Source organism: Lytechinus variegatus, chromosome 14 (genome assembly GCF_018143015.1).
Source record: "Lytechinus variegatus isolate NC3 chromosome 14, Lvar_3.0, whole genome shotgun sequence".
Lineage (NCBI taxonomy): Eukaryota > Metazoa > Echinodermata > Echinoidea > Temnopleuroida > Toxopneustidae > Lytechinus > Lytechinus variegatus.
In genome coordinates this window covers 23,776,820-23,920,998 of record NC_054753.1, presented here as the reverse complement: position 1 = coordinate 23,920,998, position 144,179 = coordinate 23,776,820, and the positions used below count along the sequence as shown (strand labels likewise).

Genomic DNA, 144,179 nt, shown 5'->3' with positions numbered 1-144,179 from the left:
GAAACCTCTTTTGAGAATACGGACCTTAATGTTTAGAAACAGACAACACAGATTGGTGTTGGTTCAGTTGGTAGAGCATCCGTCTCGCAACTGGACGGTCGGGAGTTCAAGCCCCGTCCTCTTCAGACCAAGAAAGACGTTTTAAGTTAGGAGTTGCTGCTACGTTAAGCGTTCAACGATTTAAGGGATAGAGCATGTTTCCATGTATGTTTTTGTGCTTCTCTACACACCATGCAACACAAAAAGTGGAATAAGGAAAGTCTAGTATTTCAACCCCAAGCACAAGCTTGTTATACATGTAGGTCAGGGGCGGGCCCAGGATTTTCCAAAAGGCAGGGTTCCCAGCCCATCAGGGAAATCAGGGAAAATTATTTTACTTTTTAAAAGCCGGGGAATCTAAAAGCGGGGGCGTTTTTTGTGATTTATGTCAGGAAAATATGACGAGCAAAAACTAAAATATTTGTTATGGCTCTCAAAAGGGGGCGGGGGCATGGGCCGGATTTGCCACTACCTGGATTCGCCATTGTTAAACACAAAATTCATTAAAGACTGCGTGTTATTATCATTGCGTAATTAACCGATCGTCCACTTTTTGTTCTTGATTTGGAGGAAATGGTTCCCCCTCCCTGTTTTACACTCAGCGTAGACTAAAACTATGTGATGGTATTTTATTTGCAGGAAAGTTCGTGGAAAGACTTGATCGATATCGACATCAGGAATTCAATGAGCAAGAAAGCCAAAGAACTCCAAGAAGGTATCTGGGAACTCCTAGCGACGGAGGCAAAATATATCAAACAGATCAGGGTTATCATAGATGTAAGTATGTTGTCATGGTGATGATGATGATGATGGTGAAACTGATGATGATGATGTTGGTGGTGGTTTTAATGATGGTGATGCTGACGATGATGATGCTGGCAATGATGGTGGTAATTTTGAAAAGGAGATGATGATGATGATGGTGGTGGTGGTGACAACAACGGCAGTGCCGATAATTTTAATGATGCTGATCTTAATGATGGTGATAAAGCTTTAAGTTTCATTGGTGATGATAATGATGTTGATTCTGCTGCTGCTAATAACTATTATCTTGATGGTGGGGGCGTTGATGGTGGAGATGGTGTAGAACAACGTTAAAAATATACTTCTTGCATGTATGTGTAAAATATTATGTGGTAATGAATGTGTTCGAGTAGAAACTCATTGGAAGCTAGGCAGGATTTGTGTTTATAGCGATGTTTCATGGAGCACATGATGCTATCCATTTAACAACTCTGTAACCATAGCAACCATGATGATCCTGGATTTTCTGTGATCATGGAGAAAAAAAGAGTGGACAAGTTTACATGTAGTAGGATGATATTTGATTTATGATAGGTTTCATGCTACCGTCATATTACTTTATTACTAATGATAATATAGCATAGTCTAATTGTTCATGTTTCTTTTGAGGACAAGTTTTATGTATTCCTTTTTGTTATTATTAATTCACGAACTACAATTTTTTATCTTGTTCCTTTATTTGTCTTTACAGTTATACATGTGCTGTCTACTGAATCTTCAAACAGAGGCAATATTAAATGAGGTAGGTCAGTGATCTTTTCATTGGAATGATGGTACAATAGAAAAACAATAATATGTATAATTTTCCTAGAAGAATCTGATCAGTTCCTAGATTTTCCTGCCAGCAATGAGTCTAAAGATTTCCTGCTATTGATTAGAAACATTTTTCTTCAATGTTTATCTACATAAGGCTTTCAATAGGAGATAGAGCTATTGGTTATCTCTTCCTGATTAAAAAAATACAAACTTATGTTGCAATGGCTTTCTGTACAGTTTGATAGTAACTGAATGAAGAATCAATCAGTTGTGGTCTAGTGGTTAGGACTCTCATGTTTCAATCCAAGGGATGTGGGTTTGATACTTCTGCAAGAAATTTACCCACATTGGGCTGCACTCTACCCAGGTGAGGTAAATAAGTACCTGGTAGTGGTAGGAAGAAATTCTTCTATTGGTTGAGCGCATATATAGGCAGTGCAGCTAAAGCTAGGATGATAATATCAACGCTTTGTGTCCTCAGGAAAAAATGCAATTTGTGAATCCAGCTATAATTATTATCACCATCATATCTTATTTCTTCATATGTTTATGTATATTGAGGTGATTTCGTTTGGTATAAAAGTTGATCACTTTGTAAATCTGAATTTATTCACCCCTTGCAGATTGAGACAGAGAAAATCTTCAGCAATATCACAGTGCTAGAGCTGGCTCACACAAAGTTCTGGAAAGAGAATCTTCTGAAGATTGTTGAGAAAGCAAGGAACAGCGGTAAACCGATGGATCCCCATGACATCGCCACAGCTTTTGAAGATGTAAGAATTAGAATGAAGGCTAGAAAACTTTTAAATTTATTTCTTTTCATTTTATTTATTTTCCACAAATCAGTCCAATACAAACCTACAACTCATTCTGGAATAGTATGAATGATTAGGTGCAGATGTGAAAATAAAATTCAGATGTAAATAGTATCTATTGTATGATTTCATCAACAAATTTTGTGTGGGGAGGGAGGGGGGGGGGGCCTCTAATGAACAAGCATTTGTACAGCAAGACGCATAGGGTATATTGATGAAGTATTTTATTGTTATTCCTTCAGTTTCTCAAAATGATTCACCAAATGTTCAGAAGCTCTTCAATCAAGATGAAAAAATTATCTTTCACTTTTGTTAGTTTTATTCTTTGTGTGGATCTTCTACTTTCACTAAACACTGGTATGTTACAGTTATTTCCCCCCCAAAAAAAAAAAAAATACTAGTGATATGCTGCTCCATGAAAATAGATACAGCTATCAGTACTCAGTAAGTAAGAAAGCTGGTTTGAAGAAAAGAAAGATTAATTTGCAAAAATGATTCTGATTATTTTCCATGCTGGTTATTGATATACCTCTCCTTGTCATTTTCCTTGTTTCCTTTTATTCAGTTCACCGATCAGTTCACAGCGTACTTCAAGTTCTGTGCTGAGGAGGACAGTTGTGTGCATTATGTCAGGGAAAAGAGACAGGAGAACAATATACTCAGGGCATTCTTTGAGGTAGGAAGCCAACGATCAGTCATTAGGAAGTGCTATTGACTGGGTGATGGTAGAAAATATTGACTGCTTTAAGTGTAGTTGAGTTGTTGGGGTCATGGGGATTCCATGGTCTGGTATAACCCCATCAAGGTACTTGTATCGTGGGGTTGTTCCAGGCTGTGTGGTGCTCAAGAGCCAACAGAAACAATGATGACGGTGGTGGTGATGGTGGTGGTGATGATGATGGTGATGATGATGATGATGATGGTGATGGTGATGATGATGATGATGATGATGGTGATTGTGATGGTGATTGTGATGGTGATGGTGATGGTGATGATGATGATGATGATGACAGTGATGATGATAATGGTGATGATGAAAATGACAATGACAATGATTATTATGACAATGATGTTGCATATGATAATGTTGGTTAACCGTTTAAAAAAAGATAAAAGTCATAGTTATTATTATTATTTATTTCGGCAATGAAAATAGAAAGAAATTGGTACAGTGTATACACATAATAAACATAACAGAGTATAGATTGAGCACCCACTGGACTGCCAGGGTCAAATAAAGTTAACTGAATTACTGTAGTCAATAAAGACCATTTGACCCTATCCAGTGGGTGCTTACATAAAACAGAAGCGGATAAAAGAGTGGGTATGAACAAAGATGTTTAAGATCAATTATAATAGAATAAAATAACATAGGTCTACTTAATAACACTTCATCTTAACTTAGAATATCGAAATTAGCTGTTTAAATAAATAGATAATGAACTCATGCAAGGGTAAATAATATGGTCATTCATTAGGCATAAAATTTTTCCTTAGTTCATTTGTCCATGAAATAAGTGAGTTTACAACCACCCCAGAGCGCAAACTTGCCGGCAATTCATCCCAGTAACGGGGAAAAGAATTGATGGCTGAAAGATGAAGTCGATTTGTTCGCGCTCGGAGGTGGTTGAACTTCACGACCTCCAAGTGCCTACTGTTAATGACAATGGAACATCTAACTGCATCACAAAGTACAATACCATACAAAGCCTTGACAACATAAATTAGTAATGAAAATTTCCTCCTTGATTCCAATGTTTGCCAGTTGAGTTTCAGTAATCTGTCATGATAGGACATTTCTTGCCTTCTTTGTTTAAGTATTATGCGGGTGGCTCGTCTCTGAACATTTTCGACCTTTTGGGATAGATATTTCGTATGCAAGTGCCAAGCTGGTTGACCGTACTCAAGAATCGGAAGAACAATTGTTTTGAACAATGAGAATATGGAAGATGCAGTCAAGGACTTAGAGACTGACAATACAAAACCGAGCATACGATTTGCTTTCTTAACAATGTGTTCAACGTGGGTATTCCATTGTAACTTATTATTAAGCATTATTCCTAGATACTTGTATTGCTCAACTGATTCTAGAACAATATTGTCATAAGTATAGAAAGGTACTCCAGGGTTCTTTGCCCATGTTATCCGTAGAACTTTAGATTTGGATGAATTAATGCGCATTCTATTGTTCATACACCATGAATGAATATTATCGATATCGTTTTGCAACTGATAACTATCAGAGGGTGTAAATATTGGTCTGTATAATAACGTATCGTCAGCAAAAAGTGCACATGGTGATATGGTTTGGGAGAGAAGGTCATTTATAAACAAGTTAAAGAGACACGGCCCTAAAACACTGCCTTGCGGTACACCAGAAGTTATGGGCAACCAGCAAGAGGTGGAACCCCTATAAATTACTCTTTGTTCCCTACCATGAAGGAAGGAAAAAATCCAATTCCAGACACTTCCAGTAATGAAGAATCGTGAAGAGAGCTTTTTCATCAACACGTCATGTGGCATTATATCGAAAGCTTTTGCGAAGTCGAAAAAGATAACGTCAAGTTTTGGTGTGGGAGAGGTATCAAGCAAATTCAACCATTTGTTTGTAATATTCATTAACTGAGTCACACAAGAGCAGCCTTTCACAAAACCATGTTGGTTAGGGTTAAGTAGACAATAGTCATTGATATGTGTTTGAATACGATTTGTTACGATACGTTCCAGTACTTTACATACAACCGAAGTTAGGGCAATAGGTCTGTAGTTTTGTACCAGAGCCTTATCCCCGGATTTGAACACAGGGGATATATTGGCACGTTTCCAAGACATAGGCAATCTACCATGAGAGAGCGAGAGGTGAAATATCTTACATAATACAGGTGTAATGGTAGTAGAACCCAATTTCAACATCATTGGAGTGATTTTGTCTGGACCTGGAGATTTTTCCTTCTTCAACACATTGCCCCAGTACATTCTAGGTGCACAACCGAAAGCCACTAAACACATCTCTATCCATCCTCTCTTTTTATCTCTCTCCATCAGTGGTGTGAGGGGCACAACATCACCAGGCAAATGAGGCTACGGGGTCTAGGTGATCTCCTGATCTACCCCATGCAGAGAGTCACCAAGTATCACCTGATGATAGACAGGGTCCAGAAGAACTGTGAGGATGAGGTAGCAAAGGCTGCCCTCAAGAAAACGGTAAGTTCACATACCTGTATAAAGACCTCCTCACAGAGTTTAGACATATAGGCCCGTATTGTGAAGTCGGGTTTAACTTAGACCATGGCCTAACTCTGTGCTGAAATTATGGGAAGCCAAATGTTTCAAAATTTTGTTTACAGTGAATTTTCTCATGTTTACAGCGCTATTTACTAATTCTTTAATGGTGAGGACAACTGTCATACTTATTCTTCCCAGGCAACGATAACTCCCGTAGAAACTCGGCAGAGCAGCATTTTGCTGGTAAACGGAAAGCTCCTATATCACCAATTACCTATAGAAAACATTTTATGTCTAGGTTATTCAGTCATAGTGGCTGATGACAGATATTACTCTTGGGCCTTGTTATCTAAATGGAGACAATGACAGAGTGGGGATTCAAACTGACAACTTGCGATTATGAGTCCAATGCTCTAACCACTAGACCACACGACCCTTGTTTAATGGTCTATCTTTTGTTGATTTTTGTTTATTCAGTTTGATAACATTGTGGAGTTCGTGACCCACATCAACCATGAGATCAAGAAAGAGCAGGAGCGGAAGAAGATGGAGAAGGTAGCGGGAATTCTGGATGGCTTCGAAGCCTCCAACACCCCGACTGGTTGCGATGAACTGAGCAGGGTGAGTGGAGGAGCCTTTCTGGCATTGTTGGCCTGTGTAAGCCTGTTCACGGGTGTAAACTGAGCTCGAGCAGAAAAAGGTCATTTGAGATAAACCATGAAGGTGGCTTTCAAATTCACTGACATAGGCATTCATGATCTGATGATTTTTCATGTATTCCTTTCAAAATATTCATTTTATCACATCCAAGCTGAAGAGTAATAAATAGAGCCTTCATAATCACTGGTATTTGACAGTAGCCTAAACAATAGTCAAATGTGCCAGACAATAAAACAGATTTCTCAACTTTATCCCTGATTTACTATTCTAGTCACCTGGTCTATACAATGCCTTTTGTTCTTAGAATTTGAATACTCTACTTGTTAAGCTTCCGCAACATCTACATTTGAAAACGATAGTGCTTATCCTAATGAAAAATCACACAGGTCATTTGAGAAAAGTTGATCATGAGCTAACCGTGAACTGGCTCATTCGTAGGTTTATTAAACACAGGGCCATTGTTTCAGATTTTAGACATGGCATATTTTCTTCCTGCAAGAAATTTATCCAAAGTGTGCTACTTTTATCCCCAGTGAAGTAAATGGATACCAGTGCTCATGTAAGTGCCATTCCATGTGCACAATTTAGTATTGTTACCAACAATTTGTGCATGTTTTGTATCTTGCCTTTTTTTACCATTTATCACAAAGCCAGTTCTAACACCCAAACTTTTGCATGCCAATAGCTGTCTTCTTACATCAGGGATGTGGTAGTTACCATGGTAAAACAATTAACAGAAATTTGAGCCATTTCAAATGTTGGTTATAGAATTTACTTTGGCCAAATGAAACTGCATACTTTCCCCAAAAAATGATGTGAAACTAACCTTAATAAAATATTAGATTTAATAAACAGACCTTATTTCAAGGAAAAAACCTCAGCCTGATAAATTTTAGGAAAAGTCTTGGGTGTATTTACAGTTACGCTCAAAAGTTAGAGAACCCCACCAGAAAAGGGCACACCTTCATGCTGAGTGTTGAATGTAGACAGCGATTATACAATGTTTGGTGAGCCAAGAGAAACAAACTTTATTGACCGCAATATTTTATCACCTGACTTCACGATTAAATATCGAAAACATGGCACAACTTGCCAAACACTTCAAATATGTTCATTTTCTGATTAGATTCACTAACTTTTGAGCATCACTGTATATACTTTGGATATTAAGTAAATTTTAAGAATGTAGTTACATAAAATTATAAATTTAATAGTGCATTATTTACTATTTTGAAAAAAAGAAAGGGCTATCAAATGGTGTGACAGTATAAGTTGCATACACTCTCTGTTCACTTTTGCAGTGGGTTTCAGTTTATTCCTATGCTTCTTATTCCTTCCATTTCATTCTACGCTTCAGTTAGTGGAGGCCCATTCGATGTTTGATGTGCGGAAACCTATGCCTTACGCAAGCCAGATTCATCCAAGATGGCTTCTTTTAGAAGGTTCTCTCAAGCTTCAAGAAAAGTCAGGCAGAGTAAGAAAATCATTTTAATGCAATCCACTCTATCCAAGAAAATCCCTATTAGTATGAATATAGTGGCCAAATGAGCTAACATTTTTTAGGAAGCCAGAATGGCGAATCGGTTAAAATTTATCTAAAAAGTTGTGAGTGAGCGAGCAAAAAGTTTTGTCATTTCTTATTACATAATACAATTTTGTGATAGATTTTGATGTGATATTCAGAATATAATATATTTCACCCTTCTCTCTTTCCTTTTCATTCCATTTCTCTTATTTTTTCTTGGTCGTGGATGTTTTTTTTTGGGGGGGTGAGGGAGGGGGACAAGAACCCCAATCCCTCCCCCATCTGTAAGTCACTGAATGGATTCCTAAATGCCTTTCTTCATCTTCTATTCCATTCAGTCGACACTTTATGCATTCCTCTTCACCGATGCCTTAGTGCTCGCGAAGCAAATTAAGACAGGAGAGAAATACAGGGTCGTCAGGTCACCGATGAGGGTTGACCAGCTCGAGGTCATTGAACTCAAAGATGGAAGTAAGTCTTGGTCGCATTAGTCCCATTAGTCTTGGTCCCAATAGTCATGAGGATCCAATCTACCCTTACTATGAAAATCTATCAATGTCTTTTAAATCTCACCTAAAATTTATTTCAACTTTACCCTCTGGGCATCAGCTTCAGAAACGAGAGAACATTCTTTGAACATTCTTGATCTATTAAAAGAAAAGGATGCATGCATGCTTAATTTTTCTTTATTCAGAGTAATATTTGTGTTCTACAAATTGTAGCTAGGTTTTTACCATCTGAATATCAGGGAGCTATATATTTCTCATCTGAATCACAGTGTCTTTTGATTTTGGGAAATCAGCCTTACTAAGTATGAATAAGATAGAGTGTAGCATTAAGGGATAGAAGATTCCACATCATATACTAGGTCGTGAAATTTAAACATTCCTATTGATGAAAACCATGTCATTGTTTTCTTAGTTATGTTCATAAAATAAACTTGAATAAAAATTGAAAATACTTTTTACATACTCTGTGTATTTTCTTAATTTACTATATTGTATTTATGTTACGACGTTGTGAACATTCCATGGATAGATGAATGAATACCATATAAATATATTCTTTTTCCTTTCAGCTGGTTTTGCCGTCTTGTGTGTGGATGACTACAATTGTGCAATGACTGGCTTTGTGGCATGGCCAGAAAAGGAAAAGACGGTAGCCGTATGGATGGAAAAGATTAGCCAGGCAAAGGTAACATTCTTGCCAAAGTAATTCAACAATGCTAATAATAGTGGCATATTTACCCAGGGTAGCCACTTCAGTTCCGAAAACTGTTCTCCCAGCGGGCCCTGCTATTATTACCCCGCTTTAGGACGCTCGAGCATTCGAGGAATTTCTTCCTACCGGGTAGCCATTCACCTCACCTGGGTCGAGTGCAGCACAATGTGGATTAATTTCTTGCTGAAGGAAATTACGCCATGGCTGGGATTCGAACCCACGACCCTCTGTTTCAAAGTCCGATGACTAATCCACTGGGCCACAACGCTCCACAGTCATTCAATGTTCAAACAAATCAACAGAAAATCTTCTTCTGTATTCATGATATTTTGCCTTATCCATTCCTACATTGTTGCCACCACGTTTCCGTTTTGTATCTGTAGTTGTAGTACATTTTTCACACCATTTTCTATTTGTTGATTATCTCTCATGTACATGTATGTAGGGAATAACTCTTGAAAGGTCTTTAGGTCGAATTCCAATCCCATCTCTCTCAAGTTCAATTTCAAGTTCAAGTTTATTTATACAAAACCAGAAAAATAACATCATTATCAAAATAGATATACATACAACGTAAATGAGTACATAAACATTGATGTAGTTTGTACTGTTGTACTCTTGATTGTATTTTTTCTTTGATTTGAATGTTTTTAAAACTACTGTGTAGTGCTGTATTTATTATTAGATGTTAATTATAAATTTTATTTTAATTGCATAATATAAACCTGAATTGTTCTCTTTCATTGATTGTTCTATTTCAGGATCTCTATAACAAATGCTGCAGTATAGACGATGATGTCGAGTACTTCGATGAAATCCCGACAGACGATCCTCAGACGCCCATCGTGGCATTGATGGAGGACCACCATTTACATCCTCAGAGTGGGTTTAGTTACAGTAGCTCACCGATGACCAGTCCGCATCAGTCTCCGCAGATGGAGCGCTCCAATCGCTGGAGTTCTAACAGTCCTTCCAGTCATGGTTCCAGTAGCAGCCTTCAGAGAATGGCAGAGGAGGAAGAGTTTGCTGTCCAAAACGGTGACAAGAAACCGATCATGAACGGCACTGGTGTCCAGGAAAACAATAGCAATAATCAGAGCATCGGGCAACCGGATGCCCTTACCCCAAAAGTGGCACCTAAGACGTTGCCCAGACCCAACCTCAAACCCCCACTGACTAAACACACCGCTTACCGGGAAACGGACTTCCCAACTGACAGTTCACTCTTAAGTAGTATCGTGCCTGAGATACCTTCGGAAGAAAACAAATCCGGTTTGATCACGGTGATGCGCCGTCTGTCCACAGGGTCCCCGCCCGAGGAAATGCCGCCAAAGTCGCCTTCGATGTCGCCGAAGGGGCGTATCATGTCTTTCGAAAGTTCCGATGAGGACGACGAAGGAGAGAGACCGGGACAGACGACGGATATCTACTTTGAGCCTCCTAAAAGCAAAAAGGACGCATCGCCTAAACGGCAAAAGGGAACAGTTATATCAGCAACGTCTGCCGTGAACAAGCACCACAGACCCAGTATGCCGAACATCCACGTCCTGGAGAAAAAGGAAAATAAGTCAAATGGAGAAGGCACGCTGAAAAAGAAAAAGATATGGGAAAAGATGCAGTCGAGTAAAATCAAAGTAACTTCCGTTTGATTTTTAATATTTTATTGTAAATTTCTTTATTAAGAATTTTATTGCCTCTTACTTGTATAAAGAAGTATTTCCTGGACACATTTTTTCCTAAATCATAATGAAATTTCCAGTTTTTCTCATTTTTATATGAATATGAATTTGAATTCACAGAAAGGAAGTTTACATAAATAGTTGAAATCGCCAAACTTATGAATCTGCAATCTTAAAAAAAAATCAAACCAAGAATGTTTTTTTCTTGTATTACAATGGACTCCAGAGAATTTTCTTTAAGGGATCCCTCTGTTGGAAGTAACTAATTGCAAAGAAAAAGATTAGAAATGTTAAAGATAAATTATTTAAAATGATAGCACCCTCACTACACTATTGTTATCGAATGGTAGGGCAGAACATTCATTTGAATAATAAGAATAGCAGTTTTATGAAATGGAAATTATTTTCCAAACATTGAGAATTTGTACAAATTAGTTACAGTGTATTTTGAATACAAAGAATGATAAATTGCTGCAAATAATTTCATCTGCTTTTCCATAAGACACATTTGAAAATTCCAGCAAACCATGCATTTTCTTAAGTTATCATTAACTGATAAGCTGTCACAGCGACTCTTTACAACATCAATTATTTTCTATTATTTTTTATAATCACGATCATTCCATATTTAATGACACCAGGGTGGACTGAATATTAAATACTAGATTTCTTAGTCAATTTTTATTTGAATCCTTTTTGCTGAAAACATTTATGAACCTAAGTAATATCTGAATTCTTAATCAGTAGTTGCATCAACTTTTATGGAGATGTTTTACAAATATACTACCTCTCTCATAATCATAGTATGTTGACCTTTGTTGATTTAAAATGTAGATTTGAAAGTTACCTCTCCATTTTCATTATAGTATTTGACTTACTGCCAAAATATCCCTAAAAAATGTTTGCCTAAAATATCTTTAAGATGTAACCCGAGTTTACATCAAATTTAAACAAAATAATAGTGATAAGCACAGGATTTATAATGTGCCCACCTGTCTAATAAACTAATATGAGATGCAGAGGGGGCAAAAAAATTAAAGGAAAAAGGAATTAGAATATTGGATTGTCAAATAAGGATTTATGATTCATTTTGTTGCAGTTTGGATGGTTCCAGAGCAAAGACAGAATTTTGGGATTCAAATTATTCATGGTAGTCTGCATCTCAGAAATTAAAAAAAGGAACAATTTCGGCATGATTTGTATGAGGTATAATGTATAAAAGCATAGATAAAATTTTTGGACGTATTGTAAATGCAGTTTTGGCAGAAACTAGGATAATACTTACCTTTTCAACTTCAATTGGTAGTTACAAATTCTTAGCAAGAGATTATTCATGAAATAATTGTTTAAATGTCATTGTTACTAACCCATGAATGTTTTTGTAAACTTTTTTTGTCACAATTCCTAACACGAGTTCTCTCTTTTTTGTCTCCCTTTTTTTTGTTGTTGCTGTGTGCATGAACAGCTATGATAGTCTACTACCTCCAGACCCGACAGTAGCATGATGTCCGTCAGCGGCCTCACACCTAGTCTCATCGCTTTGCTTTGCATGCTTGGTCTCACACACACACTCACCAAACCCCGATTATTCAGTTTGGTTTAATATATTATTTTTGTCATTCCATCTAGTCAACCTACTTGTACTGTAAATGCAGTAGCGTCGGGACATTATTCTGATCAGATAAGGCTTAGGAGGGGAAAGCGTTGGGTGTTAACAAAGGCTCAACCTCCTGGATCTTTAACTGAATATAGTGTTCCGACATCACTGTTTGAAGTATATCTTGATTTCTGGGTGCATCAGAATATCTCTGCAAACGCAAAAAAAGAAAGAAAGATGAATAATAATAGAATAAAAGCAAAGAATATATATTTATTTGGTGTCATTCATGGTTTAATTCTACAATCGATTCTTTCCCATGTATAGCAGTATAAAATAACTTGGACCTGGGTCCCGTAACACAAAGGTTAGCGATGAATCGTACGCTTGATTTTCATGATTGATTGTACATTGTCAATGCAATCAACCGTAGAAAAAATGTTCTACGATCATTGCTAAGCAGGCCCCAAAACTGACTAGAAATGCATTTTCACTGTCAGTTTGGTGTCAAACTTTTTGCATTCGTATTATTTTGATAACGTGCATATCTCAACTGCAGCATCAAAATAAACACATGGGACCATGTATCCCTCAGTTTTGCAAACTATGCCTTTTCATCAGTTTCACATGTAATTAACCTGATGTCGGTCACTTTTGCCAGCATCTTCATTGATTTTATTTGATTAAGGAAGTGCTTACCAGAAGTCAAGATTTTATTTTAGTATGTTTGTGACAGGAATTCAAGCCTTCCATTCAATCATGTTTCAAATTGTTTTTTTTTTGCATGATTTTGAAGCTGTGTCTTGTTCCATTCAGTATACGGTGCGGTCAAACGTGTTAAAGACCTGTCTAATTGATCGAGATGCACAGCTTGGGAACCTTTTCATAAAACTTGTGATAATCACAGATTTGCAATAACAGTTGAAGGCTACTGAAATGATTCAATTTGAATGGCTGAGAGTAAACTTGCGATAGAAATTGTGCATTTTTTATGATAACAAGTCTTTATGAAATAACAATATTAATACACATGATTTATATACCGTCTTTTCCATTTTGATTAAATGCTCAAGGCGCTAGAAGAGAGCAAAACATAAAAGTAAAGAGAACTAAGAGAAGTACAAAAAAGGGTCCTTTGTCTTTACAGACAAGTGGTCTCAATGCACAAGTGGCCTATGTATATGATCTTTGTATACAGGGATCTTTCTGTGAAGTTGGCCATTAGGTACGTGGCCTATTTTGTAAAGACTTTTTATAATAATGATTGCACAATTTTCATAACAAGCTTATGATCAGCTAATCGCATTGAATGAAATCGGCAGCTTTAAACTCTTTTTGCTGTTTTGTTATTGTTACAAGTTTTTATGAAACGGCATGTTTTGGCTGCACCAATGTAATAAAGACCACAGAGGTAATCGTTGTTTAGTTTTAGAGAAATATGCTACTTTAGAAAGTTTGAGTGGTAAACTTCCTAACAAAACTTGTCTGTTTATCGTAAATAACAATAACAACATGTTGTTGTGAAAGTTACTGTCGTAAATTGCCAGTAGAAATGCGCCCCAAAAAGAGGGAGTAAGAAAAGTCAACACATTTTGCTCAATATTTGTGCTTATAAAATGTGCATCATTGCAACTGTAGCTCCAGCCCTGTGATACAGATATATTAGTGAATATTTACATATATTTGAATTTAAGGAATGAATCTGATCAGATTTCATTTTTAATATATAAATTAGACAAATACTCTTGTTCATTTGAAATTATTCATTTATTTTGAAAATCCCAAAATCTTACTTTCGAGTCGCACCTCTCTGCAACTCCCCCCCCTCCAGAAAAAAAATATAAATAAATGTTTCTTCTATTGTTGATTGAATAATCATACAAAAATGTTTTTATATGAATGAAAAGATATGGGTTTGACACGGAGCTTAGCAAATAGTTATCAATGCAATTAGTCATTTAACTCAATCATTAGTTGCTCAGCTATGTGTAACGAGTTCAGGGGGGTGTTTCACAAAGATTTAAGTATGACTTAAGTCGCACTTAAATGCCGACGCGTACATGATATGCAACGCGCGATCTTATTGATAGATACGCAGTAGTGCGCGTCCTCTTAACACGATCTGACCAATGCGGTCAAGCCTTTCATACCGTACGCAACTCGGTATTTAAGTGCGACTCTAAGTCATACTTAAATCTGTGTGAAACACCCCCCAGATGTGAAAGAAATTATTGACTCTTGAACTTACACAGACATGACACATCAAAATTAACTTATATCCTTATAGACATCATTGATGCATTTATTAAGTATATATTTTTTTCCTAATCATGTAATATTTTGTGTAATAATGATATTTTTAAGGACTATAATTTCTCATATTTTCCATTTTGCATTCTTTGTGTCATATTTGCCCCTCTGCTTTTTACATACAATATAATTTGTTTGTAATAATTTTTTTTCAACAAATGCCATACTTATATGACATTGACTGGCTTTGAGGGTGACGCCACATGAAATTATATTTCATTAAGTTTTTCATGTTGCCCAAGTCATGACAAGGGCATTATGACTCTTGTGAGTGAAACATGTGAATGATATACATTTATATCTTCCCAAAATAATGCCAGTCAATATTAATATGATCATTAACTACAGCTTTATAATGTGTAAGTCAAGCTTTTGTTGTAGCAATTCATATTCCTGTTTGCCTGTCCGGCTTTTTATTTCAGGTTATTCAATCCCTGGCTGATCAATTGTGACGTAACTTGTTATTTTTGCAAAATTGGGTCTTTCTGGAGGAAACGTCTTAAATTGTTTTTTAATCATATGCGCATTACAAAAATTGGCAACGCATTCACATCATGTCCTCAGCCCCCCCCCCCCCACTAAAAAGAAATAAAATTGATATTATTGTATTAACTTATTATGTAGAAAATATAGAAATTTTGTCATTATATTTTAAATGGCAAATTGGCAACAGATATTCAAAGCGTGTTCTTGATCATTTTTCCCCCAATCATGCCCTCAATATTTTCTCCCCCATTCAATCTTCCTTCTATTAATTTTAATTATGTTTTACAAATATGGTAAATATGGGCCTCTTTTCATCAGGTTTTTATGGTAACACGAGGTTCAAAACATAATTTCATAAAAATTATGTAGTATCAATAGCAGGCCTACGTATCTTATTCAGTGAAGATCTTCATTGCGATTTGCAACATTAGTTCAAAACGTGTGATCGTTTCTCCCCTAATCATGCCATCAATATTTTTCCCCCATTTAATCATTCTATTAATTTTGATTGTATTTTATAATACAGTGAATATGGGACTCTTTTCATCGGGTTGTTATGGTAACACAAGGTTCAAAACCTAATTTAAGAAATATATATATACATGTAGTATTATTAGCAGGCTTACATGTGTTATTCAGTGAAGACCGACATTACAATTTGCATCATGAATTCAAAGCGTATGATTGTTTCTCCCCAATCATGACCTCAATATATTCTCCCCGATTCAATCTATCTACTACTAATTTCAATTATGTATTTAGAATTTGGTGAATATAGGTCTCTTTCTGTCTTGTAATGATGGTAACGTCAGGTCCAAAAATCAATTTATTCTGTCATGAATCGAGAAGGCTTGCTTGTGATATTCAATTTAGACCAAAAGAGTGGTAAATCATGCAGGGAAAGTCATGTTGATGATTTAACAGAATGTTACAACATTAAAGGTATCTTTTGGGAGGGTACAGGGAGAAATTTCCATAGTCAATAATAATTGTTATATGTTTCTCAACATGAGTTCGCTACATTAGGCATCAAAGTTTGTATTATTTTGTCATGGCCTTGACCTTTGAACCTCATGTCCGAGGTTCAAATTCCACTGCAGCTCACACATCCTTTGGCAAGGTGTTTATCTGCGCTTTCCACTCTCCACCCAGGTGTAGTACACGGGTTCCTGGTAGGAAGAAATTCCATGAATGCTCGAGAGCTTGATTATAGGGATGCCTTGCTTATAAGCTGGTATGCAAAAACATGAAAAAACTGCATATCATTATGAATATTAGCGCTGGTGTCATGTAATATTTAGCTGTAGTAGATACTTTCTCCCTGGCATCCATGCAACTGAACAAAAAAAAGAAAAATGTTGATAACCGTTTCCCTGGTGATAACATGCCTCCTTTTGATGGGTTTTTCATACGGTTTGTGCACCTTCTGGTTTTATGGAATATTTCTGTAATCTTACATACAATGGTCTGAGATCACACTATTAATTGTAGTAATAAATTGAGCCGCATACATAAAAATTTTCAATTGACGGGCACTATTGAAATAACCTAATTTTTCATTAATACCTCAGTCATACCAACGCAGCCGTCTTGAGACTGAACAAATCTATTATGTTTTTTCCAACGACATATAGTCAGTCATTGTGTTGGTGCCTGTAGCATGAATTATGTACTTTTTTCTTATATATTATTTATTTTATTTTCCTATAATGTTTCTAATGGGTATTGCAAGATTATTTTTTTAATGATAAAAGATAACTAGCTAATTTATTGCATTTTGGAAAGAATCAAAAGTCAAATAAGATGAAAGTAATCAATGAACAGAAATAAGAGAGACAGAAAGTCTGGTTTTTCAAAATAAAAAATATCTCAAGGAGGAAAGAGTAATCCCAACATAACTAAGAAAAATGAAAAGTCTGGTTTTAGCTGAAATTCGCAAGAAGGTAAAGTACTCCATAAGCATATCTACGAGAGACAAAACGTCTGGTCTGAAGTTGAATGTTGCAAGATCAATAGTGGATTTCTCCTGGAAGAATACATTTGCCTTCTGGACTCCATTGGTAGACTAGGGTTACACATTATTTATCAACAAAATATCTAGTTAGGGAATCAATCTGAAATCTGGGCTTTAGATTATAATGGTTAATCATAGTGGACCTGTAGCTTGTGGCTAATCTCTTAGTGTCAGCACTGTTTTTGACTATTCAAATGAGGTACATTGGTGATATTTTTTTCTTCGATAGTACAAAATATATCCGGGTTTTGAAGGATTACTTGTTAATAGAATCCCTTGGACAAAAATATAGCAATTAAACTTGCACGTACTTCATTTTTTTTTTCATTCACGATTGATGATAATAGTTTGAGTATGTGGTTGTAATGATGCAAAATGCTGTAGACTTTTCAAAAGAAAATAAATTCATGTCGACTTTTTTGTAAAATACAATTGCACTCATTAATCAAATTTAATATCGGGAGGAGAGACCTAGAGGTCGTGATTGAGTTCGCTTTTCACCTCCCAGGCACAGGCGACGGCAAACAAATAACAAACATGAATTTACCGGTTTAAACTTGAACAGGTTTTAAAAGCAGTATGAACATTAACTTTATATTGAAGGTGCCCAAAAATTTACTTCGGGTAAAGTGAATCTATTATAACGCAAAAGTTACCATTTCATGTCGGAGCAAAAATTACTTTGCAGTTCTTGGAAAGAACTGTGTGCAAAAAAAAAAATGTTGCAGTTGTATTTTAAAGTCGGTGCCTGCAATTTTTAATGAGATATAGGCAGTCTGTGCATTTTTTATTGCTAATATGATGTGTATATTAAAGTGTAAAATCTGTAACAGGTAATGTGGAATGGGAGAGTGGTTATCATTTGTTGTTAGTGTTGTTTTACTTCTGTGTATTTATATGAAGAGAAAAAAAATCAGGTTAACTGGTTTAATCTGGACGGCTAGCATTGTTCAGGAGAGTGAACGATGAAAAATATGAAGTTGTATATATTTTATTCTGGAAATTCTTCAAATTAGTTTTATATGATACTGACTGTACAAGCTACTATGACATTTATACTCCTAATACTGGATAGATGTGCAAAATGTTGATCGGTGAATGAAATGTACCACTACTAATTGACTGATGTTTTATTGAGAGAGTATTATCGAATGAAATTTTTGTGAATGTATATTATTGCTGAGAAATATGCAAGAGAAATTTTGGTACTTAATTTATGCATATGAAAGTATTTGTACCCCTTTCAATCTTGATTTATCTCGTGCAGTTTTGATGGAGCTTAATTTCCTCGCCAAACACATAGGAGAGACATGTAGCTTGCAATTCTGTTGGAATCAGTTCATGATACAAATAGGTCAGTGACTGTCATTGACTATTTGTTATAAGCTACTGAAATCCTTGCATCTGATTGGCTAGTAACAAGTTTCTCATTGAAATTCGATGACAAGAGGCTTTGTGAAACACCTGTCTGATGCTCAGTGTATGAGGGTGTTCTTTTTAATCCAGATCTCTTTTTAATTATTGCATAATGTGATTGATGTATTTTTAAAAAACTTTGATGGATTATAAACTAATAAATTATCACATAATGTAGAAACCAGAGGAAGTTTGAAAAAGGTAGCATTTATTTGACACGACTGACTACAAAGGCAAGCTTACGTTACTTTGTATTTCAATAACTATCTTCACGATAATATAAACAAGGTATTTTTTTGAACTGCCAACATTTTTGTCCCCTTCCTCAAAAGCATATTTGAATGTATATTTCAGTACTTAACACTTGTAGTAAAACACTGATAAGGATTTTATTTCTTCAGCGTGTACTATCACTACTTTTTATGATTATTATTATTGCTATGATGGAAGGGACAAAATATAATTTTCAGTTCTATTTTATTTCTGTACAACTTAGAAAATTATTTATTCCATCACTTTCTCTTAAAAGAATATTGTCAAGTTAGAATTATGACCCAATTATGAAATGGATTTGAATTTCTGTACTTCATATTTAATATGCATAATGTATCTAATCGGAAAACTGTTTATATGAATACTTACAACATAAGTGTATCTATATTCTATAAATAAATTATAATGATTAATATGACATAACTTGTAGTCTTCAAAAGACATCAGTATTTTTAATAAAAATAATATTACTGATGACATCACTTTTCTTATTATTTTGATCCAAAAACTAAGGCTAGTCTACAGGCACAGACCCCTGTTTTTCACAATGCACATAGTTCATAATGCAGAGTCTGAAGTAGTAAGACTAGATTCACTATGAACTGTGGCCGGCTCTACCAATCAGAGCTTTACACAGACAGAGCCTTGGTCGACTAGTCTTTACTTTAGACCTGTGATTGGTCACAGGATGGTCTGTGCTTGCAAACTAGACTAAGGCCCCATTTCGCAATTAGTTGTAAGATCCCTAACAATCTCTCACTCAGATACACGATACGAGATCAATCATACTTTGAGCCGAGTATATTGCACTCTTTGTAAAAACGTTCCCCAGATGAATAAAGCTTTCAGATTTTTTTTGATGGAAGAGAAATCCAACTTTTGTGCTTAAAAGTTTTTTTTGTGTCAAACAATTGATCATAAAAATCAAACAAAAATGGGTGTGGTTTGTTTCAGGGAGATATTCAAGGACCAATTTAAGAAAGGACTTACAATTGTCATAGCTTTGTTTCTATGGAAACTACCATAGTGACATGGCTCAGCAGAAATTAAAATCAATGTTTCCATAGTAATTATCTTTACGAAAATGACCCCAGAAAACCTTTCAAATAATGATATCCCATGAGAGTCTTTCCCTTTTTCAGATCCCGACTGATATTTGTGTAGTTAAAGCTACCATAATTGTTTTATATATATTTTGATTGTTAACGAATTTCCCAATTATTTTCTTCAATATAAGGCTGTTTGATTGATCCGATATTGTACGTATCAATATCTGATCTTCTATTTAATTGTAGATACTATGCAGTGATGCAGGAGTGTGGTTAATCAGCTCTTTGAAAAACAAGTGATTTTGACTGAAAGTAAAATATCGCCTTATATGTTATGTGCGCTTTATCTCCCAAGATCAAGCATTCACTGTTTAAATTTTGCACAATATAGATAGGTATTGTTTAAAACTCTATCCTAATTGGCGTAGGGTATGATGCATATTTGTAAATACACATTGGATATTATTTCAGGTAGTAGTGGATGTTACGAGATCAGAGAGGTTTTTTTGTTTCTTGGTATGATTAATTGATTGCATATTTCTAAATAATCAGAGAACTTTTATGACTGTACCTGCCATATTGATTGAAATAAAATGAGATCTTATTGCAAAATGTTCTTGTTTTTTATTGTCTTGATTGTATTATAACAGAAAACTTTTAAAGGTCAAGTGTCACATTTACATGTTTGTGAGTTATAATTTTTCCCAGTTGACCCTCCTTATGACTAATACGAGTCAAATTACATACGCTGTATTTAATTTGTCTTTATGTATGTGTCCCATGACACATGGGACACATACATAAATCTCATACATCTCATGAGTGTGTCATAGTACACACAATAGATGTTCAATAGTCATTTGAATCAATTATGTGTGCCATTTGACTAAATTTAGTGTGTCATTTGACTAAATTTAATGTGTCATTTGTCTCTCACTTGTGTTATAGATGGTCATCTGGGGATAAGTTCACAAGTCATTTGACCAAGAAGAGTTTTACAAAAAAAAGAAGAAAGCAGAGCAAATGCTATGCGCCAGAAGATGGGGGGGGGTACAATATGCACCTTTCGGAATATGAGTTCTTTGGCATGATGATGTTACATTTTAAATTTAATCTTTGACTAAGAAATTAGATCTTATTGCAAAATGTTATTATTTTCCATCATCATGATGATTGCATTATGGGCAAAAGTAGCAGTGATAAAGCTATGGCTGGTAGTCTGAAATCTAGTTTAACTTAACTTTTCTTGGTTTAACAATGATCTAAAGTTGTGGTTTAACTATGGTAAGCCAGATGTTGCAGCAATCTCTGGAATTAGGTGATCAATTTATCATCACATTTGGCACAGTCAAATCATTGAGAAACTTCTCAAAATGATTGATTCCAATAGTTGCCTTACTCATTGTGGAGGAGCCGTGGTGTAGTGGTCCTGACTCGCCTTGTAAACAGAGGGTCGTGTGTTCGAATCCCACCACGGTCTGGCGTCCTTTGGCAAGGCGTTAATCCACAGTTTGTCACTCTCGACCCAGGTGCTCAATGTATTGGCGGCGGAAGCCAAAAAAATTAGGGGGGACCACCAAAAATTTTTGACAAGCAAAAAAAAAAAGGTTATCAAAGTAAATTTTAGGGGGGATGCAGGAAACAAAATTGACAAGCAAAAAAAAAAAGGTTAAAGACAAAAAAAATTAGGGGGGATCGTCCTCCCCCCCCACCTCAAATTATTTAGGGGGGACAGGTCCCCCCGCTTCCGCCGCCTATGGCTAAATGGGTACCAGGTCGGATGTGAAAGTCATTGTAACTTGTCCAGTGCTGTGTGCGCCTCACCGGCGACTGACTGGAATATTCCCTAGGGAGTGGAGTATGTGCGGGAATGACTGATTGAATCCGATGACCGGAGTAATAATACATATCTGTAAAGCTCTTAGACACGTCGTTCCGATGTATTAAGCGCTATATAAAAGCGGATTATTATCATGCGAAGGCTCCAAGTAAACACGCATCACGGTGTCAACAAATTCTTGATACCCATAGCTTCCCATAATTTAAGCCCAGACTTATTCCAAGTTAAACTGAACTTCAGAATACTAGTCACTAGAGTCAGAAGAGGGGGGGGGGCAATAATTTGCACCCTTTGGTGCAAATAGAGAAAAAAATTATCAATGATGTGATTTTTTAAATCCATTCTTTGCCTGAGAAATTAGATTGTATTACCATTGCTATGATGAGTTTATGAATAAAAACTGAGCAAACACTATCAGTAGCGCAAGGAAAAAAATTGAGGGGACTAGATATGGCATGTTGCATATATTTTCTTAAAAAGTTGTGAGAAAATGAAGAGATCGAGCAAAAATGTTGAAATTTTTATTACAAAAATCCAACTTTTGATAGATAAAGACATAATATTCAGAATATTATATCATATTTCACCCCTTCTTTCATTCCTTTTATTTTTCTTTTTTTTCATTGGTCATGATTTCTTTTTTTTTGGGGGGGGGTGTTGACCCAAAGCGCGCCCCCCTTATCTGAAGCCACTGAACATTATCAGCTGGACGTTCAAGGATTGAGGGCAATAGTTCATATTATAACATAGAAAGTACATTATTCAATTATACTTGATTATTGTAGCGCTGAACAATTAATTCATCAAAAATCTCTAAAGCCGTCTACAGTAATGCAGTATAGTTACCCTGGCTCTAAGGGCAGAGCCGCTGTTCCGCGCGCTGCATTTCAAGGAATAAATTCCTTCCAGGGACCCTTTCACCTCATCTGGATTCAGTGCAGCACAATCACACACATTTTTCACATTAAAGGGGAAGTTCACCCTGACAAGTAGTTTATCGTAAAAATAGCAGAAAAAAAAAATATTGCCAAAGGTTTGAGAAAAATTCATCAAATAATTAAAAAGTTATTAGAATTTCAATGATTTGATTTGTGACGTCATATGCGAGCAGCATTCATACATAGCGAATGGTAAAAAATCAATGAAATGTCATTTTCTCAGAAAATTGAAAATGGTTTTCACTGTACCCAACTTTTGTATATCAATAGACAAATCATTTCACACCCGATCATGAATAGAAAACAAAATTAAGTCATCAGGAACCATACAAAATTTGAAATTCATACATTTTATATTACATAACACATGGGGCAGCTGCTCGTCTATGACGTCACAAATCCCAAATTTTGAACTCTAATAACTTTCTTACTGTTTAACAGATTTTCCTCAAACCTTCACCAATATTTTTTACTATTTTTTCTGCTATTTTTACAACAAAGTTTTCTTCAGGGTGAACTTCCCCTTTAAGGATAAAAAGGCACTCACTTTTCAAGAGTTTTTCATATCAATTACACTTTTCCCATATAAAGTGCTTCATTACCCACATTTTCCATAAAAAGTGCATAACTACACACGCCTTTCCATATAAGGTGGATAAATACACTCATTTTTGTCATAGTAAGTGCATAAATACATTATTCTCATATAAAGTGCGTTATTACACACACCTTTTCATGTAAAGTGTATAATCACACACACCTGTTTGAACGGTTTCAATGGTACCATGTGCTATAATTCCCTCAATGAAGTGCATTATCTATATACTATTTGTCAGCAAATGTTGGTTTCTGTATAAATTCTCTGCCCACCGTACTACTTCAGATATCATCAACACAATCAATGCACCACATCCCGTATATTCTTAAAACCGTAATTATGAAATAATAATAGTTACATTTGTAAAGCGCTTATTACACTTTGTTTCCAAGCGCTTTTCTTTGCAGTTATCATTACCCATTACCCCCAGTGGTCGGACTCTGACATGCCCGCGCACAATTAACGCCCATTCTCCACTCCCTGGGGAGCATTCCAACAAGAGTTCCAAGACTCAATTGCTAGACATACTACGTAGGCTTTCACATCTTGCTGGGTACCCATTTAACACCTGGGTGGAGAGTAGCAAATTGTGGAGTGATGCATTGCCAAAGGACGCTAGGCCACGGTGAGATTCGAACACACGACCCTCTGATTACAAGGCGAGAACCGCTACACCAAGACACTTCCAATAAAGTATACAGCTTTTTAACAGATCAAGAATGTTCTCTTGTTCTGAACATGATGCCCAGAGGGTGACTCATATAAATCAAAGTTAAAATAAATTTAAAGAGAGATTTAAAAGACATTGATAGATATCTATAGTTGGGGTAGATTGGATCATCATGACTATTTGTAAAATGGGACCCAAGACTTACTTCCTTCTTTGAGTTCAATGAAATCAATGTGCATTGATGCTTTGCCAAAAAAAAAAGACACGACCGTTTTGTTTCTGTTTAGGGTAACTCCTGTAGGAACTCGACAGGACAGCCTTATGCTGGTAAACGCCACGCTGGTATATAACCAATTACCTTGGAAACATTTATTTACGTCTAGGTTAATCAGTCATAGTGGCTGACCTGATAGATGACAGCTATTACTCTTCGGTCTTTGTATCAAAGTGGAGACAGTGGCAGAGTGGGGATTCGAACTCACAACCTTGCGATTGTGAGTCCAATGCTCTAAAAACTAGACCACACAACCCATGTTGCAAGGTAAGATTCTGAACCGCTATACCACGACGTTTTCACACTTAAAAGAAATAATTCCTGCCAAGGGCCCGTTGCATAAAACTTGCTATTAAAGTAACTTTGCCATCCAATGGTCACTTCTCTGAAATCCTCGATTCTGATTGGATGTCGAGCGTTGTAACCATGGTATATGTAGTTACCATTGGATGTCAAAGTTACTATAATATTAACTTTTTATGCAACGGGCCCCAGGTCCCAATTTCCCTCACCTTGGTTGAGTGAAACACAATATGGATAAATTTCTGGCTGAAAAACATAAGTGCTTGGGTAGGATTTGAACCCACGACCTTTCCCTTAGTAAGCTAAGTACCAGATAATAATTATAATCATAATTAAAATTTGAAAAATGTAATACATGGTTTAGTATTAGTAATGATAATGAAGACTTGAAGTGCTTCATATATAGCTCCATTTCATTTTAAACAAGTGCACACCAAGTTACCAATAATGCACATAGCATTTCCATTTATTTGAAAGCAGGATAAAAAGAGCATTGTACATTACATGCTTTGCTCACGGGCATAGGTGCCGCGGCAGGGGATCGAACCCCGGACTTTCTATGTATAGCCAGGCGCCTTAGACCACTCGGCCACTGCGCCTCCGTGGTATGGTGATTAATATCGATGATGATGTCGGCAGCCACATACTGCCATGAGTACAGAAGTATGAGTAATAACTGGGTTACAATTATGAAGATGATTATGAGTACTAATGATAAAAATGATAAAAGCGATGGCGATAATGATTAAGATCATGATTATGATGATTATCCTGCTGCTGATGATGATGATGGCGATTATTATTATGATAATGACATAATGATGATGGTGGTGATGATGACAATGATGATGAGGCTGATGATTGTGATCGTGATGATAATGATTAAAGTGATCCTGCTGCTGATGATGATGGTGATTATGACATTGATGATGATGATGGCGATGATGATGATGATGACAATGATGATGATGACAATGATGACGATGATGATTACAATAATGAAAATGGTGATTATGATGACAACGATGATGATGATGACGTGATTGTGATGATAATGATTATGGTAATGATGCTGATGATGATAATTATGATGACGACATTGATGACAATGATGATGATGATGATGATAACAATGATTATTATAATGACAATTGTGATTATGATGATAATGATGATGATTATGATGATTATGATGATGATGATTATGATGATTATGATGATAATGATTATTATAAGGATGCATGCTGCTGCTGCCTCCGCTGATGATGATGATGACAATAAAATGGCGATGATACTACATGCAAAGAAATCATGTCATTAACGTTCTATGTACCTGAACGGATACAAATTATTCATTCGATTGTAACGCTGTATGTTGAATAATAAACCCCATGCTGACACGATCTCATTTCTTAATTAAAGTCAACCACGAGTATGTATAATAAATAACATGTACTAATAAAATGAAATACGTGAATATGATCACAAAATGTAATGTCAATGTGCATTACCTTGATTGCAATTGAGGAAAATTCATTTCTGTGGAAGACTTTGCTTATTACGCTGTTGACCACAATGCAACAGCTATTCAGCTCTCTGTTGTTTAATTATTCAAACCTTTTGAAACAGTCATAAATTCAAGTTGATTGTTGAGGATGGATCCTGGATTTCATAATGGAAGGGGCACAGATGAGACCTAGTTTGTGAAAAGCATTACCCCAAGTAATTATAATGATGATCATAATAATGAATACGTAAATGAATGAATGGATTAATAGATGAATGAATGAACAATAGATAGATAAATTAATGAAGAGCTTGATCCCAAAAGGGGGTAAATTCACTTTTGACAAAAACTGATTTTTTTTTCGCATATAAATATCTATTTTAGTCGTTAGAATCAAATGGACCATAGCGCATTTGAATTTTTGGGGAAGGTTGGTAAAAATTGATTGCAAATTTGAGTTTTATTCCAAAAGGAGCTAAATCGAAAACAGTTTTATTCCAAAATGAGCTAAATTCTCTATGTGGGTATCTAAAGTTTGTTAATTTTAAAGTTATGCATTCATTTTTGTTAGGTACATGTTGTGGATACAACTTCACACCATAACTGCAAAGTTTGATGAAAATAACATAATTTTTTCTATTTTATGAATATTTTAGGATTTAGCTCCTTTTGGAATTACGGTAGATAACGAAAAGTCGTCGTCCTTGGAAAAGATGAAAAAATATAAATTTTGTTTTCTCTTCGTAATTTTCAATGGGCAATCGTCAGAAAATATGTGAAATGTACTCTTCTAGCAATATCTATGGGTTTCGTGTTCAAGTTCCAATATAAAACATACTGAAATTGGAAAAAAAATGGTCATTCTACTACGGTTTTGTTCCAAAAGGAGCTAAATCCGTGGAAAGTAACATTTTAACAAGTTCTGAAAAATGATAATGAATGCTACATTTTTGAAACCATGATTTAATAACTCTCTCTCTCTCTCTCTCTCTCTCTATATATATATATAGATTCCGGGCTGGTGTTAAATCAACACCGGAGTTTTTGCAGTGTATACTCGCGTTCATACACCACACACAAACCTGCTTTTTTATTACACACTTTTTTTTCCAAATGTTTTTATTGATTTCGTAAATAAACAACACAGGAACCACAATGTCCATATCTATTCTTCAAACATACACACTAAGAAATAGGGGATCAAATTTGAACCCTCCGGGTTGGTACAATAGCTGCACCCAAAGGGGTGCTAATGCGTGTAATTATGCTCATTTGAGGGTGCATTTAGCTATGTTTTAAAGTACCCTATCGGGTACGAAATTGAACAATGTGATAAAGGTTCAAATTTGAACCCTTTTTAATATCAAGTACCATGCACCTAAACAGGTTCACATTTGCACCTATTAGGGTGCAAGCGAGCATTTCTTGGTGCATTTAATGATAAAAAGGTGCATTTTTCACTTTTTGTCACTTAGGGTGCAAGATTACACCCCTAAAGGTTGGTACAAGTGTTTCACTAAGGGTTCAAAAATGTCTTAGTGTGTAACGTGTAACATACAATAAGATTCGATGAATATTCGATGACATCTATGAACGAGTACAGCAGGGGCGGATCCAAGATTTTGAAATAGGGGGGGGCGCCAGTGGCGAGGGAGCGAAGCGACCGGGTGGGGGGAGGGTGTGGGAGGGGGGATACCCCCCTCCCACGGCAAGGACTTTTTCAAAAAATCATGTCCAAAAGTCGTATTTTGAGAGCACCTTTAGAAGAAAAATGCACACTTAAATCACTGTAACTTCATGAATAAAAGACACATACTGACTCATTCAGGAGCTGGTTTCCAGTCACACACCGTATAAGCGGTCATTCAAAACATACATTTAGCAAAGGCTCTTCACTTGCTTGCAACGTGTGATTAAAACGTCAAATTTAAATGATACGAAACTGAGACTTGTAATCGATAAGTTCCGAATAATCCATTCTGTTTATTGTCATTTGTGTATTTACATTGTGTGTTTCAAACGAGAATTGTTTAGTCGTATGGCAACATGCATAAAATTTGGTTCTTTTTTCCCCAAAATGCACAGTAAATATTTTGGGTTTACGCGCATATCATCGGCAGCGATCGCGGGGGGGGGGACGGGGGACGTGTTCTCCCTCAAATATTTCGGGGGAGGTCGTCCCCCCCCCTAGATTTTTAAAACTACTTTTTTTCGATTTTGCTGGCAATTTTTTTTTAAAGATATATTGTAATCAGCAAACCTATAGATTAAGGGGGGGGGGATTAATGTCACAATTTCTACTTTTTAACAATACACAATGTGTCCTCGGGACGTTTTTCCCCAGCACGAAAGTATTTTTATTCTTATTCATAAAATCTTCGCTCCTTACGCTGACATATAGCTGCCTATACACAGCAAATTCGGAGTGGGGTCGACTGGTGATTGAGAATATACAATTTTGCTCCTTGATAATTCGTTGGAATGATTGCTTCGGCGAAACTTAGTTGGGGCGCCCTGGATAATATGCCTCTGAATCTACCAGAAAGTGTAAAAGTTAGTTTACATTTTCTACAAATAAAACGTACATGACCAAGGCAGAATGATAATGCTGCGCACGTGGCGCCCGATATAGGGCTTCATCTTTGAGTGAAGAATAATCTCGGGGATAGACATTATCATTCGCATCGTTGACACTTTCTCTCGCGATCTGTTACTTACAATTTACATGTATTTGCCATAAAGACGGACAAACGCATGTTACAAAAAACACAAAATTTCGGGAAAAAATGATATCCAATCCAACATCTTCACACTGGTCACTGCACTGCAACTCCCGATTACAAGTGGTGCAACTTTCCAACCAATCGACTTGCGCGCCCTGGAATTCCGGAATTTACATATTGCAATACAGTATGACAGAGGTGCATTTGTGCGAACACAAAGGCCATGAGCGTAAGTTAAAATATAGTTTTGACTAGATCTAGCCCTTGAAATTGACTACATTGTACCAATCCAGTAAAAATAACCATAAAAAAAAAATCCGGCGAAAATAGGGGGGGGGGCGCGCGCCCCCGAGGCGCCCCCCTCTGGATCCGCCACTGAGTACACGATGTCTACGTGACAATAATAGTCCAAAAGTATAATAGGCAAATTTTGGTTGCAATTAGTGGATAGATAACCCTTCTTTACAAAATCATAGAAAAAAAGACACTTATTTTTATTTAGTCAAACCGCGACGTTAGTCAGGGCCGGTACTTCCAAGTCATAAGGCCGGTGGGCAAACCTTCTCCCATAAATTATGTTCACTTAACTCGGCCTAGACACGGCCAACATCCCTGTCAAACATGAATTTGTTCAATATCTTCATCTTCTAAACATGGCAATTATCACAATAAAACAAACATTATAATCATTGAAGATAAGAATGTCGAGAATACATTTTTCTACCAAAGTACACAGAACAATAATACATTTTTCTATCAAATACACAGAACAATAACACAATGATTAATAAACTTCATCAATCAATACTCAAATTGACTTGTTTCTCCCCTTTTCCATGCAATACATTCATGAACGATTTTTACATTTCTAAGAACACATTTCGTATGCTCATTAACCCTACAAGGACTGGGGCCATGATGCCCCCTCCCCTCTCGACGCTTCGCGCGATATATCCGAAACGCAAAAAGAAAGCGCTGCAAAAAGGGTGATTATTTTTCGTTCTAATTGGTCTGCTTAACTCATTTAGGGTTTAAATTAGTTGTTAAATTGTCTGTAACAATTTCCATTTGAAAAAAAAATGAAAAAAGATGAAAAAAAAGAAATACATAAGAAATTACCGAAAATTTTCAGCAAAATTTTAATTTTCACAATCTATAGTGGAATCGCCCCTTTGCCCCACCCCTGAATACGGCTATGGTTGTTCTACTTCTATATGTTTTTTTTTTATTGCGAAGGGGGGGGGTTGACATAATCTAGTATAAGGCTTTGGTATATGGGCAGTTCCTATATAGTTTGTCCTTTCCTTCTCCTTGTTTGCTATTATTCAACATACGCAACACACCACAGTCGACTAGCAACGTACTCCAGTGCGTCCCGTTGTCAAGGTTACAAAAAATTTCCACAACAACCAGCCGCTTTTTAGTTTTTGAATATTTAACGAATTCTCCAGTATCAAGCACTCAAATTACATAGTAATAACCTATCCATACCTATCCTTACAATTCATTCTAGTACTTAGATGAATGGATGAAAGAACCTTTCTTTTCCATTTCCACAGATGGTTACAGAAAATAATAGTGTCGCATTGCATGACCTTAACTCAAAGGAACCGTTTTGCCTCCTCTTGCCAACATGTTTGAAACTAATTCTATGATTCACAAATATAACACTCGAAACAGTAAAAAACTACATATTTGGAATATTGATAAGCAATATATGCAAAAAAAAAAACAGTTAGATATACAGGGCCAACAGTATGGAACTCATTACCAACTTCGATTACGGAGAATGTCTTTTTGAATACCTTCAAAAAAAATCTCAAAGTGTATCTGTTGTCATATTAATTTAATCCAAATTTAGATTTTAGCCTGTAATATTAATTTAAATTTTACCTGAGAGATGGGTAGGGGGTGGGGAGTTGGGACAGGGGGCAGGTGGGGATAGGGGGGCAAGACGTTTAATTCAAATACATACGCCATCTAATATTATTATTATCATTATTATATTTGTATTTTGTTAACTTTTGGACTCCTGCCATTCACAAGCTTTTTTAAAAGCATTCTACAGGTGTTCCATTTTCCATTTATTTCTATTACAATATTAATTTACTATGCTTATGTATTTGATCTATTTTTGTATGAACATGTGTATTTCAAATGTACGTATTTTGCCGTTGTTTTTTAATGGAAAAGAATAAATGAATTGAATTGAAAAAAAATTGAATTGAACTGTAATGCTACATGCAAAATAATTGATTCACAATCCGTGTTAAGTGCAAAGTGTATACCGTGAGGTAAATACAAGTTTTAAGGAGAAACCGACATTAATGGAGATAATATAATGCTTGCAAGCATTTTATGAGCTCCATATACAGCACAGAAGAATTATGCAATAGCTTTTGCGCTATACAAATCAGTATAATTATATTATTAAAATTGTTATTATCATTACTATTATCATTAGGAGTGGGCTATAAATGGGTGATTTTTGGTTTTACTGTGGCAACATTTTTTGTGTTCCTTTTAGCTTATCTCAACATGAAATGACAATATTTTTTGTCTCGGGTCCGAGAAAAAAGTGTGCCGGGCCAAAATCCAAAATGGCCGCCCAAACCCCCCAAAATCACAGTTTGGGCCACAACTTCTTTATTTGGTGGTCTTTTTCTCTGGTTTTGGTGTCTATTCATATGTTTTGGGGGGCAAGCAATTTTTTTTTCTATAATTAGCACTTTTAAACCATTACTTGTAGAGTTAAAAGGTAATTATACCTAAATTTTCAAATTTTTATAGCCTTTTTTCAGCCAAAAAGTAGATTTTATCGTCCTGGGGTTCTTGGATATTAGATGGTACGAGGTCAACAATAGCAAGCAGCTTCATAGAGCTATATTGCTTTTATTCCTCTACTATGAGTTTTACGGATATTTGTGAAATATATCTTATTAAATAAAAAAAATGTTAATTATCCATAGGGGCTATACAGTATACAATATACTGTTACTGTACATGTACATACTACACTGCATATATCCATGCATTGACCACCATGACATATGACAAGGCCTGTACATAAACTATAGTGTCATAGAAATGAGCTCCTAAGTTTTATAATTAGATTGTGAATTTGATTGCTTGCATTGTTTGTCAGCTGATGTACATGATGAAACCAGCAACACAAATTGCACATAAAAATATCACATATATATCATATACGTACATCACATATCTAGCCATATCTTCTTCATTTGGAGGCTCTTTTTACCTGGTTGGGAGCGAACTGATTTTGAGTTCATACGAGGTTTGAGATTACCTTGAACATTTATACAGCTGTATGCAACTCATGTTGTGACGCCAATTGCAATTGTGAAATACTAATAGTCAAATGTCTTTTAATTTAGCATGCAACAGAAGAATGAATTCATATCTGAATTACTTTCTGACTTATTAATCACGTCGCTGTCACGAACCTTGATGCATAAGTTCGTGAACGGTTGAAACGTTGGAGAAGGGAGCCCCGAAGCGTTCATAATTTCCCCATTGTCTACGTTTTGTAACCAGTGATTGCAACAGAGAAACAAATCAAGCAATCGATGCTCTATCGGCAATCAGTCGATATCCAGTATGCTTTACACTCATTTGGGGTTGTTTCATAAAGTTCCGCACGACTGTCGGCTTTTTCTCGTGCTAAATGCAAGTTGACTTATCACCTACCTAGATGGATCCAGGGGGAGGGGCGAGGGCCCCGGGCCCCTATATTCTATTGTATTTAGAATGCTCAGATTCAAGGTCTAACTCTAAAACACGCGCTCGCATACTTATTGAGATACGCAGATTGTTCTTTATTCAAAACATGCTTATGTTATCCAGTTTCAGATAAAAATATTTTTTTTTAATTGCTCGCGCTTCGCGCTGGCATTATCAATGTAGGAAGATTCCCAGTTACCCATCCTTGTCATGATTTACAAAACATGAATAGAGTGTCCCGTTTTTAGGTCTAAATCTCAACTTTTTCCGCTCGCGCTTCGCACAGTTTAGTTATATACCTATCCTGTTCATGAGTACAAGAAGTCCTTAGAATCTCAATTTTTAGGTCGGAATGTCAAAAGTTTCAGCTTGCGCTCGCATTATTTGATTTTTGAAATATGCGTCGTCTTCATGGCTAACTGCATACAGTCCTTGACAAGTCCCTTTTCGATCAGACCGAAACGTATATCAAAAATTTCTGCTCGCGCTTCGCGCTAGCAGTATAAAAAGAGCTTATGAGATTATATATTTCATGTTGTTTTACAAGAATGTACTATATAAGAAGTGACTATTAGGATTACCCCTTCAAAGAAACAAACAAAAATCAACTTCGAGCGGCCGATCGGAAAAAAACAATTTATGGGTGAATTCCCCCCCCCCCTATTGGCGAACAAGGGCGCCGGAAGCGGGGGGGGGGGGCAAAACGAGATTTTGCCTCCCCCCATGTGCCCCCCTGAGAGTAGAAAATGATATATTATCCAAGGACAAAGGTAAACGACGAAGGCACTTTTCTGCCTAAAAATTGTCATTTCCATTGTCAAAAATGAAAAAATTTCGCCCCTGACGGGGCAATTACATATCATAGTAAGCCTTGCGTCTTTTGACGAACATGTCCCTCTGTGAAACATACCTTTGATAAGCCCCTTTTCCATCTTATTACAGTGTGATAACGTTTAACATTTTAATGAATACTTTTCAGACTAAAACCGAATGGCAAATTGAAAGTGGTTCACCAATGCATGCTCGCTGTGTCGGCTAACAAACGTGCGGTCGCCAAGAAACGCTCAGACCGGACCCGATATCACTAACGCGCGTGAACGCTAGTTACTCGAGCAACATATGGAATCTGAAAATGACTGTTAAACAGAAAGGGTTAAAGAGTTAAAGAGGCTTGAGTAGTTGGATTATTGGATAAACAGAGGCGTTGATCCCGGAGGGGGGGGGGGGGCGATCGCCCCACCAATGAAAATTTTTGGGAGAGGGGGGGGGGCAAACATATCGTTTTGCCCCACCCACAATTATTTTGCATGTACAAAAAATCAAATAAGATTGTAATGTTACACAGAAATCAGAAAGTGAGATTGAGATACACAACTCGTTCTTTATTTAAAATCGTGCTCAAAATGTCCGCTTTTCAGATTGGAATATAAAAATTTTCTGCTCGCGCTTCGCGTTCACATCTTTTCTGTAACAAAAAACCCATACTTTACATAATTAAATAGGTACATAGAATGTCCCGTTTTGACTTCTTAATCTCAAAAGAACTCTAATATTTTTTTTATTGGATATATATCTTGAACTTTATCAAAAACGTCCATTAAACTGTCAATTTTTTCAGACCGAAATATCAAAATTTTCAGCTCGCTTTTCGCGCTCGCATCTATTTTTTTAGATACCCATCTTAATCATTGGTACCAAAAATGCTTACAATATCAAGCTTTCAGGTCAGAATATAAAGAAATTTCAGCTCGCTCTCGGCACTCGCACTATCTGTGTAGAGAGATATGTATCCTCCTCATAAGTTACTACAAATAGTCCTAAACAGGCACTTTAATCCTGTTTTCAGGTCAGTACACTAAAGAAAAAATCAGCTCGCGCTTCGCGCTCGCATTAATTTTTTGGTGAAATATGTGTCTCTATCTCATGAGTCATATGTATATATATATGTATGTATTTATATATAGATTTGTATGTGCGTGTGAGTATGTTTCGGTTGATCGAGTGCCTTTGGGAAGTTGATTCATGATTTTGCTCCCCCCCCCCAATCTGAAAAATGGATCGACGCCCCTGTGGATAAATGACAAGATGCTAGCTTGAGTCGGTGAATGGAGTACAGAGCAGGATCAGTACTCATCTATCAACTACTCAAGACTCTTCAACCTTTTCTGGTTTACTGTCTTTTTCAGGACTACGCTCATTTAAACAAAAAAATGACTCGACTATCAACTGTCCACTTCCTCTCCTATCAGTTTTACTTCTTCCTCTATCCACTTTTACGAAAACTCCACATGATGGTGTACCGTCAACCACATCCGCTATTGGAATGTAATTGTTTTCTTCTAAATAATGTTACATAATGTACATTATGAACTGTGGTAGTTTGTTAATCAGTTCATGATTATTTACAAATGAATATTTCCCCCGGGATATTTCCTGGAATTTGATATTCATCATTTCCTAGTTATGGTCACATTTTCCCCAGAAAATGTGTAAGGAAAAAGGAAGATTTTGAAGGGGTCATCCAAAAGTACTTCCCAGCCATACAAAACATGCAAAAGGAAACACATAAATCGAGTAATGTTTTCAGAAAAGTTTTAAATTGTTAGACAATTAAGCTTGTCATATTTCTTTTTCCTCCAGTTACAAAATATGAAACGTATTGCCCATGCATGCATGGATAATCAGGGACTATCTCCAATGCTGATGTCAGAAATGCATAGAATTTGGATTTAAGTGCTAAAGCCCCTTTTACACCTTCACGGGAGCAACACGGATCATCCCGGATTGTCAATCCGGGGTCATCCGTGTACAGTCCGGTACTACCGTGTACACTCCGGCTACTCATCCGGCGCCATCCTTGATTTACCGGCATGTCCGGGAGAAAAATTGAACATGTTCAATTTTTCATCCCGGAGTACACGGACTGATAATCATCCGTGTTCATCCTTGTAGCCTCCTTGTACATCCGTGTAGCTACCGAATGCATCCGGGAGGCTCCTTGTAAGAACCGGGTGATCCTTGTTGATACCGGCTTTATCCGGGGTCAAATGTTTGTATTGTTTGCGTACATGAACAATAGTCCGTATTCATAACCAAGCACGAGCATGCTCCAGATGCAGCAAAAAGGGACGAAAATATGAGGAACCGTGAAGGTCCGTGTAAAGACCCAGTAACGTCCGTGATCATCCGGGTATTCAGTGTTGGCTCCGGGAGCATATCAAACAGGATCCCTATTGCTACCTTGCCTATCCTTGTAGACTCCGTACTTTTCCGTACATATCCGTGTTAATAACCAGTTAACTCCGTACTCACTCCGGGAATGCTAGGAAAATACAAATTTGGCACCCCGGATCATTACGGACTGAGATCCGTGTTGCATCCGTGAAGGTGTAAAAGGGGATTTAACGACGTCTGCCACGTCAGAACAGTATGACATTTTGAATTTGAAAAGACATTCATTAGAATAGTTTGTTTCTGTTGTTACGGTTCTTCTGCTTAATACACTCCTTGTTCTGACAGGAATTACTTGAAACTTATGATGATTGTGCTCTTTTGCGTCGTCCGTGTATGTAAATGTACATAAATAAATATTTCTCAAAGGATATTGCATGAAAAATGTAATTTCTGGTATTTTGAGTCAATATAAGCGTAATGCGTAATATAATTGATCAGACACGAAAACCACATTCCGAAGCGATCGTTTTGCGCGTAGATTTCATTTATTATGAGTAAAGTCTTTCGTATTGAATTCTATGTTTATATTATCAAGAAATTCATTTTTGAATGCTTACCGTGGGGGTCCCAAACCCTCTCCTGCTCGATCGCTTCGGTATCTCACGCTGTCAAAAATATTGTGCCCCCTTCGGGATTTTGCCCCCCCCCAAAAAAAAAAAAAAAAAAAAAAAAAAGCGCGCCTGTTGGCGAAAGCTGGATCCACCCCTAACCTAAGAACATATTCCAGTCGTGCGTAACTGTACGAACAGCTTTTTTCTTATTGTTGTTGATGTTTTACAGCATGTTTTTATTGTCTTCTCTCGAATCAAATATACAATAACAATATAAATTTCATTAGCAAATTATACAATCACCAATCACTGCTAGTGTCACAGAATTATACAATTGTACAACGGTCATTGAGAATTAAAATGATAATGATAATCTAAAGCATTACAATTTGTCTCTAAAACAGATTGAAATTCATAAAAATCTAAATGATAAGAGAGAAATCAAGGATAAAAATAACAGGTGGAGTACGTCCACCATCATCTCGAATCCTGACCCCTCCCCTTTAAATCGAAATCTTGCTTCTTATCTTCTTTTTCTTTTTGAAAAACTTAATTATAACTTCCTCACATGTAAACAGATACATTAATTCAAATGAAATAATAGAATTAGATCATAAGTCATTTATCTTTATTCTACTCGGTAAAATATACAAGCCTGCTCAAAGACTAAACAACTAATCATTTTTTGTTTACCCTTATTCATAATATCAATAAATAATCTTGACAGTGTAATTTTAATGTTTGTATATTATAAAACATAATCGGTAGTCTTTTTATAAATTGATCGATAGCTATGGTGATCGGTTGTAGGGGTATTAGTGTCGTCTGCCTTTGTACACAATAAATGTACGGTGTCGATTTGGCGTAATATATTGCACCAACCTCTCTCCCTCTCTCTTTCACTCTGCGTTTCACACTTTGCAGAGCTCCGCTCACTCGCCGCACGACGGCTTGAGTTTTTTTTTTTTTTTTGTCAAGTGCCGCAAGTGACTGTCAGAGAGCAATTACTACAACGCATCACATTTGGTACACTGATGTTCACGAAATCGATAGCTTCGTAATTTTGGCGATCTTTGCTAAGCTGGAACGGAAAATCGTTTTGTGCATTTTTCATTGCATGCTTTCTGAATGAAACATACGGAATTTCATTTTAAAAAGGTAAGACCGTTTACTTTCTGAAGCTATCATGGATTATTTTAATCATTTAGAATTAAAAAAAAAGTATGAAAATGAAAGAAATAATGATAACAGTTCATAATTGCTTAGCGCACATCACTTGATATAACTTTATCTATGGACTTCAGAATATAAAGACAATCATTCAAAATGTCGTAGACCTGTCGAGACTGACTCCCATATCGTTCTACATTTTATAATAAACATTTCATGATTGTATACTTTGTTATGTGTACAACACCTACGAATTATAAAGCGTAAATGGGCAAGAAATGTTGACTCAGTAAATCCTTTTATCGCATATTTGCGTTTTCAAATTATTTTTGGTTATAAAAAGTATGCATGTTTTCCCAATATTACATTGCAATAATGTAATAATAATGGTAATGATAATTTCATTTATTGCATGACTTTTTGTTTCATATTCTAATATTGTAATCGTTCCACTAAAGGTTACTGTCAATCTTTACTCCAAGGAATTTTAAAGAAGTTACCTTTTTTCTATCATTTACTCAGTTAGTAATCCTGTTTCATGTTTTAATTTTTTTTTTTACTTTTTGTCGATATTTATCCATAATTCACGGGCAAGAAATAAGGAATTAATCTTTATCAGTTGCGAAGTGATTATAATTCCTACATTTGAATGGAGAATTGCTTATAAAGAAAAGGCTTATATCATCAGCAATCATAAACGATGCAATATCTTACTACAGCAAGATGTTAACATACAGAAGAAATAACAAGGGCCTTCATCCTTCACATCCTTGCGGAACGCCAAGTAAAACGTTTAAATATTACGAAGTAAAATTATAAACTAGAAGTAATTAGAAGTAAAACTTTTATAATTAACAACTGCTTTCGGTTTATTAAATGATTTATAATTCAAATTCATTAGGCCATAAATATACAAGACTTTAATCAAAATCATTTTATTCATAGTATATATAGGTGGGGCTGAAACAACACAACTTAAAAATTACTTGCGTTCAAGAGATTCTGATTTTTTTGCCAGTAATATCAAAAGGGGCATGTTAAGTACTTTGACCCTATGTCCATAAGAAATATATATAATGCAATTGCGATCAGTAGAAGTCGTCATATATTGGTCAGCACACTTAAAACTTTTGGCAACATACTGTCGACACGACTTTTGGTTAAAAATTTATCAAATACTGGGTAATTTTCAACCAATACTCTTAGTTTTAGCACACGTTATTGGTTTAAACTACCCAGAATTTGATAAAATTTTAACCAGTTGTTGTGTGGACAGTATGTTTCCAAACAATTTCAAGAGTGTATAGTTCTTTGAAAATAATATGTTTTGGTTCTTAAAACTTATCTTTCGCATTTGCAACTTTTCATGTTCTGGTAATGGTAAGATTTGTAACATGTAGTTATGAATTGTCCATCCTGATTTTTGGGGGCACTTTTTCAAAGATGTCGTCATAGCCATATAGGCTTCTATTTTGAGCAAATTATGTGGTTATGACATCATTATAGCAAACTTTTCTGAAATAAAGATGCTGAAAACCTCCTATTCGTGCAATTAACCTCGTAAAATATTTGGATTAATATTATTTTCAGTTTCTTTACATGTTTTTTACGTCTATCTTGGGCATTTTGTCAAATGTCAAACATTTACATAAGAAATAGTTGAAAGAAATATTTTCACAATTGCTTTCTTTTTGTCTGTTATAATGTCTCTTTAAAATTCCCTTTTATTCAAGAATTGTCGTTAACTATTTATAGGTTTCTTCCAGAATCATACGAAGTATTTCTACAGTTGTCAAATCTTTATAGCAATTGGGGGATTTTTTGTGTTAATTTTCCGTAGTAAAAAGGCTTTTTTCTTCTTGGCCTGTTTTAGATATCAGTATTATAAAAAATGGGGGATTTTTAAAATTTCTTTCCTGTAATAAAAAGGCTTCATACTTCTAAGCTTGTTTAAGAAATCAGTATTATAAAAAAGGTGCCCCTACATGAATCTGAACATGTTGAATATAACGCATTACCATATTCCTCTAATGTTTTTTTTTAGATTTGTGTTATGAATAGGCCTACACTGCAAAAAATGCCGGTGTTGATTTCAAACCAATCTGAAATCTATATAGGAAAACACCAGAGAAGTGTTGAAACAACACCAGTTAAGAATCAAACCGATATTGGTTTGATATTAATTGATGGTGCTTTGATGCCAACTTGGTGTTAGTCTGACGCCCAAGCGGTGTTGTTTCAATACCTCTCTTATGTTTTCCGATATAGATACCATGCTGGTGCTAAATCAACACCGGCGTTTTTGCAGTGTATTCATGTGCAGTCTTTGTCGAAATAAACTCTATTCTAGCTAAAGGCGAGAAAAATATCGTAGAAAACACAAATTAGCAACCGGGTAGGCAGGATCCAGTTTTCAAGAGATGCATATCGTATATCATAAAATCCGATAGGTGTATTTTTTATTTTTTACTTGGATGTATTTTCATGTTAAGGTGGAAAATATGGCATTCTATTCAACTCTGCGCCTTGTTCAGTTGCGTCCTAAAAAAAAATCGTAGCTATTTCTAACTCAAATCATCTACAGCGTTTTCTATTGGTCTACAACTTTGAATGTGATTTTGAAATACTTGCTCAAAAAAGTAAGATATAAATAAAAGTAAGTGAAATAAAATGAAATGAATATATTTAAGTATTGTTTGTAACCCATTAAGATTGTTACACCCTTCATACCCGATGTTCATAAGTTTCTATCGGAGGATCAGGTGAACTGAAAGAAAGAAATGGCTTGTATCATCACATCCAGTTGTCACGTCGGGTCGGCCAATTTCAATTAAATTTCAATAGCATTAGAGAAAGGGTCCATTGAATTCGCCGGGTCCAGTTTATATTACCCGACCGTTCGAGAAAATAGCACCCTAATTCCTGATAGATCGGGTTCAGTTTATCCGATGTTTGTGAAAATAATACCGAATTCATCAACGGTTGGGTAAACTTGACCCGACGTTTCGGGATTTTAGGTGTTCCTTTTCTCGAATCTTCGAGTACCGAACCAAAACGCGATGTGACGGCACAAGCCCCGCCCCTTTTCTTTCTGTAGGTCTATACTGTAGCAAGGTTTGACACGTTAACAGTTTCATGCCATTTGTAAATTAGATGATGAATAATGAAAGGTTCAGTAGGTATTTTTTATGGAATACCAAAATACAATGGAAACACAAGTCTTTTATTAACTCAGTACACAATTTTCACAAAGGCTAGGTGATCATTATTAATTGTATGAATACTTTCCCCGAAAGAGGTTAACGCTCCAATTATTTTACTCCGCAATTATTGATATCGAATAGATATCAGCTTTTTAAAAAGATATCATGATTATATTAATAAATAATGTTCTTTTTCATATTTAGTGCATTAACGACATTTTTTATTCATTTAAATTACTTTCAGATCAAATATCACAATATACACACATGCAAGTGATCAGATAGTATTTTTTCTATTTTGAAATGCATTGTACTTTGCTCTTTCAAGAACGACAAACTTCTGTTTACGCACAAGCGAACATGAATAGATTTTGTCCCACAAATAAAACAGACAAACACAAAATTATGAGGAGAAAGGAAAATAATAGAAAAGAAAGGACATAGAAGAAGAATAAGAAGAAGAAAAAAAAGAAGAAGAAGAAAAAAAGAAGAAAAAGAATGAGAAGCAGAAGAAGAAAAGGAGAAGAAGCAGAAGAAGGAGCAGAAGAAGAAGCAGAAGAAGAAAAGAGAAGAAGAAAAAAGGAATTAAGGGGAGAAAGAGAAAGAAAAGAAGAAGAGAAAGAAAGAAAGATGTAAGGAGAGAAAAATGAATTTAGGAGGAGATAAGAAGAAAAAAAAGAAACCCTTTAATAGAATTCTTGCAGACAGGGTCATATGCATGAAAAAAAGTTTGAAGAATCTCGAAAACGAGTGAGCGAAACGACCGAGCTTCTCATTGGGGCGCTCTAGCCTTGTAACTGCCTTTTCACTCCCCTACATATGTCCATGCTCACAGAAGGGGGAGGGGTCGAGTAAGACAGGCTAGACCTCAAACTGCCGAATTTAAGAGAAAAGGTAAAAAGGTTTGGTAGTCATTACACATTGAGCGACTGGGGGAAAATATCGAACAAGTTCACCCAATTCCAATTACGGCTATTGTTTGACTAAGACTCCCTCTCATTTTTGCCAATTTCATGGTAATATAGACGATAGAATTTGAGGAGGAAATTAGATTCTTCTCCATCAGATCTACTCAATTATCTCAAATCATTAGACTGACTGAATGCCAACAAAGTCAAGCTATGGATGAGAAAGAGTAAATATGGCCGGGATGAAATCATGATGTTCTGTTTACCTTAGAAAGGCTGTTTGAATGATCTGATATCAATCTAATTAACCTAGACGTAGGTAAATGATGGGGGAACCGACACTCAATAATTTGTGCCCTGGAAATAAAAGGATAAAAATTTAATATTGTCGAGTCTCCATCAATAAATATGACTTTGGTAAACCTGAATCGACAAAAACAAATAATGAAAACTCATTGCAACATTGAATAAAAAAATATATATTAGCTTGATGTTAGAGATAATACCTTGATTTGTACCAGGGGTAAAAACAATAAAAATAGATGATGTCGGGAAAGGGAGGGGGTAATATAGAGGGTTGCATGACATTTGCTACACATTCGACACATTTAATGGAATTACCACATTCAACCCAGGATTTTACACTATAGTGTATTCCCTATATCCTATTCCTAAACCTAACCCTATATCTTAGACAAAGTAAAGCCCGGAGCAATTGTCGCCGGAGCGAATGTCGTGTCACCGTATTGAGAACGTTGAAATGTGACATGAGCCAATCAGTGAGTTTAAAATTTTCCAATACACTCGTAATACCGGATATGTTAAGGCCACCGCACACCTTACGACTGCTCGCGATCCGAATTTTGGAACATATCGCATTCTGCTAATTTTCTGAGAATGTGAATGGAACATATCATTTTATTACAGGTGGGTGTTTCATAAAGCTGTTCGCAAGATCAGAACGACTTTAAATACGACTGGTGATCCTTTCTTTTGGTAAATGTCAATGCTTTAGCGCGTAAGAAAGGATCACCAGTGGTTCTTAAAGTTGCTCTTAACTTACGAACAGCTTTATGAAACGGCCCCCCAGGTTGAAATAGATTGAAAGAATACTAATATAACCATTTTGAAATATTGCAAGCCTTTATTTCGGATTAAAGGCCAATTTAGTTTCAAATCGTTGCCAATCGTGCGACTGCTATGACGTCATTACGACTAGATATTCAATTCGCTTTGATTCTAAGAAAGATGATAGCATAGGTATTTCGACCCAACATTGTGTAAATATTTACTCAGTGTTGTTAGAGTGTAAGCCTCTAACATATATGGCCAAGAGGTACTGAAACAAATTTTTATTATCCATCTTTAAGTTAGTTTCAAATGTATATTTAAGACATATTTGTTGCGTTACATGTTTATTATATTTCATTGGGTTATTATTAGTTTTTATGGATTTATGTATACTTTCCTGTTTGAAATGAGAGCAAAGAGAGTAAAATTGAAACTGATACATGTTAAGGGGCAGTTTAGATTAAAATTCATTTTTCCATTCTATCCATTTTCGTGGATTTAATGATAAAGAAACTTTCAATTATATTACGATAACTCATATTGATGTTGATTTTAGAGAAGAAATCAATCGATGTTTTACACCAAAATTTCAAACAAAAAACGCCCCTAGAACTATATTTTGTTTTTGGTTTCCTCATTTTGCATAATGCCCAGATTGTGCATCTCTGCCGGGTGGAATGCAGAAAAAAAAAATCCGGAGCCGGCTTCGTTCATTTTCAGGTTGTTTTAACACATTCTCTACTTATTATTACAATTATTACAATTAGCTTGTCGATTTTGGGGGTTTGGCCAGTATCCCCATACATTTTATCCTTTATATTACACATGCAATAGTGTAAAATTTAAATTTCCCCCTATTTTTTTTTTAAATTCACACCGTTTTTTTACATTAGCTTATATCATTTAGAATTCGTCAGCTTTCATGATTACTACCGAAAAGAAAACAATTGTTTATCCATGTAGGTGTCAAAGGGGAAAAACCTAAATTTTATGGGCTTTAATACTCTGGGATAATGCCCTTTCATCCGGGGTAAAATTGCTTTCACTTATGATAGGAACAAGGGACAGGTATTGACTCGTCCTCACGATTAAGCTATCAATTATTTCGATAACCTTCCCTCTAATTAATAATGGACCATAATGGTGTTTTCTTCGCGACCAGTGTACTGTTCAAAGCTGCTTTGTAAAAGAATGAAGATGATGCCTTACATCTTCCATAGCTACACGAAACCGAATCCAATCACCAAGTTTAATTTAATCGATACGCTAAAAGAGAGTAGATATTTTTGTGTAATGTACAAGCATTCTAAATTCATTGATAAATATCTTGAAGAGATGAAAAGTCATGATATTTCTGTGTACTGTGTTTGAAAGAAGAAAAAAAATATATTCAATCTTTTGGGAGTAAATTTACACCCCCTCCAATAGATTTATAATTTGATATTAAGTAAGTATTGTTATTTCTTCTATGGGATGACGAGTAGCAGCACAGAAAGAATTCACTCGATGTGAAATTAATTCTTGAAAAGAGTTATCATATTCACTTTTTTCACTCTCTTTCATCAAATAATATGGATTTTTCATGTAGTTAGCTTCACTTGTTTATTTTCACTTCATATAAGTTATAAAAAAATGAACAGTTCTTCTTTCCTGAATAGAAGAGAAACGTAAGACAAAGATAGTATTTCTTAAATACCTGTCTAAGTAGAAGTTAAGTAAAACTTCTCAATTGTTTTTAATTTTTTGAAAACTTTTTATCTTTTATTCGTTTTTTACATTGATAGTTGAACTTTTCGCCCATGGAAATGTAATTTCGAAGATGCCGTGCTATTCGGTATCAATATTTCCTGAAACTATTTGCTCCTTTTTCCAATGAATAAAACGACCTGTTAACATGTTTAAAAAGTATATGATAGAAGGACTTGTAAACACATTTATGACAAACGTGCAATGAAGAAACGTTTTACGTTTTTAACTGTTCCCTTTATAAAACCGTAGGTCTACATGATATGACTGAACGAGTAAGCACATTTATCGTGAAACTACAATGAAAAGGCGTTTTAACTGTCACACTCCTAAGACTGATTGAATTATATAAAATGTTTTATGATGTAAGGTCAATAAAAAGAAGCTTTTAACCGATCTCATTTTAAACTCTATGACTGAACTCTATTGATTGAACATATTTATGATTGAATTCCAATGAAAATACGTGTTTAATTTTTTTTTTCATATTTTCAATGCTGATGTTTTCGGCCTAAATACGTGAACAATCTCATGTTCTTTTCCATTTGCTTGTACTTTATTGTTCATGGCAAAAATGTGAGCCGTTAAAACGAATGTGTTTAACGGGAGGATATTTGTTTCGACTTGATATTTTGTAAGGCTTTTGTTATATCACAATGCATCCAAACACAGGTTTTGTTGATATACACTCTAAAATAATTGTGCTAAAATTTAGTTATATGTGAACTTACCACATAATAAGCAACTTTAAAGAATTTATCATTATCTGTTGCTAGAGGGTATCATATTCATATTGATTTGAAATCTTCTGTTAAAAATTAGATGGTTCAATTTTATCCATTCTGTTATAAAACAAAAATCCAGATTTTTAATTTAGTTATGTTTATTGTGCTAAATTTCTCTTCATTTAAATGCTTCTTGCCTCTTGGACATTGTCTTTATCTTTTGCTATGGTTTACCCTCTATAAAGTTTACATTTTTTATTCTTATAGAACGATATCTTTACATTTCCTCCACGTAAATGTATATCATAGAATTAAAAATGAAGAATTGAAAATGAAAAAAGTTCATTACAATTAACTGTCGTGGGTTATTCGCGGCAATAATATTTCTTGAAACAATATTATCTTCTTTTTTTCTGATGAATAAAGCCCATTTGTTTAGAACTATAAGGATTGAACGAGTAAACAAAATGATGAAAGTACAATTATAATACGTCAACTGATCCCCTTTTAAAATTGTTACGGTTGAAAGAGTAAACATATTTACATGATATATGTAAACAATTTGCTCATTGTAGTTTCGCTTCGGAAATAAATGTGTAAAATACAGGTTGCTTATATATCACAAATTTTGCAACCTTAAGACCTATTCAACTGTCATCCCCTAATCTTCGAGTGTACGTATATGCATTTCATTTTCACATAAAAATCTGTTTTTAATTATATTGTTTAAACTTGCACATGTTGCATGATGGGTAAAAAGAAGAGGGTATAATATGCCCCTCCCCATTATTAAAGTATGGCACCACCATGTGCGCTCATTATCTCTGTTGGTTGCTTACACCCAATGGCGGATCCAGGAGGGGGGGGGGCACAGCCGGCCTGTGCCCCCCCCCCCCTTTGAGAAGCAAAATTGAAATTTGTAAAAATGGTTAAAAACCTTTTTATTTGCTTGTCAAATTTATCCTCGAAAAAGTACCCCCCCTTTTTTTGAAAATCCTGGATCCGTCCCTGCTTACAGCAGTGAAGTATGAGCTCAGTCGACGCGAGAAAAACGAAAATATGCGCCATCAAAAATATCCCTGTCTTAATCACCTTCAATCTGCATTGCCATTATCATGAAAAAAGCTCCTACCTCAGTTTGTGCAATGTTTATTCAGACCTAACAACGCAAAGACAAACACAGAATACTGCCACGACCTTATACAAAGGTTTCATTATTTTCCCTTGCAATTATTGTCTAGTGTTCTTTACCCACGCCAGAACCTCCGTAAACCCCTTCTCCATTTTGAAGAAATCCGTGACGGATGGTAGGTATTGATGAAAACCAAATATTGACTCTCAGCAATTTGATATGTCGACCTCGACTTCCCTAAAAATAATAAATTTATTTTCGTAAACATTGAGGAATGATCGTTTCATCAGAGTTTGAACAACCAAAAGGAAAGGAATTCAAGTTTTTGTTAAGTTGATATGGCAACGAGGAAAATGTTCAAAACTTGGTATTTGGTCAATGGAATGTCAGAGGAGTGTTCGATTGTGGAAGAGCCGTGGTGTAGTGGTTCTGACTCTCGCCTTTTAAAGAGGGTCTTGTGTTCGAATCCCACTGCGGTCTAGCGTCCTTTGGCAAGGCGTTAATCCACACTTTGCCACTCTCGACCCAGGTGCTAAATGGGTGCCCGGTAGGATGCGAAAGATATTGTATTGCCAGCGCCATAATGAGACTGCGATGAATGCAAGGAAAGCTCCACAGGGAGTGGAAATTGTGCACTTTTCGTGTGGGATTGAAGTGAATCCAATGACCGGAGTGATAATATATTGTAAAGCGCTTTGAGCCATTCTCGGAAAAGCGCCATAACAAAAATTAGCTATTATTATCATTATTGTTATTATTAAAGGAACAATCCTGAATCAATCGAATTTGAAAACTCCTGTTAGAATGTTCCCAAGGGAGTGGGGAAAGTACATACATTGAATGCGGGTAAGTAACGATTAGATAATCGTATATATCTGCAAAGCGCGTACGAGACATCGTTCCGCTGTACGTTTTAACGTCTATATAAAAAAATCTGAATATTACACTCTAAATTACAAGGATATGTAAGTAAATCCAGATGTGATATAAAAAATGACCAGTCGAATATTAGTCTTAAACTTTGTGGATATGAATTTGAAAATAGGGCTGGCCAGTATTTCACTTTTTTGAATGATGACGTTTTTTTAAAATTTAATCTGATGGAGCCATTTAGGTAGTGTTGACATTATTTAATTATTATGATGGGGGCGTCGTGGCCTAGTGGTTAAGACTCGTCTTTCAATCTGAAGGACGTGGGTTCGATTCCCAGTCAGAGCGTGTTTTCCTTCCGCAAGAAATTGATCCACATTGTACTGCGCTCAATCCAGGTGAGGTATATGGGTACCGACAGGAAGAAATTACTCAAAAAGCTGTGCGCACCGGAATCGGCAGACTAGCTTTAATAGTCAGGGTAATAGGAGCGCCTTGAGCACCTAGTAAGATGGATACGTGAGCTATACAAATCGTAAATTATTATTATTATTTATTATCATTTGGTGTATCATTGTGAAGACTTGGTGTCTCCTTAATTGAGTCTTTTCCTTTTTTCAAAAGTCATCTGCTAAAGATCCTGATTTGGTGTCTCTTAGTGTCTTTTATTCTGTTTAATTCTTCTACTGATCGGGGTTTGGTCTCCCTTGTGTCTTGTACTGTGTTCACATTTTCTATTGATCAGAATTGTGTGTCTTCTGTCCTTTACTTTGTGTTTACATCTTCTAATGATCATGATTCGGTGTCTCCTGGGGGGCGTTTCATGAAAGAACTTGTCGGACGTTTTATCCGACAAGTCTCATTTTATCCGACAGTTACCATAGGAACAATGCCTCTCAACCAATCAAAATCATGGAAAGATGTCAGATCTGACAACTTGTGGGATGAAAATATTGATGAAACGCTCCCATGATGTCCTTGTCTGTGTTCAAATCTTCCAAAAATCACTATATGGAGTCTTCCATTGTCTTTGCCTTGTTCACATCTTCCAAAGATCATGATTTGTTGTGTCCTGTGTTCACATCTTGTGAAGATCATTGAAATGTGTCTCCTTCTCTATTCACATCATCTAAACATCATGATTAGGTGTCTCCTCGTGTCTTTCACTCTGTTCACATAATCTAAAGATCATGATTTAGCATCTCCTTGTGTCTTTTACTGTGTTCACATCTTCTATAGATCATGATTTGGTCTGTCCAAGTTGCTCTTACTATGATAACATATTGTAAGATCATGTTTCGGTGCCTCCTTGTTTCTTTTACTGCGTTTACATCATCTAAAGATCATGATTTGTTGTCTCCTTGTGTTTTTCACTGTGTTCACATCTTCTATAGATCATGATTTGGTATCTCTTTGTGTCTTTTACTGTATTTACAATTTCTAAAGATCATGATTTGGTATCTCCTTGTGTCTGTTACTGTGTTCATCACCTAGAGATCATGATTTGGTGTCTCCTTGTGTCTGTTTCTGTGTTCACATCTTTTTCATGATTATGTGTCTCCTACTGTCTTACTGTGTTCATATCATCTAAAGATCATGATTTGTTGTCTCCTTTTGTTTTTCACTGTGTTCACATCTTCTATAGATCATGATTTGGTATCTCTTTGTGTCTTTTACTGTATTTACAATTTCTAAAGATCATGATTTGGTATCTCCTTGTGTCTGTTACTGTGTTCATCACCTAGAGATCATGATTTGGTGTCTCCTTGTGTCTGTTTCTGTGTTCACATCTTTTTCATGATTATGTGTCTCCTACTGTCTTACTGTGTTCATATCATCTAAAGATCATGATTTGTTGTCTCCTTTTGTTTTTCACTGTGTTCACATCTTCTATAGATCATGATTTGGTATCTCTTTGTGTCTTTTACTGTATTTACAATTTCTAAAGATCATGATTTGGTATCTCCTTGTGTCTGTTACTGTGTTCATCACCTAGAGATCATGATTTGGTGTCTCCTTGTGTCTGTTTCTGTGTTCACATCTTTTTCATGATTATGTGTCTCCTACTGTCTTACTGTGTTCATATCATCTAAAGATCATGATTTGGTGTCTTCTTGTGCCTGTTACTGTGTTCACATCTTCTATAGATCGTGATTAGCGACTCTTTGTGTTTTTCACTGTGTTCACATCTTCTATAGATCATGATTTGATCTCTCCATGTTGCTCTTACTACGATAACATATTTTACGATCATGATATGTCTCATTATGTCTTTTAGTTTATTCCCATCACACATATATCATGATTGGTTTCTCCTCGAGTCTCTTACTGTGTTTCCATCTTCTAAAGATCACAATTATGTCTACTTCTGTGTTTTACTGCGTTGGCATCTTTTAAAGCAAATGATTTTGTGATTCCTTGTGTCTTTTAACATGTTCACATCTTATGAAGATCATGATTTGCCGTCTTCTTGGGTCTGTTTCTTTGTTCACATCTTTTTATGATCATGATTTGGAGTCTCCTTGGCCCGAATTCACAAAGGTGGTTTCGAAACTATTTTTTGTTTGTCAAAATTTCCAGGCCCTGTTCCCCCTACCTTTCGAGACAGATTTCCGCCTATGTGTGTTCATATCTTCTAATGATCATGATTTGGTGTCTTTAGTCAATGAAATATATTTTTGCCAAATCATTTTGCTAAGACTTATTTGGCTTAAAATTTATGGTATTTTTAAAAAAGATGGGATTTATTGTTGTAAACTATAGCTGCAATATTGTTGGATGTGAACAAAACAAGGGTTCATTTTCTCGACATTATTTATCAAATATGAGAAAACAATAACACACTTTATACACCTGACCTCTGCACTCTGCATGTCTCAAAAGTCAGTTTTACAATATATAAGATATTTCATTGGGTCTCTTTAAAAAGACACACAAATTTTGGTTTCTTCTGGCAGAATAATACAAAAAAATATAAACAAGAATAATATCTAATATTTTATTGGCTTTTCATGTGTGAACTCTAAAAAAATACACAATTAAGTTGGTGGCGACGTACCGTCTCTTTTCAAATAAAAGATGTACTTACTGAAAGGTCATAAACATGAAGCTATTCAATATACCACAAAAGTATTCACAAACACAATGAATATTTGACTAGCCATTGTCCCAGCATCAATGCCGTAGCGCTTTGCGAAGGGACGCCGTTAAAATAATTTTGAAATAGCTTTCAAATAGCATTAAAAGCGTATAATGTAATGCGCATTTGAATTTATTGAACTTGTCGATTGGTTGTAAAACAAAATTAATTGTATGAAATCATTTACAACTAAGAATACATTACTTTGCCATAAAACCGTGTGTTTACCCTAGCATTTGTTTAATGGTGTATACTAGAGTGTATCGCATTTAACTTATATTTGGGGGAAGCGGGAGGAGGGGGATAAGCGTACTATAAGGGGTGATTAGAAGAGAATATTATTTTTTTTTTATCATTTGACAACTTTATTTCGTAAGTCTACTGCGTACCCAGTAAACCAACACGTCATATATAGCTTAAATTGAAATAAATTAAAACTTTAAGATATCCAACAAGCATGAATTGTCGTGAACCCTTTATGGGGCCTACATTATGATACATGTATTTCCACGTGTATTGTGATGCCATCATAAAATCATTTTATTCGAATTCAAAATTGATAAATCTCTATGCACGTTGATTGCTTTTCTCGGTTAATCCATATTATATTTCCCGCACTATATCTCACTAACCGTTATTGCGAGTGTCGATATTAATGAATTCTGTTTTCAATGCACGGTTTTCTAATATTAAATATGGTAATACCAAGCAACAGTTATGGTTTGCAAGTCAAGCAATTAATGTGCCTCTCGACATAATTCGAAAGATATTTTGGTAGTATAATGCTCAAGTTGGACTGGGGGCCATCCCCGGTAGTTGAATGTATGACCATGAAGAGTTTATACCTCCCAAATGTGCTAACTGTATTTTTTTTAATTAAGAGTTGTTTACCAGGTTTTGTAAAGGAGTCTGTAGCAGACCTAGATGGACTATAATTTCAATACATATCTCGAAAATCTTGTTCGTATTACATATGAATAAATATTTGCCTTTTTAGAATTTCTTTGACTCTTTGAAAATAATTACGTTTAAAGATGTTTTTGCTCAAATATTTATATTTTAATTCAATTTGTCTCTTTTAAGGTGTGAATGTACTTGTTAAAAAAATCAACAATACGCTAAACACAACATGCTGGGACGGAGAGCTCTACTGTTTTTTTTTTAATAAATATACACTCTAAAATTGCTTCAAGTGCTGATTTAGTCATTCAAATTTGAACTAGAAAATCAGCACTCAAAGTGCAGTCATTATACAGTGCGTATCAAAAAAAGTTTACACTTTGAAAAAGTCCTGGGAATTAAAAAATACACAACACGTGGGTAATTTTTCACATATAATCTTGGGTTTGGGTCTCATCTATCCAATGAAAGTAAAAGTTTTGTTAGAATATTACACTTGAGTGAGCACTATCCATTTCTGTAAAGCTCGCAGAAATCTGTTTGCGCAGAAATGTTCGTTTTCATGCTGTGTCAAGTCGAAAGGACGAAATCAAACTGACACTACGAAAGATTTATCATACATTTCCTTTGCACTTTCAGTCAATTGGAATAAAACGGATACATTTAAGCATTTTGTGACAATTTTGCCACCCAAATTGAAATTTCAACATTCAATAAGCACAACCTTTACCCTATTTGTGCCAGCTGGATCTGAGGACATAACTGAATCTGAACAACAGTTTATATCAGACATCTCCAGCATTTTTTCACTAAGTTTTTATCATTGAAAGTCGGTTTACATTTCATTTTTCATTTAATACTTGTTTCTCCACACTTTTCCCAAGCTTAGCGATGATTAACAAAATGAAAATCAAGCTTAAGCCATTCCATGTAAATCACAGCTCAGTGTAAAGCAAATATCGACACGATGGCCTCGGTGTGTGGGGGAGTGGGGTGGGGCAAAATGCACTCTTCGAAGTGTTTTGGGCAAGGAAACAAGTTTAAAAAGTTAAAAGATATCTTCAAATCACTTTTACTTGCTAAATTCCATGTGTTCTTCATGATTAAGGGCTACTTTTATGCGCATAACTGTTTCAAATTTCTGCGCAAATCATTTTTCACTAACTTTTCAAAAGTAAGTGGTGCTCATTCAAGCGGAAATATTTTTCAACAGTTATATCGTCATTTGCTTTAATGGACCTGCACCAATGTTAAAATGTGGAACAATCTTCAGGATATTACAAATGTATAATCTTACAGGATTTTCAAAGTGTAAACTTTTTTTGATACGCACTGTACAATCACATTAAGTGCTAAATTAGCACTTCATTTCTTAGAGTGTACTAGGGTAAATCATTATCGGCGACATGCTATTTTGCATACACTAAACCTACACTAGCTAATCTTTCTATGTCGCTGGAGTTACTCTGCCAAATAGAACTTTATTAGATTGAGTAATATTGTCGGTTAAAGGTCAAGTCCACCTCAAAAAAAGAGTTGATTTAAATTAAAATTTAAACAATTCAACAAGTAAAACACTGAAAATTTCATCAAAATCGGATGTGAAATAAGAAAGTTATGATATTTCAAAATTCTGTTTAATTTCACAAAACGGTTATATGCACATCCTGGTCGCTATGCAAATGGGGAGACTGATGATATCATCCACTCACTATTGCGTTTACATTTTATTATATTGCGTTTACATTTTATTATATGAAATATTCTTATTTTCTCTTCATTGTCAATTTAATAAATGATCAATTATTTCCAGAACATGTGGAATTGTTTAATACTATATTATGGTTCAGTCAAGTTGGTCCTTAAAATTCAAACAATAGAAATCAAGATGAATAGTGAGTGATAGATATCATCGACTGTCTCATTTGCATATCAGTGAGTTGTGCGTATCAATGTTTTGTGAAAACTGAGCGAAAATTAAAAATGTCATAACTTTCTTACCTTACATCCAATTTTGATGAAATATTCATCATTATGCTGGTTTGATTTTTCTCTATTTTTTCAAATCGATTTTTTTCTGGGGTGGACTTTATCTTTAATGATGCTTAAACTTCCACCTGTAGCTAAAAAAAAGAAAAATATGTCTACCTATAAAGTGCTGACGCCATTGTAAACTAAACTTCCACGCCTAAATTATTCATAGACCTACGCATAATGATAAAATGTCAGTACCGTACAAAACTAAAGCTACTGACACGCCTAAGTAGAGAACAAAAAACTAAAAAATACAGACATGGAAAAACCCTACCTAGATTCACTTTTAATCCTAGATATATATCCATATTTTATTTGGGCTCCTCACTTTTTTTTTTACATTTTGTAATGTATCTCATGTCAAATACTTATGTTAGATATTTGATTTGATTATTGATGCACTATGTTTACGAATACATTTGTTACGTATATTATCTTATTTGTTTTAAAAGTGGAATAAATAAATAAAATGAAGATTTCTGATAAGATCGAAATATTCTCTTCTTCTTGCAAATTTGGAGTAGCGGATCAAGCTCTTTGCAAAGAGGGGCTGGACCAAGTATTTGAAAAAAAAAGAAGGGGTCATCACTCCCATACGAAGACATTTTGGGTTCTTCTCGATCACATATGCCGTCCTAACTACCTCTTTTCTCTTCTAAAAAAAAAGGAAGTAGAAGGGGTTAACATCCTTACCCATAGATACGCCCTTTATTTGTTTGTTTCCCCCATAACCACTTTTTTAATTTCCCATTTTCCATTCTCTCCTTCGCAACCCAGCGTAAACGCGTTTGTTGCCCACCAACATAGGAGAAATACACCCAATACCTGAGTACCTTGCCATACTATTCTCCTGCCTGCTCTTTGTCATGTCTCTTTCATTCTTCCATCCATCATTGCCATGACAAAGAAACCAACGTTTTGTTTCGTAATCACCGAGGTAGAATATGTTTTGGCTCCCGCAACTCCGCCTCCATATCCGACCGTATGGCAAGCCCTTTAAACAGTTATTCACATTTTCTGATATCAAGAATTCCTTTCTTGATATCAGGAATTCTAATTTGTGAACTACAGAAAACCATTTCTTGATGTAAAGAATTGAATTCTTGATATCAAGAACAGAAATTTTGATATCAAGAAATGCATTTTTTATATCAAGAAATCTAATTCTTGATATCAGAAAATGATTAAATGCAGTGGCGTAGCTAGGATTTTTCCGGGGGGCACCATTTTTCCGGTGTGTGTGTATGTGTCACAAGGGCAGATCCGACTCTCACCATTAGGGTACGGGGCCCGAAATTTCCCCCGATCAGTCACTTTTAGTGTTATTCTTATAAAACAACATAAAAATAAAATAATCTCATGAGCCTTATAAAAAGCGCGAGCGCGAAGCGCGAGCGATTTTTTTTTATTTCGTTTATTCTGTCCTGAAAATTTCATATTCTGGGCAATGTTATGTGTGATCCTGAACAAGATGGTATGTAACTAGATGGTTACTGCGAACGCCAAGCGCGAGCAGAAATTTTTATTAACAGTTCTAGCATTATCGAAAAGGGACCTAGTAAGGTGTGCTTACAGTTACCCACGAAGACGGTATATATTTCAATAATGCGAGCGCGAAGCGCAAGCAAATTTTTTTGACATTCCGATCTAAAAAAATTGTCATTCTAAACACATTTTGTATTAATAAATGGTATAGGTGTGTAACTAAACAATTGATGCAAGCGCGAGAGGAAGAAAATTGAGATTTAAGACCTAAAAGCGGGACACTCTATTCATATTTTGTAAATTATAAATAAGATATAGTTAACTGAGTATCATTAATGATGCAATCGTGAAGCGTGAGCAGACAATTGATATTCTGATGTGAAGCTGGATAATTTAAGTGCCTTTTCAATAAAGACCTTGCAGGCTTTCGCGCATGTTTTAGATTTAGACCTAGAATCTAGGCATTCTGAATACATTTGTTTAATGGAACATTATGGAATACACGTAGACAATGGTAACTTGGCTAATCAAAAATGTGACCACGCAGCGTGAGCTTAAAATGCTGATTTGTAGACCATAAAACGGCCATTTTACAGAGCACTTAAATTTGTAAATGAAAATAATGAAAGCTCGATGTCTGAGCTAAAATATTTTTGTATATTGACTTAAAAACTTGTTCCATATAGCCTATTGAGCAAGATATGAATCTCATCGAACAGGCAATTCTGGCGCAAAGCGCAAGCAAACATTTTATATAGTAACATGAAATAATTTTTTTTGGAAGTCTTCCCCTCACACTATTTCATTCACTCGTCTTCCTCCTCTTATTTTCCTCTTATTTTTACTCCTGTCTTTCTTCTTCTTTTCCTTTTATCCTTTTCACTTTCTCCCTTTTTTTTTGCTCTGCCAATTTTTTCAGGGGGCACCTGGGGGGGCACACTAAATCTCAGGGGGGCACGTGCCTTCCAGGCCCCCCGTAGCTACGCCACTGATTAAATGTTAAAACGGCTTGCCATACGACCGACCTTGCTTTGTAATTTCAAATCAATCTAATTGGATCTTATACAGATTACGATATTGGAAAGGGCTATATTCACTATACGCGGTCATATTTTAATATTTTACATGAGTACACCATTGTATTGAAAGTGTCATTAATTTTGTTGAGAAGAAAGGTTTTTCAGATAAGGAGGAAGGGGGGGGGGGAGAAAGAGAGAGAGTGGGAGATGAAGGTGAGGTGTGGGCAGTGAAACGATATAATATCGGCGACTGGAATTTTCATCTTCATTATGTACAACAATTGTCATTTAATATTAATATCACCATTATAGTCCAGGATAGAAGAGGCGTAACCTTGTTTTTTATATATACAATATGTTTAGATGGTTTCTTGTCAATTCGAGGGTGCTGATTACGAATCTGGATGATGCAACTCGTGTAACCTTGAGCATTTTCCCCAAATTGCCAGAATCCAATATGGCCGCCAAAATATGCAAAGTACCCATAAAAATCCTAAAATTGTCAGCACATTAGCTACGAAATGCATGAAATTGTGTGGCAGGAGTGAGATACTCCCTGAAAAAAATAAGTTTTGACAAAATATTCATTTTCCTGATATTCAAAATGGCCGCCATAGTTCAATTCAATTCAATTCAATTCAATTCAATTCAAAATGGTTTATTAAAAATCCTTTCTTTGCAGCCAAAGCCGAATTGCGAAAGTTTACATTTCAAACAAAATCATCAATAACAAGGTAAAAATAACTTATAGTACCACGGACAAATTTCAATATAGACATATGTGTAACAAAGTATTTTATAAAGAAATTCAAATCAATACTCACTGATAAATGAAACAAAAATGGAAAATATTCAAAATACATGTAAATATGAGTGGATACAGGAAATGAAATGGAAAGCAGAAATGAAGAGAAATAGTTGAAGAGAGAAGAGAAGCAGAGAGGGGGAGAGAGAAGAGAAGAAATTGATAGTGAAAGGGAAGCTGAGAGAAAAGGGCGAAAAAGCAATTAGGTCACATGTTTTCATACATACTTGCAATGATACATATTTTGGCAAATTTTTGTGATTTCAATTAAAATATTAAGTTCACGACTAGATATCAGTGAATAATTGCTCATATGGAAGAAAAATATTTTGATTAACAAAGTAAAATGAGATGAAATAAAATAAAACTTGAGTTCTCCAACATAAAGAGAGCTCAACATTAGAATTATTATGTACATATAATCTGCATTCTACAAAAAGCAACAATCTTTTAATATCCTATTTAAAGAGTCCAATGAATGTTGAATAGCTTGATATCATTATACATGTAACGATAGGAGAAGATATATAAACAAAACTACTCCTTGTAATCAATTCTTTTAGAGTTTAGTATTGCTACGATGAAGAGACACATCATGGAGTGAGAGCACCGTCGGGTTTGGTACATTTCTACAAAAACTTATGTCCATTGTGAAACACTTTTGTAAATTCAAACGCATTCCATTTGCGGTTGACCATTCATGTAATTCAGTAAGTGCAGACAAGAGTGTTGACGGTGCTCTCACAGGACGGGTCTCAACAAAGGTAAGGTCATCCACATATTTGAAATGATCCACACATATGTCATTGGTCCTTGATAAACTGAGTTCATTGGTTGCAGCGTCGTTGACCAATGCCAGAAACACAACCGGGCCTAATTTCGTGCCCTGGGGCACGCCCGCTGAAGTGATGCACCAATTCGATAGAGCTCCTTTGTATTTCACCCTTTGATGGCGCTCTGAAAGAAAGTTCTCGATCCACGCCACATGACTGCCCTGCACGCCCATGTCTAGCAGTTTGTTGATCGCTACTGTAGTCCATTGTATACTATATTATGTACAATATAAATAGGGAAAACTAGCTTTCACAAAAGTGAGCACTAAACCGCAAAAAAATCGCGATGTATGAACGAGGTGATATATGCAAATCATTATTACTAACGAGATATATCATTTATTATATCATAAATTGGAAGATTTCTGTATTTTGATATCTAAAATGGCCGCCACTGGCCCAAACAGTATTGCGTACAATGGCAATGGGGGCCAAAAAAATCAAAAGAGTGATCACTAAAATGCATATTATTAAGATTAAACGAGTGGAATACTGACTAAAAGCATAATTGTTAACGAAATATATTATTAATATGCCATGTATGTGATGAATGTTGTATTTTGATATTCAAAATGGCTGCCAAAGGCCCTAAAAGTATTATCCACAATGAGAAAGATGGGCAAAGAAATCACAAGAGTGATCACTAAAATGCATATATATGTGATAAATTAATGGGATACTGTTTAAAAACATATTTTCTAACGAAATATATCATTCAGGTTTAAAGTTTGTGTTAAATACTGTATTTTTACTTTCAAAATGGCCGCCAGAGACATTAACAGTATTATGCACAATGCAAAGTGGGAAACCAATATTCACAGGAGTGAGCACCATAAATGCAGGTATTAGTGATCTATGAGTAAAATATTGTCTGAAAGCATAATTTTTATTAAGAGATATCATTTATTATGCCAGATAGGTGATAAATACTATTATTGGAAAGTCAAAATGGCCGCTACAGGCCCTTACGATATTATGCACAATGTGAATGGGAACAAATTATTTCAGCAGAATTTGGCTTTGCTTGGCCAGTTGGTGATGTATGAGTGAAATATCGTCTGAAAACATGATTTATAACAAAATATATCATATCTTATGTAATTTAGGTGATAAATACTGTATTTCAACATTCAAAATGGTCACCAGTGGCATAAAGAGTATTATGTACAATGGCAATGGCCGGGGCCAAAAAAGTGACAAGAGTGAGCACTAAAATGCATATTATTAAGATAAACGAGTGGAATACTGACTAAAAACATCATTGTTAATATGCCATTTATGTGATAAATGCTGTATTTTGACATTCAAAATGGCCGCCATAATCCCTATATTTATCATGTACAATGCGAATGGAGAAACTAATTTTCACAAGAGTGAGAATCATAAAATGCATATGACTGTGATATACGAGTAAAAATACTGTCTTAAACATGATTTCTAACTAAATACATCACATATTGGTTGTGGAGGTTATAAATGCTGTACTTTGAAATCCAAAATGGCTGCCATAGGTCCTAAAAGTATTATGTACATTGTAACATTGGACATATAATTTTGACAGAATTTGGCTTTGTTTGACTCTAAATATACTTAGAAGCATTTATCGGAAATGACAAATGAAAATTGATCAATGAAAAGCCAATGAAAACCAATATACATATTGCCTTTAATTGTGAATTCTGATGCACGGGTGAAATATTGTCTAACACCATGGTTTGTAACGAGATATATCATAATGTTGTGTATTTAAGGTGATGAACACTGCATTTCTAAATCGAAAATGGCCAACATAAGCCCTTATCGTATAATATACAATTTTAGTGTAGACAAATAATATTCACAAAAAGGGCATATGGCAGCCATTTCGAATGTTGAAATACAGTATTTATCACCTTAATTACATAAGAGATGATATATTTTGTTATAAATCATGTTTTCAGACGATATTTCACTCATACATCACCATTTGGCCAAGCAAAACCAAATTCTGCTGAAATAATTTGTTCCCATTCACATATAGTTTTCCCTATTCATATTGTCCATAATAGAGTATACAATGGACTATGGCGGCCATTTTCAATATCAGGAAAATAAACATTTTGTCAAAAATTATTGTTTCAGAGTGTATTTTACTTCTGCCACACGCTTTCATGCATTCCATAGCCAATGTGCGGACAATTTTAGGATTTTTATGTGTAATTTGCATATTTTGGCGGCCATATTGGATTTTGCCAATTTGCGGAAAACGCTCAGGGTTACACGAGTGGCATCATCCAGATTCGTAATCAGCGTCCTCGAATTGACAAGAAACCATCAAAAAATATTGTATATATAAAAAAAACAAGGTTTGGTCAAGTTTCTATGCCTGGACTATTAACATTGCCGATGATTGCCTCCTGTGACCTCATCGGTGACCTTCACCTGATTCGCTAATGAATTACAAAAAAAAACAATGTAGTTTACGTAAAAATAGTCTTTATCCTTGTGGTAAACCTGCCTCACAATACCTCTAATGAAGTCATGTTTTATTATAGAGCGAAGCAGGAGGGGAAAAGGAGTTAGATGTTGTAAGAGTTTGACGAAAAATGGCGAGGGAACATGAAACCTTTTTATTCAAATCAATCTTTAATCGCTGAACATGCTAAATGGAGAATCGGAAACGCACCTATAATGCTTATACGAGGTTTTTGAACTGGCCCTATTTTGAAATGCTGTCAGTCCGCCATAATAATGCCATTAATAATCAACACGGTCCATTCCCTGTTACGATCCCTTTTCTTTACGTTTGTTTATGGTTTCATAAGCTTCAGAATGTATTATGGTCTATTCCATGTGTCCACGAAAAACTTTGAAATTCCCCAAATTTATTTATCCAAATATGTGCCTAACATGCGACAAAGAATACCTCGGTCACATTTGCTCTACGGCGGTCGTACGGCGAGTCGAAAACAGCCGTCTTAGTATTTTTTTTTACTAAAACCACTTATATGTAGCTGGTACAAATAAATGTGAAAACGGCTGTTTTCGACTCGTTGCACGGCGCGCCGTAGAACAAAATTGTGCCTATGGTATTAAAAACCATTGAGCTCTGTATTTACAGTGGCATCCAAATAATTATGAGGTATAGTTTTCTATGGAGTAAAAAAATCTTGCTATTTTTGTTTGTTTTAGTTTTGTGAAGCGCTTATAGCTTTAGAATAATAATTCGACAATAAGCACTGCAGAAGCAATCTCATTGTACACTGTAAAAAACTGTGGAGTTAAAACTGACACCAATTGGTGTTAATAGAGGACCACACCCTAAAAGGTTAAAATAACACACTAGAGATAGAACGTAACACCAAAAGTGTAAATGTAACAACTATAGGTGTTATAATAACACCTATAGGTGTAAAACTAACACCACCAATTTAACAAAGGTGTAAAATAACTTGTGTGGTCCTCTATGTACACCGGTTAACACCACAGTTTTTGCTGTGAGATATATTCTATCGGTAAGAAATGACCGAAATTGACTGGTATTGGCTTAATATTTGATATACAATGATATAAAGGATATAAAGGAAGACCTGGGGAGCGTTTCATCAATATTTTTACCCGACAAGCTGTCAGATCTGACATCTTTCCATGATTTTGATTGGCTGAGAGGCACTGTTCCTATGGTAACTGTCGGATAAAATGGGACATGTCGGATAAAACGTCTGACAAGTCCTTTCATGAAACGCTCCCCTGAATTATCGGAAAACGCTGTAATGTCCATTGCTAACAATGACATATCCATAAAGAAACATTATTAAGCTTGGTTTTGTTTGGCATATATCTAATGAAACTGCTTGGCGTCCTGACAACTATAAAAAGCAGTACACGAACGCCCATTTAACAAGGATTGGAAAGTGGTTTATGTCTTCTAAGCTCAAACATAATTGACAAATACATTTTCAGCTGCGCATTCATGTTCAAAATGTAATGTCCGTAACTATGGTCATACGCAGAATTTTTTCCGGGGTGGCGGGGGGGCAAGATGCGAAAAAATGGGCGATTTTTATTTGTAAAGTGAAATTGAAGGATTACATGCATTCTTTTGTGAAAATTTCAGTAAAAATGTAAATTCTCAAACTTTTAGGGGGAGTTCAACTGCCCCCTGCCCCTATGCTATGCAAACATTATGCTCGATAACTACCAGAATATTTTAATAGAAATTAATTATAAACAGATATGTCAGAGATCAAGGGTAATATAATACAATGATACAGACGTATTCAGTATGACAACAATGGTCTTTAGAAATAAGTGCCGAAATTTGACAAAATATATTTACTGTAATAACAATAATAATAATGATATATATCATTTATGAGGCGCCGATTATCTTATTTCGTGTACAGTGGCGCACTATATCGGCTGTGGCTTCAGCTGCTAAAGGCGCTTGGTGCATTCAAGGAATTAGTCTTGCCGGGTACCCATTCACTTCACCTGTGTTGAATGTAGCACAATGTGGGTACATTTTTTTTTGCTGAATGAGAATATGCCATGGCTGAGATTCGAACCCACGTTCTTCTCATTGAAAGACGAGATTCGTGACCACTAGACCACAACGCCCCAATGTAGTGTAATGTAATGTCTGTAACACTGGATTTTCTCACACACAGTGACTTATAGTGACACTATAACTCCTTACAACATTGGTATTGTGATTGAAATATGAATAAACCCGTGACGTTTCATCCTCTTTTTTTTCCTATAATGCATTTCGTTTTCTATTCTCCTTCAATCGACAGGTTGTCTGGCTGCGATTACAACATATCTTCAGCATCGCTTGCCGACGTCTCGGCCTGGTTATCTCCCCGGTGATGCCACGATTCTCCGTCATCCTCCATCCATGTCATGATGCCTGGTGCTCCCTTTTGCGTACAACCCGTCAATAGAGCATTCACTTCCCTAAGCGTTGCCATGGCGACGAGATTGGCAATTTCTAATTGACCACGCTTGATTGATTATCGTCTAGTCGTCGTCCCGTGAAGTGGCATTGCTATGTCACTTCGATTAGACATTTACGACAAGGGATTATTTTACTTTCAGAGTACTCCAGCTAGAAATCAATTTCGAAAAGTGAAACAAATCAGAAATAAAAAAAAGTATATCAGTTGGTCCCTACCCATGAAAAGAATGAACTTGAAAACCCGTAAATGGATGAAATTCATCGCCTTGATTAATGTAATTTATTAAATTTGTGAATATATGAAATTGGCGCGTCACTTGATTTGCGGATTAGCGGATGGGAGAAAGAGAAAGCAGGCAGAGTATTAATTGCCTCATCGCTTTTATGGACAAAACGAACCACTTGGTTCGATAAATAACGGTCTGTTTAAAAACACAAGAATGTGATTGACCACGTGCATCTATTAGTCGTTTCTCTGAAAATCAACCAAGGCATACAACAAGAATTCGCGACGAAGATAAGGCCAAAAGCCAGCTTCCAAGATTCCAAAAGGGAAAAAACAACGACTACAAGACCGGGGATTCTCATCCTCCCTGGAAACTGTTCGTAAAAATGCGAGGTAAAGTCGTCTGGCCACGGAACCACGTGATGGACGCAGAAGACTTCAGTCGCGGTGATGATAAAAGTTTAATAGTTTCAGAGTGCTCGAGACGTCAATAAAGATCATCTTCGTGATTGGTCTGCAATTCACTGAGATCATAAAGTGGATGGGATCGATCAAAATAGCTTTCTCACCGTCAGCGTGGTGAAAGGCTACAAATAATCTTTAGAATATGTATGAAGGTGTAAAGATGCGAATCATGTGTAGATCATGGAATAGATACCACTTTCTGGAGGAACGAACTTGAGATTATTCATTTGGAATCCTTTGAAATGGGATTGGTAATCCTGGTTGACGGAATTTCACCTACTATGATAGTTTCACCTCGTTAGTTACTCGAAAGACGGTTTCACATTTACGCTCATCTGTATAAACAACGAATCCTTTTGTAGCATGGTCAGCACCCTGACAAAACTCAAACTTATCTACATTCAATTTGTTTTTATTCAATCACAGGATGCGTGACAAGAAACTTTAAAGATAATTTCCAGTTTTGGTAACGATCTCAAAATGACTTTTTACAGAATCTAACTTATGACCACCCAAGTGTCTGTTTGTATGAATAAAAAATATGTGCCAAAGGATTCTGGAAGAAATTGTGTAATAGATGAGAAATAAGCAAAATAAGCGCGGATTCGGTCACTTCCGTCGGGTCTTTATTCCAGCAATAATAATACACAGTCCCACGTGTGCCTATCTGTGTTGGTGATCTTCAGTGTGAACATTTTTCAGCGTAGATTTCAAGATTTCACAAAGTTCAGTTTATGTAACTGTACCAGATCTAGATCCTCGATGATATACTGACAATTAAGCCTTGTTTTACAGACTTTCTAATGAAATCAATGTTTACTGCAACTACTGGCATTTCTCTTTAAGAAAGTTTGAAATATGTTTCTGATTATTTGAAAACATTACCAACACCTGTATAATCAGTACCATTGATACTTCTGTGGGATCATACAGACACAATTACAGAATAAAATCGTGACGTGGGAAATTATTTCAAAGATTAGAATAATTCTGAACATCGTTTGTCTTTGATATAAGGTATAATGGCACTTGCAGACTTCAGCAAAAGAGGTGGCCAGATATGCGGTTGTCAGTCTAAGTGGATGCACTGAAGAGCTAATATCGATGTGATTGTACAGTCTAACGATGGAGGCATATACATGGTGTCTCGTGGTTCTCCTCTGCGTCGTTGCCATAGTTGGCATACCTGGCAATATCCTCGTCATGCTTATTTACCAACGCAAAGCACGGCGGTTGAGTATGAACGTTTACATCAGCGGTCTTGCCGCTGTTGACCTCTTCGTCTGCGCGCTGACCGGTTACCGCCTATATTCGTGGATCAACGAGAAACAATTCTACAACAACACGGCATGTCAACTCTTCACGTGGATTGGCTTCTGGAGCGAGATGTTAACCGCGTTTATAACAACCGCAATCGCGCTTGACCGCTACGTTTCTGTGTGTAAGCCTCACGCTGCGATCATAACCCCGGTACGCGCTACAATCTCAATCGGCGTCTGTACCATCGTAAGCGGTCTGCTTAGTCTGTTTTCGTTCCTGATCTACGGAGTCGAGAGTCAGGAGTGCAAGATTATCAACGATGGACTTCTTTTGTACTTGTTCGCTACCTTGACTTTCAGTGCGTTTGCATTGCTGATGGGATCGGCGTTGATCTTCTATTGGCTCGTCTTTCGAGAAGTTCGAAAACGGACAAAGGTAGGACCGAGATTAATTGAAGTTAAACCAAGAAACGAATCGAGTACACCGCGACCGGAACCGACAGTTGTACGCTCTCATTCTCTTCCCTGCTCTCCAACCCATCGTCGCGGCAAAAACAGCAAGTGGAACCGGGCCCATCGGATGATGATCGCCAAGCAATTAGAACAGAAGTTGACACTTGTCAGCCTAGCTACATCATTTCAAGCAGGGCGTTTACATCCTTCGCCAAGTTTAGGCGTTGATACGGTGACAATCCGCCAGAACACCTTCTTAACCGCTGACTTTAATACGTGGAACGTGAATTTACCGCGTCACAGTAGCGCAAACGGTCTGGACTTGTCAATAACGTCAGACATGCGGTCACGCCCCTGTAGCGTACACAACTTCGGCAGTCAGATCGCGCTGTCGACGGCGTTTTGCCCAACCAAAGATACCACCCAGGACAAAGTCAATAACCAACCGGCGTTGCGGCGACGGCGTACCGGTAAAATGCTGCTTCTTGCCACCGTCGTCTTCGTGATCACGTGGACCGCTCGATGTATCATGTGGCTCGTCGAATTTCAGGCGGAAACTTGGTGGCAAGAAATCCGACAAAACAATGACTTCGCTTTTGCTGTGCTCATCATTTTACAGCATATCTACTACACGACACCGGCTGTCAACCCCGTGATTTATAGTTACGTTAATCCAAGATTTCGAGAGGATTGTACAAAAGTAGTTCGAAGAATATGTAGGAGAAGAGAGGAGCTATAACAGAGACTTGAAAAAGCAATTTATTATTGTCAATTATTTGGACACAATCGACTCCCTGTTTTTCCTACTACAGAAACGAACATATTTTTGTATCCGAGCCTACGTGTGTTGTGAAATATAAAACTTGACTGAGAATGTACATAATTATTTCTGAAATCTTTCGTATGTTCACAAGTATATCTCATACCTATGTCTTTCTGAAATATGTCTTTCTTTGCGAAATTGATGCCTCGTGTAAAATCAGCAATACGTTGTTTCTGAAATACTCACCAAATACAAATATATTTCTTGTATCTCTTTATAACAGTTGCAATTTCTAATGCGATAACAATTCAACCGCAGATCTACCGTCCGAAAACTAAAAAAAAGCTACATTCGTTTAAGCTTTAGTGTATTGACAATGATAAAGCACTTATTAGCATTTCTGAGAGTTGCCAAATGCGTTTTATAATATTCAATTATTATGATTTCTATTTATTTCACCATTAGTATACTTTAATTATTATCATAATCAACATCATCACCATCTCCTTCATCTCTATCATCATCTTCATCACTACCAACATCATCATCACATCATCATAATTATTTTTAGTTGTAATATTTGTAGTAGTACCATCATTATTTGTATATGATATCAGATTAAAACCGTTGAGTGATTGATTCATAAACAATATTCAGATGTTTAAAGGTTATGATAGAACAAGAAAGGTTACATAGTAATCATAAACTGGACCTGAATGTAGCAAACTCAGTAGGGCATGATCCCAATATGTAAGAACAAATGCAGAGTTATAACAAAACAAAATAAAACTACTTCAATTGAAATGTATGTTTCTAAATGATTATTAGAAACAATAATAAAATATTCTCAATTGCAGTATAGACATATTTATGAATTCATGATCAAGTGTTATGGTTTATAACGACAAATCATTTTTTAAAGAATCTAAAACTCGTTCTTGATTTTATTTCAATCCGATTGATTGGTTCTTTGTTGTTCACGTACTATGACCTGCAACACATCTTTCTTATTTCGATTAATGTACAGCAAGATTGTATCTGCAAGCATTAGATTAATTATTGACTGAATACACCTGTTAAAATTCATGCATATTTGTTTTCAACAAAAATTGTACTATTTCCACCCTTTCCAATTTCCCCATTAATTTGATTTTTTTTTCATCTCCGACATTTGTACATGTGGCGCCGATTTTAAGCAAGCAACCACCGCTGTCAGAGCAAGTTATAGACAAGCAATCACTTCATAGGTGAGCTGGATGGTACTGTCTTTCTGAAGCAGAGCTGAGGAAAGATAGTGTGTAGATTCAGCAAGAGAGAAAGAGTGAGATTCAAGAGCAATCACTCAAGAAAGAGAGAGTGAGAGAGAGAGAGAGGGGGGGGGGGGGTAGGATGAATAGAAAGGGGGCTAAGGAGAAGAGAAAGCGATCAAACATTAATAACACTAAGCATGCTAGGGGAAAATGCAGTCTTTTGCATCTTTGACAAAATGAAGATTGAACAGAAGCAACTTGCATTTGAGTACATGCTTTATTTACAGTGCGTCCCAAAAAAAAATTACACTATTGAAATGGCTGCCAAATAAGAAATGTAGCACTTTGGGGGAAAAGACTTATCTGATATGGAAAGCCAATAAAGTCAACTTTCAAATGACACCAAAAAGTTGGAAAATTATTCATGCTTGAGCGAGCACTGCCCACTGAAACAGAGGGTATGCAAATTAGGGTGGGCTGGAATTAGCCTTCCAATTTCTTTCAGATTTTTTGTTTGGTACTTGCAAAGTTGAAGGTTATTTGGTGAGTTAAAGATCAGATGTTATCAGTTTGTTGTTTGTGAAAATTTCATACGTTATTAAATTGAAATTTAATGCATGAGTGATCATGAATTGCAATTTTTAATGCAGCTTTATCATATGGATCATGTGGATCTTAACAATGTGTTCATGACAGTCAGGAGAAGAGGGGGTAATATGACTTAGGTAGGTGAAGTAAGTTGATGGGCTTAAGGTCAACAGAACATTTAGCAACCCCTCCCTCCATCTCTACCCCCTCCCCCCACTTCTCTCCTCCTGGGAGACTAAGCTTGGCTATGCTGGGCAGGAATTAGCCATACAGTTTTTTGAGAGGTTAGTCCTTTGGAACTTACAAAGCTAAGGGTGTTCTGCTATTCATGAGTGAGATAAGTTTTGGTTTTAATAGGCAAATTTCATGAATTTCTCAATTGAAATGTACTGCATGAGTGAACGGGAATTGCAATTTTAGTGTAGCATATTCATCTTGTGGACATCAGAAGTGTGTTCATGAGAGTCAGAGTAATGTGATGGTACATGTACCTGTTACAAGCAAGAGGGCGAGGTATGCTAAGACTTGGTTAAAAGGGCATTCCTCTTCATTTTGTCCTTTTACAAATTAAAAGTCATAGGTACCCTCCCCTCTTCACCTCCATTTTCCAGCCCCCCCCCCCCTCTCTCTCTCTCTCTGTCTCATCTCCTGGATTGTAGCCTTTTCAAAACTTAACTGCCAAGTGACCGGTGGCTGATGGTCAGTTTGAATGATTACCAAAAAAAATTAATGATTATGATGATTAATGAAATAATTTATTGGAAAAAAATGAATGTTTTATTGATCACATTGCACATTGAATGAGTTAATGTACTGATAAATTGTTGATTGAATGATTGATAGGAAAAAGTTGATGCCCTAATTCAGAATTAATCATTAAACCAACATTCTGCTCTGGACTTCACGCGTACATAATAGCCATCAGTCTCTCAACAGGAGGGGAGGGTGGGAAAGAGGGAGGGGGCGGGGCTGAATGTTCTGTTGACCCTTATTCCATCAACCTACTTCTCCCACTTAAGCCCTATCTCACCCCCTATTCTCCCGACTGGCCGACTCCCATGAACACATTGCTGAGATCGCCATGATAAAGTTGAAATGCTGCCCCAAAAGAGATCCAAATGATAAAGCTGAAGTGCTGCTCCAAAAGTGTAATTTGTGTTCACTCATGCATAAAAGTTCAATTTAATAACTTAAAAAATTTGCTTAAGCTATCAAAACTGATCAAGGCTGATCATCAATTTATCACAACGCCCTTAACTTTGCAAGTTCGAAATGATTTGCCTCTCAACATCTGAAATAAATTGGAAGGCTAATTCCAGCCCACCCTAATTTTCATACCCTTTGTTTCAGTGGGCAGTGCTCGCTCAAGCATTAATATTTTTCCAACTTTTTGGTGTCATTTGAAAGTTGACTTCATTGGCTTTCCATATATGAGAGTCTTTTTCCCCAAAGTGCTAGATTTTTTATTTGGCGGCCATTTCAAAAGTGTATAGTTTTTTTGGGACGCGCTGAAGTTAATTGCACGTTAGTTGAATATATTAAGCCGCCATTACAAATTCACATTTTTTCTGGTTTTACCTGTATTGCATAACAATGATAAGGAACTTTTTTTTAATTGTTCCTTTTACAATCTGTTTAATTTGATATTTTACCATGAAATCAAGAATAAAAGCATTATCAGCATCAAATTGATATACACGTAAGCATCAAATTTGAATGTCAAGCGGTTCTTTCATATAGCTGTTCGTAAGTTGTGAATGAATAAACGCATGGCGGTTGACCATTTCTTTCCTATATGACGATCTCTATATAAAATATGTAACTTTGATCAAACGCTTCAGTTTATGTACAATTTGTTATTCAGCTGAACTGCGTTGGCTACACTAATACCTCAGTCACGTTACCCATATACGGCGGCCTAACGGCGATTCGAAAACAAACGTTTTAATATTACAAGCTACTCCTGTTTTTAACAGCTATATATAGGTGGATTGAATAAAAAGGAATAAAACGGCTGTTTTTAATTCCCCGTACGGCCGTCGTAGGGGAAATGTGACTACCGTATAACCATGTATACCAATAACCTTACGGCAGTGCATAATCAAATGTCAGAAATTGTTGATAAATCCCCAGCAAAGTTAAACGGCTATTCCTGTCTATTGTGTATCTTATCTAGCACATATAAGAACATGCTCCAATCGTGCGCAGCTTATAAATTTGTGGGCAACTTAAAGGCCTGGCCACACCGACCGAGTGTTGTTGGAGCGGTCGTGGAGCGGAGAGAAAAAAAATCATCACCGCTCGCTATCGTTCAGAGTTTTCGATTTCGATTGTTTTTATTTTGTTTTCGACTTTTTCCCCAATTTTGTGAACGAAATTCGACCCTCTATCCCTACCACACCACGACCGCTCCAACAACGCTCGGGCGGAGTGACCACGCCTTTACGAACGGGCCCTTAAAAAAAACCCACCTGTCGTTTCATAAAGCTGTTCGAAAGTTAAGAGCGACTTTTAGAAACAACTCGTGAACCTTTCTTAGGCGCTCAACCAGTGAATATACTCCTGTATTTACCACAAGAAAGGATCACCAATCGTTCTTAAATTCGCTCTTTACTTATATACGAAAAGCTTTAATGATAATCCGCTTATAAGAAGCGCTTATTACATCGGGACGGGTCTAAGAACTTTACTGAATGACCCCGCTCATCGAATTTCAAACAGTCATTCCAGCACACAATGTGTGCACATACTCCACTCCCTGGGGAGTATTCCAGTCAGTCGTCAGTGAGGCACACACAGTACTGGCCCCCGTTGCAGAAAGAGTTGCAATCAATCGCAACTCTAAAAATCATGCGCAACTTGATTTTCAACCAATCAACAGCGCGCATTTGGGCCCCTGGACAAGCTACAATGACTTTCACATCCTACCGGGTACCCATTGAGCACCTGGGTCGAGAGTGGCAAAGTGTGGATTAACGCCTTGTCTAAGGACGCCAGACCGCTGTGGGATTCGAACACACGACCCTACACCACGGCTCCTCTTCTAAGCCTTATGAAACACCATTTGTATAAAACTAATCATCCAATGGTAACTACCATGGCAACAATGCTATAATTAGAATCAGGAATTTCAGGGAATTTACCATTAGATGGCAAAGATACTATATTAGTAACTTTTATGCAACGGAGCCCTAGTATATTTTATGCTCTAAAAATTCAAATGGCAGTGATTTTTTTTAACCTATTAATGGTAGTGATTTTTTTTACCCGATTGCTAAGAAAGCGTGAATGCACATACATAATTTTATTTAAAAGTTATATAATGTTTTCACGTTATTTTGGTATAAGATTTATGAAATTGCCCCTAGCAAACCACACATGACTTTACTGTGCACTGTGTAAACTATATCAACGAACGGTGTCAAGGCCTTCACACCGCCCGAGCGTTGTTGGAGCGGTCGTGGAGCGATAGGGAGAGGGGTCGAATTTCGCTCACAAAATTGGGGAAAAAAATCAAAAACAAAAATCGAAAACAAAATAAACACAATCGAAATCGAAAATGGTGAACGGGAGCGAGCGGTGATAATTTTTGTTTTCTCTCCGCTCCACGACCGCTCCAACAACGCTCGGGCGGTGTGACCATGCCTTTAGTGATGTGCTGCAAGCCCGGGGGGTGGCGAGTGGATACCATGCGCGACCAAAAAAACACGTAAAAGGATGTCTTTTTCACGATAGGGCACGTTACGTACGTAACGTGATAAGGGTGTCAAAAACACAAAAATAATGAAAAAAGGGTATCTATTTCACTAGGAAAATTACGTGTTTAGGGTCTAATTTGAGGAGATGATAAAACAAAATTAAAATGTTTTATAAAGGATGTCCTTTTTGCCCCAGCACTACGTGTTTAGAGTCCGATTTGCGCGAGGTGTAAAAGGTGGGGTCGTACTAAACCAAATAAGGTAAAGCCGACGACCGAAGGACCCGTAACAATAAAACATTCCTGTACTTGTTTAGGGGTTCATTTCAGGGAAGTTTGCCAAGAGTATCGTTTTGTTTCCAATACTTGTTTAGGGTAGGGTTTCACATGCCAAAACTTGTTAAGGGGTCCATTTTCAGAATAAGGAAATTACGTGTTTAGGGTGCTTTTCGAGACCCCATGGTCGCACATGGTATCCACTTGTGAATGGAAGTGGCCCCCCCCCCCCCCCCGGGCTGCAAGTCTTTTCAACACAAAGACCTCAATAGATTAATATCGATCAAGAAAATTATGTAAATGGTGAGGTTAATACATTCTGGTGGGCCAATTGTTATGCAAATGACGTGTAACCAGAACATATATATGGAGCGTTGTGGCCCAGTGGATTGGTCTTTGGACTTTGAAACAGAGGGTCGTGGGTTCGAATCCCAACCGTGGCGTAATTTCCTTCGGCAGGAAATTTATCCACATTGTGCCGCACTCGACCCAGGTGAGGTGAATGGGTACCCGGTAGGATTTATTCCTAGAACGCTTTAGCGCCTATTAATATGGCGGCTCAACTACAGCCGGGGTAATGATATGATACCAAGTATCAAAGCGCAGTTGAGTATATGCATATAAAAACTGCGCTATATAAATGGACATATTATTATCATTATTATATATAGACTACATTTATAGATTACAGCTAGATGTATCTATTGAACAATCAACTCTGGTTCAACCATGCATCATTACAAAAATGTAGAAAATTGCAATTTTCCATGGGGAATGGATAATTCGGGGATTTACAATAGGCCTATAAAAATAAGGTATTAATTATGTTTGTATTCATTCTAACTATGAAGTGAAATGAATGTCACTGGTAATTTCGATCAAATTGGTTATCAGATATTCTCTTTTGCAATAAGCTCATTCAAATGGTTTGATTAAAACGGACTGCATGGTACTCTTGCGGCTTGTCATTTATCGAATAGATATAATTTGTATAGCATTATTGTGTTCGAGTGCAGGGTGGTTGGGTTTGAATTGGGCTGTGCGCATGCGTGCACGCTCGGACAGGCTTGTGCTAGTCTGCTATGCAGACTCTGAATGGCTCGTGAAGTGGGATCTGCGAAGCAAACCAGCCTGAAAGGGCGAGCGAAGTGATCTGCAGCTCCAGTAGAGCAAGTCTGCTATGCAGACTCCTTGAATCAGCTGTGATACACACACTGCAGATGTGGGTCTACAGTTGTAGAATAGGCTTGTGCCATCACACCGGTACCTCGCGTCCGGTCTTGCGTTCTTGTAACCCGACTAATCGAGAAAAGGGCCCCTCATAAGTTAAAATCCCGAAGGTTATATTGGTGACCAGTCTAACCGACCCCTTTTCATATCTGGCGAATCATCATTTTCACAAAGCGTCGGGTAAACTGGACCCGACCTTTCGGGAATTTAGAGGGCCCTTTTCTCGAATGGTTGGGTTGCGCGATTACCCGACCGGACGCGATAACCCGATATGACTAAGTTTTCGGACCATGTACTGGTCTAACTTGATGCCACTTTTTAAGTTATTTTAACCAAATTTCTCATTGTTTCATCAAATAAACGATGCTTGAGATGTGGGTGTACGTGTGGGTGTAAATGGATGTGTGCGATGCACGCGAGCGTCTGCATACTAGAATTGATGATCTGTGTATGTGCAGGTGGGTGTGTGTGGCTAAGGGTAAGTGGGATCGAAATGTAATAATAATATTCCACATTTATAAAGCGCTTATTAAACACATGTATCGGGACGACGTCTCTATAAGCGCTTAACAGATATATTATTACCCCGGTCATCGGATCCTTGCATGCCCGCATACAATGTATGCACCTTCTCCACTCCCTGGGGAGCATTCCAACAAGAGTTCCAAGACTCAATTGCTAGGCATACTACATACACTTTCGCATCCTACCGGGTACCCATTTAGCACCTGGGTGGAGAAAGGACGCTGGGCCATGGTGGGATTCGAACACACGACCCTCTGATTACAAGGCGAGAGTCAGAACCGCTAAACCACGGTGCTTCCACTCCTATGTACGCGAGAACCAGCGCGTGAGGGTGTGCGTGTGTGAATCGTATGCATAACATGGTGTGCTAGTGTATGTAATAGTTTGTGTGTATGTATAGGGAAAAGAGTACACAAGCGTATGCATAATAGAATTGAGAATACTGTATGTGTATGTGCAGGAGGTGGGTGTGTGTTAAAGTGTAAGTGGGATCTAAATGTGTGCGAAGGTCGGCACGTGAGGGTGTGCGTATGTGGATCGTGTGCAAAAGAATGTGTGAGTAATAGTTCGTGTGTATGTATGGAAAAAAGGGTAAAACTTCAATCGACAACCGTGTTTAGGTAAAACTATGTAAAATAACAATTTAAGATCGCTCTACGCGCTCAAAAGATATATTTAGGCCTCTTGAGATTAATATTATCTTCTTTGTAAAATTAATAGGACAACCCCTCAAAAAAAGCAAACTAGAAAAGTCAGTTTTTGGCGGGAAAATGTGGATGATAGCGTAATAGTTTCCTCTCCTATTGGCAAAATCTGGATCCGCCAAGAAAATATTGTAACAAACTGAAAGATGGTTGGTTAAATTATATACACAGTAAACAAAAATAGCACGTTGTTCAAGCTGTCCGCTCTAACAACAAGTTTATTTGAATTTGCTTGTAATCGTTTTTTAAACAGCGTTTTTACAATGTTGTAAATGGTCCCGGTCGCATCCAACGTCGGGGGCCAATTGCCGTGAACCGCCATCGAAACCGTCGATTGTGTGGAAGCCGTTTAACAGATGGAAGATGGCAGTATTACTGTCTCCGTAAATGTTGGTTAAAGTCTCAACACACGATATCTATGAGGGTGCTTTCCGTTAATATAATTTATATCACACAAAGAGATATTTCGTCGGGGGGGGGGGTGAGGATGGTGGTCAGGGGTGTCCGCGTGAGTGTGTGTTGTGTGTTTAATTTTTAATGGGGGGGGTCTTGGGCTATGAATATTGGTGTTCTTGTATACTTTTTGCTTTGTGCTAGGATAAAAAGAAAAGTGGCTCTTGGTGACCGGATCGGTGACCCGCCCCCGTTATCAAATCCATCGGCGACTGATTTTTCAATGACAGGGTCCGCGGAACGGTTTCGAAAGCGAGGGGGCTAAGCCGAAAGTAAGGGGGAGGGGATGGCCATTGAAGCCCCCGCAGCCCCCCCCCCCGTTTCTGCGGCCCCTGAATAGCAATGTCCAGTGTCAAAAAAAATAAGTGAAGCAGTACCATTGATTGTCTTTCCGAAAATGAGGTATAATTCAGATAATTGTTTTGTATCAATTTAAAGTAAATAAAAACAATAGAAAATCTCAAACAAATTGTTAGATGAATAACAGTGAAGGGATCCCTTGGTATTGAAAGGTCAAGTCCACCTCAGAAAAATGTTGATTTGAATCAATAGAGAAAAATCAGACAAGCACAATGCTGAAAACTTCATCAAGATCGGATGAAAAATAAAAAAATTAAGACACTTCAAAGTTTCGCTTATTTTCACAAACACAATTTAGTTACAAGCAAATGAGAGAATTGATGATGTCCCTCACTCACTATTTCTTTTGTTTTTTTATTATTTGAATTATACAGTATTTCAATTTTTTCCAGATTTGACAATAAGGACCAACTTGACTGAACCATAAATGTCAAACAATGGTAATTCCATGTTCAGGGCGAACTATTTTGAGAAATTAAGCGGAACCTAAAAATGTCATATTTTACATTTTATTTTGATGAAATATTAATAATAATAATATAGGGTATTTATATTGCGCACATATCCACCTTGTTAGGTGCTCAAGGTGCTCCTATATTACCCGACTAAGCTAGGCGTTCAGAGCGCACACAGCTTTTTAAGGAATTACTTCCTACCGGTACCCATTTACCTCACCTTGGTTGAGTGCAGCACATTGTGGATCAGTTTCTTGCTGAAGGAAATTACGCCATGGCTGGGATTCGAACCCACGACCCTCTGTTTCAAAGTCCGTAGACTAATCCACTGGGCCACAACGCTCCACATATTCAGTGTTGTGCTTGTTTTTGTTTGGGTGGACTTGTCCGTTAAGTATAAAGTCGTCAAAGTTAAATTCGTACGATTATATTTGTATGCATTTGTTTCTTTATTTTCTTCGTAAAAATATCCTGTCAAAAATGTGGAAGAAGAATCGAGAATACGTCGTTCTGACAATGGAATCAATACAACTATATTGGCTAACATAATGAATGCAAACAATTTTCCCCTTCAGAGTAATGCTATAGTGACTGTTTCAAATTTCATTAAATATTGAAGTCACGTGCGACTGTGGACTTTGGAATGACTGAAAAGTGACAGGCCAAAAGATGAGTTAATGAACTTTAAACGATATTACTGGTGTACAGATAATAATAGAACAGGGTTGTCATATTTTTGTTCGGGACGTGATAGGTCAAAAACTCCACATGCGCCTATCCAACACTAAACATCAAATTCAATTTATTGATTGAACGACGTGGAAAAAGACCTTATCTATGTTCATATACACAAAAGGATAAGGGGGGTCAATGTCACAGATAACAAACCAGTGTATAATGTATCAAGGGCAAGCGAGTATCTATCCATAAAAAGGATAGGCCTATTTGAAGAGATCTGTCGTCAACACTTCAAGGTTATCTTTGACATTCTTGAAACATAAACCACGTGATGATGACATATACTGGGCCGCAGCCAAATTATTATAGGGAGAATGGGGATAACACTCTCCCCATACACACACTCAGCGCAATATCATACCGTCGGTTAACTCAAACTGTCGCGACAGCATTTAGAAGACGCGTTGTCGGAAGAAAAAAAAACACACAAGAGGAAAGGAAAGAAATAAATAATGAAAAAGGCATAAAAAATGTTTTGAAACATAAGAAAACAATGTAGACCATATGGGTTGTTTCATAAGCAGTTCAAGTAGTTCTTGAAGTCATATCAGCTGGTATAATAAAAATAACTGCCATTACCATTCATAAATCAATACGTAGTTTTGAAAACTCTGTAATTGCGGCTAAAATTACAAATATTCTGATTATTAGTTCAACAAGAAAGATGCAAATTATATTTAGATGACAAATTCACTGGGATTTTTTCAAAATACAATCCCCAATTTTACTCAGACATTAAGACACGATTAAACAACAACAAAAATCTCATTATTTCGGCATTTCATATTCCTGTCAATCGGAGAGTCCTTTTGTAAATTTTCGACACATTTACTAGAGATCAATTTACCTATCTTCAGTATAGGTACGCCCACCTTAGGCATGTGCACGGATTGGATTTCATTTGAATGTTCTGCCACTAAATTAAAACTGCAATAACACCTACGGGTGTAAAACTAACACCACCAATTTAACATCGGTGTAAAACAACTGGTGTGGTCCTCTATGTACATTGGTTAACACCATAGTTTTGCTGTGAAACTACAACGAACAATAGAAATCACGAAGTAAATATAAATAAACTGACCTCAGCAATCAATACAATCGCCCTTCAAAAAAGCAAAATAATTTATGTTAATTGAGATCAGGGATCAGGTCCCGCCCCTTCACTCCAAATCATTGGGCCCAAGCACCGATCAATCGACGAGAAATTGTTGACACATACTATAATCAAAAGTAAACAAACTAGATTTACTTCGTCATAAATGCAAGGGATCCCTCACATCCATCACAGAACAAAGAGCAGTATTGTCCTACTATATTTTCGGACTTTTGAAAATTTCTTCAACGGTTTGAAAATGATTCTCTTGTCCTCTTCGGCACTGCTTGGACTTGCAGTGTTCCTCTTTCTTCTTTGGCTCGTCCGGCGTCCAAAAAATCTTCCACCGGGGCCATGGTCTCTGCCAATAATTGGGTACCGGTTCGGTTCGGGATTGGTTCATGAAACCTACGCTGAGTTGGCCAAGAAGTATGGTCCGGTCTTCAGCATCCGCCGAGGTCCTTTGCTCTTTGTGGTTCTGAACGACAGGGATAGCATGGTACAAGCACTTGTGAAGGCAGGAGAGTTCTTTTCGGATCGTTTCGTACCCGGGGCATATCAGATGGGGCATTCCGGATGCTAAAAAGAATGGTAAAGTATTTTGGTCAGCTTTAGAGATTTCTTATCCCCCATATATTGAGATGCTAGGGTAACAGGGTGGGGAAAAATCATGTAATGCTTGCGAATATTACTGTCAAATAATGACGAAGATTGAAGGGGTTGAAGTGCTTGCCATGTCTGCCTCCCTAACCAGAAATTTACTTCCTAATACTTCCTTGTGATAGTTATTGATTCTGGTATGGTATAATACCGATCTGAGAATAGGGCTTCGACTTTTTGTTGGTTATCCTTGGGGTTGTTTAACGATTTAAGTGCCAGCACTGATGAAAAAATGTCGGCTTAGACAGTTACCATGGTAACAATAAAAGACCAGTTCTGAGAAGCCAATTAAAATCAAGGATTTAAGTCAGTGTTGACAGTTTCGTGACACACCCTCGTTGGTTGTGTTGCGCCTTTGGAATTCTTTACCAATCCTACTCTGTAATAGTAACAACCATAAACCCTTCAAATCTAAACTTAATGGCTATCTTTTTCCAGCAACTGTATGGATAATGTATGACAGACTGTGCGAGCCAGCGCCGTAATTTTTTTTTACATAATATATATCTTAATGACGCGATGTTCATTAACATCATCCTCATAACCATCGTCATCATCATCATCATCGTCATCATAATCATTAATATATCAATTGGGATCTTTTGTGGCTTATCAGTAACAATGAAACGTGTGAAGCGATGTTCTTCTATAACCCCTCCTACAACTGTGATTTCCCCAATAGCTGCTATTGCTTGGAGCCAAGGTAAACCATGGGATGACCAACGAAAATTCTCGCTTCCTGCTCTGCGTTCATTTGGCTTGGGAAAGAAGAGCCTTGTGCCACAGATCAACCTGGAGGCTCGCTATCTGGCTGAGGAAATCAAGGCGTTTCGCGGTGAACCCATGGATCCTTCGACCATCTTGAACAGAGCAACTGCAAACATCATAGTACAACTGCTCTTCGGCCGACGGTATGAATATGATGATTCTGAATTCATTGACGTTATGAAGGCAATGACGCATGCCTTCGGTTTGGTTTCTGATGCTGACCCAGTCAATATCTTTGAACCACTCATCCATTTGCCACGGTATAAACAGTTCCGCGACAGCATGTTCAAGCTAAGGGACTTTATCGTCTCTCATCTCTCCAGTCACCAAGAAACGTTCCAGGAAGATAACATTCGTGACTTCTCGGATGCATTCCTGTCTCATGACATCTCGAAAGACTACTCCATTAAAGAGTTCTCAAGAATCACCCTGGACTTCTTTGGCGGAGGTACTGAAACAACATCAGTGTTTGCTTCATGGGCAATGCTATATCTAGCTACTCACACTGATATACAGACGAAGGTACAAATATCTCCTTGTTTCCTTATACCTTGGTCACATTTGCTCTACGGCGGCCGTACGGCGAGTCGAAAACAGCCGTTTTATTCATTATTATTCAAACCACCTATGTATAGCTCGTACAAAAATGTTAAAACCGCTGTTTTCAACTCGCCGTACGGCCACCGTAGAACAAATGTGACCATTACGTATTCTATTCATGAGGAACACGAGAAGTTTCATTTCCAATGCTGATTCCATTTTGAACCTAGGGCATAGCTTTTAGGGTAAACGCCTTCTTCTTTAAACCCAACATGTACATATTTATATTTTTCATAACAAATTGATTTATGTATGAATTTATGTTTACGAAAAATGTATTGAAATGGACGAAAATTCATGTTTATTTGAATTGAATATATATACATATATTTTTTACAAATATGCAATAGGCCTCTCCGGGTTTGTTTGCTTTGGTGGACAAATCCTTTAATGAACAAATTAATGTCTGAACGTAAACTGCTCATAAAAATCGTGTCATTTAACGATTTTTGAATTCTCGAGAAATGTCCCGTAATAACATGTGGCATATGGAATTATATTCGGGTATGTTTTATGAGGTACAAAGACCACCCCCCCAAAAAAAAAAAATAATAAGCACCCCAAATCTAAAGAAGTATGATATTCCTCTCGTACCCTTGAGCAACCATTAATCCAGTTCGTAATTCCTTTCTGCGCATGATCAAAAGATTCTACGCATGATCAGAAGAAGGTCATTTGTACTAAAGTGACATGGTGGTTTAAAATCTAATGAGATAAGCACCAACTTTGATGTCTTGATTATTCATATATTCTTTTGAATTGTCGTTTTCATTTACATCCACAAAAAACAACAATGCTTCCACGAACGACTGGTATTTCACAGTTTGTCAAGTATATACTAAGACTCATTCATAGTAGGAATGCAACCAATCAAGTGTTCATTAAGTGTTCATTGGTGTGCTATTCTAGTCAACCAGGTCTATTCAATTTCTTCATCCTGCTATGTAAGGCAAGCTTACGTAATATCGGGCTTTGAAATCTGCCTATCATGATGAAAGAAATGAAAGGTCATTTGACCAAAATTGCCCATGAAGTAACTACGAACTGCTCTATTGCTAGCAGAGACAAAGCTACTACTTTCTTAAAAGAAAAATTACTGCGAATTTAAGAGAGTTCTCATATTAAACCGTTTCCCTTCCCGGTAATATCTTTGGCACCTAACCTCTTTATAATTCAGTTTGCTTATTTTTTGTTTAATTTATTTGATCGATCCATTCACCGTGGGTATGGACATTGCTTACTACAAAATGTGAAGAAAAATAATCAAGACATAACTTCCCCCCTCTGTTATCATTCCAAATAGGTACAGAGAGAGCTCGATGAAGTTGTAGGGCGTGGCCGACAGCCAACCATCGACGACCGTCCAAATCTTCCATACTGCGACGCCACTGTGCTGGAGATTATGCGGATCCGTCCCGTCCTTCCAATCTCTCTGCCTCACATGACGTCAGCAGATGTCCCTCTTGGAGCTTTTACGATTCCTAAAGGAACTATCATTGTTCCTAACATATGGGCGGTCCATCATGACCCGAAGGAATGGCGTGATCCTTCCGAATTCAGACCGGACAGGTTCTTAAGTGCTGACGGTCAGAAAGTGGTGAAACACGGCGCCTGGATGCCTTTCAGTGTTGGTAAGGCATCCGGTTTGTGTTTCATAAAGCTGTGCGCAAGTTAAGAGCGACTCGTGAACCTTTCTTATGTGCTATAAAATAATCATTGATAATCATTGAATGATGAAAATCATTTACCACAAGTAAGGATCACCAGTCATCTTAAAGGCACTCTTAACTTACGAACAGCTTTATGAAACGACCCCCTGACAGTGTAAAAACTGGGGCGTTGAAATCGACACCAGGGTAGGTTGCATAAAAGAAAAACTCTGCCAATAATTGTTGCCAGAGTTTTTAATGCGTAATATTCAGTGGTATAGTTTTGTTTGCCAGGGTTTTGTTTATTTGCCAGTTTTTTTATGGCAAAAGTTTAAGGCAACAGGCTACAGATGGTGTCAGTAATGAAACAATGTGGTTTGAAGATTAGGATCACTGCCCATAGATTTCTGTAAATTCGTATTTGAATCAAGGGAGCATAATGTGGAGGAGCCGTGGTGTAGTGGTTCTGACTCTCGCCTTGTAAACAGAGGGTCGTGTGTTCGAATCCCACCGCGGTCTGGCGTCCTTTGGCAAGGCGTTAATCCACACTTTGCCACTCTCGACCCAGGTGCTAAATGGGTACCCGGGTAGGATGTGAAAGTCATTGTAGCTTGTCCAGTACTGTGTGCGCCTCACAGGCGACTGACTGGAAAACTCCCCAGGGAGTGGAGGATGTGCACACATTGTGTGCGGGAATGACTGATTGAATCCGATGACCGGGGTAATAATATATCTGTAAAGCGCTTAGACACGTCGTTCCGATGGATTAAGCGCTATATAAAAGCGGATTATTATTATTATTATTTCAAAGATTTAAAGACAGTTTCTCTTGAAGGTGTTGATACTATACTATATATACTATAAATACTATTTATTATGATGATGGTCATAGATTCTGACCAAGCATCTTTACTGAAGTACCGAGTAGAGCGCTGTAAGTAAAAACACACACACACACTTTCGGGTCGGGACAGTTTTAGAGCAATTAATGTCAGCGTCTACACTGTTGGAAAATTTATTCTTAAAATAAAAGAAGTTCCTGCAGCAGAGTCTTGAGAACACCTGTAATCTTACCAGATTGCGTAATCTTATACAGGAAATTGGTATTTGGTATATGGAACCTTACAAATTTCCTTAAAGAAAACAAGCTTTTCCCTTTTTAACAGACCTGGGCTCCGTAACACAAAGGTTTGCGATGAATAGCAAATATGAAAGAACACTTCTGATTGGTTCCTAGTCAGTATTTTGCGCCAAACGCGCGTGTTACATTGATCTTGATTGGTCAGTTCATTTAGCGATTGATCGCTAATCTTTGTGTTACATACCTGTTCTTTTAAATTGCAGAAAAACTTCTTGTTTTATGAATTTACAGAATGACACTGTTATTGCTTTCTGCAAAATCTTCTTTTTTCTGTAAAATCACATTTTTTAAACAGTGTACAGAAAAGTGTTACTCGAATCTTAATCAATTCATTTTCAAACATACAAAGTGCTTTTTTTTCGCAGGCCGTCGCGATTGTCTGGGACTCCAACTCGCCAAGATGGAGACGTTTTTGCTCTTCACCAATCTCTTCCAGCAGTTTGAATTCAGGTTTCCTCCAGACCAACCAACCCATAGCATGCGAGGAAGGTTTGGGACATCCATGACTCCAGAACCTTTCAAAGTTTGTGCCATTGAACGCTAGGTTTTGACGTTTTCACAAGCTATATAGAAACAAGAAAGAAAGGACCTTGAAAAATTAAACAACCTGAAGTCAGTCATGGCCATACTCGGCGAGAGGGGAAGGGGGACAGTTTCTCGGTTGAAAAAAAAATACTGAAGATTTGCGTCAAAGTCACCAATTTCACTAGCTTTAGAAAATACAAATATGGAGAAAGCGCTCCCATGAAAAGCTCAGTAGATTTCCTCCCACGCTTTCGAGTTTCTTCGAAACTTTGTTCGGATCTTGCCCCTGCCCCATCCCCACCAGGATAACAGGGGAGCGTTTCATGAAAGGACTTGTTGGACGTTTAATCCGACAAGTCCCATTTTATCTGACAGTTACTATAGTAACAGTGCCTCTCAGCCAATCAGAATCAAGGAAAGATGTCAGATCTGACAACTTGTCGGACAAAAATGTTGATGAAACGGTCCCCAGAAAGAGTCTGAGTATGGCAGTGCAATCGATGTAGCCCTTTCATTCAATGTTCACGAGTGCAAATTAAGAGTTGACTCTTGGCCTGTGTATTAGAACAGAAGACTGAAATCAGTTTGCAAAATTTGTAATTGATCCGCATCCATTGCAAATTTTATACTGCAATCCAGCGGCGGATCTACGGGGGGGGGGGGGCTATCCGGTCGTGCCTCCCCCATTGGAGAAGCAAAGTCATTTATTTAATGTAATATGTCGTTCATACAGAAGTGTGCCCCCTCCTTTTGAGAGTTACAGAAAATATTTTTAATATGTCTTTCATTCACAAGTGAAGACCTTTTTTTTTTGCATTTCAAATTTTACGTAGGACAAAATGACATTTTGTTTTTGTTGAAACTCTTTTCCCCCTTTTACTTCTGCTGTCTTTTGTTTTGTATTTTGTTCCCAATCAGGCGTCAGTATGCCTATGTATTACATGAATAGTACAAGACGACGGTAGAGGCTTTAAACTTTACAAAGATGTGTCACTTCGTTAATCATATTTGTGATCAAGTCGTGATAATGCATCTGTAGTGACCAAACTAATTTATTAACTTTTCTGTTTGATATTTTTAATTTCTTTACCACCATACGACCAATTCGGGTGTGGTAAAATTTTATCACAGACCGCGAAACCTAATTACTTTTTGGGTCACGTGGGTAGTCACAGTAGTGTCATCCCACCGAAGAAAAATAGTCCTCCCCTATATTATTTTAAAACATATTACTATTCAATTGTTGGACATATATGCATGAATATAAATACACACATATATATATATATTACACAATAATCTCGATTTAACTTTATATTTACCAGCATATCATATTTTGATGCATTAGAATGTGACGTCATGATATTTAAATGCGAAGATATATTAGGCAAGGCCCAGTAGCTGGGCGGTGACATTATCCCGCGCACAATACAAAACGAAGTCAATAAGAATTCAGAAGAAATATTTTGATGAGTAATTTAAATCGGTTAAGATTAGCTGCTTTTTTCATTTCTCTGTCGAGAGAATTCCAGAGTTTTGGTCCTGTGAAAAATACAGTTTTGCTAGAAAATACTGTTCTACTTTTAGGTAAGTGATAGTCATTTGATTGTCTCGTATTATATGAATATATGAATGTAAAGTATTGTTTCTCATAAATTTCTTTTGTAGGACATTAGGTACACTATTTCTATCTAGCTGATACATGAATTGGAATAGTTGCAAGCGGTACAGGTCATTGACTTTAAGGATACGTTTCTGACGAAACAATTCATACGTATGAGCTCTAATGGACACATTGCATATTATCCTCATTACTTTGTTCTGAAGTTGCAAGACTTTATTTAGTGTCGTTTGAGAGGCATTACCCCATGCCAGAATTCCATAATTAAGATAGGGTAGAATTAATGCACAATACAACATGGATAGTGCCTGTGCTGGGAGAACGTTTTTAAGCTTGTTGATGACTCCAATATTTCGTGACACAGTTTTGCAAATATGGTTGATATGAGCATTCCACGTAAGCTTGTTATCAATAGTAAGACCTAAGAATTTTGTTGTTTGCACTTCTTTGATTTCAGTATTATCGAAATGTATTTGATGCGGTAGATGTTTTAATGAATGACTAAAAAGCATATAATTAGTTTTTTTTTTTGCAAATTCAATGACAGTTTGTTGGCTTTAATCCAGTTTGTTACTTTTTTAAATTCTGTATTCATAGTTCTAACTAGTACATGTGGATCATGATGTGTATAGAAAATATTGGAATCATCAGCAAAGAGAATAAATGAGAGAACATGAGATGAAATTTTCATATCATTAACATGAAGTATAAATAACAAAGGGCCAAGAATACTACCTTGTGGAATTCCACAGGGAAACTGGCCTTGTTGGAAATTCTGTTTCATTTACTGTAACAAACTGAATTATATCAGTAAGATAACTCCTAACCCATTGTAAAGCTGTCCCTCTAATACCGTAATTTGATAGCTTATATAACAGTATTTCATAATCTATTGTGTCAAACGCTTTTGAGAAGTCGAGGAATAATCCTACGGTATAATCAGAATTGTCAAAAGAAGTAGATATTTTATGTATTAATGTCAATACAGCATGAGTTGTATTGTGTTTTTCTCTAAAACCTAATTGATTATCACATATAATACTATATTTCTTAAGGAAAGCAACTGTCCTTTTTATAAATTATCCTTTCAAGAATTTTTGAGAACGAAGTTAACAAGGGTATTGGGCGATAATTACTAGTAATTAATTGGTCTCCCTTTTTGAAAATGGGTATAACTTTAGCTATTTTCATCTTCTTTGGGACCTGGCCAAGCTGCAATGGTAAATTAAATATATGAAGCAGAGGATCAGCAAGAGAATGTATAATGTTTTTCACAACTCTATTTGTAATGCCATCATAACCGGGTGTCTTTTCTGCTTTCAAATTAGATACAATCTCAAGTAATTCTTCTCTATTAACTGGAGTAAGAAATATTGAACTATCATTTTGTTTATCCAAAAAGTCCTTAAACGAATTTTCTACAGGCATAATATTTCCAGCTAACTTCGGTCCAATTTGAGAGAAATATGAATTAAATTCATTTGCTATATATAGAAAGAGTATCTTCAACCATATTTCCATCTACACATAATTTATTAACAGCACTAGATTTGTTAATTTTGTTTAGAGCCACATTTATTGTTTTCCAAGTATTTTGATTGTAATTTTTCTGAATAAAACCTCTTTTTTGCTATTCGGAGAGAAGTTGTTAAGGTATTTTCATAAGACGTGTATCTATTCCGTGAAATATCATTTGAATTTGATATATAAGAAACATACAGATTATTTTTCCGATTGATGGACCTTGATATCAATTTTGAAACCCATGGTAGCTTTGGAACACGTTTATAGTCGTAATTTCGATATTTCTTTAAAGGAACACAAGAATCTAAGCAATCATTGAAATATTTCAAAAATATGTCAAATGAGTCATCGACATTCTCTTTTGAGTTATAAACGTCAGACCAATCAACAGAGCTTAAATCTTCTTGGAGGCGTTCAATATTTTTGTCACTAAAGTTGCGACAAATCCTTTATTTCTTTTCCATTTTTGCGAGTGATTGCATTGTTTGGATATGGGTAAAAATAAGAAAATGATCGGATATGTCTGTCGTTACAATGCCAGCTTTCGGAAGAGGATGAGAGTTACAAAATATATTATCTATAAGCGTAGATGATACAACTTGTAATGATTTATGTTATCTTATACTCATGGGCCCGTATTCTGATAGCAGGTTTAACTTAAATTCAGGTCTAAAGTTGTGGTTTAAATATGGAGAGCCAATTGTTTCATAAATCACTATAACAGTAGAGATATCATACTTCAGCTCATTTGGCTCTCAAATCATTCATAATTGTCTAGGAAGTATAAATAGATGATTGTCTTCACCATCGATGAATCAGGAAAGAGCACAGTAAACGTAAGAAACATACAACTTGATAACAATTTTGGTACTTTTGGCTTCCCATACTTAAACCACAACTTTAAACCTGAGTTTAAGTTAAACCTGCTATCAGAATACGGGCCATGATGTTTCTTTTGTCTTCTGTACAATGCAGGGGTTTCTGTTTCTGGTGGGTGTTTCATAAAGCTGTTCGTAAGTTAAGAGCGACTTTAAGAACGACTGGTGATCCTTTCTTGTGGTAAATGGTACATACATTGGCGATGGTTAAGCGCATAAGAAAGGTTCACCAGTCGTTCTTAAAGTCGCTCTTATCTTACGAACAGCTTTATGAAACGGCCCCCTGGTTGATAAACACCACATACCACGTTACCTGCATGTCTCTCCGCCCTCATATTATGTTCTTCTCTTGTCACCATTGATGAGTGAATGGTTGTAGGGCGGATCCAAGAGTTTCCAAGGGGGGGGGGGCAAATTTTTCGGAGGAAAATTTTGATAAGCCCCCCCCAAAAAAGTCTTCAATTTCAAGGGGGGGCACATCTCGGTTTCAATGGTATTTTAACATAAATTTAATTTCTCTTCTCAAAAGAGGGGCACTTGCCCCCTATGCCCCCCTCTGAATCCGCGCATGTGGCCATTAATCTTCTCGGTATTGTGTTTTCTTTTCTGGAAGCACTGTACATTCAACGATAAAAATGATAAAGGAAAACTTGAAAGTTATTTTTAGGGAAATGCCCTTCGTGTTTCCTCCTTAAAAAAACGATTGGGGGTATATCTCCCAATAGCACCATCCTACACTGCAAAAACTCAGATGTTGATTTAACACCAGCCCGGAATCTATATATGCCCACACCAGAGAAGTATTGAAACAACACCATTTTGGAATCAAACCGATGCTATTTTAAAACTAATTGGTGTTGTTTAACACTTCTCTGGTGTGGACAAAAGTAGATTCCAGGCATGTGTTAAATCAACACCGGAGTTTTTGCAGTGTATTTCATAACACTCTTGCTTGATATGCTCTTATTCAAATAAAGATAAAGGCATAAAAGCTAAACACCTTGTCAATCGCGAAACGAAATTTTATTATGCATTTCACTAAAACACGTCTTTCTAAAAATGTGCTGCAGTTCTACAATTAACGTGACCCCACTAGATATAAGTTTATGCCCTCATTGCATGCAATTCCACTCATAACTAACGTGTCAACAAAGTACAACATTCAATCAAATGATTCAATAATGAATGAAGGATTGGATGTCATTGCATGGAAAAGATATACCATAATAGTGCATCAAACAAGAAATTGCAATTTCGAGTCTACGGACTCTCCACTCTCCAAGTCTTAAGTGCAGGAAAATTATCATTAAACCGTCAAGAAATAAAACTGAAAATTTTATTAACCTATCTTAAATTGAGTTATTTTTTTCTATAGCCCGCATTCTAAAGTCGGGTCTAACTAACTTAGACCATGGTCTACAGGGGCGGATCCAGCTTTCGCCAATAGGGGGGGGGGGGGGCGAAAATATTTTCATGAACATTTTTCTCGATTGGCCGCTATAATCTGATATTTTTTGTTGGTTTTTCAGGGGGTAGTCCTAACTAAAGACTTAAGTTTTAAGTACATGTTAGTTTTCATTGCTATAAACAAGATAAGGTATCTCATGTGGTCTTAATATATAATGCGAGCGCGACCTCAAATTCTTTAATATTTTATGTCCTTAGACCTGAAGATTCTGAGGAGATTTTATAATCATGAAAAAAAAAGTATCCAACTAAACAATGCGAGAGCAAAGCGCGAGCCGAAATTTTATTATGGTAACGTGAAAATGGACTCAATTAGGACTGTTTTTTAGTGATTAATGAAGAGGATCAAGTATAACCAATTAAATAATGAGAGTGCGAAGCGCGAGCTCAAAATTTTTGATATTCCGACCTGACAAATGGACAGTCTAAGCGCGTTTTTATTTAAATAAAGAACAAGCTGTGTGTCTCAAACAATTCAATGCGAGCGCGAAGCACGAGCTTAATTTTTTTATATACTGACATGATAAAGGAGCATTTTGACAAATTTTGGTAGAATTTCCAAAAAGGATAGGTAATTCACAAATCAAACAATGCGAGCGCGCAGCGCGAGCTGAAAATTTATATAAACAATTAGTGTAAATCAAACGAAATAATGAAAGCTTGATGTGCGAGCTAAAATATTGTGTGCAAATTGATTTCAGAACTGGATACGTAAGTGCCATTTAATCCTCTTGAATGGGTTTCATTACACAGGCAATGTGAGCGCGAAGCGCGAGCAAATTTTTTTATAAAAAATCTATTTTCCAATTCTTCCCCTCACCTTTTTCTTGTTTCTTTTCGGGGTCGGGCCGGCCGTTACGAGGCTGTAAATAAAACATCATGGGTATGATACCCCTTTCTTACTTTTCTTCTTTTTTTCTGCAGGTTGTCAAAAAATAGGGGGGGGCCGGCTCGGCCCCCTCCTGGATCCGCGCCTGGTCTAACTCTGTGCTAAAATCATGGGAAGCCAAACGTTTCAAAATTTGTTTATAGTGAATGCTTTTCATATTAACTCGGCTCTTCACTATTTAAATTGCGAAGACAATTGTTATACTTATCCTTCCCAGGCAGTTAATTATGTTGTGGGAGTGAAATGAGCTACGGCGACCGCACACCTTACGATTGGTCTGCGACCCGATTTCAGAATAAAAGTTGTAGAATTTGATGCTAATATTGAGACTTGGCATTTTTGACTGTGTAATGTTCGAAATCATCGTACAAATACTATGTTCAAATCTCTGACTATGCTATCATTCTTCTAAGAATAAAAGAGAATTTGATATCTATTCGTAATGACGTCATAGCAGTAGCAGTACGATTGGCTCCTATTTGAAACTAATTTGGTCTTTACTCCAAATTAAAGGTTTGTAATCTTTCATGATGGTTATATTAGTATTTTTTTCAATTAATTGTAATCTCAAATAAAATGATGTGTTCCATTCACATTTTCTGAAAAGCGCGATTTGTTCCAAAGTCGGATCGCGAACAGTCGTAAGGTGTGCGGTGGCCTTTAAAGATTTATGTAACAACTGGCTTTCCATAGTTAAACCACAACTTAAGACCAGAGTTTAGATTAAACCCGAGTTAAGAATACATGTAGGGTTCATAGAGATTTATGTAACAACTGGCTTTCCATAGTTAAACCACAACTTAAGACCAGAGTTTAAATTAAACCCGACTTGAGAATACGGGCCGGACTTCCTTTTAAAAGCATATGCACGCAGAAATATTGAATAACGCCACTTTATCTACAAACAACGTGTTTTGAATATCACTAGTCCATGATCTTCTTCGACACTACCACAGTATAACATACGTCATTTTTGCTCACATTATTTTAAAATGGAGTGTCTTGATTGTTTAAGGTTAATGATTGTCAAATCCTGAAAATCGGTAAAGTTAAACCGTTTTTGTCAAATTCATTATATTTTTCCAAGTGATAGACAGATTGAATAAGGAAAGCTCGGAAAAACCTTACTACACAACCTAAGGATGATGGGTGTATAGACACGTTGCGGCATTCAGTTTCACAGTAATGTCCTTTTACTGATTTATAATTTTGTCTCCAGTTGATTAAGTGAAAAAGAATTGTTTTTAAATAATAATTATGATTAAAGAAAGATATATCAGTAACCGATTGAATGAATAAATTAAAGGATTCGTGAAAAACTAAACAAAATGAATTGTTAACGATAATACATATCATACAAAATGAAAATCAAGAGCGTGTGATAAACAAATATTACATGAAGGAGAGTGACGGTTACAAGCAGGGTATATATGCGACTATTTCCCTCAGTGAACTAACCTTTTTTACATCACCGTAGTCCCTCCTTTGTTTATGTTGGCCCAAGCCTATATAGACCGTATGCAGTGACGTCATCTCGCCGCCATCTTAGAGGCTGAAGCCATTGCCTATTGCATGCATTGGTGATCCGCAGCTGGCTCATCTCTGACAACTCTGTATATGCGCATTCGTATATTCTCTGAGTGAGGGCGCTATGAGATTATGACGTCATATGCATTGACGGCATATTTTAGCAAAGGTAAGTGATAAAGCCTAAGTCTACGTACGTTATTGACGATTGATGATAGCAGCAGACAGCCTTCGAAAACACGGCGGAGAGAATAAAGCGCGAACGTCCGAAGCTTTTGAGCAAGACGACGAAGCAAGCCCATATAGAAGGATGAATAAACTCCTTTTTACTTCTTTTAGGACATCACATTTACATATAGCATATAAAGTATAAGGCTGTAGCAGTAATATAAGGCACCCTTCCACAGCAGCTATAGGAATACACTTCAACGGAGTTGTCAGAGATGCGCCAACAGCAAATCACCAACGACATTTAAGACGGTAGCACGATGACGTCGATGCATAGGGTCTATTCAGTGCCCTGTGACAAAAGCGTGTATTCAGCTTATGACAGGGCTTACATGAAACCACGTTGGTTTGAACCGCGGATTCAAAACATCCTCCACGAATTCGGACTGTTTTGGTCGGGATGACGAAAGTTCCGAGATTGTATAGAAACACCTTTCTTTCTGATCTTGCCTCTTTGCCTGCATGCCCTCGTATTTTCAAAAGCTCCCCCCATTTACGTCACGCTTACGTCATGCGTTACTTCTTCAAGTATATTGTGGAATGCCTATACGTTGTCATCATATCAATGTTTTCGTCATTTTATTTTATTATTCCCCCATGAATCCGTAATACGCCGGGCATTGGTCGTATTCTGGTCGTGTGTCTAGCAGGCCAGCAGTGATCGGTTGACGACTGGTTGGCTCCGTCCTCAGTGTGTCACTGGTAAACGCCCGACAAACGCCGTCAAAATTCGCCGATGATTCCTGACCGTATGAAGACTCTTCGACCGCTGATGATGAAGGCATTTGATTATACACAGGCGCCGTTTCTTATGTTGTGTAAAAAAAGGAGGGAGAAGAAATGAAGCAGAAAGTGAATTCATTACGAATTTAACGAACATTATAAAAGGTGTCGCTAGTTCTTTTGGTTATGTTTGACTAAAATTATTAATATTGCAGGAAATGTTTCAATCTTGCATCCCCAAAACAATAACAAACAACGTTATTACAACCCTACCCGAATGACAATCGGAGGCACTATCTGTTTTTGTAACAGGAGATTGCGTTAACGCCCGTATCCCAGTTTTGCATTGGCGGCGGAAGCCCAAAACATTAGGGGGGGGGTCTACCTGAAATTTTGTGATGGACACATGTAAAAAAAATTGACAAGCAAAAAAAGAAATTGGGGGATCTGACCCCCCCCATCGCCCCCGCTTCCGTCGCCTATGCAGTTTTGTACTGCCCTTTGTGAGGTTGATAGTCAATACAACAATCATTGTTTCAATCCGGTGTTGTGGTTGGTGTTTGTTTTACTTGCCGAAGCACCAAAGAAGTTTAACATCAAACTTGAAATAATCTATTGCGAGGACATACATGTACATTGTGATGAGTTTTTATACTCACCTATAACTGGACAGGATTGAGTATTACAATTGTGCGATTCTGTATAATCACCACCACCGCAACCTTGCGTGAGTTGATGGTTCCCATCAAGACATTCGCGCCATCGCGTTGCTTGACCGGTACCACACGACTTGCTGCACGATTCCCATTCACCCCAGGCTGACCAGCTTGCTACACTTTCTACGAAGCCTTCCTCTGATTCCAATTCCTCAGGATACTCTTCCTCCATCCCCGGACTGTATTCTTCCATTCCAGGACTTTCATAGTTCACCTCGGGTTGTGGAGGAATCGCTGGCACTCTATGCCCGGCAGTCATTGTGTTTGAAGGCATCCCCGGACTGTATTCTTCCATTCCAGGACTTTCATAGTTCACCGCGGGTTGTGGAGGAATCGCTTGCACTCTGTGTCCGACAGCCATCCTGTTTGAAGGTCGAGGGGGCACCTGCCTAGCAGGGGCTGGGTATGGCTGTTGTGCATATTCCAGAAGAAGTTTCCGTTCGTCCACAAGATTACTCATGGGACCGATCCGGTGGCATCCCGGAGTCGGTTTGCATCTCTTGAGTTGAGCGATGCCGATGCCGGTTTTCTGCTTTCTCTCAAAGCAGGCCATTTCGTGCCCTGGACGGCACATCCGGCTTCGACTTCGGAAAGCGTCTTTCTCACAGGGACAACCACTCCATTTAGACCAAGGACTGTAGGGGTCATATTTATCATAGGGGAACTCTGTCAAAATGGAAGAAAAACAAACAAATGCCGATGATTTTCATTGATAGATAGGAGATGCCTTGAGATAATTGGGGATAACATTTGAAAGAAAAATGAATTCACCTTCTTTATGAGCCTTTGTTTTACAATTTCCAATCCTTTCAATATAGGCCTAACATTATCATTGATAAATTGCTTGTAATCCTTAGAATATAAGATATGATAATAACAACAACTCATCTTTCACTTTCTAGCCTACACCTCTTCATTTCACTTCGACCTCTATCTACTTTTTTGTTGTCCTTCTAGGACTCACAACATGGTGTACCGTAAACCACTTCAGCAAATAATTCAGAATCTCATAATTCATCAAAGTCGATGCAGGCCTACTCGACCTATTACTATTCAGAACTTATCGACTCTACTTACTTCGAGACCTGTACTTGGTTGTCCTCGTCTTGGTGGACTCCCAGCACGAACAGTGCGATGTCTCAACGGTCGGGAACAGTCCCTTGATCCGAAGGCACTGCCGCTTACTGACGATGCAAAAGCGATAGCGTTTATTGGTTTCAGTGTCACACGAACACGTCGACCATGGTGTCCAGTTGGAGTATATCATCTCCCCAAGAGATAGGCCTAAGATTGATAAGGTTGGTTGACATAAAATAAAATGTATTTGTAATTGAAAGACATATTTAATGTTAAACGAACATAAATCTGTATTTAAACTATTCAAATAATTAAAAAATGCAATCACTAGACTACTTGGAGGAGCCGTGGTGTAGTGGATCTGACTCTCGCCTTGTAAGCAGAGGGTCGTGTGTTCGAATCCCACCACGGTCTGGCGTCCTTTGGCAAGGCGTTAATCCAGTTTGCCTTTATCGACCCAGGTGCTAAATTGGTACCCGGTAGGATGTGAAAGTCATTGTAGCTTGTTCAGTATTGTGTGCGCCTCACCGGCGACTGACTGGAATACTCCCCAGGGAGTGGAGGATGTGCAAACGTTGTGTGCGGAAATGACTGGTTGAATCCGATGACCGGGGTAAAATATAGCTTAGACACGTCGTTCCGATGTATTAAGCGCTATATAAAAGCGGATTATTATCATTATTACTACTCCAATCACACTTTATACATACCGCATCCTTTTAAGGAGTAATCAAGAGTTGCAAGGAAGTACATGCATCCTTAGATCATGCACATTCTTCTTATATAGACAACAACAACAACAATCGTCAGCATGGCGAGCTACGTGATGGACGGATGTTGCCATGTCAAATAATAACAATATTAATTCGACTTGGCAAGATAAAACATTTCGCCATCTCGTCAAGTCGATGGCACTTAAAAGCTTCCGTACCTATCCATTAACACGAGTGACAGGATTTGAAGAACTTACGTATTGCCCTTCTTAACCTGTGACGCTCGTTGGTAGAATTGCTGCATGCGGCTGAATAGTCGAGCTCGGAGCACCCTGTATCATATGCCATCTCCATTGCCGAATCGTCATCATAATCGACAAAGCCGGATTGGTCGACAGTCGCAGTCGAATCATTTTTGTTGGGGAAAAGTTTTGCCGGATCCGTCAGTGAGTAAGAATACGATGAGAGAGATGAAGGGTCGATTTCTGCTTCAAAATCTGTTTATGAAGAAAATGAGGGAATAACGAAAAAATACGAATACTCAGAGAATTGTAGACAGGAATCATGGGGAGTCGTGATTTCAGATAAGTCTAAACTTCTCTCAATACACTTGCTAAATAGAAAAATAGAAGACGATTATCAAAAGGCCATTTTGGTATTGTCTCAAGCAATCGTAAACGCATTCTTAACGCATTCAAAAATTGAAATGGTTCAATCATTTTAATGTCTGGTTCTTATTAAGCTTAGATAAATATGAACGATATATTCATTCCCCCTCTTTAACCCCAAGGCAGAAGAGCATTGCTCAAAATGGGCTATCCTCCCGATTTGTTATCTACGTGATATTATGTTTGACTAATTTTTGTATAACATTCTTTTTCTTCTTTTTTTATATGTTCGGAAAAAAATACAAAGATAATCAAGAATTATCGCCAATCGCAATGGATAATGGCGTTACCAATCATCAGTGGTTATAAATAGTGTAGATTGAACGATTATAACAAGGATTTGGTGGAGGAGTTGGCAGTTGGTGTTGTATGTTTTTGACGTTGAATGAAAAGAACAAGATGAATGAGAACAAGAGAATAGATCTTTTACTAGATGAAGATGATCGAGAATGAAAATGCTGAAAATAATTATGTAGACGATGATGATGATGGTGATGGAGATGATGATAATGGTGATCATAGTGATCATGATAGTGATGATGATAGTGATAGTGATGGGGATGATAATGGGGAATGGTGGTGATGGATTTAGATTTAGATTAGATTAAGATTAGATTTAGATTTATTCATTTTTCGTTCACAAAGCACAACAAAATCAAACAATACATAATCAAATTTAAAGTACAACATCAATCGAAATAAGGTATAAACAATGATAACTAATGCAAACTAAATGAACTTTGACTATAATAACTATATAAAACAGAACGGTGGGGATGATGATGATGATGATGGGGATGATGATGATGGTGATGATAAGGATTATATTTAGAAATGATGGGAAATGTGATTGTGATGAAGATGATGGTGGTGATTGTGATGATGGTGACGATGATGGCGTTGATGAAGATGACACTGATGAAGATGATGATAATGATAAAGGTAATGATGATGATGATGCTGATGATGAATGCTGCTGATGATGACGGTGATGATGACGATAATGGTGGTGATGATGATGATGATGAAGATGATGAAGAAAGCTATTGAATCAACTTACATGAGCATGGTATCATATTGCAAGGTTGCGTTATTATCACACTCTTGCTGTCTTGACAACCATTGTCTTCGGAAAGCATCTTCTGCATGTTGCCGGGAAGCGAAGGAAGAGGACATTCTCGTCTCCGAGTCTGTTCTCCCTTTCCACACGACACACTGCATCTTGTCCATGGCTGCCATGGGGCTAACCCATCCTGTGAGTCGCAGAAGACTACTGTTACCAAATAAAAAAATATGATCGAATTGTTATTTTTTTTAATGGAAGAAGGCCTTCCAACTGTTATTGTTGTGTGTTTCAACACACACACACATATGATGAGGTGTCCAAACTTCGCGCACTTTTCAAAAATATTCATCAGGCTTAATTTTTTTCACAAAATATTCATAATTTATACAAGACCAATTCAAGAAATAGTTACCACACTGACGGCAAGATCGTAAATTATAAAATCATGGACGAAAATGTAAAGTAGGTCAAGGGGTTTTGCCTGTATCGCGATCTCAAAATGCTATTCCGATTGGCGAATGCGGGCTTTGCTGGAAAACCGTTCAGAAAAGTGTGACCTACATTAACTTCGCGCACCAAAGCTTTTGTGGAGATTTAAACAAAAACTCAAGCTCAAAAAGTGAAATAGTTTTATCAGATTGATGGCAAAATGCTATAGAATCGGTTAGTACCACATTTAACTCACATTTTTGATGATTTCTGCTTACAAAATGGGGATATCGTGATGCTTGTTGATTTCTTCAAAACGGGCGCTAGCGGTGACAACTTTGCCGATCTTTTGCCAATATTTTCATGAATACTGAACTAATCCTAAAGAAACTTTCACCGAAGGGTAATTTTAGGTCGCTTTTCACGTTGATGGTGTCAGATGTAAGGATATTGGCTAGTTTTTGAGATAATGACCGTCCGCGAAGTATGGACACGCGCGAAGTTTGGACTCACTGCCATACAAAATAATATCCCGGGTTCCGAGATAATTGGCCTAGATTCTATGAAGATTTACACCCAATGCCACAGCTTCAGAATCAGAGCCGTGCCTTGCACATACGGTAGTTAGAGTTATGTTATTCAGATTCCCTAGATCTAACGTTAGATCTAATCTTTTAGGGTAGGTCTGTCATCAATAAAATTAGTCCAATTAAGCTTAAAATAAGACAAGTTACCCATGGACCTACCCATGGAGGAATATCTATTGTAAATTTATCTGAGATTTCTTAGAAGTTAGAAACTAATGTTAGACTCAACTTGAAATTTTGTCTCACCTCTGACGCTGAAAATGATCACCAACAAGAAAAAATTCCCGTCTCTTTGAAATCGAATTACCATGACATTACATATGGTAATACTTCAAGATGCATTTTATCGTACCATGAAGAAAATGATAACATCCAAACACGAATTTCTATTATTCCTTTGAAAATGTATCAAAATAACGAAAAATCGCAAGTTTAGTTGGAAGTCAATTTGTATTGTGCACGTGCGACATTTGCGCCAGCGCCAGTATAGTTTTTATTTTGGAGACGGTTACCAAGCGCAAAAATTACGTCACAATTTTACGCACTTTTTATGACGCGCCTTTGCGAAACAATGCAAAACGTTGTCTGCTTCATCCAGGGTTCATTATTTGCGCGCGCCTACGTCACAATGGAGATATTAACGATTGTTTTTCGAAGGACGTGTGTAGGCATATTTATCATCGACTTCTTATTTCCTCAGGAAGATATTTCAAAACCGTCAAAGAAACATGAGGCTTTTTACATTATGCAACCTTCAATCAATTGTTGATGAATTACACTATTCGTTTGTCATTCTTTTGCTAAAGAAAGAAAGTTTCATCTAAAAAAAATTATACTGAAAGACCAAATACATTCAAAATGAATCAGATATTTAATTTTTGAAAAAACATAAATCCGTTCCAATTAACCTTGTAAAATTTTGCTAGAAAATTTTGCCTCGTTTCTAAATAAGTTATGTTCGAAATTCAATGTTTTGAGTGGTATAACAGCCAATGATATGTTGATGCCATTATTTGCCTTCTATTATAGACAAATGTATATGATAATTATAATTTCAAAATTAATCCATTATCTCAATGGAGGCCTAATTATCAATTTTTCTAAACTTTACTACGCTCGAAATATAATACTTTGTGCTTTTTAAACAATGGTTTAAATACCGATGTGATGATGTCGCTACTTGGATTTTTTTAATCATATGTAATTTTTAAATATATTTTTAAAGCTTCAGACTTACCATTTCAATTAATTATCAAATTATTTTTAATGCTAAAATTTGTATTTGATTTTATTGAATTTTAATGAAATGTACTCTAAATTGTTTGTAAATTATTTGATGAAATACTATTGATGATTTTGTAAATTATTTGATTGTTTCTCCAATACCCACTCTATGGGTTGCATATGTCATTTTCATTCTCAATGTCCCTGCATTTCCAACTATTTCCCATTTTCCTCAAAGATTATCTAGGCGGTATTTAATTAAAGTTACTTACCACCAGTATTTCCCATTTCGGCAAAAGCAGCTGGCCAGGATATGGCGGGGGGGAGTGCATTTTTTTTAGCAGGATATGATGCATCATTCTTAAAAATATGGGACTGAGGCGAAGGAGTGTGCATGAAGAAAATGGGAATTTCCATGAAATATTTTTAAAAAAATAAATTAACTGTTATGATTTTGTAAATGGAATGTTACAACTGCGAGAAAGGAGGAAATTTAATGAATATTATAGATATTGAGATGATGGGAATATGAATTTTGAATGATTTAATGCATGCATTAATTATAGTATCAATATTAGGGTTCATATGCCCTTTTATGACTGAAAGTCTTCAAAAGCTTCTTTTTTTAAGGAAGAAAACCCCTGAATAGCTTAATTTAGATATCCCTACCTATTGGTGAAAGCTGTATTATACATCGAGTCCTGGCGGAGGATCTCACACAGACACAAAATTGTGACCCCTTCAATATTTTGCCCGCCACAAAAAAAGTGAAAGCCGATGCAAAAAAATAGCTACTAGAAAGGTGGCTCGCATTCTTTCTCATGAACATGTAGATACCTGTTTCCTACATTAAATCAATTCAATCTAAAACTCAATAAAGTTCGGCCCGCGCTCATTTATAGGAAACAAATTCTTCTCTTTTTTATAGAAGATTATTATTCCAAACGTAAGCATATGCTTCGCGCTTGCATTTTTTTTATAGGTTACAAGCGCATTCATAAAAAAGATAAATTAACTGACCAATCACTATTAATGTTACACGCGCATTAGGTTTAAATGCTGACCAGGGACCAATCAGTGCGGTTCTTTCGTATTTGCAATTCATTGCAAACCTTAGTGTTGAGGAGCCTATGGTCCCGTGCCCGTAACACAAAGGTTAGTGATTGATCGTATATACGCTTGATTTTTTTACGATTGATTGTACATTTTAGTCAATGGAATCAATCGTAGAAAAATTGTTCGACGATCATTGCTAGGTTTTGTGTTACGGGTCCCAGGTCTCGCTATACATAGGCGGCGGAAGCGGGGGGAACAGATCCCATAAAAATTTGAGGTGGGGAGACGGTTCCCCCTAAATGCTTAGTTGATAACTTTTTTTTTGCTTGTCAATTTTGTTTCCTACGTCCCCCCTTCCCTAAATCTAAATTCTGGTGGACCCCCTTAAAATGTCTCTTGCCCCCCCTAAAATGACCTTTTTTTTGCTTGTCAATTTTTTTTGTGATGTGTCCATCAGAAAATTTCAGGTAGACCCCCCTAATTTTTTTGGCTTCCGCCGCCAATGTCGCTATATATTATTTATTTGAAGAGATACGTCTTGTTCTGTTTATTAATTCATTAGAAAATCTTTAAAACTGTACCCTTTATGAGACCAGTATCTGAACAAATTTCATCTCGTGGTCGTGCTATATTAATAATATGTTTAACAAGATAAGGACTGTGATAATGAATTTCAATGGTGTTTAAAGTACCCTATTAATAGGTCACACAACAATCATCTCGTCCTTCATGTTTCTATTTTTTGTTTAGGCGTTAAGACTTTTATATCCCAGTCATACGAAGTAAGCGAGACTCAACGAGACACAACAAAGTCTTGCTACTTCAGAAAAAAAGTATTGAGAATAATATAACCCGATCGCCCCCCCCACCTTGATCCCCCTATTGATGGGGAGCAAGTCAGCTAGATGACCTAAAAGCGTCATGTTTTTCCCAGTTGAACAGGGATATAAACGATCCAAACGTCTTATTTTTTTTACGTTTTTCTATATTTAATATTTTTTCCATTCCCCGAGTGTTCCCTTTAAATATAACAACAAGTTGCCCAGATTAGTACTCGATTGAATTGAATCCATTAATCCATATCATTACCAATGAATTAACCACATAACAAGGAATCCAAATCCATTGATTAATTCGTTCGGGCAAAACGAGAGCGGAAAAAAGGCCTTGACGTAAGAATGCTACACAGCTGTTGCGAGGTACTTTAATGGGTCAGAAAGTATTTGGTATAATCATTCCAACAACAATGTATGTTTCAATGATCAGGGGAACATTTCACGAAAAAAATGTAATCAGTGATTGTTACAAGCTACTAAAATCCATGCACCCAATTGGCTCAGAGCCAATTTGTCATTGAAAATCATTGACTATTTGTTTTATGAAATACACCCCCATAATGACCAGTGAAAATGCAGGTGAAAAAAATATCTCGACCTCAAACATATCTTTTGGTAGAGCTGTCTATTCAAATGACCGATTTACTCAATTCGAATTTGTTTATCCGACTGAACAAAAAAGTGCAAGGACGACGCCATGTTGGTAGGGAACATGAAGGGGAGGGGGATAACCCCAGAAATGTGTATCAATTGTTTAACAAAATACCAATGGGGCTATATTGAAAAGCCTGCGATAAAATTAATGTATACTTCATAAAGGCTACTTTTCTCAATATAGATACTGAAATATGATACTAATGAAACACCTACGTCATTCTGTCCGGCGTCGATGCTTGCGCTCTCTTCCCAATGGATCGGGGGGGGGGGGGATCCGGCCCTCAAAAAGGGAATTATGTAATAATTGAATATCTGTGATATCTCCTTTCTGGGAGATAACTTTCGTGCCCCTCCCCCATTTATGAAATGCAGTACCAGCCTCTGGTGACCAGTGACTGGTTGTTGGATTAACCATGGATTAACGTTCGCGGGGACAGCATACAATGCTTAATTGTTGCTACATCGGAATAAACATCTTTTGTACTGCACCGCCGACTTGCATGACCGCAAGATCTGAATGCGAAGATTTGTATTCATCCGCGCTGTAATCACAGCTCATTATCAGCCCAATCGTTCTAGTATGTTTGGATGAGGGCTACAATTCCACGTTTATCAGTTTCATCCTACAAGTTTAGACAATGAATGTCATCTGAAATGCAAACAAAGAGGTTAGTTTATTATTTGAATCTTTTATTTTTATGAAATGTTATTAGGAATGAAGTGAATTTATATATTTTTTGTTACTTGACACAGCCAAATTTTGTTAATATAAAGGCACATAAACATGTCAAGGCAATGGTCAAATTCATTTTACATTTCCATTGGAATCATGAAGATAGATCATTGATTTTATTTCTCGAAGGTTGAATTTGAAATACAATGATTAATTTACCTTTGCATTGAATTAAGACGGACGATGAAGCTTATTTCTTGAACACTGAATTCAAAGTAAATTAATTTTGCGATATAATAAAAATTTCAATCCAAGTTACCAGAAGACAGTATTGACCGGATCAGAAAGGGGCAAGAATTCCATATGTCCACTCCGATAAATTAAAAAAAAAATGGTTTTTAACGTCGCATCTGATAAGACACAAGATTTAAGATAACAGATCTCAGATGGAGTTAAAATGAAAGACTTACATCTTGACTAACCATTTTTTTAGGATAGGTCAGTCTCGAAACAGCAGGAGGCAAGTCACTGGAGAATAAGTTGAGACAAGGAAGCAACTCGACAGTAAGATCAGCCCAGAACAGAAGGCATTACGTTCCAGTGCCAGTAACCTATCCTGTACCGAGAGCGATGGAAGAATGGTAAGAAAATACTCTAGAATGGAAGAATATTACATTTCCTACAAGTTGATAACATTTTATGACCTTTTCAGAATTTGAGGCAGTCTGGGAAAATATCGTGAATTTTAAAATATTTTCCACAAATGGTCTGCAACCTGGAAATAATACCAGTATTACATGGATAATAAAAGGATATATTGACTTGTAACCATCTTACAAATGTCAACTATTGTGCGCGAGGTTACAGCAAAATTCAGAAAGCAATAGATATTTCTGTTTGAGGAATTATTAAAGTTCTCATATTGAGAGAATGATATAAAAAAGTATACGTGAAAATCAAGTAGTTTGTAATGTTTGTTTTTATACTTTACTGTAGTAAACCGTGCGGAAGACTAAACATTTTCATCTGTTCAGTGGCGGCACCAGGATTTTCTTTAAAGTTGGGGACACAGAAGGACAAAGGAAAATGTTTAGGGGCGAGGGAGGATGGAATAACTCAACAATATCTTTTTTAATCATCGAAAATTTCGGAGGGGGCAATTACCTCATGCGCCCCCTATCTTGCCGCACTGCCCCTTCCCCTCTCTTTCTCCCCCCTCTCTCTTTCTCTCGCATTCTTCGATCTCACGAGCCCGAATTCTTGATCGTAGTTAGCTGCCAGTAAATTTATGAAATAACAAGCAAGGTATTTCGATTTTGCGATGTACCAGAGAAATTTGTACCTTTCACGGATGCAAGCACGCGCGCGCTCATTAAAACAGACGTAAATTTCACGACCCGCTGATGTTGACGGATGAAGTGTGTGCGGCACGTGCGGACTGTCATTTCTAAGCAGACTTAAAGGACACCAAAGTCCAAAAAGAGAAGCAATCTTATTGGAAAGAGTAAAATGAGAGGAACAATCATCACAATCGGTCATGAAAATAAGCAAGTTATGAACATTTAAAAAGTATTGTACTTTTTATGGGATCCTCAAATTAGTTGTTAGTTATCAAATTATCAGATTTCCCCCCTTATTTTACATATTTCACATTATCTTCTCCTGACCTTGACATATATAGTGTGAATTATATTTTCCCCATGACATAATGCTCAGAAGGTTGCAAGATGCAATATGAAAGATAATGAGGAAAAAATGAAAAATTTGTGTACAAATGGAGAGTTGTCCAAAAAATAGCCATTTTGAAGCACGTTTGCCAATTTGAGGATCCCAATAAAAAGTTAGAGTTTTAAAACTTCCAAAACTCGTTTATTCTAATAGTATAACCGATTTTGATGAAACAAGTTTTAAATTGCTCCTCTTATTTAATTTTTTTTCTGATAAGATAGATTTTTTCCTTGTAATTAGTTTAATGAATTCGTCATGTATATTCATTAGGTGAGCTGATGTAATGTCCCCACTTTCTCTTGTCTTATGTTACTATAATTATGAAATCATAATTATTCCACATCTCGTACATGTGCGTATGATATGTCTCCACCACAGTCATAATGAAATAGTAGCAGCAAAAATGTCTAATGCAATAATTCAGCTGCCGTACCATCTTTTGGGATAATTCTTAGACAAAATTTAATTAAACATAATAAATCATTAATTCATTTCATATAATAAATACAAAAGAACAAGTAGGGATATGACATAAATTTGCTTAATGAATATTGAAGAAATGCATAGAACTGTTTCACCGAAATAGTGCAAATCGTTTTCTTGTCATTGAATATAACTTTGATATTCCTTGCCCAAGTTTCATCAAATGTACATTACTTTGTTTTTGTCATTTTTTTTCTTTTCAAATCATTATCAGCCTGGAGTACGCTTTGATTGAGGATAATACCAATTATTGCATCATAATGCATATATTTCTTAGGTTTGTCGTTTGTGACAACTTATTTTATTTATATTTATAAACCTTATTGTTCTGGTATTCTCAATTCTTTTTGTGTGTTTTATTCAATTCCACAGTTTTTACGGATTTGGGGAATTCGCAAGTTATCCAAAATTCGTTTCGAAATCTGGAAATGAAGATGGCATGGAATGTCCGACGCACATTTCACATTTCGACGCAGGCCTGTGTTTTAGTCAACTTGAGTACTGCCAAAATACCACACCACTCCAATGCCGTAACCTCAATGAGAAGTGCAGCCGGTGAGACCTTGTGGCTTCAGATAAAAAGGCTGCATTTGTATACTATGGACACGAAGAACGGAGAATATGTAAAAAAACATTCCTTGCGCTACATTCCTCGCTGCATTGCACAGGTGCATGTTGCGTTATTGGCGCCAACTACATCCATCTCACCAAAATTAATGCGTCATATTGTAAATCACGTGACCAAGCAGGATCCCTTCTACCCGAGGACAGGCACAGCAGGCCTATTAGTAATACCGAAGCTAATCAAACGGGATATAATTTATATCTAATAGGATATATTTGGCAGTTGGCGATCCTTATACATTGGAATATCAACAGGAAGAACTTGATATATACAGAATGACTTTACAAAGTTTTTTCTTGGACAGAAAGTCTTCAAATATTGTGTGCGGACAAGACACCATTTTTACGGCAGAGCTTCGCCGAGGCTAATCCGAACCTCAGCGCCAGCTCACGGGAGGTTTGTTGATGGGTCTCTGGACGGTTGTTCTGCCCCTGCTCTATCAATTTGAACTTTATAATTTTGCGACAGACATATTTTTTGAGCTTTGGAGAAATATTTCTTTATTGGATCTTATGAAAATTTGTAATGTTGCTGAATTTGTGTCACTTGGATCAAGGATGCATGACGACACCAAAGAGGACAGATGAACATGCTGAGACTGATCAAACGTTGCTGTACGAGTGAGTCAGTTTACCCGGAGAACAATACGGCAATATCACTTAATGGTCTTAATGAAACTTTAAAATTTATGGAAATTGGTTAAGTCTAGGTTTTAGTGCCAGGATTCGTAGTGTAAGTTCATTTAGCCCCCCCCCCCCAGTAGGCGTAGAATAAGCGCCTGGTCGAAACTTTTTCTTTAGCCATTTTCCATAAAATTTAATGTATCATGTCAAGAAGATTGCTGTGTTGTCACCTGCGGGTAATGAAATTCAATTTCATATTCTTGAATGTTTATTGTTCGCCGAAAGCTTTACAACTTTTTTGTATGAAAAGGTGGTAAAGCTTTTACTGTTCCTGACAATTCTTGTAGAATTGTTCTTTCATGTATGAAACAGGGGCGGTGTCACAGGGAGGGGACATGGGGCCTCATTCCCGATGAAAAAAATCAACACTCAAAAGAGGGGAAAAAACGAATAAAAAAGATATTCAAGCGTTCAAGTATTGGGTCGATAAATCGACTCCTATCATTGAATTGATACAAAAATTATGTTACCTTTTGGTAGCCTTGCCCCTAATTCCCTGGCACCGCCCCTGAATAAAGATACTTTTACCATGCCAAGATTTTGGCTGGTGAAATTTGCGCAACACGTTAGCAATATCCGATACTCGATTTCGCATCCGAAAATGGACATCACGTTTGTCCTCGTTGAAATAACCGTTTCGAATGTTTACAAGGTGAGTTTCATTTATTTTTTTTCCCCTTTCACATTTCGTTTCATTTATTTTTTACGTTCTTAAATCGTATATTTCACTTTGGCTTGGTAAGTATATTTATTTTTTTATAATTTTCTTAATATGCTCAGATGGCAATTTTCATAATTTTTGCTCAGCAGTTTCTAGCTACACCAACAGTCTAATTCACAGTCCCACACACATAATATAGAAATAGATCGAGAGATCGTTGCCATTGTTACTCAAAGGATCGTGGATGGAAAAGCGCCATGGGTGCATACAGTGGGGAAGGTGATGATAATTATAGACTACTTGACAAAAACCTAGTTTCTTCCGGTTATTTAGAACCTAACTGAAACAGAAAACCTTGCTGAAACGAAAAGGTTTAAAATGATATGAAAGTGATTATAATGATGATTATTGTCAAATATGACATACGATGATTTTTTTTAGAATTTAACCGATAGGCCTACATAAATTCTCACTGAAACAAAAAGGATTATGATGATGATTATTGAAGTTATTCTGATTGTTGTCAAACATGAACAAAAAAAGTTCATTTAGAATCTATGTGATACAGAAAACCTTGCTGAAACAAAAAGGTTTATGATGATTATGAAAGTTATATTGAATGCTTTCAAATATAAAAGACAAATGAAGTTTATTTAGAATCTAACTGAAACAGAAACCCTTGCTAAAGCAAATCGTTTTATGGTGATGATGAATATGAAAAGGATTATAACAATGATATTGTCAAATATGAGAGGAAATTAAGTTTAGTCAGAATTTATATGATACAAAAAAACTTGCTGAAACAAAGGTTTATGATGAGTATTATGAAAGTAATGATGATCATTGTCATATATAACAGACGATGAAAGCTATTTAGAATTAACTAATACAGGAATCCTAGCTGAAACAAAAAGGATTATGATGATTTTGAAATTTATCATAATGATATTTGTTGTTGAATATGAAAAAATGACGTTTATTTAGAATCTATCTAATACAGAAAACCTCGCTGAAACAAAAAGGTTTATGATGATTATTATAAAAGTAATGATGATCACTGTCAAATATGACAGACGATAGAGTTTATTTAGAGTCTAACTGAAACAGAAAACCTTGTTAAAACAAAAAGGTTTATGATGAATATAAAAACGTTTATTTTGATGATTATTGTCATATTTGAATGAAAATTAAACTTATTTAGAATGTAACTGAAACAGAAAACTTTGCTGAAATAAAGCGGTCAATGTCTATGATAATGAAAAAGTGATGATAATGATCATTATCAAATCTAAAAGAAATGAAGTTTGTTTTATATTCTAGATCTAGTGCTTACTTCATTTATTAGATTAAAAAACCATTATAAAAACCAAGCTATTTCATAAACATTGATCTTATTGTATGTTTGTGTTTCAGGTATGGAATGCTCAAAATATCTTCATAATACACGGATACAGGAGGTGTTTAGATTGTAAAAAGAAAGAAAAAATCCGTTGCTCGTGTTTTCGGCCTGTTGACTTGAGTTAACCCAATGAGCGTGAGCAAAATTCGGCAAGATTTATTTACCTGTAGAACAATACAGTAATATCACTTCATGATCTTAATGAAACTATGAATTTTGTCGAGCTGGTTTGTTGAGGCCAAGTTTAGTGTCGGGATTTCTAGGTAAAATTTATACATTAGGTCCCCAATAGGCGCCTGACAGTTTAAGCTTGTTCTTAAACTAGCTCGGTAAGATTTATTATTTCATGTCAAGAAAATTGCTGTAATGTCACCTACTGGTAACTTGTTTTCAACGTGATTGGTATAGTTCGATTGTTTCGAATAACTGTCGAGGATGTACCTTATTCGATATCCTTAGCTTTTTTGCGTTCTGACGTTAGACTTTCAGTTCACAAAAAAATAGGTTTTTAACACTCGTATGTTTCTGGCCTTTAATCGTCATTCACAGCAGCATCGTTCGTTTGAATGTTCGCGGTAAGTTTAAAACCATTGACATTTGATATTTCTAACTATGTATATTTTCATTCGTTATTTATTTTATTTCAAATTTCGTAATTTGGATGTAACATTTTATGTAGAGCAACATTATCATGCACGTATATCTATTGCTGCGATGGAAAGATAATTGTTAGTAAAATGATCTTAAATTTTTATAAATATGAGAACAGACCAAACTAGTTGTATACCAAGTACTAAATTCCATAATGATAATGAAACCAATAGCTAATAGTGACATTAATTTGATATCCGATGAAACTTGCAGGTCGTAGCAGATATCCAATATTCAGCATCAAAAAGTAAATAAGGACAAGAGAAGTTTATAATTCGGCAACTACATATATTTTAGGCCTACATCTTTTTATAATGATGCTTAGATGTAGATTGTAATTCTTGTTTGGCAGTTTGAACATTATCCCATGCGCAGTCCCACACACGTAATATATAGAAATAATGTTACTCGTGGATAGGAAAGGGCCTAATTTTGGGTTATTTAGAAGCTAACTGACACAAAAATATGGCAGAAACCAGTTTATGATGATGAATATGGACATGATGAAACTACATGAAGTGATGATAATTATTGTCAAACAAAAGTCAATGATTTTTTTTCATTCAAACTTTCGAAATTAGGCTTGACATTTTTGTTCAGAACATTATCATGCGTATACGTATAATGTAGGTAATGGAGACATTTTTCTTAGTAAAATTATTTTGAATTCAAAACTAATTATACAAAGCGCCAAATTTCGTAATGGTGGTTATGAAAATAGTAGGAACATTGATTGGACGGTAGATCTAGGTAACAACGAGCAATAACGAGCTGGCCTATAAACGATATAAATTGATAACATTCTATGGAAGTATATTTTATATTCTAGATCTATATGGTACATGATATATGTAATTATAATTCAAGCGTAATAAAATTGCAACTCAACCATCAGAACAAAACATATTTTATTAACTTTTTTTTGTTTGTTACAGGTGTGGAATGGAATGACAATACATATTTGTTTTTGGAGAGAAATTTCTGCAACAATGTTGACAAAAATGGACCGAGCTCTGCGCAAGTCACATGCCTATGGAACAAAAAGACATGTCAAAGCAACGCACATATAACTGAATATTTATTAATTCTTTCAAGAGGAGTTAGAAATAAGGGTATTAAGTAAATCAATTACATATATATATTATATGGAGTATGGTTGATATTAGGTTATGATTATTTTGTTCGATATGATAGAGCATAGGGTATACTTATTATCTTGTTTTATACCTTAGAGCAACTAGTCACCTTTCTTCGTCACCCTTTCATCATAGAGCAACACGGAACATTTCATCTACAACTCTTTGTCGCCCTTTCATCATACATCAACAATTCGCCGTTCATCTACAAATCTTCGTCACCCTTTCATCAAAGAAAATCAACTCACCCTTTGTCAATCTTTCATCAAAGATCTGCTAATTTTCGTCTCCCTTTCATCATAGAGCATCAAGTCACCCTTTGTCACCCTTTCATTAAAGAACATCAAGTCACCCATCGTCTCCCTATCATCAAAGAGCATTTCGATTTTCGTCACCCCTTCATCAAAGAGCATCAACTCACTTTTCGTCACCCTTTCTTCATACAGCAACAAGTCTTTCTTCTACAAATCTTTGGCACCCTTTCAGCTAAGAGCATTAAGTTACCCTTCGTCGGAATTTCATCAAAGAAATATCGAGTCACTTTTCGTCACCCTTTCGTCAAAGAGCATCATGTCACACTTCGTCAACCTTTCATCAAAAATCTGCCATTCTTCGTCTCCCTTTTATCACAGAATAACGAGTCACCTTTCAGCAAGTCACCCTTCGTCACCCTTTCAACAAAGAACATAAAGTCATCCAGCATCTCCCTATTATCAAAGAGCATTTAACTTTTCGTCACCCATTATCAAAGAGCATGAAGTTCCTTTTCGTCACCCTTTCTTCATGCAATTACAAGTCACATCTACAAATCTTTGGCACCCTTTCAGCTAAGAGCATTAAGTTACCCTTCGTCGGAATTACATCAAAGAAATATCGAGTCACTTTTCGTCACCCTTTCGTCAAAGAGCATCAAGTCACACTTCGTCAATCTTTCATCAAAAATCTGCCATTCTTCGTCTCCCTTTTATCACAGAATAACGAGTCACCTTTCAGCAAGTCACCCTTCGTCACCCTTTCAACAAAGAACATAAAGTCATCCAGCATCTCCCTATTATCAAAGAGCATTTAATTTTTCGTCACCCATTATCAAAGAGCATGAAGTCCCTTTTCGTCACCCTTCATGCAATTACAAGTCACATTTACAAATTTTTGGCACCCTTTTAGCTAAGAGCATTAAGTCACCCTTCGTCACCATTTCATCAAAGAGCATTTAGTCACGATTCATCTCCCTTTTATTAAAGAGCATCACTTTTTTCGTCTCCCTTTCATCAAAAACCATTAAGTCTCTTTAGGTCAGCCTTTCAACAAAGAGCATGAATTTACCTTTCATCACACTTTCATCAAAAAGCATCAAGTCTCCCTTCATCTCCCTCTCATCAAAGAGCATCATTTCACTTTTCGTAATTCTTTCATCACAAAGCATCAATTCACTTTTCGTCACCTTTCATCAAAGAGCATCGAATCAATTTTCGTCGCCCTTTCATTATACAGCAAGAAGTCGCCTTTCATCAGCAAATCTTCTGAACCCTTTCAGCAAGTAGCATAAAGCCACCCCTCGTCATTATTTCATCAAAGAGCATCAAGACACCATTTATCTCATATCACCAAAGAGCATCAAGTCACTATTTGTCAACCTTTCATCATAGAGCATCGAGTCACTTTTTTGTCGCCCTTTCATCATACAGCAACAAGTTGCGTTTCATCATCTACAAATCTTCGGCACCCTTTCATCGAAGAATATCGAGTCACTTTTCGTCGCCCTTTGATTAAAGAGCGTCGTGATTTTTCGTCCCCCTTTAATCAAAGAATATCGAGTCACCTTTCGTCGCCCTTTCATCTAAAGAGCATCGTAACATTTCGTCACCCTTTCATCAAAGAATTATCTAGTCACTTTTCGTCGCCCTTTCATCAAAGAGCATCGTAACTTTTCGTTAACCTTTCGTCAAAGAGCATCGAATCTTGTTTTTTGTCGCCCTTTGATCATACAGCAACAAGCCGCCTTTCATCTAAAACTCTTCGTCAAACTTTCATAAACGAGCATCAAGTTAACCTTCATCTCCCTTTCATCAAAGAGCATTTCGTCACCCTTTCATCAAAAAGCAGCAAGTCACACTTCATCACAGTTTCATCAGAGATTATCAAGTCGCCCTCGTCACCCTTCATTAAAGAGCAGCAATGTACTTTTCGCCATCATTTCATCAAGGAGCATCAAGTTATTTTCGTCTACCTTTCATCAAAGAGCATTAAGTCTCTTTTCGTCGCTTTTTAAACAAAGAGCATCAGGTCACTTCACCCTGTCATCAAAGTTCACCAAGACACTCTTCATCACCCTTAATCAAAAAGGAAAAAGTCAACCTTCACTTCCATTTCACTAAAGAGCAGTAATTTACTTTGTGTCTCTCTTTCATGAAAGAGCAAGTCACTCTTCGACAACCTTCCAACAAAGAACATTAAGTCTGTTTTCGTCACCTTTTCATCAAAGAGCATCAAGTCACATTTTGCCTCCCTTTCATCAAAAAGCAGCAAGTCACACTTCATCGCAGTTTCATCAGAGATTATCAAGTCGCCCTCGTCACCCCGTAACAAAAGAGCATCAAGTTGTCCTTCGGCATCTTTTCAAAAAAGAGCATCAAGTTGTCCTTCGGCATCTTTTCAAAAAAGAGCATCAAATTATTTTTCGTCTCCCTTTCATCAAAGAGTATCACGTCGCTTTTTGTCACCCTTCATCAAAGAGTACGAAGTCACCCTTCACCTTTCTTTCATTAAAGAGCAGCAATGTACTCTTCGCCATCATTTCATCAAGGAGCATCAAGTTATTTTCGTCTCCTTTTCATCAAAGAGCATTAAGTCTCTTTTCGTAGCTCTTTAAACAAAGAGCATCAGGTCACTTCACCCTGTCATCAAAGTTCACCAAGACACTCTTCATCACCCTTAATCAAAAAGGAAAAAGTCAACCTTCACTTCCATTTTACTAAAGAGCAGTAATTTACTTTGTGTCTCCCTTTCATGAAAGAGCAAGTCACTCTTCGACACCCTTCCAACAAAGAGCATTAAGTCTGTTTTCGTCACCTTTTCATCAAAGAGCATCAAGTCACATTTTGCCTCCCTTTCATCTAAGAACACCAAGTCGTCCTTCGTCACCCTTTCATCATAGAGCAACAAGTCACCTTTCGTCTACCACTCTTCGTCACCCTTCATCAAAAAGCAACAAGTCACCTTTCATCTAAAACTCTTCGTCACCCTTTCATCATAGAGCAACAAGTCACCTTTCGTCTACCACTCTTCGTCACCCTTCATCAAAAAGCAACAAGTCACATTTCGTCTACCACTCTTCGTCACCCTTTCATCATAGAGCAACAAATCACATTTCGTCTACCACTCTTCGTCACCCTTCATCAAAAAGCAACAAGTCACATTTCGTCTACCACTCTTCGTCACCCTTTCATCAAAGAGCAACAAGTCACCTTTCGTCTACCACTCTTCGTCACCCTTCATCAAAAAGCAACAAGTCACCTTTCATCTAAAACTCTTCGTCACCCTTCATCATAGAGCAACAAGTCACCTTTCGTCTACCACTCTTCGTCACCCTTCATCAAAAAGCAACAAGTCACCTTTCATCTAAAACTCTTCGTCACCCTTTCATCATAGAGCAACAAATCACATTTCGTCTACCACTCTTCGTCACCCTTCATCAAAAAGCAACAAGTCACATTTCGTCTACCACTCTTCGTCACCCTTTCATCAAAGAGCAACAAGTCACCTTTCGTCTACCACTCTTCGTCACCCTTCATCAAAAAGCAACAAGTCACCTTTCATCTAAAACTCTTCGTCACCCTTCATCATAGAGCAACAAGTCACCTTTCGTCTACCACTCTTCGTCACCCTTTCATCAAAAAGCAACAAGTCACCTTTCATCTAAAACTCTTCGTCACCCTTTCATCGAGCAGCAAATCACATTTCGTCTACCACTCTTCGTCACCCTTCATCAAAAAGCAACAAGTCACATTTCGTCTACCACTCTTCGTCACCCTTTCATCAAAGAGCAACAAGTCACCTTTCGTCTACCACTCTTCGTCACCCTTCATCAAAAAGCAACAAGTCACCTTTCATCTAAAACTCTTCGTCACCCTTCATCATAGAGCAACAAGTCACCTTTCGTCTACCACTCTTCGTCACCCTTCATCAAAAAGCAACAAGTCACCTTTCATCTAAAACTCTTCGTCACCCTTCATCATAGAGCAACAAGTCACCTTTCGTCTACCACTCTTCGTCACCCTTCATCAAAAAGCAACAAGTCACCTTTCATCTAAAACTCTTCGTCACCCTTTCATCATAGAGCAACAAATCACCTTTCGTCTACCACTCTTCGTCACCCTTCATCAAAAAGCAACAAGTCACATTGCGTCTACCACTCTTCGTCACCCTTTCATCAAAGAGCAACAAGTCACCTTTCGTCTACCACTCTTCGTCACCCTTCATCAAAAAGCAACAAGTCACCTTTCATCTAAAACTCTTCGTCACCCTTCATCATAGAGCAACAAGTCACCTTTCGTCTACCACTCTTCGTCACCCTTCATCAAAAAGCAACAAGTCACCTTTCATCTAAAACTCTTCGTCACCCTTTCATCGAGCAGCAAATCACATTTCGTCTACCACTCTTCGTCACCCTTCATCAAAAAGCAACAAGTCACATTGCGTCTACCACTCTTCGTCACCCTTTCATCAAAGAGCAACAAGTCACCTTTCATCTACCACTCTTCGTCACCCTTTCATCATAGAGCAACAAATCACCTTTCGTCTACCACTCTTCGTCACCCTTCATCAAAAAGCAACAAGTCACATTTCGTCTACCACTCTTCGTCACCCTTTCATCATAGAGCAACAAGTCACATTTCGTCTACCACTCTTCGTCACCCTTCATCATAGAGCAACAAGTCACATTTCGTCTACCACTCTTCGTCACCCTTCATCAAAGAGCAACAAGTCACCTTTCGTCTACCACTCTTCGTCACCTTTCATCATAGAGCGACAAGTAACCTTTCGTCTACAACTTTTCGTCACCCTTTCAAAGAGTCACTCTTCGTCACCCTGTCATCATAGAGCAACAAATCACCTTTCATCTAAAACTTTTCGTCACCCTTTCATCAAAGAGTCACTCTTTGTCAACCTTTCATAAAAGATCACCGAGTCACCCTTCCTCTAATGAAAAGGGTAAGTGATAATGGATAGTTTTATGCGATTCATCTCAGTTTGACATTAATCAATTCCGTAAAAAATCACAAATCTAACATGTTTAATGCAATATATTTTCAATAAATAGAGCAGGAATGAAATTTAAAAAAAATAGGTGGCAAATATAAAATTTTCAACGATTCAGCGAAGTTAATGACATCCTCATATAAAATTTGAATAATAATGTCCAAACATTTTATTTCACATATTTCATTTATTAAGCTCAGTCCCTGATTTTGAAAGGAAGATCGAATATATAATTTATGGTGCCAATTTTAATAAAAATGCCTATAAGTGAATATTTAGATGTTTATTCAGGAGATAGAATAAGAGTCAAATGTAACCTTTTTGAATACTTCATGAATTATTTATATTATGTCGGTTTAACAATATTGTTTCTGTTATATTCAGGAGAGCTCCAGTGACAGCATATTTGATATGATGGCGACCCTGACCAATGAAGACATTGATGTACAGAAAATATCGCTACGATAGTTTCAAGAGCTAAATCTATATTTCATTTTGATATATCATTCTCTTTACAGGGTAGACGTGACCAAACCAAGTAATGATAATTATAATAATTCTCATCTATCAAGGGTAGCCACTTCACTCCAACATATATTGGCAGTCTTCCTCGAGAGGGGACCCTGTTTGGATATTTTTTTAAATTGTTTTTACCCTTTATAATAGCCCTAATTTTACTTCCCTCCCCTCCTCTGATATCCAACACTGCTGTTATTAACGGTGTTCTAGCATGCCCTGCTATCACGTGCACATATTTCATTTCAAGTCTTTCACTTTCAAAGGAGAAGTGCTGATTAAAGACAGAAAAGTCAAGTTTCAAAATATATTTTTTTTACTTTTATAATTGGTCAATATATCAGCTGTAATTCGCATGGATATCCATTTCTCATAACTTCTGATACATTCTTATTACAGGCTGGATATGTATTTACGCAAAATATTGATAATGGCTCATAGTAATTCATCAGTGGCCACGTAGGCTTTTATTGCGTTACTTCAAATGGCCCTAACACACTTTCAATTTCCAAGTTTATCAAATTCGATAAATTTGCAATGGCGGCTCTCCAGTGAGTGACACTGCATTTTATTAAAGCAGACGTCCCTTTTAAATATTACTTTTCTTTTTTTTGTGGATTCACATAGCATGTTCTATTTTAACAATTGATTCTTATTCTCTTTTCAGGCTTGATAATACCAAGGATAGCGACTTTAGCTTCTATTTACTGTCTTTCAACAGGCCCTGCTTGACTTGAAGTTTTTATTCCCGTTAATACTGATTCTTAAGGTAGCCACTCATGGGTATTGTTGGAGACCTTCCAGCTGCATTGCTAACAAAATGAAATGTTTTCATTAATTGAGGACTCATATTTATCCAAGGGATATAGTTACTTCGAGTATTAGGTTGTTTTTCCCCTTTCTTAAAAGCGGAGATGGTGATAAAACAAACCGACCTGTTTTATATTCCATATGAGGCAAATATTGAAAAGTAAAATTATATAGGATAATTGTTTATCATTTTATTTTCTTTTATACTTTGCACCGAAATCTGATTCTTTCAGGATTGGATACCTTTAACGCAGTACAGTTAGTGACGGTTGGTGGCAGCTTCCAACAGTCCCTTTTTAACGACTTTATAGTGATGCAGTGTTTACTACCGGACTCATTTGTCACAAAATTTAATAATTAATCTTATTTAAGGAAAGGTCATATTTACAGAGGGAGTCCACTCTTGCTAGTAGCAGACCTGCAACCGGGCTCTGCTTAAAATTCATTTTAGCATTTTATTGGCGGTCGGCTACCAATGGTCCTACTAGTGTGTTATATTACTTGTTCGTAATAACTTTCATTTACCCAGTGTAACGAATTTGATATTTTATTTTGGCGGCAATCCAGTGACCTGCAACATTTAAGGCAGAGGTCCATTTAAAGATTCAACTTTTAATCGTATGTGGATTTCCACAGTCTAACTTTTGACCATTCTCTTTTCAGACTGGATGTTTCTTAAGCGTTATATTGAATATTTTTTTACCCAGCATAGACACTTTCGCTTTTATTGGCTGTCATTCTCGTGAAGTTTTTATTCCGCTTTTAAAAGAGTGATTCTAATTATCTCAGGTAGCCACTTCGATCGGATGTTTATGACGCCCTCTCAGCTGTATTGCTGACAGAATTGAATACGTTTCCATTCTTAATTATGACCCTTAATTCTCCAGGGGAGCCCTTGCAGATTTTTCCGGTTGTCTTCTAAAATCAATACTATTCCCCTTTTCAGTCGCTGGGGTAATAAGAAAACAGAAGTACCAATGTTGATACCGTATAATGCGACATACATATATATTTTATTTCAAATGTAAACTTATCCTAGATTGTTTACTTGATTTTTTAATATAGCATTTTTTACTTATTACGTCGAAATATCTCTTTCAGTGCTGAAGGCCGTAGTTTAAACCCAATATTATAAATCCCCATAATGGTAGCATTCCAAACATGCCCAATAAATTGATGCATTTTACTATTTCATTTGATGCAGGGTGACCACTCCATTGTTTACTCCCGGACTTTCAGCTTACCCGCCTTTAAACAATCTTATTAATGAATGTTCTTATTTACCCAGGAGCCTTTAACGGTCTTTCGGTAGATTCTGCTAAACATCATTAACAACGTTGTATTATTTTGTATCCAGAATGACTGTATAATTGTGTTTGTTGGATGCATTTTCAAAATTAAATACGTAACAAATCCAGGGTAGTCACTAAGGCAAGTATTCGCTGTCTTCCAGCATCGCTGAACACGATAAAATTTTATTTCCAATAATAATGAACTTTATTCACCTTGGAACCCACGCAGCTGCTCCTACTCAACATAACCGTCATAACATGTGCGCTATGATTATCCATAATCACTGTTACGCAATGCAGAGAGTCCAAGTCAGCCTGGTGTTCATGTCTTCCAGCCGACCTCGTTTAACTCAATTTTATTTTCAACCTTAACGTTTCTTCTTTACCCATTTCAGATTTTTTGTTTGTTTCCCATCAAGCTCTGCTTTTACCATACAAGCAGACATATTGGTTGTTGCTCTGGCTATTTTTAATAGAGTAAATTTTCCTGCTTATGTTCTCTTTTGACTTAATCTCGTTTTGATCATTCTTCTGCATGCTACTGTTCATTTTATTTAATTGTTTTTTTTACAGAAATCTAGTGACATAAAGGAGAGCAGCATTTGTTAAATATCTTTCCTGATTGAATATTGCAATTGAAATCCTAATTATCTTACCCCCCCCCCCCTGTAGGCCGAGGCAATCACCCTCAGCCACCATCACCTTGTTCGTCTGCTGCATTCGCCTTGTATATCCGGTTATCGTCATCACGCCCTTTTCGCCGGTAACCTTTGGCATTGTCTTTTCCCCGTCACGACTCTTTGGCCAGTTACATTCGCCGTGAATTCTATACCGTTACCGCAGCGCGCTGCAGCGGCGCTTCGCTTTGCCTCCGCGTCGCTTGCTCCAGCTTTGTGTTGTACCTATCATTTTATTTCATATATAACTGTCTTTGTGTATTTGTGCATATTTTTGCATGCATGTGTCAGTCTGGTGCATATATGTTTATATTTGTGCCTATTTGTGCCCGTAAGTGCCCATGTATTTGTGTATATTTGTGAATAATTGTGTCCGCTTGTGTTTTTATATATTTATTAGTGAAATTTGCTATGCATGTGTTATTTATCATTTATTCACATTCCATTCATTGGGGCTTTATACTTACATTATTTTTCATTGCATATTTTTTTTCTTTATTTTGATTTCAGATCACCTTTAATTTTTACTAACCCGGGGTCATGCTGCTACCTTCACGTGGTGACTCTGTTATGTGCAACGGCGTCACTAGGCCCTATAGCTATGTGGGTGCCCAAAGCATGCAGACAACCATCCAACTATCGAGTTTGCCCATAGGCATTTGAAGAAATTATTTTTTTTATATATACGATAAAAAGAATCCTGGACGGAAATTATCTCAATGCAGAATACTTAGCTATAGAAAATAAATAATGAGTGAAGCTCCTTGACGATATAGCGCACGTATCCACTTTGTTAGGTGCTCAAGGCACCCCTATATTACTCCAGCTATGCTAGTCTACCTATTCCGGGGCTCATAGCTTTTTAAGGAATTACATACGGTATGTATTAGTTGGTGCACAAAACCTGGTAACGCCCTTGCACAACCAAAGCAGCAATTTATTTATCGTGCTTGATTTTATGTTTTGTTTCGCCAACCAGAGGTGCAGGCGAGATTAAGGGGTCCAAATGTCGTGAGTCCGTCACAAACATAACACATATAACTACGCAACCGTTAGTCACTTTTCAACCAAAAGTGGATGGTAGATGTACTTAGGCGTTGTGGCGCGCGCCTGTAATCCAAGCTATATGAGGAAGTCACAAATTGGTGCAGAGGTTCGAGGTTTCGAGCCCTGGTCACGTCTTTCGGATGGTGACGTTAAAAGTCGGTCCCAGACGTAAATAATCATATCTGATTGATACACCTCTGACAAAACTCAAAAACACACACACATTCTTAGGGGACCTGCATGTTATGCTTCAGTTAAGGTAACATGTTAAGGTCAAAGGTCATTTTCAGGTCAACGTTAAAGTTTACGTACGTAAGACTCTTATGACACATACAGAGCATGTACTGCATGTAAAGGACTTGAGTAGCAGGATGGCCGAGGAGATGCTGGCTTGAGTCGGCGAGTAAAGATGATGAGTAGAAGCAGTAGAGTGACTCGACGTTTCGGGCAGGTTGACTATCCGTCACTCCTGAAGACGTCAGCGATTGACATGCCACCATGCAAACCTTCAAACAACATATTACATACGTGTATAGAAAAAAGGGAAACTATCGCTTGATGGACATAACTACAAGCACAAAACCTCCAACTGGTGAGAAGATTTTTTTAAAGTGAAAATGCTCAAAGGATCTGATAGATTTCAGCCCCGAATCTTACCTGAAAATAAAGCAAATTCCATTAACAGATAAGACGCGTGTGCGAAGCGTGCACCTGTACTCGAAACTCTTGTTTGAATCGCTCTTGAAAGTGACCAGTAAAAAAAACACGACAACATAAGATTTACTCGAAAATCATGATTGTACCTTTTCCAAGTCTTCTTTAAGGCTATTATGCATCAGTTTCCAACGCCACAAAATCCACCCGTCTTTAGTATTGAACTAGTTGAAGGCTGTAGCCTCGAGAGGGGTATCTTTGACTTGTAAAGGGAGCATTAGCGGTGACAATGCCCCGATAATTAGGTCTTTTCATTGTAATTAGGGCGTAATTAGCACACAAAGAAAGTGGGATGAGCTTGGTACGGATTGTGATTAGGGGTTACAATGGAACCCCCATCCCCCACGCCAAGCGTAGGGTTGAAAAGGAATGTGATGGAAGGCCCCCCTTGCTCTACAGAAACTTTTGAAAATTTTGAGCAGCTTTATTTCTTTACCGGATAAAAAGGTCGTAGTAGGGATTTCTGTTTTCGTAAAATCCAATCTCCTCTGCTGATTATTAGGTATTCATCCACCCCTCCCACCTCTTTTGTAAGTTGGTTTATATTATTACCCCACCATCCCCACCCACCCTTTAATATCTCAAACTACTTTCACTTCTTTAGTTAGATCTTTTTTCTCCACATCGTTCACAATTTCTTCTTCTCCCGACCACTCGTCCTTCCCCTCCCCTCTTTACCCCCTTAGCCCCTATTTGTTACCTTTCTCTCTTATTTATTAGATTCACAATGGTCGCAAAAACTTTGTTATCTCCCTCGAACATTTCTCACCCCCCCCCCCCTCCTTGAATTCTTCCCCCATCTTATCACGTGAGCACACAACTTTAATATGCAAATTAGGCTGTATTCTAATCTCAAGAGTGTGAAAGACCTTTCTCAATCGACAAGACGCAATGTTCCTGTAAAGTTTCTCCCGAATTGCTGGATTTGAAATGATAAAAATCTGAATATGAAGTTTTGTTCCACTGGAGCCAAATCCACTTTTGGTATTTTTCTGTAAATCAAGGTTTTTTTTATCCCCCACTTTCCCTTAGTCACTGCTGTTTTATTTAGATAGATGATAGTACTACCATCTAAGATTAATTATTTCATGATTTAAAAAAATTAGCATTCATTATCAATTTTTAAAGAATTTTTGAAATTTTATTTTTCATGAATTTAGCTCTTTTTGGAACAAAACCCTAGGAAAATGTCAATTTTTGCATTTTAGACATATTTGATATTGGAAATTGAACTTAAAACACACAAATATGGCTCGAAGGGAACATTTCACATCTTTTCTGATGTTTATTCATTGAAAATTAAAAAACGAGAAGAAACCCATATTTTGTCATCTTTTCACAAAGGACGATTTCTAATTCCAAAAGGAGCTAAATCCAAAAATATTCATGAAAATTGTAAAATTCTATTTTCGGCTAAATCTGCACTAATGGTGATAGTGCTTCGCGCTCGCATTATTTGATTTTTAAAAGATGTAACGTCTTTATCGCTAACTGCATACAGTCTTTAACAGATACCCCCGGGGGGGGGGCACTCGACCAGAAAAGTGGTAGGTGTGTGCCGCGGGAGAGACAAAAAACGGGGGCCTTGGAGCGGGCTTATTGTAAAAAGGAGGGTCCTCGGAACGGGCTTCGGAACTACAATTTTGTGAAAACGGGGGTCCCTGGAACGGATCGTCAGCGTGAGTACGTGCGTATATGCATCCCTATGGAACGGGCAAGCGTGCATGATGCAGCTAGCGCGGCCTCCGCCGGCTGCGCTCTCGCAGAGACGATGGTTGGACAGCGCTCTGCGGCCGCTTTTCACCAAACTTGCAGCAGATCAATGCGTCCGGAACGGCGCAACGAAAAATATGCGAAGCCTTGGAGCGGATTTCTTTCTTCTTTGAACAAAACGCTATGCCTTGGAGCGACTTTCTTTGTTTTTTTTCTCAATAACACAAAAATGCTATGCCTTGGAACGGAAATTTGGGTGTGAAAATGGGGGTCCCCTCCGCGGCACATACCCACTATGCATTATATACTGAGTGCCCCCCCCCCCGGCAGATACCTTTTCCATCAGATCATTTCTGCTCGCGCTTCGCGTTCGTAGTAATTATTTAGTTGCATACACATCTTTTTCAGGATAACAAACATTCCCCAGTTCACATTTTAAGGAAAAATACACAAGATTTCCAAAAATTTGTGTTACTCTACTTATATAATATTACCCTTGTATGAAATTTTGATATAGGGTCTACATCTTGCTTGCTTTTCAGTATAGACCTCCACTTTTTTTCATTTCACTAGTACGTTTCAACCCTGCATATGTTATGCAGTTAATGCATCTTTTCATTTTAAAAATGATTTATTGTGAAATGTGCTTTGAGGATTTGTGGAATATATATAAATATATATCAAGAACTATAGTCCTTACGACGTGTAAGACTGCAACAAAATGCACCCAGCCTTCGTAAAAAAAATCCTATATCCGCGGCTGCATATGTTTGTTATTATTTTGATACACATTTGTGCACATTTAGTTTTAGGAGGAAAGAATCCCAAAACAGTGTTCGTTGGCTTCAGCTTGCTCTCATTCTTGATTTATTTTTGTTTGGCAAATTAGTCTTAATTGACTATTTGACACACACTAAAAAAGTGGGATAAGTGTATTTTTATATAAATTTGTTTTCTTATAAAAAAATGTTCATTTCAGATTTTTTTCTTTTTTCTCCTTAATTATCATTTTTTATGTAATAATTAAAGTACTGTTTTGGTCATCACTAAATAATGAGAGAATACTTAAACAAAAACGAAAACCAACAATACAAGCGATCAACAACGGATGGAACACGCATGTCGTCGGCAAAATAAGCAAAATAAATTTTCCACTTGACACGACCGTACCATATTTTACTTGCAGAGCTGCATGCAAACTTCGAAGTAGACTATTAAAATTGTCGACAATTGCCAAAAATGGCCAGTCTTTTGAAGCAAGTTCTTACTGGATCAGAGAAAAGTTGTGCTGTGACCATTCATGGTAACCTTAATTCATTCCTTTGTTTTTATCTTGAAGCATGCCATTGAATTTTCTTTGTCCAACAAAGCATTGTTATTTTTCAGCATCCTCAGTCCCATCCATTTGTTTTCGCGTTTTCAACAAGACGCGGCTAGAATTAGAAATTATGCACGGACATGACGGATGCAAATACACTCATTGCAGTGAAAGAGTCAAGTGTATATGTGGGGTTTTTTTTAAACTCTTAAGTGCATGAGTCGGATATGTTTATGAGGACAGTGCCCTTTTCACTTCCCTGAGGAACATTGATAACAATTAGAGGAAATTGAGGAATGGAATTTGATGTGCTAAAATTAAAAATAGAATGTGATGTGACCTCATTTCCCCAGCCCAGTTCTTAATCTTATCTATTTTTTGTGAGTGACTTGCCCTCTTCCTATAATTATGTCATGAAACCTATGTTTACATTGACTGGCATGTTCTGTCAGTGTTGGCTCTTGACAGGTGAATGAACTTTCCTAGATTTCAAGTTGTGGGGAAGAATTATTTTTATTAAAAATTTTAACAGAGACAGAAACATGGACGTCTCCTCACTTTCATGACTGGTGACTTCATTGTCACGTATGAATCAGAGATGATTATTCGGGGCAGTGAGGAACGTACCTTTTTCATTAAATGATCCCTTCAAGTAATGTACCTTAACTTAAAATGAAGGGATAGTGGTGGGGGGGGGATTAGAAGTGTTATAATGTATCAATATTTTAATTTACTTATCCATGAACAACAGAATGTGAGCACAGTATGCAAATATTGCAAGCAAAGCTTTTTTTTAGAAGCACACCCCCGAAAAAAGTTATTAAAAAAACTACAACTTTTTCAGGAGCACACCCCCTATGTGTCCTTGACCAAGAGAATAATAAAAAAAGAAAAGGGAAAGAAAGGGAAAATGCACTTAGACTAATGTGAAGTTATTAATACAAAACAAGGCTTTACTTGGAGATTTAGCTCCTACATGTAGGTAGTGACCTGTTTTAGGGGGAAACATTGAAATATAGTCCAAATCTGTTTTCTTCTTAATTAGATTTTCATTTGATTTATTTGGAAAATATAAATGTCTGTAGATTATAGATGGTGCTATTTCTTAATTCTCAGATTTGTATGTCATCTTCTTTTGATTTTTGCAGACACAGTGGAACATAGTGGAAGATACTTGATGAAATGTTTCTTGAAAGAAATGGCAGAAAGGTGGATAATTTTTTTCTTTCATTTATTATTTGTGTGAAATGAAGTAGATCTCAGTCAAGCCCTTCTTTTTAATTCTTGAAATGAATATAAAAGGCTGTGGGGCTATACCATCTAATTTGATAAGAATCGAACATTCAGACATGTATGTATATAGTTTATTGCAACTTCCAACTTATTTGTTAAATCTTCGAAGTCTGATTATAGTAAAACATTGTGATTTAGTTCTTTAGCAACATTTTAATGTCCTAATAAATGTTTGGATTTGATAAATGAATGGAAAGATGATAAACTAGAGAATTTATGATTTTTCTTGCATTTGATTACCATGAGTTTTCAAATAAAAGTCCTAATAAATTTGGCATTTTAGATTTTGTTTTGTGTATTAAGATTTGAAGATATCCCTTTTAATTAAAAAAATTGATTTCTTTCCGATGAACTTGCATATTGAGAAAAATGTTATCCTGGACTCTTGCTGCTGATCTACTTGGTGAAAATGCAGTAGCCCTGCCCTGCAATCCAACCTAAATTAAAAGTTGTTTTGACTAGAAAATAGGAAAATCATATCAGTAGATGAATGAAAGTTTAAACAATATTGGATATTAAAACAATGAGAAATTATGGATTTTTAAGGTTTGTCAAAATTGGTAATCACTGGTGGTATCATAGAGATGTAAGGTGATACTACTATTCCATTTACTTTAATACATCAAATGGCAAAAATCAGGTGTTTGTAAAAGTTTTACTTTTATTTTTTTCATGAGGACCCAAGATAATATGCTACCTGTGTTCATTGTTATTACTATGATCCCTGTTCATTATGCCCTATGGGAAAGTTGTCCCTACGTTTTGTTGTGGTTTACTCACCCAGTGGTATAGCTTGCCGGTCATTACATGGGAATCGTCATCTTTAATTTCATTTAAATATAATCTTAAAAAACATCTTGGGTCAATTGACAGTCAAGGCACTTGCTACATGTACTTTGTTAAATTTATGTATTTGAATGTTTGAAAACCATTGAAATAATCTCTCTAATTTTGCAATGTTTATTATTGATGTCTTTTCAGCTTTTATTATTGCATTGTTGCATATTTTATGTTATTTTGAATGTTTTTATCTGTGAATATTATCTGTTATTGCATTCTTGTGTATAGGGGCCCCATGGGCGATTGAATGGGCTACCCCTTATTGAATAAACAAACCCAGTTGCCAATTTGAAATTTACTTGGTCTTAGGGATCTCAATTTCAAAACAGCTATTACATGTAATTTTTTTTCTTGCTTGCCCGATTTCTTTTCAACTTTCTCCATTTGAAGTAACATTTAACTTTTTGTGAAACACTCCCTTGTTACCTTCAGGGTCGATGAGATTCACCTCTTTGCCTTTGACCAAGCCCCTGATGCTCTCTTGGCTGGAACTGACCCAGAGACAAGGAGAAAGGTCAAAGGTCATGATGGATGGACTGACCCTCAGGGCTGGAATTCTGATCGGTAAGTTTGATTTTATCAGTGTTGATATTTGATTGATTGTCTCACCTGCGAAGCAAAGTGAGACTATAGGCGCCGCTTTTCCGACGGCGGCGGCGGCGTCAACATCAAATCTTAACCTGAGGTTAAGTTTTTGAAATGACATCATAACTTAGAAAGTATTTGGACCTAGTTCATGAAACTTGGCCATAAGGTTAATCAAGTATTACTGAACATCCTATTAGAGTTTCATGTCACATGACCAAGGTCAAAGGTCATTTAGGGTCAATGAACTTAGACCATGTTGGAGGAATCAATATCGAAATCTTAACCTGTGGTTAAGTTTTTGAAATGTCATCATAACTTAGAAAATATATGGACCTAGTTCATGAAACTTGGACATAAGGTTAATCAAGTATCACTGAACATCCTGCATGAGTTTCACGTCACATGACCAAGGTCAAAGGTCATTTAGGGTCAATGAACTTTGGCCGAAATGGGGATATCTGTTGAATTCCCATTATAACTTTGAAAGTTTATGGATCTGATTCATGAAACTTGGACATAATAGTAATCAAGCATCACTGAAAATTTTGTGCAAGTTTCAGGTCTCATGATTAAGGTCAAAGGTCATTTAGGGTCAATGAACTTTGGCCGAATCGGGGGTATCTGTTGAATTACCATCATAACTTTGAAAGTTTATTGGTCTAGTTCATTAAACTTGGACATTAGAGTAATCAAGTATCACTGAACATCCTGTGCACGTTTCAGGTCACATGACCAAGGTCAAAGGTCAATGAACTTTGGCCGAATTGGGTGTATCTGTTGAATTACCATCATAACTTTGAAAGTTTATGGATCTGATTCATGAAACTTGTACATAAGAGTAATCAAGTATCACTGAACATCCTGTTCGAGTTTCAGGTCACATGATCAAGGTCAAAGGTCATGTAAGGTCAATGAACTTTGGCCATGTTGGGGTTTTTTGTTGAATAACCATCATATCTCTGTAAGCTTATTGGTCTAGTTCATAAAAAGTGGACATAAGAGTAACCATGTATCACTGAACATCTTGTGCGAGTTAGAGTAGTATTCAAAGTCAGCACTGCTGCTACATTGAACCGCGTGATGCAGGTGAGACGGCCAGAGGCATTCCACTTGTTTTAATATATCTATCCCTGGAGAAATTGCCCTCATTGATATCTCTATTAATGTCAAGGTCTTATGCGGGAATACAAAAGTATGCCTTTTATCTCCTATGGTGGTTAACCAATATGATAAAATGTTAACATTCAAATTTAAAAAAATTCTGTACCATGCTATTTAAGCATGGCTTGCCTGGCACTTTGCCAATTCCTTTTGGGATTAAAAGAATCACTTTCCTGAAGAAGACTAAAGTATTTGTCCCACAATTTGGAGATTTATATAAATTTACCTAAAATGCATGTAAATAAGAAGTAAAAATAAATATATACCTGTTATGGTAGTGATTTCACAATAAGTTTGTACAGAATCTGATCACATGACCACCCAAGTGCTTGTATGTATAATTGAAAAAAAATATGTGCTGAAGGATTCTGGAAGAAATTGTGCAATTGATGGGAAATGATGAGCAATGCAAGCATGAAATTGCCGGGTACCTTTTTTCCATTCAATGACAATACACTGTCCCACATGTGCTTATCTGTGTTGGTGATCTTCAGTGTGATTGTTTTTCAGCTCAGGTTTTTTCATCATTTCACAATGTTTAGTAAATGTAACTGTACCAGGGGCCCGTAACACATAGATTATCAATGATCATAGAACATTTTTCTACGACTTATTGCATTGACAGAGCTACTAGTTAGTATGTTTGTTTTTTTCAAATCATAATTTATTGAGAAAAAAAATCATCTGTATGTGTTTCTATTTCATAAAACCTTCACAAATATGGTTATTGGATTAATGTAATTTCAGGTTACTTTTTTTCAATCATTTTGTTAAATCCAGGGTGAGATGTACACATGTTTCAATGTTCTTTTTGATCTGCAAGAGCAGTGCGCATTGTAGATGGCATGCAGCGTGAGTGCCACAATGATTGCGCGCCCCACGCATTTTTATTATGAAATACGATTTTTTGAGGGGAATTTTTTTTTTTAATCACAGAAATCAATTTTTCATTCCCAGAAGTCGGCAGGTCTGCGTTGACTACAATGTACAATCAGTCGTGAAAATCAAGTGTTGTCTAAATCTGTGGTGATGTTTATGAAAATCAGATTTCTCTGTGTTTCCCATCAGCAACCTGATATCTTCCAACTACAACACAGTCCACCTCACATCGGACAAGGGATTCGTGGATCACATAAAGGAGAGGAAGGAGCCCGGCAGCGGTCAGATAGCAGTGGTCATCGACTCCCTCACACCTTACATCCTCCATCGGTCAGCCCCGTTCACCTGCAAGAGCCTTCATGCACTGACCCATCTACCGGAACCATCAGGTAAAGGGTGATAAAGATAGATAGATAGATAGATAGACTGACAGACAGATAAATTATATTTATTGTGATAAAACTTCAATTAGCAGCCAAAGGCTGAATTACATGAATTTGTACAGAGTAAAATTTCAGTAAACAAACAAGCAGAACAGTAAAAAACAACAAAGTATACCAATGTATAATATTGGAAAGGGGATACAAGAAAAATGTATGAAGATGGAGAAGTAATGTCAAAGGGAGGAATGGGGAAAGGTTGGGAGTAGACTGAAGGTTCTAACAGAATTAACATTTTAATATAAATATATATTTAACCAATGTTGAATGAATAATAGATTAAAGGGCGAATTGTATGAAATAATCTTGCTTTTTTAGAAAAGAAACAAACGAAAGCTATTAATTAGGGTCAAATTGAAGGAGGAAAACATGTATTCCATACAAAGGTTTTCTAAACAGTAATATGGGCATATGGATTCTAGGCGTCCTGGATGTAGGCAACATATCCAACATGCTAAATTGCCACATTGATTAACATCAGGGCCTCCGTCTTACAAAGAGTTGCAATTGATCTGATCAATTTCAAGTATGGAAAACCAGCAAAGTCAACATAGAAAATGTTTTTTTTTTCCAAAAACTTTTCTAGACACGAATGCATATCCATAAATTCATTGATTTCTGGACAACTGGGTTTTTTTTTCCTGGTTTTCAAAGGACATTGTGCAAATTTTCCTGTAGAAAAAAGTTATAACACTGACGGATTTCCATGGATTTACAATTGATTGGATCAATCGTAACTCTATGTAAGACACTGAACTCAAAACAAGTTTGCTCAAAGCGTGTGTAAGAAAGACAGAATTTTATTTGCTTGATAGCTTAAAATCCATAAATTATGTTTTCCAGTTTCCATCATTGATATTGGAATAAACGATTTGGTCAAAAATGGGAGGCAAAATATGGGACTTGATTCAGCCTTAATTGCGGATTTTGATGTTAAACCAGTTCAAGTGATAAGAGATATAAAGTTTATTCAAACCAGTCAGGTGATATGATACAAATATTTAGTACAAAGGTTGGCAAAGAGAATATAGCATGAAAGATTTAGGACCCCATGGAAGCAGAGCTTGTGAAGTGGGCCCCTTATTGATAATATAGCAACATAACAAAACAAAAGATGATAAAACATACAAACAAAACAAAAATAATACAATTATTTTTACAATGATAAACCAGAAAGTAGAAAAAGATTGATTTAAGACATTTTGCAATGGATTTGATTTAATTTAATTCCAAACATTTTATAATGTTCTGGTGAATGCATGTGTGACTAATAATTATTTATAAATTTCCTTTAAAGTATTAATACATTATCCTGTACATTCCAGAATTCCAGGTCACCCAGGTGGTCAGTTTGATCCATTCCGACGTCCATGACGACTCTGTCCTGAGGGCCATCAATCACCTATCTTCAACGGTCATCCATGTATCGGCCAACATGTCCATAGCTCCGCTGGACAGAGAGCCCATGGGCTATTGTGATATCCAACACAAGAGACCATCCGGGAAGGTCTTGCAAAAGGTGGGTAGGTGCTTTGTTATGGGTAGTGTTCTGACATCGCAATATGCAGCTGGCTTGAAGCAAGTTCTTACTGGATCAGAGAAAAGTTGCACTGTAGCTATTCATGGTAACCAACGGTTCATTTTGTTGTTATCCTGAAGCATGCCATTATTCTTTGTCCAACAAAGAATATTTGTTTGTTTGCACCTTCACTTCGGTCCCATTCATTCGTTTTCTCGTTTTTCATGATCAAGACACGGCTAGAAGATTACATGTGGCTCATGGCAATGAATGAATCAAGTGTGATGTTGTATTAAATGTCAAAGGTATTGATGATATGTGACAAGCATAAGGCAATCTGTATAGTAGTGTGAGCACCTAGGATGTCTGCATCGTCACCAACATCACATTTTAAAATGTTCATGAATTGTTTTAGAAAACGGGCATGCAGAATGAATTTGTAAGGGAAAGTTTGTTCGATTGTAGGATCGCAGACAAAGAGATCACATCTGCCTTCTATTGGTCAATTATGACAACATCACATGTATATCTAGTATGCACTCCATAGTGAGAGGATAAAAATCATTACTATAGCAAAAGAATGCCAAAGAATGTGTATTCCAGCTTTTACACACTATAGGGAAAATGATGCATTCAAAATGTATACTGCTGCAACCCAACAATGCATGGAACCGCTGGAGGGTTACATAAATTGAAAACATGGACATGTGACTTGAATATGCTCCCACCATTGGCTACAGTGTTGGAACGCATTTCATAATAATGATTATATCTGTGTTTTATACTTCAGAGAGAAGGCTATAGTATAGGAGACAGCTATCAACTCATCACATTCCTTGGTTTACCAAGTACTAACACGACGGAGCCAGACCAACAGGTAAGTTCACAGGTGTTTAAAGTCCAGGGCTCCGTAACAGCGGTTTGCAATCAGTCGCTATACACCAATGACCAATCAAGATCATTGTTGCATGCGCACTTTGTTCAAAATACCGACCAGGAACCAATCAATGCGGTTCTTTCAAAGTTGCAATTCATCTCAAACTTTTGTGTTACGGAGCCCGGATTATCAGGCATTGATCTTCTCTCTCTCTCAAAACTAACATTGAGGGCCTCCTAGCTCTCAATGGGGATCGGAGATGAGAGGATCGGCACTGAGTTAGGGATTGGGAGTCCGGAGGCCCTCTTGGAATACTAGCGTCCATACATCAACGTCCAATCTGGACTAGGGTGTATAGGAAAATACCTTGATGAATAAACTTAAGTGATGCAAATAGTCCCAGGATTCTTTCACAAGGAGTTAAATCGTGAGTGAATGCTTAAAGGTAAATTCCAGTTTTGGTAATCTTTTAAAAATGAGATCGTACAGAATCCAATTAAATAACCAGCAAAATGTCTGTATAAATAAAACATATGTGCCAAAGGATTCTGGAAGAAATTGTGTAATTGCTGAGAAATCAGCACATAAGCACAGGATTCGGGTCAAGCGTCGGGCCCGACATTCAAAGCAATAATTATACACTGTCCCACGTGCGCTTATCTGTGTTGGTGGTCTTCAGTGTGAATATTTTTCAGCGTAGATTTCAAGATTTCACAAAGTTCAGTTTATGTAACTGCACCAGATCTAGATCCTCGATGATATACTGACAATTAAGCCCCGTTTTACAGACTTTCTCATAAAATCATGTTTCCTGCAACTACTGGTATTTCTCTTTAAACATAAATGCCCTGGTCCCCGTCACAGAGAGTAACTTTGATATTTTGACCTGCATTCAAACACAACTCTTTGTGGAACAGGGCCCCAGTTGTGAGTGTAAATGACCTCTAAATATGAGTTTGAACAGAATCCTATTTCATCATGTGGAGAAGATTTAGATAGAAATATTTATGAAACTGACATTGCAGCGATGAATAACCAACACTCTATTTTAGGTTTAATTTAAGTTAGCTTCAAAGCAAAATGAGCATGAGCACATCATCTGTATTGCTGTGGTTAGATACATACTGACAATGTCTACACAGGCTCTGCTCTGCTGCATATTATCTTTAGATACACAAGATAGAAATTTGGCTAAGATATGAAATTTAATCTGAGCTGAGAGATTACAAATAAGTGATCTTAGGATACCAGTATCAATCATAATAATAATGATAATAATAATATAGGGTATTTATATTGCGCACATATCCACCTTGTTAGGTGCTCAAGGCACTCCTATATTACCCGGCTAAGCTAGGCGGTCATAGCGCACACAGCTTTTTAAGGAATTACTTCCTACCGGTACCCATTTACCTCACCTGGGTTGAGTGCAGCATATTGTGGATCAGTTTCTTGCTGAAGGAAATTACGCCATGGCTGGGATTCGAACACACGACCCTCTGTTTCAAAGTCTGGAGACTGATCCACTGGGCCACAACGCTCCACAATTTAAATATAAAATGGATATGAGAATACCGTTCCAGGAATTTTAGTGTGAATTCAATTTACACATGTTTTAGAGTAATATTTTACTTTATCTATTTGACCCCCAGCCCGATCCAACAGCTAATTTGACCTTCAACTTGACCTTGAGTGAATCGGAGAAGAAGGCCAGGGAGAATGTTGTCTTGCCATTTACCAAAGTATCTAACAAGTAAGTTCTTTTGGAAGTCATATACTTCGCATCATCTTGGAACACAATTAGATTCCTTTATTCCAAAGCTATTTTATAGTAATATAGCATATAATTCATTTATTGGTATTAGAACTTGATATATTAAGCAATATTAGATAGCCAAGACAGATAGCCAAGCATGATTGGTCTGTAGCACGTCATGTGATATGATCAAAATCAATGTATTTTCCCATTCAGTCCACCTTCGATGATAATATTGACTAGCCAGTCCATGAGTATATTTTTCAACGTGTATTGCACCGTCTTGTAGATTAGATGTTACCAATTACACAGAAATAACATGTGGGACTAAAGTAGCGATCGTTTTCAATCGATCAACACTCATTATCAATTGGAATCAATCAATTTTCGAACTGGACTGTAAAATTTAAGTGAGTCCGACGACGACGTAGAAATGTGAGCCTACTATGAGTTAAGTTTAACATTAGATCTAACGTTAGGCCTTCTTCATTTACTACAATGGAGCCTAGATTTGTGTAGACAGGAATAGCCATAATTTCTCAAATTCTGGGGATTTATTTTACAATTTCTGGATATTTATTGGTGAGTGGAGCAAACGTAACGTTAGTTTGGCAGATAGAGCCTGAAGCTTGATTTGCTTAGTTTTATAACTTCTTGTTTGGGATTTGGTCTAACGATAACGTCAAAGCTTTGTGGTGATGTCTGATGAGCAATGAGGAATAAGATAGCTTTTGGATGAAGAAAATGGGTGACTAGATCTAGATTTAGGCCTAGGCCTAGATTTACAGGTTAGGTCTAATTTTTTAATGTGTTAGATCTAGATCTAGGCTAGAGTCTAAAAGTTAGATAAATCTAAAATTAAATCTTGCTAATGACAACATAAGTCAGTGCTTACAAAACATTAGTTAGATTTGGTCCTGGAACTGGTTTGACAACAGAACGATCAGGACCACCACAAACAGTACAATCACAACCTATTCTGACCTAGATCTATATCTAGTCATGTTTTATCTCATTTTCAATTAGTCTAGATCAGAATCTGCACCTGATCATGGCTCAACATGCATTCTCGGTCTGCCTTTGGTCCAGGACCTGGACTGGACTCTAACTTAGATCTAGGCCTAAACAAACTTGATTTTGATTATAAAAGGGTCATTCACTGTGTTAGACTAACATTACTTATACCAGTTCCATCAATCACTGTGAATATCATAAAAATATCTACTGCACGCATCGTAGACCTAACTTTACTAGATCTATCTTCATCATTAAAAGTTATCTAATATAAGAGATATTGACTGATGGGGTGTGTAAAAAAAAAATCTTTGGACCGCCTCAAGGATTTATATTTTCCCTAGTGATCATATTATCCCAAAATATAACCCCTCGGGGAAAATATAGATCTGGCAGTCCAAAGAATGTTTATATTACGCACCCCATCAGTCAATATCTGTATATTAATACATTGAACACACAGCATACATTGCATAGTGCTCACTTGCAATCGTTGCATCCAAAATTCTGAATGTTCTTATTATACTTATCGAACGTCCATGTTAAGTAGTATGAAAGTTGGGTCATTCGAAAGGAAAGTGTTTGTAATTGAAGCTTAGAAAGCGATGCTTACATTGTAATTATATAATATTGACTGGCCTGAGGGGATCAGCAAATAAATTACCCACAACAGAATTATATTGTCTCGAGTCGTTAGACGAGGGTAATAGGTCAATATATTTTATGTTCCCCGAACGAAAAGCCAGTCATTATTTTTATTATCCAAATCAGACATCTATAGCAAAAATCATGAAAATCTATTTTACAGTTTTATTTGCTTCCAACACTGTTTATCTTGTAAGGTGTCTGTTACAGTACATGAAATAAAGTGTTTCATAGTTCCAAGCATATTCTGAGCTACATGTTTTGTTGTTATCAATAATTCAGTCCAGATTGATTCAACTTTTTTGTTTTTGTTTTTCTCTCTGCATTTTGTTGTTGCACGCACCACGAACCGTCCTCTCTGCGCACTTCGATGCGAAAGTTAGTTTTGCAGAAAATGCATATAAAGAAAAGTTTTTTTTTAAACCAGCAATAAGTGCACCTACAAGGAGAGCAAATTATTTACCAGTGTCTTCGTTAAAAAGTTTAGGTTTCAAAGTTTCATCCCATATCCTTATATTTTCTTGAAGTTAATTATTTACACCACAGTGGGCAACGTAACAGAGAGGACGGTTCGTGGAATAGATACAGTGCGCTTAACTTTCGCATCAAAGTGCGCAGAGAGGACGGTCCGTGGTGCGTGCAACCATATATTTGTTTCCAACTCACATTTTTTTAATGCCATTAGTATCTTCTTGTAAGCTGTCTGCTTTAGTTCATAAAGTAATGACAGTTTTGTAATGTTCTTTTGTCATTGTTAATAAGTCAGCTGAGAGTGATTCAACTTCTTGTCAAATGTTTGAAGTACATTTTCTTTACTCAAGAATACTAAAAAGGAATCATTTCAATTATTTATCACACAGCTCAACAACTGGATCAGGTCAAATCTTTTACGAGCCCGATCAGGCTGATGACTACGATGACGAAGATCCGGACGACGATCTCGACATCTAGGTCATCGACCACGGACTGCTCCCCAGTTTGATCCTTCCTGAAGAATAGTTGCAATAATTCCTGCCAAGTTTGTCTTCTCAGAAAGGGTATTTCTTAATTATTTTGTTTTAACAGCTGCAGAATTCCCCTATAAACGTCCTGTTCCCCCAGCCGTACTCCAACCCTGAGGGCTGAAATTTATATTAAATCCAACAATAATTTAGGGTGAAGGGTTGAATTGTAGATGTAAGTTGGTGGTGATGGCAAAATGATTGCTTTAGTTAATAACAGTATTGATGGTGATAGTGTAAATGTGATGATGATGATCATGGGCGGAAATCCCAGGGGGACACGTCCCCCTACCCAAAATAGTAGGGGGACACAATGTCAAATGTCCCCCCTCTACTATTTGCGGTCTTTTATAATGGAAAGAAGTACATCATTTAAAATCGAAATAAAGATGTATTTTGGACGAGTTGACCTTACTTATTTGTTGATAACCCCTTATTTTTTTTGCTTGTCAAATTTTCCAGCCCCTGGTCCCCCTACCTTTGGGGAGAGATTTCCGCCCTTGATGATGATTATGATGGCAATGGTGATAAGAATGTTACCTAGTAGTTTTACATGCTTTTCATACTTGCATTTTATGGCCCTTCATTGGAATTCGCAATATTCCTTACTCATACTGGGTATTCCATTTCCAGTGAAAACTAACTCAGGGTAGTCCTTTATATCTAGGGCCAGATAATCCTGGATTATCGTCTGGCCTAGCCCATTTTGTGAAAGTTGAGTTTCATATGAAAAGGAAATGTTTTAATTTTTAAGCTTAATTGTAAGAAATGGTTAGGTCTTGGTGGGACGGCTTGGAGTCCTTAACGTACCTATTCATATGGGTTGTTAAAAAACGCGGTTTGTTATAATGAAAAAGTAGAAACACTCGCCAATATCTCCAATTATAAAATCTTCAACTTATTAGTCCCAGTAATAGAAATTTGTGTGGGGATTCTGCAGTTGCGAGTTTGGTATTTCATTGTGTGAATGTTACTCAGGTTTAGGAAGCGAGAAGCTCCTTTTTTTTGTAAAGTTGATAATTGTGAATGTTGATGAATCATTCTTAAGACCTGGGTCCCGTTTCATGAAGGCTTGTTATAATAAAAAAATGCACTGTTTCTCTAACAAGTTCAATATCAGCCAAACAGATTGAGCGATTTCAGTAGCTTTAAACTGTTATTGCATATATAAACAATCTGTATATTTTAACAAGTTTTATGAAACGGGCCCCCATTCTTCCATAATTCTTGCTTCAAATGCAAGCTTTGGGTTTTGCTCATTTTAAATTTCAATCAAAGCTCAACAATTTTTATTGTGTATATACATTATAAAATATGGGTTATTTTTCATGTTATGTATATTTTTGCATCTAACTCGTTTGTAAATTAAATGGCCAGAATAGTTACCAACACAATGGCTGATGAGTGAGTGTGTAATGCATAACTTTTCTCTCTTTTCCACCAAAAATTGTTATAGCTGAGAAAATAAACAGTTTTGGTATTTTGGTCAATGTTGCATGTTTGTTGGAAGTGCTTATTGAAACGAGTTGAACTGTGTTTTTAATTGATATCCAACTTATTCCATAATTTGGTTTGCTATTGGATTGCATGTGAAGAGTACACACTTTTCTTCATGATTCAACAGTTTAAGGTTTTTCCCTTTCAATTTATGCAAATTAGATGCATATAATCACATGTTAATTGATGTTTTATTTGAAAATGTAGAAAAGAATCAAGTACAAAGTTTTTTTTGTTTTTTGGGAGGGGGAGCATGGGTTATCAACAATTTTTAATTTTCAGAGAAATTTGTATTCATTGTTATTGATTAGTTCATTAAGTATTCTTATATACTCATGTGTACACAAATGTTTGAAACATAAAAAGGCATTTTCTGCAGCTAAATTTAAGAATGTGTTCTAACTTATGCCTTGCCTATCAGATGGTGTGGTACCTTACGAGAATCGATTACTTATTTTTGCAAAATTGATCTCAAGGGTTGATGTAATGAAAGTCACGTAAATCGAGGTTACGATTACACAACAGTTAAGATTGGAAGGTGGTTAGAATCCCTCCACAGAACTTGTCCTTTGCCAAGGCATTTATCTACATTTGCCACTCTCCAGACTCCACCCAGGTGTAGTTAATGAGTACCTGGTAGGAAGTATTTCCTTGATGCCTGATTAGGGTAGCCACACTTAAACCCGGGGTAATAAAACATTGTGTCAAGCAGTGCTCGCTGGGAGGATAGTGGCTGCTCTAGTAAAATGTGACGATGATGATGGGTTCTTGTAACGCCTCCATGTCCGACTCAGCTGGGCAAGCATTCAGCCTTCTGTCATTATCCTGAAGGCCCCAGCTGCTTGTTCCTGTTAATTAACACTTGGCAATTGTTTCATTACATGTAGCTCAGAATAATCAACAAAAAGGGAAAGTTCATTAAAAAAAAAACAGGTTCTTGGGCACAGATGTGTCTTCATTAAACAAATAGTGATTTTCACAGACAATTGTCATTAGCTACTGACAATTCTTGCATCTGATTGGTTCAGAGCTAATTAGTCAGCGAAAATCACCTCATGAAACTCTCCCCTTGCTGTCCAGTTAGGTGTGGAAAAATGATTTCATGCTTAATGATCGGAAGATTACACAATTTTTTTCTTGAAAAATGAAAAATGATTTCATGCTTAATGATGGGAAGATTACGCAATTGGTTTTCTTGAAAAATGAAAAATTATTTCATGCTTAATGATGGGAAGATTACGCAGTTGTTTTTCTTCATACTTTCTATCCTTTTACAAAACATTTAATAAAATAATGATATAGGATTTGTATAGCGCACGTATCCACCTTGCTAGGTGCTCAAGGCGCTCCTATATTACCCCGGCTAAGCTAGTCTACCGATTCTGGTGCGCACAGCTTTTTGAGGAATTTCTTCCTGTCGGTACCCGTTTACCTCACCTGGGTTGAGTGCAGCACATTGTGGATAAGTTTCTTGCTGAAGGAAAACACGCCATTCTCATTACAAAACACTTTCGAGCTGATAACTGGAAAATAGGATGCAAATTTTTTTCAGTATTGTTTCATAACAACATACATACTTCCTTATGTAATCTTTTATGGTCACGAATGATCAAGCGTTCATTAAATTTTATGAAGAGTGTTTTTCATCTGCAATGTACAATTAATCATCTCATAGGCCTATGTTTAATAATGTTCTCAAAATGAAATCTCAATCTTTTTAATGCAGGTGAAAATCTGCATTTTTCTTATGTTTTGGAGTACACTGAAAACCTTTAATAAATTCAACCTGGATGTATGGAAATGTGTTCTGTTAAATAACTTTAAAACCTTGTCTTAGTCCACAAGGAGCCTGTTACTCAAAGAATTGGGATTAAACACAATTCAGAAAATCAAGCGTAAGTCCGAAATGTGCCTTACTGATTGGATGAATATCAAGCTACATTTGATTTTTAAGTCGTGTTTGATTGCATCTCCCTTAGAAACCTGCTCCAGATGGGATTTTTATGGAGTGTTATGAAGTTAACTCTGAATCACCATTTTCACAAATTGTTCCAAGAGACAAAGAACAAAGTTGAGAAGCATACAGTATGCATTCAAAATTGAGATTTTTTTTGTAGTATCAGTTTCAGAGGGCAAAGAATATGCATTTTCATTTAATTTTTTTATGACATGAGACTGCATCGATAGACGAGATCAAAATATCACATCTTTGTTTTTTCATTGATTTGAAACTGTTGGGACACTTTGTGTAAATGATGACCATTTGCAGATTAAATCCTTTTATCTAGCTAATCTATCTAGCTGATTTTGTTAGGAATTCGGAGAATTAGAACTGATCTGAGTTGATCACAGTTCTGTTATAAGTCCAGATTTAAGATTTATAACAAGATTTGTGATAAATGATCTCAGTTCTGTTATAAGTCCAGATTTAAGATTTATAACAAGATTTGTGAGAAATGATCTCAGTTCTGTTATAAGTCCAGATTTAAGATTTATAACAAGATTTGTGAGAAATGATCTCAGTTCTGTTATAAGTCCAGATTTAAGATTTATAACAAAATTTGTAAGAAATGATCGCAGTTTTGTTATCAATCCAGGTTCACGATTTATAAAAAAAAATTGTAAGAAAAAGTTGAATTATATTGAATATTCATGATAGTGGATATGTCTTTCATGTCGATCAGATATGACACTTCTGGCAATCTACAATTATTACACTGACTTTAGCAGCACTGCTAGCATTTCAAAGTATCAATTTCAACCTGATTGCCATTTACCTCACCCGGGTTGAGTGTGGCAAATGTAGATTAATGCCTTGCCAGAGGACATAAATGTTGTTTGTGATTTTCAGTCTAAGTCTGCAACACTAGAATAACCTTGTTATTTAACCTTTTCAAGGTTATATACCACAAGGGCCCTGAAGTGCAAGCGGTATAATTTGGGTGCGTTGAAAAGCCGAGAAATATTACACTTGGTGCAAAAAACATTTTCTACAAAGAAAATATCAATGAAATATAGGAGGAGGGTTCATTGGAATGAAACGGGTTAAATCCCAGAGTATCAGCCATAAAGTTGAATAAACGAAAACAAAGTTGGAAATCAGCCTGTTGGATCTGTATCGGAAACTCAACATTACATACATTAAAGATAAATTCCAGTTTTTGTAACAATCTCAAAATGACTTTTGACAGAATCTAATATAATGACCACCAAAGTGTCTGTATGTATGAATAAAAATATGTGCCAAAGGATTCTGGAAGAAATTGTATAATTGCTGAGAAATAAGCAAAATAAGCGCGGATTCGGTCACTTCCGTCGGGTCTTTATTCCAGCAATATTAATACACTGTCCCACGTGTGCCTATCTGTGTTGGTGATCTTCAATGTGAACATTTTTCAGCGTAGATTTCAAGATTTTGACAAAGTTCAGTTTATGTAACTGTACCAGATCTAGATGCTTGATGATATTCTGACAATTAAGCCTGTTTTTACAGACTTTCTCATGAAATCAGTGTTTACTGCAACTACTGGCATTTCTCTTTAACGGTTTTGCATAACATGTTATGCAGTACTTGACATATCATATTTTGAAGTATACTTATATATTATATTATGAAATGTAGCTATGATTTAATATCATGATGCATAAGCTTTTACACAATATGCACTCATAGCCAATAAGAAGTGAGAAGTAAAGCTCTTTTCATGTGAGAAGTATTGGAATTTTTCCATCACATTGTCTATCAGAGATGAATAAACATCCCCTTATTCAGTTCAAATGCAAGTTGATTTCTATATTGAGCCATTTTGTGATTCAAATGTTAGATTGGGGAGTTTTTTTTTCTAATGACAAGGTTTGTAAAATGAAAAATGTGAATGATATACGTATAGCTACATCAAAATAGTGACAAAATGATAATTAATAACTAGTTATTTGTTTAACAATCTAATACAATGCATATGAAGAACATGCTACACATAGTAGAGATAAGCAAACCAATCTGACATTGCAATATGTTTTATACCTTGGTCAAATTTGCTCTACGGCGGCCGTATGGCGAGTCGAAAACAGCCATTTTTATTGCTTTTAATTCAACCACCAATATGTAGTTGGTACAAAAGATGTTAAAACGGCTGTTTTCGACTCGCCGTACGGCCGCCGTAAAGCAAATGTGACCAATGTATAATTGCATATTCTTTACATGAATTATCACTTTACTTTTGCAGTTTCTTCAGACTGTAAACCAAGATGTCCAGGGTTCAAATTCCACTAAAGCGCTTTCATTCTATGGCAAGGCATTTTATTTCTGCTAATTAGCCACTCTCGACTCTGGTGTAGTTAATGGGTACCCGATAGGAAGGAATTCTTTGAATGCTTGAGTGCCTAATTATGCAGCCATGCTTAAGCAGAGGTCAAGTTCATTGAAGAGCATACCCAATTATTGAGTGACACTGCTGCAATAAATGCAAACAAAATTAACAAATCAACCAATTTTAAGAAAACAAATATTTGATAATCATGTAGATAGGAAAAATATGTCAACGTTCCATTATAGCTTTGTGTATTGCCTTTGCAAAATACCCCTGGCTGAAATTGTCTGTTATGAACACATGTCTTTCTGGTAAGAATAATTTGTTTTCTCCATTTTTTAAAACCATGTTTAAGGTGGAAATGTCAGACTAGTCAATAGTCCAGTTCGTAGTTACTTCATGGACAATTTTGGTCAAATGACTTCCCATTTCTTTCATTATGATAGGCAGATTTCAAAGCAAGATATTACATAAGCTTGCCTTACATAGCAGTATGAAGAAATTGAATAGGCCAGGTGACTAGAATAGCACACCAATTAACACTTTATGAAGGTATTTTTTGCATTCCTACTTTGAATGCATATCATAGCATATTGCACAATGTACTTGGTCTTGGCAAACTGTGAAATACCAGTCGTTCGTGGATGCATTGTTTTTTTTGTGGATGTAAATGAAAACCACAATTCAAAAGAATATATGAATAATTAAGACATCAAAGTTGATGCTAATCTCATTAGATTTTAAATCACCATGTAACTTTAGTACAAATGACCTTCCTCTAATCATGCGCAGAATCTTTTGATCATGCGCAGAAAAGAACTACGAACTGGAATATAGAATCACTGACAGTTTTGTAATTATTTGATATTTGTACGTAATCTTGTAGTTATAATGCCAATTGAAATTCAAATTGGAAAAATGCTTTTGGTGTATGCCTTGATTGGACTTTGAATAAAGCCCTTGAAATTTTCTTCAATTCATGTTTGAACATTTATATTCATTGCTTCTAAAGTGTTATTTTTTTTATTTAATCATGTCTCTTTTATGATTGTGAAATGATAATATACCTTATGCGTAGTTCATGTCATTGATTTTCATTCAAAATGGCTAAAATAAAGAGAGTACATGTCCCGGGGGGGGGGGGGGGACTTCCATTGATGAGTGGATACCATGCGCAACCATGGGGTCTCGAAAAGCACCCTAAACACATAATTTCCATATTCTGAAGATGCACCCCTTAACAAGTATTGGCGTGTGAAACCCTGCCCTTAACAAGTATTGGGAACAAAACGATACTCTTGGCAACTATACCCTGAAATGAACCCCTTAACACGTACAGGAATGTTTTGTTATGTCACTGGTCCTTCGGTCGTCGGTTTTTTCTTTACTCATCATTTGGTTTAGTAAGACCCCACCTTCCACACCTCGCGCAAATCGGACTCTAAACACTTAGTGTTGGGGCAAAAAGGGACATCCTTTAATATAACATTTTAATTTTGTTTTATCATCCCCGCAAATTTGACCCTAAACACGTAACTTTTCATTATTTTTGTGTTTTTGACACCCTTATCATGTTACGTACGTAACGTGCCCTATCTTGAAAAAGATATCCTTTTTACGTGTTTTTTTTTGGTCGCGCATGGTATCCACTCGTCAATGTAAGTGGTTCCCCCCCGGGGGGGGGGGGGTACATGTACATAGTCACTCACTTGCCTAGTCAAATGCCATAATATATGGTGGGCTTATTGAGCTTCCTCTGTCTCAAGATATGGATTGTTTTGCGTCATCATGTCATACAGCTTCCCTAAGTAAGGATTCTTTTCAACCGCGATGCAGAACGCTTTCGGGAACACTGAGAATACTATTGTCAAATGTCCTTCGTGACAATGAGGTATTTGTCGAGGGTACAGGTGAATCGAAACAGCGGTTTCGTCCTGGGGACCGTTTCATCAACATTTCTGTCTGACAAGTTGTCAGATCTGACATCTTTCCTTGACTCTGATTGGCTGAGAGGCACTGTTACTATAGTAACTGTCGGATGAAATGGGACTTGTCGGATAAAACGTCTGACAAGTCCTTTCATGAAACGCTCCCCTGGACTTTCGGCAAACGACATATTTTTAATTTTTTGTCAGCTCTGAAACATCGGTCGAAACTACCGTTCCGACTTACGTATTACTGTTTTCACAAAATATTGATTGACTTTAAAATTCAATAGCTTCCTTATTTGTTATCCGATTTTTATAAATTTTTCTGCATTTTGCTTTATGAATTTTACTCTATTTATTTACAGCCCAGACGACCCCTTTAAGATAAAACCACAAATCCCTGCTAATTAAGCACATGGCATATGGGAAAGTTATCCTTGCCCCTTGTCATGATTTACTCACCCATGCAATTGCCAATTTGAAATCTACATAGTCTTATACCCTTTTTACACAGGATTTTCTTAGCCCCAGACTATCGCTAACCCCGTACTATCCTTAACCCCGTACTATTTTTTTCCTTTTCACACATGCCAAATTGTTATTGCTAACCCCGGATAAGGAATGATTGCTTTTCACACACGAAACTCGCTAACCCCGAACTAGTGGTTTTTGTCGATCATTCGTATAGTACAAGTACTTCACTCGTACACTTTGTGTAAAAAGTTTACGAGTGTAGTACTTGTACTACGTATGATCGACAAAAACCACTAGTCCGGGGTTAGCAATAACAATTTGGCATGTGTGAAAAGGAAAAAAAATAGGACGGGGTTAAGGATAGTACGGGGTTAGCGATAGTCCGGGGCTAAGAAAATCCTGTGTAAAAAGGGTATTGCAGGGCCAAATAATCCCGTACTAAAGGTGGGGTTAGCCCACTTCGCAAAAATGCTGTGTAAAAAGAAAGTGGGCTAAGCTTAACCCCGTACTATAGGTGGGGCTAAATGGAAATTTAGCCCCACCTTAAGTATGGGGTAAAGGAAATTTTAGCCTGTGTAAAAAGGTATAAGGGATCTCAAATTAAAAACAGCCATAACTTTCTTACTGCTTGTCCGATTTCTTCCACCATCCTGTCTTATAATTCTTTTTTTTTTCCATTCCAAAACAACATTTTTATGACCAAGGCTGGATTCCCCTTTAAAGGTTTTATTATCACATCTATCTCCATCCCTTACATTGCCCACAATCATTAACTTTTTTTGTATACCTATATCCCTTTATTATCCTATCTGTGTCATAATCATTACCCACGTCATGATACCATTATGAAGGGCATAAGAATCAGATATTGTAATAGTCATGATAGTTGTCATGGTTACCGTACCGACTTAATGCTACATCCATCATGAATGGGATGGATCGCAAAGAAATGGACGATTAACGACGGAAAATCTGCACGCTAAGCCAAACATAAAACCTAACTTACAAAACTAAATAAACCCTAATACTTATTATTCTGAACTAAAAAATATCTCCGACATAACGAGTCTGATGCTGTGAGGTGAAACCGTCAGCAATGCGTCTGATGCGGAGCTATAATCGCAAGACAAAATATGCAGTTTCCACCTAGATTATGGCATCCCTGCATGCATATGGAAACGGTCATCTCCCCGCCCCTCCCATTTTTTTCATGAAGAAGTTACATATCTCGAATCCGCCCCCCCCCCCCCCCCGATGAGCCCAATATATCCAATCCTCATGGTCTATACTCAGCTAGGTTTGGTCCACTTTCCATTTGGTCCCCTTCCATTACCCTAGCTCTTCGCCATTCATCCCATTCAGTGCCGTGCAGATGGGAGTCTCAGGGCGTTTGCAATCCAAATTTTTCACTACCCCCCCCCTAAAACAAAGAGAAATGAAAGAGAAGGGTGATATTATGTTTTTTGTCTCACCTGCAGAGCAGAGTAAGACTATAGGCGTCGCCTTCCCGACGGCGGCGCGCCGCACAGTGGGCCAGAAGGAGTTGAAAGAGCGCCAAAATTATATTCCGTGTTATATTTTTTACTTAAACATGGTGATTAAAGGTAATTTTGGGCGTAGAATCGACTGAACATAATTTAAAGTCGAAATGACGTCACTTTGATTACTTAAAACCCCTCTGTGAAAAGACAAATTACGCTAAACAATATATGCATTATCAACCTTTATTTTGTTTGCATTATGAGAGGAATTCATGTAATTTAATGGAATGGAAGGGGAATCGTCCTCGCCGTGCAAAAATGAAAGGCAATGTACACCCCCACACGGTGCGCTGTGCACAATGACTGCACAGTATAAAAATGACCGTTTTTGAACAGGTTTTGGGGGTGTTTAAATTTAAAGTTGAAATGACGTCACTTTGATTACTTAAAACCCCTCTGTGAAAAGACAAATTACGCTAAACAATATATGCATTATCAACCTTTATTTTGTTTGCATTATGACAGGAATTCATGTAATTTAATGGAATGGAAGGGGAATCGTCCTCGCCGTGCAAAAATGAAAGGCAATGTACACCCCCACACGGTGCGCTGTGCACAATGACTGCACAGTATAAAAATGACCGTTTTTGAACAGGTTTTGGGGGTGTTGTGTCAAGTAAATTCGGCTCCAATATGAAAACGGGCAGCTAAATTTAGAATCTGGCAAAATGATGATAGATTTAAACGGAAATCCAAACGTCTCTAATGTAAATGCAAAAAAACATAGATTATCAGCCTATTTAGAGGAATAATTATCATATAAACCTGAAATGTGTCTTTTATCTACTTTGAACCCTTTCACACACAAGAAATAATATATAATTAGGTGGGTGCCATTTCAGATTCAGACATGAAAAAAAATTCCTGTGAAATGGCTTGTTTTTCCGCATACATTCGTAATTCCGAAGCTTCGTAATTCCGAAGGTTCGGTTATTCCGAAGGTTCGTATTTCCGAAGGTTCGTAATTCCGAAGGTTCGTCAATCCGATTAACGAACCTTATTTAGTTTTCGGATTAACGAACCTTATTTCGTTTTCG

At 36.7% G+C, this 144,179-nt stretch overlaps 4 protein-coding genes and 1 pseudogene across 6 annotated transcripts in view; 4 read left to right on the top strand and 1 right to left on the bottom strand.

The window, feature by feature from the left end:
• LOC121427557 (pleckstrin homology domain-containing family G member 5-like) overlaps positions 1-14,139 on the top strand; it is a 22,977-nt gene extending 8,838 nt beyond the window's left edge. Inside the window, exons 5-15 of the mRNA XM_041624007.1 lie at positions 679-816; positions 1,535-1,585; positions 2,223-2,372; positions 2,980-3,090; positions 5,460-5,618; positions 6,117-6,260; positions 7,657-7,773; positions 8,163-8,295; positions 8,903-9,018; positions 9,807-10,679; positions 12,190-14,139. Of these exons, the coding sequence (XP_041479941.1) occupies positions 679-816; positions 1,535-1,585; positions 2,223-2,372; positions 2,980-3,090; positions 5,460-5,618; positions 6,117-6,260; positions 7,657-7,773; positions 8,163-8,295; positions 8,903-9,018; positions 9,807-10,679; positions 12,190-12,195 (1,998 nt within the window). The 3' untranslated portion in view covers positions 12,196-14,139. The remainder of the gene's footprint in view (positions 1-678; positions 817-1,534; positions 1,586-2,222; positions 2,373-2,979; positions 3,091-5,459; positions 5,619-6,116; positions 6,261-7,656; positions 7,774-8,162; positions 8,296-8,902; positions 9,019-9,806; positions 10,680-12,189) is intronic.
• Positions 14,140-63,784: 49,645 nt separating this feature from the next.
• Positions 63,785-66,750, top strand: LOC121427809 (growth hormone secretagogue receptor type 1-like). Its single transcript, XM_041624373.1, has one exon. It carries the CDS (start codon positions 64,044-64,046, stop codon positions 65,367-65,369), a length of 1,326 nt encoding a protein of 441 aa, XP_041480307.1. The 5' UTR covers positions 63,785-64,043; the 3' UTR covers positions 65,370-66,750.
• A 10,093-nt stretch (positions 66,751-76,843) lies between these two features.
• On the top strand, positions 76,844-82,492 carry LOC121428226 (annotated as a pseudogene).
• Positions 82,493-89,127: 6,635 nt separating this feature from the next.
• On the bottom strand, positions 89,128-118,488 carry LOC121427673 (A disintegrin and metalloproteinase with thrombospondin motifs adt-1-like). 3 transcript variants are annotated; one of them, XM_041624190.1, is made up of 6 exons: positions 118,292-118,488; positions 95,200-95,412; positions 93,729-93,968; positions 92,759-92,965; positions 91,625-92,347; positions 89,128-91,050 (listed from the first exon to the last, which is right to left on the bottom strand). In XM_041624190.1, exons 1-6 carry the CDS (start codon positions 118,407-118,409, stop codon positions 90,830-90,832), a joined length of 1,722 nt encoding a protein of 573 aa, XP_041480124.1. In that variant the 5' UTR covers positions 118,410-118,488; the 3' UTR covers positions 89,128-90,829. The 3 variants fall into 3 exon arrangements, with proteins under 3 accessions (XP_041480124.1, XP_041480125.1, XP_041480126.1); XM_041624191.1 differs by having other exon boundaries at positions 95,200-95,409; XM_041624192.1 differs by lacking the exon at positions 118,292-118,488 and having other exon boundaries at positions 95,200-95,533.
• A 2,745-nt stretch (positions 118,489-121,233) lies between these two features.
• On the top strand, positions 121,234-133,759 carry LOC121428102 (elongator complex protein 5-like). The gene is made up of 8 exons (XM_041624686.1): positions 121,234-121,364; positions 122,528-122,588; positions 123,945-124,076; positions 126,330-126,529; positions 127,906-128,099; positions 128,890-128,976; positions 130,629-130,729; positions 133,252-133,759. Exons 1-8 carry the CDS (start codon positions 121,301-121,303, stop codon positions 133,340-133,342), a joined length of 930 nt encoding a protein of 309 aa, XP_041480620.1. The 5' UTR covers positions 121,234-121,300; the 3' UTR covers positions 133,343-133,759.
• Positions 133,760-144,179: the final 10,420 nt, after the last annotated feature.

Coding starts and splice junctions, on each gene's coding strand:
- LOC121427809 (XM_041624373.1), top strand. CDS start 64,044: ATGGAGGCATATACATGGTGTCTCGTGGTTCTCCTCTGCGTCGTTGCC.
- LOC121427673 (XM_041624190.1), bottom strand. CDS start 118,409: ATGTTGTCGTGTTTTTTTTACTGGTCACTTTCAAGAGCGATTCAAACA. Junction 92,348..92,758: donor AACCAAGTACAGGTCTCGAA/GTAAGTAGAGTC, acceptor CCATTTTGACAG/AGTTCCCCTATGATAAATAT. Junction 91,051..91,624: donor TCAATCCTGTCCAGTTATAG/GTGAGTATAAAA, acceptor ACACAACATAAG/AAACGGCGCCTGTGTATAAT.
- LOC121428102 (XM_041624686.1), top strand. CDS start 121,301: ATGGCCAGTCTTTTGAAGCAAGTTCTTACTGGATCAGAGAAAAGTTGT. Junction 122,589..123,944: donor TTGAAAGAAATGGCAGAAAG/GTGGATAATTTT, acceptor TGTTACCTTCAG/GGTCGATGAGATTCACCTCT. Junction 124,077..126,329: donor CAGGGCTGGAATTCTGATCG/GTAAGTTTGATT, acceptor GTTTCCCATCAG/CAACCTGATATCTTCCAACT.